Source organism: Calonectris borealis, chromosome 1 (assembly GCF_964195595.1).
Source record: "Calonectris borealis chromosome 1, bCalBor7.hap1.2, whole genome shotgun sequence".
Taxonomy (NCBI): Eukaryota; Metazoa; Chordata; class Aves; order Procellariiformes; family Procellariidae; genus Calonectris; species Calonectris borealis.
Genome location: NC_134312.1, coordinates 140,029,587 through 140,173,765, shown reverse-complemented (window position 1 = coordinate 140,173,765; position 144,179 = coordinate 140,029,587). Strand labels below are relative to the sequence as shown.

At 37.8% G+C, this 144,179-nt stretch overlaps 2 protein-coding genes across 10 annotated transcripts; one reads left to right on the top strand and one right to left on the bottom strand.

The window, feature by feature from the left end:
• The first annotated feature begins 83,495 nt into the window (after positions 1-83,495).
• Positions 83,496-94,356, top strand: LOC142073602 (uncharacterized). The gene is made up of 4 exons (XM_075133597.1): positions 83,496-83,994; positions 87,305-87,652; positions 88,915-89,018; positions 92,481-94,356. The coding sequence occupies exons 1-4, from the start codon at positions 83,946-83,948 to the stop codon at positions 92,658-92,660; spliced, it is 681 nt and encodes a 226-aa protein (XP_074989698.1). The 5' UTR covers positions 83,496-83,945; the 3' UTR covers positions 92,661-94,356.
• A 5,505-nt stretch (positions 94,357-99,861) lies between these two features.
• On the bottom strand, positions 99,862-124,150 carry PNPLA4 (patatin like domain 4, phospholipase and triacylglycerol lipase). Of its 9 annotated transcripts, none has more exons than XM_075133545.1 (9): positions 124,073-124,150; positions 122,405-122,714; positions 121,516-121,642; positions 115,591-115,775; positions 111,506-111,600; positions 111,194-111,329; positions 108,456-108,521; positions 102,696-102,848; positions 99,862-100,717 (listed from the first exon to the last, which is right to left on the bottom strand). In XM_075133545.1, the coding sequence occupies exons 2-9, from the start codon at positions 122,561-122,563 to the stop codon at positions 100,586-100,588; spliced, it is 1,053 nt and encodes a 350-aa protein (XP_074989646.1). In that variant the 5' UTR covers positions 122,564-122,714; positions 124,073-124,150; the 3' UTR covers positions 99,862-100,585. The 9 variants fall into 9 exon arrangements, with proteins under 9 accessions (XP_074989646.1, XP_074989663.1, XP_074989638.1 ...); XM_075133562.1 differs by having other exon boundaries at positions 123,985-124,146; XM_075133537.1 differs by having other exon boundaries at positions 115,591-115,742; positions 123,985-124,144.
• Between the last annotated feature and the right edge of the window lie 20,029 nt (positions 124,151-144,179).

Sequence of the window (144,179 nt, the reverse complement as noted above, 5' to 3'; positions counted from 1 at the left end):
TCTAGCAGTAGTAAATCCCAATAGTCCAGCAGGAGAAGGCTTAACTGTGCCAGCTTTAGAAACAGGGAAAATGATTTATTTCACCTCCGGTCAAGAATTTTAAGGATATATAATCCTAAAATTTTACTCTATCTCCCATTCAAATACATAAATGCATGCATTGCATCCTACTATTGGCTTCAACCCTACCATCTCTCTTGCACTGCACTGTGGGATGCAATGCTGGTTATCTTGGGAGCCAGAGGACTGTGAAAGGACACACTGTGAAGGCTGTAAAAGGAGTTCATATATTTGTGTGTCAATGTGGATTGAAGGGGCACAGAACAACAGAAATCTGCATGCACCTGGAATAAAACACTTCTCTAAATTATTAAATTCAGTTAATTCAGCTTATACAGCACTACAGCTACACCTCAAAATCTTACTCAAATCTTCACTACGCTGCTTCTGATTGTGTCATATAACTCATCATTGGGATTTCACAGTAACCAGGTAAAATTAAAAACATGCTTAGAAATACATTTGGCTAATACTATCTGAAGCAAAAAATCCACAGCATACCGGTATGTTGACTGTCCCGGTTTCGGCTGGGATAGGGTTAAATTTCTTCCTAGTGCTGTGTTTTGGATTTAGTATGAGGAGAATGTTGATAACGCACTGATGTTTTCAGTTGTTGCTAAGTGCCCTCCTAGTCCAAGGACAGCTCCCGTGCCTACTGACTGAGCTAGGTACACGAGATGGGAGGGAACATAATCAGGACAGCCAGCCCAGCTGGCCAATGGGGTATTCCATACCATGTGACATCATGCTCAGTATATGAATGGTAGGCGTGATCCAGGAAGTACCGATCACTACTTGGTTATCGGTCAGCGCGGGTGGTGAGCAATTGCATTGTTGTCGTGGTTTAACCTGGCAGCAGCCAAACACCACGCAGCCGTTCACTCACTCCCCCCACCCCCAGCGGGACGGGGAGAGAATCGGAAGGGTAAGAGTGAGAAAAACTCGTGGGTTGAGATAAAGACAGTTTAATAGGGAAAGCAAAAGCCGCGCACGCAAGCAAAACAAAGCAAGGAATTCATTCACCACTTCCCATCGGCAGGCAGGTGTTCAGCCATCGCCAGGAAAGCAGGGCTCCATCACGCGTAACGGTTACTTGGGAAGGCACACGCCATCACTCCGAACGCCCCCCCTCCTTCTTCTTCACCCAGCCTTATATGCTGAGCATGACGTCATATGGTATGGAATAGCCCATTGGCCAGCTGGGCCAGCCGCCCTGGCCACGCTCCCTCCCAGCCCCCTGCACATCTGGCAGGGCATGGGAAGATGAAAAGTCCTTGACTAGCCTAAACAATACCTAGCAACAACCAAACCATCAGCGTGTCATCAACATTATTCTCACACTACATCCAAAACACAGCACTACACCAGTTAACAGGAAGAAAATCAACTCCATCCCAGCCAAAACCAGGACAATTGTGTATCACTCATTTTGTATATTCTATCATTATTATCATTATTTTCCCTTTTCTGTTCTATTAAACTGTCTTTATCTCAACCCACGAGTTTTTCTCACTCTTACCTTTCCGATTCTCTCCCCGTCCCACTGGGGGGGCGGGGGGAGTGAGTGAGCGGCTGCGTGCTATTTGGCTGCCTGCCAGGTTAAACCACGACAGTCCTTTTTTGGCGCCCAACGTGGGGCACGAAGGGTTGAGATAACGATAGATCTGACCAAAGTGTGTTAAGGCAAAATTGTTATAAGCATCCATTATATTGATTGGTCACAATGTTGATGTATTGGCTGTCAAAGTTGTGGGGCTGGCTCTCAATGTTGGGTCATGTAATACCTTGCTTGCAGTATATGTTCCCTTTTGTGCTGTTTATCATTATTCGGAACTGGGCCAAGATTATCATTTCGCTGCTGTTTTATGAGGTGATAAAATCAGTGGTCGTAAGTCTAATCTGGTATCTATACTCGGCACTGCCATCATTTCTGTACCTCGGGAACCACCTCTTAGAAATTATTGGTAATTGCACTTTTTTCTCCTCGGAGAATGAATTTAAGGGGGAGACGGGATGGGACACTCTCTCCCACTTGTTCATCTTCCCTTCCATATCAACAGAAACTCCTTTTTCTTCTATCCTCTTCACGAAGATGTCCACAATATTCCCTGAGAATTTTGAATATCCTTGAGATGTTCAAACAAGCATGTTCATATTGCTACTATGTCTCCTGAATGTGGTTCAAGCCTTGTTTAGGGTTAAACAACTGTTCAGGAATACTGTCCAGAGATCAACCCTCAGCAACAAGAAAAGAGGGAGGGCAAGCAGCGGTGCCTCATCGGGGCGGGCGGAGCGGTGAGTCTCAGGGGCGGCTACAGACATGGTGGCTACTCAAAATCCCACGACAGGCACTGCGGCTACTCCAACCCCCACGACAACCCCTGTGGCTACTCAAACCCCGGCAACAGTCACCGTAGCTTCTCCAACCCCTGTGACAGGCACTGCAGCCACTCAAGCTCCAGCAGCAGTCACTACAGTTACTCCAACCCCCATGACAAGCACTGCAGCTACCCAAACCCCAGCAACAGGCACTGCAGCTGAACCAGAGGACCAACCCTTGCTGGTATCCGTTGCCCCTGTACAGAAGAGGAAATCTTGGAAGCGGAGGTCAGGTCGTTTAGAAAGGGATGGTGGAAGAGCAGGGCCATCACGAGGAGAGGAGAAGGAAGAGGAAGAACTCATAAACGAGACGGAAACCACCAGATCCCTATCCCTGAGTGAGCTGCGAGATATGCGGAAAGATTTCGGCCGTCGTCCAGGCGAGCATATTGTTACCTGGCTGCTCCGATGCTGGGATAATGGGGCCAGTAGCCTGGAATTAGAGCGGAAAGAAGCCAAACAGCTGGGATCCCTTGCTAGGGAAGGAGGCATTAACAAAGCGATTGGAAGAGGGACACAGGTCCTCAGCCTCTGGAGGCGACTGCTGTCAGGTGTGAAGGAAAGGTATCCCTTCAAGGAAGACGTTATATATCGCCTAGGCAAATGGACCACTATGGAGAGAGGTATCCAGTACCTGAGAGAACTAGGCGTGCTGGAGGTGGTTTATAGTGACCTGGACAACAACCAAATGCCCAAAGATCCAGATGACGTCCAGTGCACGCGACCCATGTGGCGGAAGTTGGTACGGAGCGCACCAGCATCGTATGCCAGTTCATTGGCAGTACTGTCCTGGGCAGAGGAAGAAGCACCAACGGTGGATGTCTTAGTTAGCAGACTTCGGGATTTTGAAGAAACTATCTCCTCCTCCCTTGTCTCGGCTGTGGAGAAGCTGTCCCAGAAGGTCCAGCAACTCGAAGAGGGTATGTCCTATTCCCCACCTGTATGGACCAGTATCTCAGCCATTAGGAGTCAGCGTTTTTCTCCTCAAGAGAGAGGATATCGAAAGTACACACCACAGGGCACCCTGTGGTTTTACCTGCGTGACCACGGAGAGGACATGAGGCAGTGGGATGGAAAACCTACCTTCATCCTAGAGGCACGTGTACGTGAGTTGCAAGGAAAAACAATCACACAAGGGGGTTCTCTCAGGAAAAATGCTGCTCCAGTTGTCAGGAAAAACCTGTCTCACGACGGTCCAGTTTCCAGTGAACAGTTCCCCAGACAGAGTAGAAGGGCTGATCTTACTTTGGATTGTAATGAAGGAATTCTTGACTCGCGTTTGCAAGAAGTGAGAGATGGATACTATGACCAGAACTAGAGGGGCCCTGCCTCCGGCCAGGTAGAGGAAAGGGACAACCGGGTTTACTGGACTGTGTGGATTCGATGGCCTGGCACATCAGACCCACAGGAGTATAAGGCTCTCGTAGACACCGGTGTACAGTGCACCCCGATGCCATCAAACTATAAAGGGGCAGAACCCATTTGTATTTCTGGAGTGACAGGAGGATCCCAAGAGCTAACTTTATTGGAGGCCGAAGTGAGCCTAACCGGGAATGAGTGGCAGAAGCACCCCATGTGACTGGCCCAGAGGCTCCGTGCATCCTTGGCATAGACTACCTCAGGAGAGGGTATTTCAAGGACCCAAAAGGGTACCAGTGGGCTTTTGGTATAGCTGCCCTGGAGATGGAGGAAATTAAACAGCTGTCCACCTTGCCTGGTCTCTCACAGGATCCTTCTGTTGTGGGGTTGCTGAGGGTTGAAGAACAACAAGTACCAATCGCTACCAGAACAGTGCACCGGCGACAATATCGCACCAACCGAGACTCTCTGATCCCTATCCATGAGCTGATTCGTCGACTGGAGAGCCAAGGAGTGATCAGAAAGACTCGCTCACCCTTCAACAGTCCCATATGGCCAATGCGAAAGTCTAATGGAGAGTGGAGACTAACAGTAGACTACCGTGGCCTGAACGAAGTCACGCCGCCACTGAGTGCTGCTGTGCCGGACATGCTAGAACTTCCATACGAACTGGAGTCAAAGGCAGCCAAGTGGTACGCCACAATTGACATTGCTAATGCCTTCTTCTCCATCCCTTTGGCGGCAGAGTGCAGGCCACAGTTTGCTTTCACTTGGAGGGGCGTCCAGTACACCTGGAACCGACTGCCCCAGGGGTGGAAACACAGCCCTACCATTTGCCATGGACTAATCCACACCGCACTGGAACAGGGTGAGGCTCCGGAACACCTGCACTACATTGATGATATCATTGTATGGGGCAACACAGCAGAAGAAGTTTTTGAGAAAGGGGAGAAAATAATTCAAATCCTTCTCAAGGCCGGTTTTGCCATAAAACAAAGTAAGGTCAAGGGACCTGCACAGGAGATCCAGTTTTTAGGAATAAAATGGCAAGATGGATGTCGTCAGATCCCAACAGATGTGATCAACAAAATCACAGCCATGTCCCCACCAACTAGCAAAAAGGAAACACAAGCTTTCCTAGGCGTTGTGGGCTTTTGGAGAATGCATATTCCAGATTACAGCCTGATCGTAAGCCTGATCTATCACGTGACTTGGAAGAAGAACGATTTCAAATGGGGCCCTGAGCAACAACAAGCCTTTGAACAAATTAAACAGGAGATAGTTCATGCAGTAGCCCTTGGGCCAGTCCGGGCAGGACAAGATGTGAAGAATGTGCTCTACACCGCAGCCGGGGAGAATGGTCCTACCTGGAGCCTCTGGCAGAAAGCACCAGGGGAGATTCGAGGTCGACCCTTAGGGTTCTGGAGTCAGGGATACAGAGGATCCGAGGCCCGCTACACTCCAACTGAGAAGGAGATATTGGCAGCATATGAAGGGATTCGAGCTGCTTCGGAAGTGGTCGGTACGGAAGCACAGCTCCTCCTGGCACCCCGACTGCCGGTGCTGGGCTGGATGTTCAAAGGGAGCGTCCCCTCTACACATCATGCAACTGATGCTACGTGGAGTAAGTGGGTCGCACTGATCACACAACGAGCCCGAATAGGAAACCCCAGTCGCCCAGGAATCTTGGAGGTGATCACGAACTGGGCAGAAGGCAAAGATTTTGGAATATCCCCAGAGGAGGAGGTGACACGTGCTGAAGAGGCCCCACAACTACCAGAAAATGAGAAGCAATATGCCCTGTTCACTGATGCGTCCTGTCACCTTGTGGGAAAACATCGGAGGTGGAAAGCTGCTGTATGGAGTCCTATACGTCAAGTTGCAGAAACTGCTGAAGGAGAAGGTGAATCGAGTCAGTTTGCAGAGGTGAAAGCCATCCAGCTGGCCTTGGACATTGCTGAACGAGAAAAGTGGCCAGTACTTTATCTCTGTACTGACTCATGGATGGTGGCAAATGCCCTGTGGGGGTGGTTGCAGCAGTGGAAGCAGAACAACTGGCAGCGTAGAGGTAAACCCATCTGGGCTGCCGCGTTGTGGCAAGATATTGCTGCCCGAGTAGAGAACCTGACTGTAAAAGTACGTCACGTAGATGCTCACGTACCCAAGAGTCGGGCCACTGAAGAACATCAAAACAACCAGCAGGTGGACCAGGCTGCTAAGACTGAAGTGGCTCAGATGGATCTGGACTGGCAACATAAGGGTGAATTATTTATAGCTTGGTGGGCCCATGACGCGCCAGGCCATCAAGGAAGAGATGCAACATACAGATGGGCTCGTGATCGAGGGGTGGACTTAACCATGGACGTTATTGCACAGGTTATCCACGAATGTGAAACGTGCGCTGCAATCAAACAAGCCAAGCGAGTAAAGCCTCTTTAGTATGGAGGACGATGGTTGAAGTATAAATATGGGGAGGCCTAGCAGATTGATTATATCACACTCCCACAAACCCGACACGGCAAGCACTATGTGCTCACCATGGTGGAAGCAACCACCGGCTGGCTAGAAACATACCCTGTGCCCCATGCCACTGCCCGGAACACCATCCTGGGCCTTGAAAAGCAAGTCCTGTGGCGACATGGCACCCCAGAAAGAATTGAGTCAGACAACGGGACTCACTTCCGAAACACCCTCATAGACACCTGGGCCAAAGAGCACGGCATTGAGTGGGTCTATCACATCCCCTACCATGCACCAGCCTCCGGGAAAATCGAACGATACAACGGGCTGCTAAAGACAACACTGAGAGCAATGGGTGGTGGGACATTCAAGCACTGGGACACACATTTAGCAAAAGCCACCTGGTTAGTCAACACTAGGGGATCTGTTAATCAAGCTGGCCCTGCCCAATCCAAACCCTTACGTGCTGTAGATGGAGATAAAGTCCCTGTCGTGCACATAAGAAATAGGCTGGGGAAGACAGTCTGGGTTACTCCTGCCTCTGGCAAGGGAAAACCCATCCGTGGGATTGCTTTTGCTCAAGGACCTGGGTGCACTTGGTGGGTGATGCGAAAGGATGGGCAAGTCCGCTGTGTACCGCAAGGGGATTTGATTTTGGGTGAAAATAGCCAATGAACTAAATTTTATGATTCTATGGTTGCTATCAATGATATAGCAGTGAAAATCACCCAGATTAACGAAGAGTGAACTAATTCTGATGAAACCAAGCAAAGTGCAACAATGATAGAACTAAATGAGTGCAGCAGTACCGAAATGAGAACTGGCTTCAGGATGCAACAGCCCAACACCACACATCATCTTTCTGGCCCTGAAAGACTGTTATGACAGATGGAGCCCAAAGTTGTGGACTAAATTAACTCAATGGACATTTGTATATATATTTATGTATATATATGTATGTATATGTATTATATGTATATATGTATGTATATATGTATTATATATGTATATATATAAAAAAGATAGTGGTGATTAATTGAAACGTATCGAAAAATGTGAGACCTAAGCATAACGTAAATGGTATGGAATAAGGTGTGGATACTGTCCCGGTTTCGGCTGGGATAGGGTTAAATTTCTTCCTAGTGCTGTGTTTTGGATTTAGTATGAGGAGAATGTTGATAACACACTGATGTTTTCAGTTGTTGCTAAGTGCCCTCCTAGTCCAAGGACAGCTCCCGTGCCTACTGACTGAGCTAGGTACACGAGATGGGAGGGAACATAATCAGGACAGCCAGCCCAGCTGGCTAATGGGGTATTCCATACCATGTGACGTCATGCTCAGTATATGAATGGTAGGCGTGATCCAGGAAGTACCGATCGCTACTTGGTTATCGGTCAGCGCGGGTGGTGAGCAATTGCATTGTGCATCACTCATTTTGTATATTCTATCATTATTTATTACCATTATTTTCCCTTTTCTGTTCTATTAAACTGTCTTTATCTCAACCCACGAGTTTTTCTCACTCTTACCTTTCCGATTCTCTCCCCGTCCCACTGTGGGGGGCGGGGGGAGTGAGTGAGCAGCTGCGTGGTATTTGGCTGCCTGCCAGGTTAAACACGATATTTCCGAATGTGATTTTCTTAGGTGATTCAAGCTATCTATACCGTTTTTCCCCCAAATTAAAGGAGCCTTGTCTGGCTTCCATTCAAGTAAGCACACTGGGATATCTCTGTGTACCCTGGAAAAGTTGTGTTATTGACCTGGTACCATAAAAGAAGTAGCCCTGCAAGGTATCTATAGGGTGGTTCCCCTGAGTTGCATTTATGCAAATTCAAGCAATGCAATATACTGTGCAAAGAAACACAAGAGGAGTAGAGGCATGGGAACAGTGCTGCAGCCTTGTCCCAAACTCCTCCCTCCACATCGTCAATCCTGAATGAAGGCAGAGTTTTCTGTTACAGTTATCTAATTTTACCCACTGAGAGGTTAAGAATTAAGAAAAAATGTCAATATAAAAACGAAGAACAATGTTGTTAATTGGTACTAACAGTAGTTCTTAATTGGAGACTGAATCTTATACATTTGATTCATCACATTGGGAATATTCAGCAAAGGTCCTTTTAAGTATTTACCAGTAAAATTGCATTGACTAGTTTTGATTACACAAAAGTCAGTAGGGAAAGATAAACAAACTAAAAAAAACCACAGCAGGAGTATTTATAAAGGCTGAAGTTGTAAGCATGGATGAATTTCTTTCACTCAGTAAAGAAAGGCCAATTGAAACAAAATGTCATTTTAGTCAGAACCAAAACTACTTGCTAATTCATCTCATATCAATTCAGAGGATGACTTGAATGGGAGAAAACAAAGGAATTAGTGACACTACTTGAGACAAAAATTTTAAATCTTTTTCCTTAAGAAAACAGTAATGTGGTTTTTTTATATATACATAATGTCAAAATATTCACTTGCTTAGTGAGGAAAGCATGCAGGATTAAATAAACATTTTACATGATCTAGGTGGGAATTTTTCTGTTTCACTAAGAATTAAAACCAGAGTTTGAATCAAGATGAAGCAGACAAAAAAACTCTGAAAGAGCAAGCTATAAACCAAGGGGATGATAGGTTTCAAAGATTTTTTTTAGTAAATAAATAGTCAATGGTCAAAATGTATCATATGTGCAAATCCCAGTGGAGTCAATGTGTTGTGACTGATGGTCATACACCACTGACAGCTTCAGACACACAACAGCTTAAGTCAGTCCTCTAATTTAAATGAGATTCTGCAGAAGAGAGGGGCTCCAAATGAATGAGTACAAAGGGAAGAATACGTGTTTTGGGATCACAATGCTCAGCGCTTCATCTTTTAAAACATTTTTGATAATTCAGCCACAGACATGACAGAAATAGTCTCTGTTCAATGTGACTTTTCTACTCATTTTTCCATCATCATTGAACTTCAAGTACTCTTATCTGCAATTCTGCTTCCCTCATTTTGTCATTCCCTGCTGCATCAATGCAAATCTCTGCTCTCTTCATCAATATCCATCCTAGTCCAGCCTTTACTATCACAACTCCTTCCACAGGAAGACTGTTTCTACTGAAAGACTGTAAGGCTATCCCTGCTTTACATAAAATCAGTGACAGACATATGATTATATAGGATTGTAGGAAAGAGTGAAAATGAGTAAGGTAGAAAATTCATAACTTCTTCAGAAAAATCTTCGGGTCAATGATTAGATAAAAATCTTTTGACTATTTCTATCACTTGTTTTAGCGATGGCAAAAACTAGAAAGGAAATAATCTTACAAGGAGAATCTTGCCTTTAATTCTAATTTACACTAAGATTTCCTGCATTTCTTTACCAGTTACTAGAAGTGGGAAGTTAATGAGGAAAATTGTGAGAATGAGGAAAAATAGTGGATTGATGTCAAATGCCTACTCAAACTCTTGTGATTCATCTATGCTAAGCACTTACAGAAACCAGGACCAACCTGTAGATGAGTGCAGATAAATGGATTGCCTAGACATTGCTGGAAAAATGATGAAATTAAATGTATGACTCTAGGTTTCTTTTTTTGCAGAGCAAAAATCAAGTTTTATGTCTTCTTACATATACATACACACATACACGAGTTTTTCCAACATTTATACTCAGTTAAAGAAATGAGAGTTTTAATGACTAAAAACTTCATTTCATATCAGTTGTTGCTGCAGAGGTGCCTTAACCAGATAAACCAAGAGTTATTTTACATGGAACTAAAAAGGTAGAGACTAATGATAGTAAAATTTTGCCTTAATTCTGGCCAGAGAATTAAAGAAGTGTCTCCTGGATATGATTAGCTAAGTTTAAAGAGGGCCTTTGGAAAAAGGGACTACAGATTAATATACAAATACTTGCTCTGCCCAATCAAATAAAACTAATGCATTTAGTTTTATTGTGGTCAATACCTTTAAATCTCTTAAGCACAGGCTTGACTTGTGAGATGCGAGAGATTCAATTAACTGATGCCAGTAAATTGATAAAGTTTCACTAGAATAAAAATTATGTAAGCAAGAAAAAAATATTCTTAGTGTACTACACTCAATAAATGTCATACAAAAGGGAGTGAGAGGCACTGGAGAGACTGCAGAGAAAAAGGTGACTTCTAAAGGACTCTGATGGGAATCTTTGTAGATAGAGCTATTTGGGGAAATTATATGGCTGCACGGGAAATTACTAAAACGTCAATTAAATTGGCAATGTCACAAGGTCCTTTTGTGATCACATAATGTAAAGTTACTTAAAAAAAAGGTAGAGAGCTTCACAAAATCTTCATTTCTGCTCCTAGAGAAAATTCCTTTTTTTCTTTTCTTTTTTTTCCAAAACCTAAATAGTCTTCAGCTGATAAGTGGTTTATTAAAGCTCTGGGTTATGCTATCTCAGAAAAAGAGATTTAGAGAGTATAAAAAAAGGAGCAAAAAAAAATTGATTACTGTAATATTATGATATAGGCTACTTAAAGTAAAAGATGAGTTACATGTCATCTTTCGTAGCCTGAAATGATTAAGAACAAATATAAAATAGAACAACCACATTTTGTATCCAGTACAACTTACTGAATAGGAAAAAATAAGATGGATGTAAGATTTTGCTTATTCAGATACTCTCAAACTTTGTTTTGGCATGTTCAGAGATAAAAAGCAAGGATGATGTTTTTGCAGTCATTCTCTCTGAAAATAGATCATGTTTACTGTGAACAGAATGACATTGTTTGCTGACTTCTGTAATGCTGCTCTTGCTTGAGAAAGGAGCAAACATAAAAGAAAGGTGGAATTGTGTTTTGGTTCAGAGAAGTGGATTAGCAATCTGTGTAAATATGATGCAGTGTTTGTTTAAAGGATTTCTGATCTATAAACACAATGAGGCTAAATCCTGGTCCTAGTGAAGATAATGGCATAATTCTCCCTTGACTTTAGTAGAACCAAAGATTGGCTCAGTACATTTTAATACTGCAAAATTTCTCACTCTAAGAGAAAACTTGACTGGAATGACCATTTTCACAACGCAACTCTTCTATATCCCAAAATCATTGATGTGAAGAGTGTGTGTGAGCTCTCCATAAAAACATTATATAGACTTTTTCTCTGAAGAAACAAATAATCCAAGTCTGAAACCATAGTATTTCTTCTCAGTATTTACTGAGTAGGTTAGTATCATCCTACCAATAACAGATGCACAGCCTTTCTGATATTTTTTCCTAAACAGAATCAGCTGGTGACATATATTAACTTTTTTAAAGACCAGGCAGCAAAATTACAGCTTCTACTGAAACACATTTCTTCACACATTGGCTTATTTTCTTATATAATTTTCTATTTGGGAGAGAAAGAAAGAGAGAAACAAAGAAACATACAAAAAGAGTCCATATTTTATTATCTGAGAGGTCCATTCTTGACCACCACCTTTAACTATGAATAACATAAAATGATTCTCTGTCCTTGGCAAATTTTTTCCCACTACAGCATTCTTAGAACATTTGGGCTTTCCTAATGCCCTTTTATTCCTATTCAGTGTTTTTTTCAATTCATCAGTCCCACTATGACTATTACTTCTTATGTGGTGACTACCGACATTCCTTTTCAATCTTCTGTTGATGGACTTTCTCAAAGGTTTTTTCAAACCCAGATACATGTCAACTTGTTCTCCTTTATCTCTGTTATCTGCCAACCTGTTCTCAAATGCAGCAGCACAGTCCACAGTCATGTCACTCATTGTGTTTTATAGCATTGGCTTGTAATCCCTTAACATATGTTCTGCCACACCATATCAATGAGGTCCATGAATCCTGTGAGGAAACAGAAGTTAGTACAGTTTATGGAGCTAGAGCAACACAGCAGTCCAGATTAATTATGTTTAGGTTAATATAAGTAAATAGTCTTTATTTATATAGATTGGTGGCTATTTAGGTTTCTGTTGGTGAAGTCAAGTCTTTGTTCAAAACTATATTCACAACTATTAGAGAACTAATTACAGTTCTAGGAACACATAGTGTAGTATATTTTAGTAAACAGTTATTCAAAATCCTGACTCATCATAGTTAGATATGGTCATTCATAAAGCTACCATCTATTTCCACAAGGTAAACCATACAGATCCTCAGAGATTTTAGCATTAATATGTAGCAAAAATGATAAAGTCAGCTGCATAAAAAAAATCTACTTGTCACTTGTAATAGGCCTCTAGATTCAAATTATAATAGTTTACATACCCAAAAACATAATAATGAACTGAGACAAGAACGGACTACAAACCTAGCTGCTTTTCCAAACATATACTGCCAACAGTCAGAGAGACATGATCTCAGTTTTTATCTTGGATTTTGCTGAAGGCCCTTCCTTAGGGTTATCTTCCATATCTTGAATTCATGAATGCTACGTCAAGAAAGCATACCTGGCTGGAACCTTAGAAAAAATGTCCCTAGAAGACATTTTTATGCATAGCTTTAGGGACAATGATTCAGTATTCACTTATTTGTGTGTGTCACCAGGTCTTACATAAGTTCAGGCACGTAGATAATTGGAATTATTTAGAAGCAGTCCAGAATATATATTATGAAGCATCAAGGAGAGTTAACTTCAGAAGAGGAGGGAGAATGGAAAGGGAAAGAAGTGCAGCATTATGGACTCAAGAACTGTTTCACAGGGAATGCTGATTACAGAAAAAGCATTTTAGGCCCACTGCCCATAAAGAGCAGTCAGAAGAAGCAGCTACTCAGAAATAAAAAAGGGATACAAAAATCAAGTGCCTAAAATGCTACCCAAGGTATCCACTCCTAAAATGGGAGCCCTGGGTACCCAAGAAACCTGGGAGCACAAGAAATGGAAGGATAAGGCTTCTGGCAAATTTTAGACATAAGAATTATTCATTCAATTCAATGTGTTGAATCAAAACAAAGGTTGTGCGAGTGACACCAGTACATAAATAGCAGTGGGAGGCAAAAGCAGCCATGGGGGCAGAGTGGGCCCTGGGAAAATAAGCATGCCCCAGGACTTCATTACAGGACCAACAGCAACACCTTGTGTGGCTGAACCCTAGCAGCAATTGCCTTAAACTGCCTTGGCCCAGATCTCTTTTTCTCTCTCTCTTTCAAGCTGTGTTTTATTGATCAACACCTTTGCGCAGTATGGGTGGTGATTAATGCTACTTTGAGCAGAGATATTTGGCATACACACCCCACATGGAATCCACGGAAGCGCCTGGCACTGCAAAGTCACTGTGGCTGTGTGGGACATGGTTCTGCCCTGTGGGCCCTGGGGAGCAGGAGGGTCACTGTACCTCCCTGCGGGCACAGCCTGGCTCAGGGGACAGCAGATGCTGAGGGTTCAGCTTCACCCCAGCCCTTCTCGGCTCCAGGGAATAAAGAGAGAAGAGTCTAGGTACTCCCTAGAGACGTGGATTACCCTCCTGTCTGGATTCACGGAGGCCATACAGTAGTAAAATGGTTTTTTCTCCACACCTTCAACAAACTGAAACAACCACCACCACCACCACCACTACTTATTTCTTCGTGCCTTCAGCAGGGCTGATCAGAACTGACTCCATCTAGTTGGAATGAAATATATCAGTAACAGGAACAAATGGCACAACCGAGAGACATTTTTAAAAGACTGTACAAGACCATGAAACATTTTGCTACAAAGATCAGTTCATCCTCCTAGCTCACCCTTACTTTCTAAAGAACTGGAAACCATGAAGGTTGGTAGTGGGAGCAAAGACGAACCTTGGAGAGATTTTCAAAGTTATAAAGGATAATTTGTTGCCCAGTTTCTATAAACAGGAGCCATTTCTGTGTCTTTCAAAATCTTCCCTAGTATGACGTAAGCCCATGTTCAGGAAGTCAGACTTTTTGACCATATTTCTGCTGTTATATGCTGAGGGATAAAATTAAGAAACACTTCATGAAAATGTTATGACTAGATATAGGAAATTGTAACAACAGTTTCATTACATTTTTTTCTTTATTTAATTTTTTTAACATGGACTCCTCCACGGCAGCTGTTGTAGCAGGCTTTAACCTGAAAATAGCCACAACTTAAATTAGACTTTTGCACAGAAGAGGCTGCTGTTGCATTAGCAAAATGGTGTGGGAAGATTCAGGTGTGAAGGATTCAATGTTACACAGTTATTCACATTCTGAAGGAATATCTAAATGACATTTTTGGTCATGAGAACACTTTGGTAAGAATAGAAAACAGGAGTTTCTAGACTCCAGCAAGATAAAAGGCTGAAGAAAGAAATTGGAAATATCCAAGTGTGCTGTCATATCTCTTAGCAAAAAAATAAACAAGGCATATTTAAAAATCTTTCCATTTCTTAACGAGTGAAAAAGAATGGGACTGCTCTTCAAAAACAGGATAAAGATTTGGTTTGTGAAAGCATTACTATATGAAAATATGTGCTTTTGGTGTTTCTGACTAAAAGATCTTGCTGGATATCTTTAGTTTGCCAAGAGAAATTGTGAGCATTAACATGAAGGATAAGTTTGTGCTAAAGATAAAAGACAAAAAACCTTTTCACAAAAAATTACAAGAGCTAAAACCCCCTTTTACTATAATTAGTTTAATGCTGCAGAATTTTCTTGCCATCAAAAAAAGATTTGCAACGCTTAGTGTGACAACACCATCCAGAGTTTAAATTCACACAGGTGAAATCAAACAGCATTAGAAAATGACTGAGCATGGTGATAAAGTGACCATAAGGTAAGCTGGCAGAAAAGCACTTTTCTAATAATGAGGAAGATTCCCTAGGTGCAAACACACTAGGCAGATTATTGGCAACAATACACTCCAGGCGTATAAATAAAATTCCTCTGTCACACTTTTTGCTGCCAAAGTAGTACAGCCACTATACGGTCGCTGATCCTTGCTTTTCTTTGCAAACCATAATTTACTATCATCACTGATGGTAAAAAAAAAAATCAAACTATGCTTTTTTGTCTCTTTGTGAGACTGCTTTCTCACATTAAATAAAAGTTAACTGACACAGTTTACACATGAGGTTAACTGTATGCCTCTGTCGTACCAACATCCAGCAAGCTACTAACAACCAGATTGCAGTCCTCAGAAGTATAGGAATATTATGAATTGCTGCTTGGTTCCAGCTGTGTGTCAGATCATGCTTTTAGCTTACTTTCTATGGATTCCAGGGAGAGAAGGATTGGATACAGCTCCGTGCATGAAAATCTTCCATTATAAATCAGCCATGATATCTCAGCTCCTGAGTCCATCCTAACGTTTTTGTTTGCAGAGTATGTCTCTCGACTTGCAGCTTATAAGACACTTTTATATTCCACAGCCAAAACCAATATGGTGTTATTGTAGTTTACTACTGCTGTCTAATTCACTACTGCACTGATTTCAATGGGGTCATGCTAGTATGGAGCTGCTGCATTCAGAATTGTTACATGAATTTTTCAATGTGCATTGCAGCAATATATACCCCTAGCACATGTTATCTTTCTCATATTGGACAAGAAAAGAATGCTATAATAAAGTATAGCACTAAAGTCTTCAAACAGACTTTTTTTGATGTTGTTTCCAACGAAATGGCAACTGTATAAAAAGGAAGAGATCCTAATGTTTAAGTTACCATTAAGAAAACAAAAGGCACCTCTGGGTTAATACCCACCGCTACTGATTTCTGTTTCCATTAGCTATGAGGAATGTTGTGCATGTCCCCACATTTTGTGCAGATTGCTAAATGTTTTTGCTCAGTAATCCTGGTTTTATGTGATTTCATAAACATGAGAAGAGTTGTTTACTTATTGCTTATTTAATTACTGATTACTTATTATACTTGCAGGTTAATTTAAGAGGTAATAATATCATATTAGCACAGACAGGTTTCTTACAGTCTCAGAGATGATGGCGGAGAAGCTTCAGTTACCCAAGCCACATATTATAGAAGACTTCCTACGCTGTTATTTTACCCTGACACATACCATTTCTTCCACTACAAAACCTGACCACAGCCATAACACTATTCTTTCTATAACAGTAACTAGTCAGAACTGAAACGCCCTCCCAAATGTCACCACTTCTGTATCACTGAAGCAGAGGTCATGCCCTAGATAACATTTCCCTGCAAGTGGTTTGACTTCTGTCATCCTTAGGTTTCCTGTGCATCCTTGCAGTTTGTTTTATCCTTCTATACATTTCCTGCATTCAAAACTCAACATTGTCTTGTAGCGATTTGCAGTGTTTTAAGTCCACCTAACTCAACAGTCTTCAGACATTACAGCTAGACAGGCAAAACTCTGTCACTTGTTTCTTCCCCATGGACAAAGACAACCACAAAATGCATTTGGTGGCACTCATTCATTTGCACTTCCTTATAAAAAATATATTCTAGTTTTTGTATAATTAGGAGAAATGTCAAATGATTAATATGCTGCAATACCTCAGTTCAGGAGAGGTTAAATCACACAGACATATTTCTGCTCTTAGCAAAAGACCTCAGGAGGACTGAGTTTGGGTAGCATGCGTGGAAAGTGTAGAGTTTACCTGGAATGACAAATCGTTACTTTGGCCTTGGCACCCAGACAGTGACACTGATCTACCAAACCACCACTACTTCTCACAGTCCGGAGCTCCTTTACATTCACAGATGAGCTCCTGTGTAATCCTCAGGGAAAGACTGCTGCCTGCACCCAAGTGACATATAACAAATATGAAATTTTATCTGCTCAGGACCTCTGAGTTAAAAAGTCAAAGTATAATAACAACAGGGTTTAAAAAATGGAACAGCAGAGGTAAATCAGTACTTCTCCATCCACAGAGAATGAATAAAACAGAAAATTATTTTACTAAAAAAACCCCAAAAGTGGTAATAATATTTCAGAGATGGAACTGAAGTCTTATTGAGTAACATATAAAATTGATACAACTGAAGAGACTCTTTGTGTTACAACTATGTGTCAGTGTTCCTCATGTATCCTAAGGTACAAAGTGTCACACAGGAGCCACACACTCTGACAAAGTGTTAATCCACTCTAAATTTGATGTGAGGTAAAACTGGTTGAGGTGTACCACCTTGGAAGGATATGGCAATGGATGCTGCATCAGAGCTGAGCAAAGGTATTCTTGCATTTCAATACAGAAGGTTGACATTTCCACAGAAAGTGTCATGTGCAAACATGGACTTGAAGTTACAAAGTGCTCTCAGAACTTTAAGATTAAATATGCCACCATGCAAGAACGTAAGTAGGTATGACACTTCTTTATTTTCATGCTGGGCTGTATAAAGCAGTTCAGAATAGACTTTTGGGGATCTTTAACTGCTTCAGATCCTTCCAAGATTGTTTATATCATAGATGAAGAGATAAAGTTTGTTAGAATTATTGTTCTTCTGTCTCAGCCATCTATAAATATCTGTATGCCATTATTTATCCAAAAAAATAAGAGTAAGTGCAAGATTCATCAGTTTCATATAGTGTCCTGTCCCACTTGAGCTCTAGCATCACCAACTGAAGGCGTGAATGTGACCTGTAGGGCTTCTGAATGCGGGAGTGCTGGTAACTGTAGTTTGGTGCTAGATTTTTTTAGGGAAGGAAGCTAGTGTTCACTGGGAAACACTCTCTCAAGTACACTATGACTGAACTACAATTTTCGCAGCTGTAGCAATCTTCCTGTAGGCAGGAAGATTACACCTGTCAGCAGAGTGTACTTGCAAACGTCATCTTTTGACTGCAATGCAGAGGAGAGAGCAGTTACTATTAGGGTGCTTATTTCTGTCTCTAAATAAGAAAGGGGCTGTAAGGATTATTTCTGATTTTCATCTAGCTGCTGTTCAAAATAAAATACATTCATTCAACTCCTATTTTTCTTTGTACCTAGGTCGTCCAACTTCAAACTAAATAATATGACCAATAGGTTACAGAGGCATGCTCACCTCCCTGTGAGCTTAATACTCCCAGATGCCTAAGAGCTCAGCAGTAACAGCAGCACTGGAGAGCATTTATCCCTCCTCACAGCTGTAAAGCTGATAGCAAGGGTACTCCAGTGAGGCAGGAAAAAGTGTGATTGAACCCTCTTACATAGACCAGGGGACAGGACAAAGGTTTGCCTCTGCTCAGTGGGATTGAAAGACACATAGTATCACATTTACAATCACATTTTTAAAGAAAATAATAAAATAACCTTGTTATTACATTCAAAACAAATTTGCAGATGACAGTCTTCAAGCAAGTTTCTGAGCTATAACTGCCAACTATATGAAGGCAGCTCCCCTGCAGCCCTGAATCAGTCACCAGAGACAAGGAGATACAAGTACAGCATGGTGTTTAGTGCTTCCTATAGGTTAACCCTGTGCAGCTCCTACTTAGTATACAGAGCGAGGTACATTATTCTTCTGAGAAATTTAATTTTCTTTACAGGACATATACAGGGTCCTTGTGTTAGAAACTGAGTGCTGAATTCCAGCCCAGGCCCTTTTGCTTTGTGCTTTAAAGGTAAGTTGTGCATCCTCTCACTGTGAGAATCTGTGTCGTGTCTTGTTTCTAATCCCCAAGTGCCTGCAAAGCATTTCCTTGTTTTACATTACACTGTTTTTCTTATTTCACATTTCACATTGGAATTTCCAACTTTTTTCTTGCAAAACTTTTGGTACTTGGTTTCTTTTCCTGGGAAAATTAACACAGAAGACTAGTCCCCTGGGGAAAAAAAATCTTACAGAGTATTGCCTCTTAGAGGCCATTTCATTTATGACAATCACCAGACCCTCTGTAAAATTTCATCTGTCTCTACACTTAGGGTTATGTGTGATGACATCTTCTCAGCACATTACACCCTCAACTTCTTCTTAATTTAAAGCTTCTAAAGGGCAATGATCTATATCTAAATTTTTGTTCTGCTTAAACTCAACTTCTGTACATAAGTCTTCCTGCATATTTCCTGGTGAGGTATAGAGGGCTGGTGAAGAGATTTATAGTCCTGAGATGCACATTTGTTGAGGAATAATTATATGAGCTGGAATTCTCTTCTGGCTACACAGCTCCCTGTTTTCAGTCAAGTGCTTTTTCCAGTATGTACTTAATGCACAGCTCCATTTTTCTATCCACGCTTTCTCTGATTCTCAGGCAGAGCTTAACCACTTCAAAGTGTAAAGAGTTGGCCTCCTTAACTGCAGCTTGTTCTTTACCTTACTACCTGGCATACAAGATCTCCTTACTTGGTGAGACAAAAAGCAAGCTTCTGTTTATTTCCCACTCCCATCAAATATACTCAAAATGATATTTTGGTATAGGTGTCGAATATAGCTTGTGAGGCTGAATAGTAAGTAGACCTTGCTGCTGTACATGCAAATTAACACGTCCCTACATTTCCCCACAGGTAGAAAAGAGGAGTTAAAGTAAGGAACTATCTAGACTGAACTTTGAATTATCTTATCTATATTCCCATTTGCAGTCAATCACCAGCAGCTTGCCCTTGTTACTGATGATGCAGCTGTGCTCACAAAAGATCAAAGTCCATTACAGTACCCGTGCCCCTCTCACCCAGAAGAAAGCAGGATGTTGATCAGCAGCAAACACACCAAACTTCCACTGATTCACACTGTCTCTCAGGAAACTCTGGATTCTGTAAGACGGACTATTTATGATCTGTTTTCCTTGTTATTTTCATTCAATGACAACAATTTGCTTGTTATTTGACGAATGCTGAGTGAAAGCATATCATAGACTGTGGATGAGCTGGGGTTATTGTTTGAATAGTAGGAGCTTATGATTGATATTCATACTGTGTAATTAATCTCCTAAATTGCATGTTTCTTTTCCCCATCAGACAATTATTAAACCTATATAAAGCTTTCAAAATGGCTTTGCAAAATCTTCCTGTGTGAATGTGTGTCTGAGTGAATATTTGTATGCAGCTTATTTACATCACAAATCTTCACATCTCTTTCCTTAAACAAAAGAAATATCCTCTCAGAGATTTTGAATTAGTATTTCTGAATACATTTTTTTCAGTTTTTTCCCACCTTCAATTCAGGTGGACACTGGAATTGATAAGATGACTAATACAAGACAACTGGTTCTATATTTTCCTCCTGCAAAGATTTTCACAGACAAACATGTATACAAACATGCACATAACTACAGGAAGTAATTCATTACAAAATCTTCCTAGACATCCAGTTCCTCTTCTTTATGTCTTTACAAGCATTCCATATTATATCTGTTGTTTATTAGAGCAATTTTAATATGGATTGAATGAGCAGTGTATCAGTAAACAGGAAACTATAAATATATTGCTGTAAAATGAGAATTGTCTATTGATAAATCAAAGCATTATGCATCTGACCATATCCCAAGAGAACCACTGAAGCAAGCTGCCTCAGCTAATTCAGTGAATTAGTGATGTTTACTGGTTTGCAAAAGCCATCAAAAAAAAAGAACACCCAGAACTTTTTCTCCTTTTTTTATCCTTCCCTGGTTCAGTACATTTAAAACGGAACACAGAGAAAATTCCTTCTCATATTTTAAATTCTATTCCTCTTTTTTGCTGCTTATTTGCACCCATAGATATAAGGTATACATTAGTAGAGATTCTATCTGTATTCCCTTTTAGGTCAAATGCATCCTGTCCCCTTGCCGCACTTCCCAAGTTTAGGCGTTCAGTCCCAGAGGTGACAAAAGTTAAAACGAAACCTCTGAGACTCCAATTTTCTATTAAGTAGGTACCTTTTAAGACCAGTAGAGGGAGATCCAGTCTTTTAATTAAGTCTTATTTTAGTGGTTTCCTAGGGACTCCTGGAACAACTATTTCCCCCCTTCTCCCTCAAGGATACATTTTAGTGGCTCTGAGCTCCAAATGAGAATAAAAAGTCCAGTACTGCTCACCTAGCTCTTGCCTACTGGGCTCTGAGCTTTATGCTGGCAGACTCTCTTCCACAACCTAGAAGACAACCCTGATTTTCAGCCAGCAGCTGAGGCCAAAAACCTGAAATGGTCATGGTTGTTGCTTCCCCCCTGGACATTGCTTCCTGCCTCCCAGCACAAGTACTGAGTATTCATGGGCAAGAAAAGTAGTCAGGGAGGTTTCAGATTAAACGGGAAGGTGCTTAGCAAATTCAGGATCCTTTAGAGTTAGAGAGCCAAAGTAACTATTCTGGGATCTACGTTGGAGTGTAGAGTCTGTCTGATCTTGTCTCATTAAGCAGGTGAAAAAAACCCAAACCCTTTTAATGTTAACACCTATTACTGTGTGATCCTCTAGTTCCTCAAACATCCCCACACAGGGTGCTACAACCATAAGGTCCCCTATGTAAATATTACCAGATATAGTAAAAACTTTAAAAACTCATACCTATGGAAAAGTAACTAAAATAACTAAACACCTGACAATTAACTTGCTACATGCCTATGCTACCCTTAGTAGCACACTTGTCCTGCAGGTGATATCAAAAACTTCTTGGTTGCACAGCATTTCTCCCTTTCCGTATTACTTCCACTGGAAACTCTTTGCCAGTAGTGGCTATAAGGTCCACATTCATACTAATACAATAGTTTCATCATCGTTGCTACCTATTTTGGCAAGTCAAAAACATTTCTTACTCTGTTTGCACAGAGCTAGTTGGGTTTTGTTCTCGTCAGTGTATTCACTGCTGCTTATATAAGAAGAGATCTTATTTAAGCTGGCCCTCAAGAAGAACTCAGTAAAGAGTAATAAGAGACTATGATGCAATACTAAATACATGTAAATGATGTAAATACTAAAATACACTTTAGACGGGATGAGAGCCTTTAGCTGGGGTGCAAGGGAGCAAAACCTCAAAGTTGGTAGGTCAGTTCATGAAGCAGCACAAGTGGTCAACTAAGCAACAGGGTTGAGGTATAGGCCCTGGTATACAGTAAAGTCACGGAGCAGACTCAAGGTTGACCAAGATTTCCATCTCTCTGGCATAATTTCTCTATGTATCTTTTCCCTCTCCTTCTCCCTCTCCTCTCTCCCCCTTCCTTACTGCTGTTATCTTTGTTTAAAGTGCTTAGCTCACTGTATTGGCTACAGGTTTTGTCACATATTCAGCACTTCAAAATGCTTCTGCAGTAGCAATGAAAGTGCTCAATTACCGTTTTCAGATGGGAAGGGGAGGAAGAGAGGAAAGATGAGTTTATAAAGAATTCATTATACTTAACGTTATACAGGCATCTAATGCCGGAAGGAGAGAGAGTCGTGCTCTACGAAGGCAGTACAAAGAAAATAAACAGACCAATTTTAGTCAAGAATTAATAGAATAGGACCAGCTCTCAAACGTGATAAAGATTCCTATTTCTTCTCTTTCTTTCACGGATACAGTTAGCCTCAAAAATGAGAATAAAAGGCCCATTATTGCCCACTGGTGGTGGTATTCAGACATGCCAGCTAACAGTAGAAAATCAGTATTTTCTAGGTTGCTGTTATTGAAATATCTCGATGAAATGAAGTAAGAATGCTGCTACTAAGCAACTTGGGCTCAGGCTAATGTTACCCAATTTACGGCTATGATTTTTTAATAATGAATCAGTTGTCTTAATGTGTTTGCAGAGAATATAATCTCCAGAGACGACAAGGTCCATTATTCTAATAGGAACAAACAGAAAGAAAATACAGACATTAAATCTAGATCTAGCTTCTGGAAAAAAATACTGCATTTTTCCATGTTTCAGCTCCTTGACAGAAAAATACCACTATATGCAGATTTCCCTTCTGCCAATACCAGAGAGAGGTTATAGAGATCTTGCTTATTCACAATCATCCATATTTTTCTGCATATATATATGTGTCTCATAATCTGTTTATAACATATGTAGTTCTGGTAAATACCTGAAAGACATCTATTTTTAAAGCTTCAGGAACTTTATAATTTAAATACCAGAGTTACAGATTATATTCAAGTACAGATTAAATCTTTACAGCACTGTATTTATTACAGCTGTGTTCAGAAACCAATTTCTTTTCTGTAACCACAGTCTTACCAAAAATAAATTAAGATTATGAAGAGACTACAGATTCAGCAGTCACAAACACCAAACTACCTGATAATTCCACTGCTTATAGGACTTAGATATTGTAATACAAAATGAGTTTCATTGTTTTACCTGTCAGCATTATAATATGATAATTTATCAGATGTTTTTAAAATTTTGTTTATTTGACTTTCTGTAAGGTTCAACCTACTACGTGATTTAGGAGCTTTTAAAAACATGAAATTTTGTTTACTGCTGAAACTCTGGGTTTGTATGTTGATATTCAAATATTTGAAATCTGGACTGTGTGCTTTTTGGCTCAAATAGTTTTTTGCTGAAGAGTTGTGATATTTTTGCAAACAAAAAGGTACCTATATAAGATTAAGTTCTAAAGAATTACTAAATCTAAACTAATTATCACATTAATTGTCTATTTCAAAAAAAACTCTTTTTTGTTAAAAGAAAATTACTGTCGTTAGAAAATAAAAAACAGTCATCCTCCTTAGTAATCATCATATTGAATATTTATCAGGTTTTAGTGTTAGTTCTTTCTCTGAACATTTAATGTTGTCTGTTTCTGAGAGAAAATAATGAACTGCGGTTTATCATCCCTTCACATTCCACAATAGGGGTTCCATTTCATTTTTAACATATTTCTTAAATGTCAAGTACTGTAATCTTGAAATGTAACCTACCCTTTTAACATAAAGGGTCTCTCCAATTTTTAATCAACACAAATAAATTCTCTGAAAAATCCTGTTAGGAATTATGGAGTGTAATTTCCATGGACTGCAATTATCGGGCACATGAGTTCTGCACATGAAGGACTTTCAGAAATAGCCCTCAAAGAAAAGAATTTCAACACTGAGTTGCGCTACTCAGAAGAGCCCCTTCTGACCAAGCAAAATTGCAATTCTTTTTCTTGTAAGGCTTAACAATAGTATTATGATCCAAGAGCTGATCATTCAAGTACAGACAATTTAAACAGAGAGCTTTAAAGTGAAAAGGCTATGGAAGAATAAGGACTGTAAAGTGAAGGTGAAACAGCTAAGTACAGAACTCGGTATTTCGAGAACCAGCAATAGAGTATCCTACTTTCCTTCTGGCCCTGGTCCACTTCAGAATACTAGTGAACAAGCAGTATTGCCATGACATAGCCCTTTGTTTTATTCTCTTGGAGTGAGCCAGAGGGGTGTACGTGGGAGGTGAGGGGGGAGAAGTGCATCCGTGTCAGAAAAAAAAATTTACACTATTTTTGTCAGTCTCAACAGAAGAAAGCAAAATAGAAAAAGAATGGTCCACGAGTATTCAAATGAAAGCTAAGGCTGGACAGAAAGACTGTGCATGAGCCCAACTATCCACCCAAAGAGCTGGGTAAAGAAATGACATCACTGGGGCACCCATGATTAGCTATATTTTTCCAGTTGTGAATAAAGGGATTTAAGCAAACAGAACTTTATGGGGAGTCAGAGAAAATAAATGGCAGTTTCAGAGAAACACAAATTAACAAGTGCTTGGATTACCTTCCCCAAGATACCAGTTGGGAGTCCAATAGTCTTCCCAACACTATCATCAGCTAGCTCCTTACTGCCCCTCTTACTTCACTGTGATTGCCATGGTGTCTCGATTCAAATCCCTGTCATTATGATGCCCTGCTCTGCTCACCTTCTCCAGTCACTCCTTACAGATTTTCAGGGAAGAATTAGTGGTAAACAAGATCCCTCCCTTAAACCTTTGTAGTACTAAGGAAACAACTGCTGGCCAGTCTCCCTCCTTGCTCCCTCCTCATATGCCTTCTGCAACATTCCCACCTCCAGTTGCTGCTTGGGCAGCCTAGCCAAGGGCACCAATAGAGCACATCAACAGAGCATACCAAGCATGAGTAGGAATGCTGTTTTACATCAGCATGATGTAAGAAGACCATAACAGCATACGAAAAAAGTGACCTGGACTGTGTTCTGGTTTTGGCTGGGATAGAGTTGATTTTCTTCCTAGTAGATGCTACAGTGCTGTGTTTTGGATTTAGGATGAGAAGAATGTTGATAACACACTGATGTTTTAGTTGTTGCTGAGCAGTGCTTATACACAGTCACGGACTTTTCAGCTTCCCATGTTCTACAGACTAAGACGGATGGAGATGCACAAGAAGCTGCGAGGGGACACAGCCAGGACAGCTGACCCAAACTGACCAAAGGGATATTCCGTACCATATGACGTCATGCACAGTATATAAACTGGGGAAAACCTGGCTGGGGCACTGCTGCTCGGGACCTGGCTGGGCATCGGTCAGCGGATAGTGAGCAATTGCATTGTGCATCACTTATTTTTTTATATACTTTATTATTTTATATACTTTATTATTTTATATACTTTATTATTTTATATACTTTATTATTTTATATACTTTTTTTTTTCCCCTTCCTTTTCTGTCCTATTAAACTGTCCTTATCTCAACCCACAAATCTTAATTGTTTTTCCCGATTCTCTCCCCCATCCCACTGAGGGGGGAGTGAGCGAACGGCTGTATGGTGTTTAGCTGCCTGCTGGTTTATACCACAACAACGATTACAAAGAAGACCTGTAAACTGAACCCTGCAAAACCAACCAGTTACCACTTTCTCGTACAACTTGTCAGCAGAGGGGTTTTATCGAGACAACCTTCCACAAAATCTTTGCCCACCTGCAGCTTTCCAATAGCCTCAACTTTTCTTTACGAAGCAAGAAGTGTGAGTAGTGAGCTCCCCAGATATAAAATGATTTAACAGTTCTCTAATTATCAGCTTTCTTCTAATCCCGTATGACTAGAAAGAATGTAGCATTGTCCCAGTATCATTTATTTTAGTGACACTCTGTGAGTGTACAGCAGTAAGAAATCTTCTTTGTTAAAGAAAGCATTTTTCAGCATTTAGATATTAATATTCATGATATATAATCTACCATAGTCCTCTACACTCACCACTTGCCACCTTAAATTCTGTACCACAGGTTGCTCTGTGTGTGTGTGATTTTTAATACAAGTATTATGCATAATTAGAACTGATAAATAAGAATTGGCAATTAGAGGAACCTTAAGCAATTTTTCACCCTATCTGAACAAAATGACTAAACTGCAAGTGACAAGCTTGTAAATTAAAAATCTGAAAATATAAAAACTTTATTACAAGTGTGTCATTTGTGAGTCATTTAAGTGGCATATAATTAGATATGCAGTCACTTTATTATGGTTTATTTGTTCCCGGCTCATAAAGACTTTTTATCATGAAAAACTCCCTGACTGTGACATTTACTGTAGAGTGGCCATGAAAGGAAGTGTTGAAACTTTGCCACTAAAGACTTGTAAAACTACTTGAGAGAAATTACATAAACAAACTACCCTAGAAGATGCTTGCAGGAGTTACATCTGGAAGTGGTACAAACAATTAATTTCTGAAAACAAGCTTTCTGTCATTGGAAAGGAAGTCTTGCTTTCATTCTTTCTGGTTTAGTTCATTACACAAATCATTTAACTTTTGCTTGGAAATGAAAGAGAACTAGGCTTAGCCAGTGCACTAGTGAATAATACTTAGACACAATAAAAATAATAAATGTAATACAATACAATACTAATTGTATTTGGTATTTGGCAAGGCATTGGTGGCGAGGGGGCTGCAGGGATGGCCCCTGGGAGAAAAGACCAGGAGCTGCCCCCGTGTTGGACACAATCATTTCCAGCCAGCTGCAAAATGGACTAGCCACTGGCCAAAGCTGGGCCCATCAGTGATGCTGGTGGCACCTCTGTGATAAGATATTTAAGAAAGGGTCAAAACCACTGCATAGCAGCTGTGAGGGAGAAGAGTGAGAAAATGTGAGAGAAACAACCCTGCAGAAACCCAGGTCCGTGAAGAAGGAGGGGGAGAAGGTTCTCCAGGCACTGGAGCAGAGATTTCACTGCAGCCTAGGGAGAAGACCATGGTGAAATAGGTCATCCCCCTGCAGCTCATGGAGGACCACAATGAAGCAGACATTCACACTGCAGCCCATGGAGGACACATACCAGAGCAGGTGGATGTGTCTGGAAGGAAGCTGCAGCCCGTGGAGAGGAGCCCACACTGGAGCAGGTTCCTGGCAGGACCTGCGGCCCATGGGAGATGACCTATGCTGGAGCAGTCTATTCCTGAAGAACTGTACCCTGTGGGACGGACCCCATGCTGGAGCAGGGGAAAAGCGTGAGAAGGAAGAAGAGGCAGTGGCAAAGTGTTATGAACTGACCGCAACCCCCATTCCCCATCCCCCATGTACTGCTTTGGGGGTAAGAGGTAGAAGAGTTGGGAATGAAGGAGTGAAGTTGAGCCTGGGAAGGTGGGGGGAAACTGTTTTTAGCTTTGTTTTGTTTCTCATTACCCTACTCTATTTTTAATTGTCAGTAAAATAAATTAGTCTTTCCCAAGTCAAGTGTTTTTCCCATGATGGTAATTGATGAGTAATCTCCCTGTCCTTATCTCAAACCAGAAGATTTTTCATCATATCTTCCCTCCCTGTCCTGCTGAGGAGGAAAATTGAGACAGTGGCTTGGTGGGCACCTGGCAGCCAGCCAACATTACAGCAATGTAAAGTTTAGGCATATTAATCTCTAGCTTGAGACTTGGGGATGAACTCACTAACTTCTTCTGATGTTTTTCAGTTCCGTATGATTCAATACAAAGAATGAAACTGGCACTGCCTAAGATGAACTGGGTTGCTCTTTAGATCAGCAGCCAGCAGAAACTCAGGCAGAATTGTAGGTGTAGAAAATATGTAGATTCTAGTTTTATCTGTTCTTTCCAACTTCCCTCCTTTCCTCCTCTTCTGTCCTCTCTGATACCTTCCTCCATACTTTCCTCTCCGTCCCTATCTCCAGGATAGAGGCACTCCTGCATCCCATCTCTGTCCCTGCCACCTCCCTTGTGCCTCCAGGTGCAGAAGGAGTTCTTGGATGTTCAGGCACAAGAAGAAGGAAAAGGCAGTAGGACAAATGAAAGCTCCATGAAGGCCAAGTTCAAGATGAGCCTTGCTAAATGAGTCTTCTTGAGCTTCCCTCCAAACCTGTTTGTGATGAACAAATGAAGAAACCCTGCAGATGTCACAGTAGGTTCACCATACTTTGCAGATATACTGAACTAGAACCACAAGATAATGAAAAGTTGTTGTTAAAGACACTCATATAAAACAGCATAACATCATAGAAAATGCCATCTCAGCTTAGATCAATAGTGTCTCTCACACACAGATCTGCCAACGGTCTGTCTGTCCTGGTTTCGGCTGGGATAGAGTTAAATTTCTTCCTAGCGCTGTGTTTTGGATTTAGTATGAGAAAACACTGACGTTTTCAGTTGTTGCTAAGTACCCTGCTAGTCAAGGACAGCTTATATGCTCTACCAAACGCACAAGAGGCTGGGAGGGAGCATAGCCGGGACAGCTGGCCCAGCTGGCCAACGGCGTATTCCATACCATGCTCAGTATATGAACGGTAGGTGTGTTCCGGGAAGGAAGTAGTAATTGTTGGTTTTTGGTCAGCGCGGGTGGTGAGCAATTGCATTGTGCATCACTCATTTTGTATATTCTATCATTATTATTATTTTTTTCCCTTTTCTGTTCTATTAAACTGTCTTTATCTCAACCCACAAGTTTTTCTCACTCTTACCCTTCCAATTCTCTCCCTATCCCACTGCGGGGTGGGGGGGGTGGGGGGAAAGGCGAGCAGTCGCGTGGTGTTTGGCTGCCTGCCGGGTTAAACCATGACACTGTCCCAAAACTTTTCTTGAGAAAATTATGTGCCCTTTAATGCTTCAGTGTGAAATACCATGCCCAATTTTTTGTTTCTATCTAACCAGTGCAACAGACTTTCTCTGAATGATGAAGAAATAAATTTAATTTGCATTTAAAATTCTTCTCAAAGCAACTATGGATTTAAACATATACAAATTTTCTACACAAACCAGTCCTAGATTTCACAGTCTTGTTTCACAGGAAAATGCTTACCAACTTCTGGTTGTCTTATCCCCCTTTGCAATCTTCTTGCAGCTCTGGGACCGCACTATGATCCCGCCAAGCTCTGCTTCCAGCATTGGCTACTGACACTGTTCTGAACAATTGTACATTATAGCAGTCCTTGGTGTGCTGTAAGTTAAACCATTTTCCAGAATTGCAAACACAGTTTCCACATTGAATAGAACATAATGTGAATGGTCATCTTTGATTACTTCAGTCTGTTCCAACTCCTCTGTGCTTATGGATGTATAGTGAACCATAAGTCATCATTCTCTTCCAGTAAATTCATAATACACGGTCCACACTCCTCACAAGTGTATGCGTATATCATAACAGTCCTGATGAACCTTAATAGCTATAATTTCACCATTTAGTAGAGGAAACAGCTGCAAAGCACTAAGTAGTGACTTGACGTAAGTTGTCAATAACATCTGCAATGCCATCAATCTGAGCAGTTAAATTAGGAATGCTTTCCTCACAGTCTTGCCATACCTGTGATGATTAGGTTACAACGGCTCTCAGAAATGTAAAATGAAAGCAAAGCACACTGTAATATAAGACGTACATGACACAGAAAATAGTGAAGGATCGTGTCAGCTACTGACAGAATTCAATTCATTCAGAAACATCGTGTTTCTTTTAATCTTTTAAAAAATATAGTTGCTGTGCTAATGGGCATGTGAGTCATGCTATGAACTCAAGGAAATAATGGGGGGAAAAAGTGACATGTACCCTGATTCCTGCCAGTGAAGAAATAAGAACTTTAGGTTATAAAAATTGTTATGATACCTCTCATTGCAGCTTTGGCCTTGGATGATCAAAATCATTAGGACTGTTCTTCCATAAATCACACACATGAAAAAAGCTAACCCTTCCACTTAATTTCACTACATGTATGTCTCTCCTGATGTCTCTAATTTTTCTTTGCATTATTGCAACGTCAGCTGCATCTTTTCTATCTTAGCTTTAGTGATTTGCCATTTCATAGGTAATATGCTTTCAGCTTTCTCCAGTAGTTTGTTGGTGTTTTTTGTTGTTTTTTTTTTAAATAATCATATGCTTCGGAACAGCAGAATAGCTTGCATGCATTTTTTTAAAGTATACTGCAGCATTATCTTCTATGGTTCTACAATATTTTGCTTCCCTACACACTATATAACTGCGATGTTCTATTGCTATTTACAATTTATTTCAAATTAGTAACAGTTGTTATATTAAAGTATATGTTTGATTTCTTTTATGTGCCCAGCAAGAAAAGTAAAATTGGATTGAAATCTGATCCCAGATTCTTCATATTACCTCCAATTTGAATCACTGTTTGGTTTTTTTTATATTCTTCAGCTACTTTTTAGTCTCACTGATGACTTTAGTTAATTTTCAAAGTGAGATCTTAAATATGGTATATTAACAGTACCACCAAAGTTTTAGAGTGCTGAAAACAAATGGAGGAGGTTTTTATTTAGGTGCATAATAACATTTAAAAAAAAATGAAATGAGGAGCAGAGAGTTCAGAACTGGGAATTTATGTGATTGACTCACAGCCCAGAATCCTTTCTCTGTGACTTGAATTATTCCTTCTAGAATCATAGAATCATAGAATAGTTTGGGTTGGAAGGGACCTTTAAAGGTCATCTAGTCCAACTCCCCTGCCGTGGGCAGGGACATCCTTAACTAGATCAGGTTGCTCAGAGCCCCATCCAACCTGACCTTGAATGTTTCCAGGGATGGGGCATCTACCTCCTCTCTGGGCAACCTGTTCCAGTGTTTCACCACCCTCATTGAAAAAAATTTCTTCCTTATATCTAGTCTAAATCTAGCCTCTTTTAGTTTAAAACCATTACCCCTTGTCCTGTTGCAACAGGCCCTGCAAAAATGTTTGCCGTCATCTTTCTTATAAGCCCCCTTTAAGGACTGATAGGCTGCAATAAGGTCTCCCTGAAGGCTTCTCTTCTCCACGCTGAATAACCCCAACTCTCTCAGCCTTTTTCATAGGAGAGGCATTCCATGCCCCTGAACATTTTTGTGGCCCTCCTCTGGACCCGCTCCAACAGGTCCATGTTTTTCTTGTGCTGAGGGCTCCAGAGCTGGACGCAGTACTCCAGGTGGGGTCTCACCAGAGCAGAGTAGAGGGGCAGAATAACCTCCCTCGACCTACTGGCCATTTTTCTTTTGATGCAGCCCAGAATATGGTTGACCTTCTATGGTTGGCTGTGAGCGCACATTGTCGGCTCATGTCCACCTTTTCATCCACCTGTACCCCCAAGTCCTTCTCGGCAGGGCTGCTCTCAATTCCTTCATCTCCCAACCTGTATTGATAGCGGGGGTTGCCCTGACCCAAGTGCAGGACCTTGCACTTGGCCTTGTTGAACCTCATGAGGTTCACATGGTTTCACTTCTTGAGCTTGTCCACATCCCTCTGGATAGCATCGCATCCCTGAGGTGTGTTGACGGCACCACTCAGCTTGGTGTCATCTGCAAACTTGCTGAGCGTGCACTCGATCCCACTGTCTATGTCATTGATAAAGATATTAAACCGTACCGGTCCCAACACGGACCCCTGCGGGACACCACTCGTCACTGATCTCCATCTGGACATTGAGCTGTTGACCACTACCTTCTGGATGCGACCATCAAACCAATTCCTCACCCACCAGACAGTCCACCCATCAAATCCATACCTGTACAGTTTAGAGAGAAGGAAATGCAAAACAGGTCACTTTTACCTTTCCTTTTAGTACTATGCTGGTGGTTTGCTTTATGCTAATATATAAGAAATCACTTTACAAGCGTGAGATTTGGAATCAGTTCACTCCTCGGCTTTGTGGGTTTTGAACTGACTTCTTCCATCTCCCAGAAGAGCTCCTGTTCAACAAGCTATGGGTACATATGCCCCTCTTGTTCTGCAAGGAAAGAGAAGAAGAGTTAATTTAAGGTCAATTATTACAGTGAATCCTACATTCTGCTTCTGGTACCCTTTGTGCATTTTATTCAGATGATTTCACGTAGAATACAGAAGAAAGACCTGGTCATACAGAAGAGCAAAAAAAGTATTAAAAAAAGGAAGAAAAAACCTACAGAAAGTCTGGCAGTTAGATGACTGTCCCAGCCAGACCCAAATTCTGAGAGTGCCTACTTCCGAGAGCAAAAGCTGTAACCAATTCTTTCCTCCAGCTGGGAGTCCAGACAAAGAGGATTGTAGCCGTTGTGTTCTGTTAAGCCCTATTCTACAAGCCGGTGTTACGTATCCTTATCAAGAGTAGAGGAGAAAATGAAGGGTGCCACAGTCCTTCCAGCCAGAGGTAGTTCTGGGCTTGTGCCTGTATGATTTGCAGGCACCTAGGAGCTGACCATGCAGACTTAGCATGTACAGACAGCTGAGAATTTACATAAGGGATTGGGAGGACGGAACCCCACAGCTTGGGGTGTGAAATCTGTTTCCACTGAAATCCCCAGCAATTTTTCATGGATCTTAATGGAACTTGTTCAGGAACCTCTGGAGCCAAACAGTCAAACATGGTAAACATTGTCTAAGAAAAAGAAAATTAAAAAAAGTAGTTCTGAATTTTAGTAAGGTTCTTTTTTTTCCTTTTTTTTTAACTGAACTGCCATCAACAAAGCAAATCTGTTTTCCCCATGATTAAAGATTAGCACAAAGATACTTTTTTTCTGTCCTCTGGAGCCTTCAAGAATCAGGTAAGTTTAAGTCTTCTAACTGGTTAACTCTATTTCCTCTAAGTTTCTTTCTCCTCTGTTGTGAAACTTGCTGTACAAACGCTTTCCCATAAGCTGTAACTGATGTGTCAGCAAAAAAAAAAAAGTTTGATTTGATACCGTCCCTTAGGGTTCTAGGTTTGCATATCCACATTGTGTCTTTACCAGTAATGAAGCTCACAGCGGTTGTTGGGTGTACAACATTGATTCATAGATAGCTAAATGCTGGGGGACCTTGCATCCCCACTGCAAGTGGAACAGCTTAGGTGATGCCATGATGTGCAACTTCAGGCTAGCTGCAAGGCAAATTCACATCAAAAAGAGCGCCTCTTCTACACTAAAATCCACTTACAGTCCACTACTCAGACAGAATAGTAGTCTTTCATCCGTATTTTCTAATCTCCCTATGTACATACAGTGGAAAACCGTGCAACACTGGGGTAATTAGGAAAATAAAGTATCCTGTGCTTTACTCTGTGACCTGTGACAACGACAGAACAATGTTACCAAGCATAAAACCCCCCTGATATTCTTCATGCAAAAGCTCTTTATACAGTCTCTCCATGTACACATGGAGTCTCCAAAGCCTGTGTAACCTTCCTTCCAAAGAAAGAGTCCTTGCAGAGACCAGCTCAGTCAATGACGCTGTGATACAATTTCAGTGCATATGCATTCATGCGTTGTTTCATCCAAATTATTTTTATTACCTTGTTCTGTCTTTTCCTGGTGCATCTACACCTATCTACACCTTCTCTTCTGTGAAGAGAATACATGGGTAATTTCTATATAAACATTGTACATGTCTTCCAGCAGTTCCTTTCCCTCTCTCTCAAACATCTTTACTTCTCATTTTATTCAAGACAAGGTATATTATTCAACCTATGGTTGTTTCAGAATGGTATAATGAGAGAGTATATGCACTTCTTATTTGGATTATTACAAACAAACAAACCAACCTGGGCTATATTCTGCTGTCATTTATATTTTTTAAGCCACACCCAATAAATGAAGAAGCAGATAAAAAAAGATGTTGCATTATGTATATTTCTCCTGCACAGTCCTCCTCATCAGTGGTGCCAGGAAGATATTTTATATAAGCAAAGGTAGTATTTGATTGTTTGGTGTAGGTCTTTTAATGCCTACAAGATTATTTTGTATTTAAATAAAATATCCATAGCAATACCATATAGCTGAGTTTAGAGTAATTGTGATTCGTTTTGTTTCCTTTGAGAGTGTAGTTATATCATCTAGTCACAGCAGACATAAACTCTACAGACACCATTAGCTTTAAAGTTATGACTCTTGTTGTCTGTCATTCAAACATAAAAAACGTTATATTAGAAAACCAGAGCACAAGTGAAGCATTTCTTGTATCTCAGAATGAAGTAAAAGCTTCTAACTTTTCTAAGCCTACATAAAATGCTTTGCACTTCAGATGAAAATCTCTACTGACTTCCCCAAGTATCCATTAGCCTTCAATCAATTACTAATAAAGACATATGGCTTCCAGCTTCCTAGGCAAAAGTCTAATATCAGATTTTTGGAAAAAAAAATACAAAATTATTAAAGTTATTAGAAGGAGTTAGACGCAGTTGAATGTATCAGTTATAACTGCCTGCTCACATTATCTTTATGACGATGATTTTCCCTTGCATAGATAATAATTAAAGAGACACAAATCCATTATCTGATATATGCAATGGATCAACCCCTATACAGTTTGCGGGGTGACTGTACCAAGCTTTTTCATTAACCATTTTAACCTTCATTTTGCAAAGAAAAATACTAGCTTTATGCCTATTGAAAAATAAATCACTTCCAACAAATGACAGAATCTCAGAGATGGTATCCTAAGCATTTGCATGTAAAGAAAACATTTCAAAGATATAATGATTTCTTATTTTTTATGAACTCCATATATAGTTACACTGTGATGCACACAGTCACACTTGGTTTCTCCTCTTCTTCACATTCCATCTTCAATTTCTTTAGCAATGACAGCAATCAACTGACAGCATCAAACTTTTTTTCATTAAAACTAAGCAGTTTTTTAACCCTTTTATTTTCAATTTTTCAGATGAATTAAGAATCTGTTTGTCATTTTTTTTAATCTATATTACAAGTAGATGGAATATCCAAATTATCTTGCTTAGTTCAAATGTTGGTTAACATATTTGTCTTTCTATTCTAGATAAAACCCTTGTAAATAACTTTAAAAATGTATGTTATTAAATCAGTTTGGTGTTTCTAGTTACCACACAGTTTACTGTGTTTCAATGTTATATTCAGTTCACCTGTGCTTAATTTGTTTTGTAATTCTATTCAGGAAAGTAGTACTTAATACTTTAAAAATATACTGTGTTAAACATACTGTAGATGATTTTTTGCTTGTTTCACAGACTGTAACGTAGTACAGCATATGGAAATGAATATTGTCATTTATATTTTTGGTCTTGAACTATCAATTGTTCTTGCATCCCTACTGAAACTTATGGGTCACTAATAACAACCAAAAAGATTTTTTCCTTCTTTAATAAATACTAGTTATTAATAACTAATATAATTAGCAAATAATAATAGCTATTAAAGAGAAAAATGAAGACTGTTTTGGTTGTTATTATTGTTATTTCATCGATGAATGAAATCTTTCGGATGACTTTTCAGTGACATATTTTATAATCTTTTCAGTAAAATATATTGGAAAAAACTTCAAAAATCCTAGGAAAAAGCCTCTTAGTGCAAATTATTTTGCAGTTTTATTTTGAAAAATAATTGTGCTCATATCTAGAAAAATATCTTTGCTATGTTATAAACTTATTCTAAAAGTCTAGGCCAATCGCTACAGAAAATTTATAATCTCCAGAGAACAATTAAGTTAACCTGCTGTTAAGGGCAAAAATCAGCTACATAAACATAGACAGCTAGTGATATTTTCAATGTTGTGTGGTATCCAGTTGTCCATTCCAGAAAAGTATGTATCCCCAGGAAGTTCCGTGTCATCTGACAGCCACCTAAAATAGCTCAGATTCCTTCACAGAATCACAGAATGGTTGAAGCTGAAAGGGACCTCCAGAGCTCATCTGGTCCAACTCCCCTGCTCAGTCAGGACTAGATTGAGCCCATTGCCCAGGACCATGTCCAGATGGATTTTGAATATCTCCAAGGATGGAGACTCCACCACTTTTCAGGGAAACCTGTGCCAGTCCTCAGTCACTCTCACAGTAAAAACATGTTTCCTTGGGCTCAGACAGAACCTCCTGTGTTTGTTTGTGGCCATTGCCTCTGGTCCTGTCACTGGGCACCACTGAAAAAAGCCTGGCTCTGTCTTCTTTGAACCCTCCCTTCAGATATTTGCATACATTGATGAGATCCCCCTGAGCCTTCTTTTCTCCAGGCTGAGTAGTCCCAGCTCTCTCAGCCTTTCCTCATAGGAGACATGCTCCAGTCCCTTAAACAATTTAGTGACCCTTTGCTGGAGTCCTTCCTGTAGCTTCATATGTCTCTTGTACTGTGGAGCCCAGATCTAGACACAGTATTCCGGGTACTCAGTACTGGCCTCACCAGTGCTGAGTAGAGGGGAAGAATCACCTCCCTTGTTCTGCTGGCAACACGTCTCCTAATGCAGCCAAGGATACCATTGGCCTTTGTCACTGGCTCACATTCCACTTGGTGTCCACAAGGACCCCCAGCTACTTTTCGGCAAAGCTGCTTTCCAGCTGGTTGTCCCCCAGCTTGTTCTGGTACCTAGAGTTGTTCCTTCCCAGGTGAAGGACCCTACACTTCTCCTTGTTGAAGTCCATGAGGTTCCTGTCAGTCCCTTTCTCCAGCCTGTTAAGTTGCTTCTGGATGGTTGTACAACACTTTGGCATATCAGCCACTCCTCCCAGTTTGGTGTCATCTGCAGACTTGCTGAGGGTACAACTCTGCCCCATCATTCAGATCATTAATGAACAGTATTGGACCCAGTATTGACCCCTGGGGTACAATGCTAGTTCAGCTACCAACAAGACTTTGCACCACTGATCACCACTCTCTGGGCCCAGCCATTCAGCCACTTTTCAGTCCACCTCACTGTCTGCTCATTCAGCCCATATGTCATCAGCTTCTCCATAAGGAATTTATGGGAGACAGTGTTGAAAGTCTTACTGAAGTCTAGGTAGACAATATCCACTATTCTCCCCTCATCTATCAAGACAGACATTTCACTGTAGATGCTGCTCAGGCATGGCTTCCCCTTTGTTAATCCATGCTAGCTATTCCTTACCGCTTTCAGGTCCTTCATTTGCCTGGAAATGGTTTGCAAGACTAGTTGTTCCACCACCTTCACAGGAGGCAAACTAAACACAAACTTCTAGGATAAGAGTACTAGCTAAAGAAAAGCATAATTGTAGCACTTGCACTAGCTTGCATTTCTGAGAAAAAGTTCCACTGACTTAATTGGACCTATCGTAATTTTTACCAGCTGAAGGAAGTTTCTGAGATTACTGCTGAGTGAACCCATTAGTCCTCCTTCTGCCTCAATTGCCCATCTATTAAAACACACTAATATTTCACATTCTCACAAAGATAAACATATTTTCAGATGTTCTGATAATGAAGCCTCTGTCAGATACTTATAAAAGTAAAGTGAAGGGTAATATCAAATACTCTCAGAGGACCCCCAAAAAGGACTGTCATGGTTTAACCTGGCAGGCAGCCAAATACCACGCAGCCGCTCACTCACTCCCCCTGCCCTCCACAGTGGGACGGGGAGAGAATTGGAAGGGTAAGAGTGAGAAAAACTCGTGGGCTGAGATAAAGACAGTTTAATAGAACAGAAAAGGGAAAATAATAATAATAATGATAGAATATACAAAATGAGTGATGCACAATGCAATTGCTCACCACCCGCGCTGACCGATAACCAAGTAGCGATCGGTACTTCCTGGATCACGCCTACCCTTCATATACTGAGCATGACGTCACATGGTATGGAATACCCCATTAGCCAGCTGGGCTGGCTGTCCTGATTATGTTCCCTCCCATCTTGTGTACCTAGCTCAGTCAGTAGGCACGGGAGCTGTCCTTGGACTAGGAGGGCACTTAGCAACAACTGAAAACATCAGTGTGTTATCAACATTCTCCTCATACTAAATCCAAAACACAGCACTAGGAAGAAATAACCCTATCCCAGCCAAAACCAGGACACTCACAAAGATAATCATATTTTCAGATATTCTGATAATGAAGCCTCTGTCAGATACTTATAAAAGTAGAGTGAAGGGTAATATCAAATACCATAAAAACCAAACCAAAATAAATTACTGAAATTCAATTCCTACTAGACTGTTGATTTTATTGATATCCAGAGAAATACATACCAAGATATTCATGCTCTTACATTACAAATCTTGTTTCACAAAGTATTCTAGAACTTTCTAATAAAAAACTCCTTAAAATTTTAATGAAATATTTATATACTTTTAAACTTACAAGATTTCACTTAAATTCTCATTTTATTTTTCCTCCTTGTGATTTTTAGTAATATTTAAGAAGATATTTTGGCTATACAAAAATGAATGATAATAAAAAAACTCATATTGCAGGATCACATCATGATGCTAAGCAAAACATGAAGGAAACTCATTTTACGATTACTTGTTTATAAAAATTTTTTTTTTTTTTCACAGATTTCTGTAGATTTACACAATTTTTTTCACCTTGGAATGTTTCTCAGCTCAAACTGAAATGACACACAAAGTAAAGCTATTATTTTTGCCTAAGTTAGTTATACAAAGATTTATGATAACCTCCTACACATCTGAGGCTTGTGAATACATTTCTTACTGCTATAGCACTACTACACTAGAAATTAATGAGATTGCCTCCTGCACAGAGTCCACTTAAGCACTGACTAGATTCTACTAAAAATATAACTGGAAAAAAGCAAGGCCTGTATATGGCAAGAGGTACCTTTCTTTTAATCTTAAGGTTGTTAGAATTCAAGAAGGAGCTACTGCCACATCCTTTGTTTAAGAACTCATTGTCCATAATTTAGAGAACTCCAAGTATTTCTCCTAAACCCAGCATTTTTTCCTAATTAATGATGTATAGTCAAAAAACTGTGAAATAAATCTTTCCTGGTGCAATTTGCAAGTTCAGAAAATATCCGGATCTCAAGGAAGTTGCATTACCTTGATCTAGCTTCAGCTTCTGATAAAGAACAACCTGCCAGATGATTACATTTTGCTCTACAGTATTTCTTCATTTAGATGGCAGTTTCATCTGCAAAATGCTATATACTTTTTTTTTTTTTTTGTAAAGTTAGAAGAAACCAGTTTAGAGAGAGAAAAAAAATCCAAGGCCAATATGCATCTTTTGCTGGAAAAAGGCACTTCAGCATTTAAGAAAGAGTTTCACAAGTGGGATGGGTCACTTAGGGGTGCATTCCAGCTTGCCCTCATCTATCATTCTGGCTTTCTTTTTAGTACAAAAATCGATCTTAGATCATGCCTACCCAGTAGAGATTGTAGATTTCAAGGACATAAAACAAGCAGACAAATATCATTCAGCAAATAACTCCACTGGAGGTCAACAGAAAAGCCATTGCATGGCCAGAGGGGTCCACAGACATTAACTGCAGCATCAGCAAATAGAATTTTAGAACTAGGTTATATCAGGTCATTATCATTTGATTTCATGTCAATTCAGCTATACTACAATCCCATGTTTTGGAAAAACAAGCTATTTCTTCTTTCTCCAGCAATTTGCAATTGTTCTTAAATACACACCACTGAGTACTTTTTCCATCTTCTTCTCTATTTACTAACTAGATTTGGATCCTGGTATTCTGCACGTTTGCAGCAGCTAATATCTTGGGACTAAATTTGTTTCATACTTTTAAATTCACTGCAGTGGAAAAATACTGTAGATATATTTGTAATAATTTCACAAACATTACAGCCATTTCATCTCTTTCATGGTTTTGTGCTGTATGTGCCAGTAAAGCTGATACTGTAATTTAACCTCCTACACTATACATTTCTAATGCTCAGTGATCCATAGTAGTGAAACTATCAGACCAGGAGAAATAAAACAACCTGTCTCATGCAGCTCACCAATATGTGCAACCATTAACAATATGCCTATCCTGACCACCTTCTTAGAAGATAGTGGAAACATTAGGTGGTTCTTACTGCATTAAAATCACTCCCTGGGGTGAGGAAGAGACTTTAACAATAGTCTCAGTATTAAGAAGGTGAAATCAACCTTCAAGCTTCAGAAGTACTTTCAGGCTTTCAAGGGAAAAAGTTAGTAAACAAAATTCTGCAGCTGATATTGTGAGTGCTATTACACTTATCAATAAATCAAAGCTTTGGGAAAAGTCCATCTGGACAAACAGAAGTACATATTAAAAAAAAAGAGGTGATGTTCCACAAGTTTTGATTATGGACATAGAATGAACTTTTACCAATCTATTTTAGAATAAATAGACACACTACATCTGGTGTATGGCAATCTATCAGGGGATTATCAAAATCAGATTTTTTGCAACATATTCTGTGATACTTCGGTCCATTTCTTTCCCAGTTCTTTGACATGTTCTTTATAAATTTTCCTCTATCTCTTTCTGTATTACCTGGGCAATCTCCCATAATTCCTCACAGCCTTTTCAAAGTAAGTTTCTAAGGAACCATATTTAACAATGAAACCAAGTAACTTCTTACACTCCCCTTTCTCGAAACAGTATGTTTTCTCTATTTTTGTGAAGGCTACAGTAAGTTTTTCCACCAGGAAGCATGTCCATGTAAGTTCCTTGTGCTGAACTAAGAAAAAATTCCTTGTTAGCTTTGAGGGGTGCAAAAATAATTGAAACACAATAGAAGAATTTCAAGAAATAATTCATTAGCTCATTTGGTTCACCCTGGGTAGCTGTGTTCCCTGATGTCTAGAATACTCTAAACCTTTATGAAATTTTGTATAAAACACATGTAACTTTTTTTTCCTACTACTTCCTTTCCCAGAGTGCAAGTAATTTTTTGTTAAGATTTTGTGGAGATTTATCCTTGTTTTAAGTTTTCTTCATTTAATTTCATTTCCTAAATTCAAGGTTTGTGAGTGGTACCTGTTTAGCTTATGGTGCTAGATTAGACCTTGCACATTGCACTTTGCAACAGAGGGAATCATGAAATGAAATAAAATTTCACAACATGTCCTCATTTTTTATACTTACCTGGTTTATACTAGGTATTTGGGTGTTGGAATCCTTTGGACTCACGTATGACCGGAGTCAAATAAGTCAAAGGCCATCAGTACTTTTGAGTTTGCAATTTTGCATTTGACAAAACTCTGGTGGAAATGTGGAGAGTACAGAATTAATTATGTATCTAGATACAGCATTATGTCTTTTTGACTGAGTGTAGAATTTGGCAATGATTATGTTCCCCAACTTTGAATCAAGTTCTTTATTTTTCCTATACAATTAACATATTAATACAGAATAGTTAAACCCATGAGGGTATTTAAATAATCTGTAAAGGCTTGTCCTGGTTTCGGCTGGGATAGAGTTAATTTTTCTCCTAATAGCTGGTATAGTACTGTGTTTTGAATTTACAATGAGAATAATGTGATAACACACTGATGTTTTAGTTGTTGCTAAGCAGTGCTTATACTAAGTCAAGGACTTTTCAGCTTCGCATGTTCTCTGCCAGTGAGGAGGTGCACAAGAAGCTGGGAGGAAACATAGCCAGGACAGCTAACCCAACTGGCCAACGGGGTATTCCATACCATATGACGTCATGCTCAGTATATACATTGGGCAGAGTTGGTCGGAGGGGCAGGGATCGCTGCTCAGGAACTGGTTGAGTGTCAGTTGGTGGGTGGTGAGCAATTGCATCACTTGTTTTTCCTGGGTTTTGTTTCTCTCTCTCTGTTGTCTTCCTTTTCATTACAATTTATACTACTACTACTACTACTACTACTTCTTCTTCCCCCGCCCCCCAATTATTAAACTGTTTTTGTCTCAACCCATGAGTTTTCTTCCTTTGGCCCTTCCAATTCTCTCCCCCATCCCACCAGGGGGGAGGGTGAGCAAGTGGCTGTGTGGTGTTTAATTGCCGGCTGGGGTTCAACCACGACAAGGTTAAATAATACAGGAATTCTGTAGCTATCTCAAAATTAGCATTAACCAATTCTGGCCATAAGTATTTAAGACTGAAGTGAAAACGTTCTATAGTATGGAAAGGCATCCGCACATCCCTAACTCTGACCTGACACAACATTTTAAAAGAATCTGACTATCATTATTCATGTCTTAGTGTTATTAATAAAAATGTTACCAGAGTATGTGATTAAAGAATTAATAACTGTCTTTTAAATATACTGAAGGCTGATGGATTTTTTTCTCTTTCTCATCACCTGTTCATTATTTAGGGGAAAAAAAGAAATATATAATTTCCTTAAAAATATATGTAATAAATATATATATAAAATAAATATATGTTCCTGTTAAAAGAGAAATTGAACAATGATTGTTTAAAATATTTAACTGTATACAAGTGCATTTCCAAATCAATTAAAATATCTTCACTGAGATTCAGTAAGCAACTGTTCTGTCATTTAAACATTCATCTACCATAACAACTATGTCTATGTGATCAGTTCGTTACAAAAGATGTTATTATTATACACTATTATAAGACCATTTAAGTTTCCTACTTTTCTAAGCCGTTTGCCTGGCAATGGAATATCTTGAGGCTCTCTCTGCTTGCCGAGGCTCCTTCTCAGCTGGAAGTTTGGGCCTCATCTGAGCACTCCCTGCACCCCTCGCTGTGCCCAGGTTTCATGGCCATGGAAGGAAAAGTGTCTCATGTTGCTAAAAAATGCACAAGGGTAACAAAGTTTCAAAACAACATGGGGAAAAAAGTACCAAAGAAAAATTATGCTAACAATTACAAAAACTAGCAGAGTATTGTAATCCTTTCAGGGATATGTAAATTTTTATAGGGAATTTGGAATAAAAAAAGCTGTTCAGGTAAAGACAGAAAGCGGCAAGACTGAATATGTAGTTTCGATGGCCATGTAATGACCCATACTTTACTCTAAAAATGATCACTAAGGAAAGCATTAAATAGTACATTCATTTTAAACACCACAAGATTTTAGAAATCATTTGACAGTCTCAGATGTGGAACATTATTAAATACTACACTATGCCAGCAGAATAATCACTAATATTATGAAGGCTTTATCTGAAGATACAGGTTGTACAGTCAAAGTAAATTTACACTAAATGGCACTATGTTTTTAGGGGGATTTCAAGAAAAGGAGTTTGGTACACAGGTTCTGGTGATAATGGAAATATTTCACCACTAAAAAGCCCTGCTGTCTTCTGAGTGTGAAACATTTCCCTCTAAATAATTTTTTGATAATAAACAGCATGCTTTAAAGTTTGTTACTTGTACATATCTAAACTTACATATTCATATATATCTCCCTTACCCAAAATTAATGAAAATGTAGATACTTCAATATCCGAAACTTTTCATGTAACCAGAATAGGGAACTAAAAATGGCAAATACGTGAGTTAATACAGAGCTAGAGTTGTCATCTTAGCAATGATTAATTATTAGATTCTTCAAGTGGAAAAAGTTTTTTTAAGAGTGAGCTTGTAAATCTAAAAATTACCTTTCAATGGCAAGTAATTCTCCCAATTCCGGTAACATCTTTATTCCACTGATGTCAATGACAAAAAGCAATCACCCTTAACTTCTAAAATGAAGCTTCCAATTCTACTATATACAGTTGTCTTTTATTAGATTTATATGGGACAGTAGTGGTTAAGAAACTTTGCTTCACCTCTGGTATCTCTTACCTTTTTTTCTTTTTTTCCCAATTTAAAAAAGGTTTTATTTGCTTATAAAGCAAATATTCACTACAGAGTAGCTAGGTAAATGAAGCATTGTACATATTGCAGTTTGATATTACCTGAAAAAAAATGATAATTGACAGCTAATGTACTTTTTTTCTGTACAAAAAGCATTAACAGATGCAGTTATTATGTCTAGTGTTTTGGGCATCTGCATAGTATCTATTTGTGAAGCTAAACACAGAGCTTAAGAAGGTACAAAAAATAAGAAGAAAAAAAATAATTAAGAAGAATACACAAAATAATTAAGAAGAAACAAAAAATATAAGACAAACAAGGGCTAAGAAAGACTTGGGAAAAAAATACAGTACTGATCATTTATCAAACTATTTTTACGATAAAAAAGTGTTTAGTAAGCTCCATTTCCTGCCAAATTCTAATCCTTTCAATAAAATGTGCAATTTCTTTTTCTTAAAACTGAAACATGGACAAAAAGGCTATTTAATGACCACAAGTGAGGTAAGAGCTAAAGTGAATCAAATTGAAATGAAGGTTGTTTGTCCCACACTTCTGACAGACAACTTTTACAACTAGAAACTTTAAAAAGCCAATTAATTAGTGCTCTGTTGCAAACTCTCCTTTGCTTTGAAATGACATGCCAATGTTTCAGTTTTGACTGGAATACTCTTCCAGTTGTAAAGTCACCCAGATTTCCCCGCCTCCCCAGTCAGAATGCCACTGGCATTCACCAGGCAGGGAACAGAAAATCAGATTTTTTGTTCAAGATCATTCAGTTTGACTGTTTAAATGGAGACCAATGAAGTTGAGATACAAGCCTGTGTGCAGGAACCTCATATCATTCAGAGCTCAGAAATGATCTCGTCTCTCTGCAGTAATATTTACACAAGTGTGCTTAAGCTTAAATGCTTATGCCCTCCAGCCAGCCTTGTCAGAAACCTACAGGTTTTACAGGAAGCAAAACAAAGAAACCTGAATGCTACAGTACAAAATGTGTTTATTATAATTTTTCTTTGGCTATTTTGTAAGAACTCCATTGGGACAGCAACATTTTTATTTTCTCTGTGCTAGGGAAACAAAGAAGAGAGTAAAATATTGGCCTGATCACTTTCTCTGTGCAACCTATAATACTTGGACAGATTTCTTAAGTCATCCTATTCGGGCAATTATATATGTGGCTGCTTTCAGAGATACTGAATTAGTTTGGACATAGATGAATCTATTTCAGGAGTGGATTTTTTTGTTATTGTTCATGCATACGGAGGCTTATTCCTGGTACCACGTAAGTCAACAAGAATAATTAATTTCATTATTTCATCCTTTTCTGCCACAAACCCCATGAGGCACCTGCCCCGTGAAGGGGAGTTCTGCAGGGCTGTTCTGGGGCAGAGGAGTGCTGAGGAAGTGGGACTACACATCACATCAGGGAGTGCAGCTCTGAAAGGATTCACCTGTTTTCTCTGAAGCAGAGGACATGGCCATATGCAGTTTAATTCTGTTCTCATTTATACTTGTATAAATCCAAGGAAATAAGTGAAAATGGAATTCAAATTTTATATGGGATCCTTTCTGTAGTTACTATATGTATCACTCAAAACCATATGGGGATGTCCTCATTCTGAACACATTCAGTTAAAACAAGTTCTGAGATTTGAACCGTTTTATCATTGTAATAAAAGTAAAGAAAAGAAAAATAACTACTTCAGTAGAAGCTAAATAAAGCCTCTTTTCTTTTGCACCTCAGTGAGGTTTTCATTTTAAATCTTGGCCAAGGACTTACAGGAATAAGTCCATATATTAAAGGCTAACAATTAATGATATCTGAAGAATAATTATTGATCTTGGAGCTGAATTGTTCTTAAAGGAGCTGATCACCAAAGCAAATATTAAGGTAATCAGAAGATGTACAGAGAGTCAGATACTGCATTCATGATATTTTGTTTTAATATTGATGTCTTAGTAGCAATGTTTATTCTAAGCTTCAGCGAGTCCCTGGTTTTAACTCCAAACACTGCAGATGGGTTATATGCAATACATGCCATTTTGCACTTAATTTTCTTCCACTGACTTTAATTTGAAGTCTGAAGTTTGTTCTCTTACTTGGATTGCTGTGAAGAAGTTATAACTTTACCGAAGACCAAAGTCACACTTCAGAAAGAAAAGAAAATTAGACTTGTCCTTTGTTACAGCTGCAAAGCAGTAACACAAGGAAAAGAAACTAATACAAGGTTTGGTTTTGCTCTTCCCTGTAGTAACCCATAGTTTTCTTTTTTTCAAAGCAATTTCTTTGATGGAGTTCAACCATAAGTTCAGCTTCAAGCTGTGTATTCTAGTGCAATTCCAATACTGCTGGCACTTCTGGAAAGCAGCCCAGGTGGGTTTAAGCATTGTATACTGTAAAAAAGTAATTTGCCTTGCAGACTGTACAAGTTAAGATATTGCTGGCCTCCACACAAAAAAAAATTAATATTTATACAATAGAGTTTATTTATCTTTCCAAATTTTATTATACAGAGATACAGAACTACAAATTCTTCGCTAAGACAAAACTAACCTTCTGATACACGAGTAGAAGAATATTGTATTTGTAGGCATGTAAATTGCTCCCTTTCCACTGAAAGATTTGAAGTTCCTCTACATTTGAATGCAAATATTCTGTTATCTATCGTATAACTTTGAAACGTGTTTCCTTCACAAGCGCACTCTCTTGTGCCCACTGGTTCAGGGAGTCACACTATTCCCTGATTTCTATTAGAAATAATGCTTTCCAATTCAACAGCTATAAAATCGAGAAAAGCTATTATTGTCTGTTTACATTAGCTTGTCTTTTCTTTGAGGATTGTTTCACTACAAAACTGTATAACAGAGGCTTTAAAAAGGTAAAATGTTCTAGTCTAACACTTCAGATCCTGTAGCTTAATGAGGTAGTCAGATTATCATCTGATGATGATACAGCATCCTTAAATTTCGTTAGTAATCTGTGTGTGTTTTGCAATGACAACATTTAAACATATATTGCATTGTATTTCAAACTCAAAGCCTTTATGCGTATCAAGAAAATATGAAGACTCTAAAGAAAAGCACTCAATAGAAGGAGAAGGGGTAAATTTACCAGATTTTCTTTGGTGTTTGGTGGGACTCAGTAACGGAGCACATATCTTTCAATGTCAGAGCAATGCTCTGCAAACCCAAAGTGTGTGAACTGTGTAGATTTTCCACTCTTTTTCCACTTCTGTGAGTTGGAAGCAATCTCACAGCTGGTTTAGTTTATGAGAGTTAATAATGGCTGCTTAGGAAGAGGAATTCTGAGTAGGCTGCAGACTGCAGGAAAGAAGCCAATGCAATGAAAGGATTTGGGGTCTTTTAACACCAGGTTGTGAAACTAATCTACTTACTGTTCCTAGTACTCATAATCAATGCACTAGAAAAAAAGCAAACCAAACTTGAGGCGGAGGCAGGAAGCTGAAAAGAGGGATTGTGGATTGCAAATTGGTGGATGTAGGTTTGAATTAACTGTCGGCATACCTATGAATGGATGAGTGTTAGTAGAAGACAACATTCTGGAGAAATAAGAATAGAACTGTAATTCATTTTTTAAGAGGGAGTAAGGGAAAGCTATGCCTGACAGGTAAATGGGAGAGAGATGCCAGTGTTCAATTCCCTAAGTATAGATAACTAGTGCTAACTAGATTCCCTCGGATGTCTGAAAGTCTTCTGTATGAGCCTAGCAGATACGATGTGCAATCTATGGCGACTTTCTGAAACATTTTAGAGGCCAAGACCGCAAACCCTATGTTGCCTAAAGTGACATTAGATGTATATGTTTAGACAAATGAATCTCACCTAGCAAGTAAAATGCTATTTCTTTTCCATGCCCTACTTTAACATTTCCAAGCAAGGAGCCTGGCATAAAAAGCCAAAAAAAAAAAAAATCTAGTTTTTCCTGCCAGTCTCCTTATTAACCTTCCACACACTTACCTGTCAAGAAGCATGGAAAGATTGCCAACTTGTATGAAACAGTAAAATGATTACAGTAAAATTTTCTCTATGTTTATTTTGTGTTCCAGCAGCCCTTCCCTGACCTTAAAACTTTTGCTTATCTTTATCCCTTACCAAGGCAAAGATCCTGTACGATCTTATGACAAAAATAACAGTTGTGCATAACTGAAAATACTGAAAATACTGCAAACTGTGCATAGCTGAAAAACTGAAAACCAATTCAGAAAGGGCTGCCTGGTATTGCATGAAATATTGACTTGTTTTCATTTTTGCATTTGTTATTGTAGCAGTGCAAAGCATGTGTAGGAAAACATACAATGTGATTAAAACCAATAAATCTGTTACTGATACGGACATATGAGATGACTAGCAAGAATATACACAATGAAACAGAAGCATGTGATCATTTCTATCTGACAGGAAATAGGCTAAAATTTAAGATAACATGATATTAGCCATACTGGGGAATGCAAGCAGAAAGACAATGAGTCGATATAACACACTTAAAAAGGAGTTTGTGGGTAATCAGATACCACTATCTCTTGAATAGCACAAACCTTTTTATACTTAAAAAAGAGATAAGAAAGATGAGTGTTCATCTGAAATAAAAGGTATTTATAAATATTCACATTATAAATAAGCAAACCTCAGCCTGGTACGTTTTCTTACCTTATACTCACACCCTGTAGCTTTTTCAGTATATTCTGAAATGTTTTAACAGACATAGTATTAAAATGTACATATAAGAGTCTTGTTGACAAAATAAAAGATAATTCTTATGAATAAATGATATTTCTTATGAACTGAAAATACACCCTCTATTTCCTGTGCAGCTAGACTCTGCCCTTTCATACTAATTTTTTCTAAATTATTCATTTTCAAAAATATGTTACAAATCAATTTATCTGTACTTAATTCTTTTAACTGTAATACATTTTAGACGATATCCTGTTTAATGCTCTGCTGTACTCAGTGGGTTTAGGATTGAAAGTGTACATTAGTGATACTGATGAAGAAAAGATCAGCAGGTGAGCTCAGCTGTGATTGCCATACATGCATCAGTCAGTATTTATCAGACAATTCAGTCTCAGCAAATGAGCTGTTCTGTTGTGATTGCTCACACTTCTTGTGCTCTTTTTGTTCCTTTTGCTTAAGGAACTTAATGTGGAAGATGCTGTTGCTATTTAAAGAGGCTGTTCAGAAAGATCCATGCCAGTTTTTTTTATTATTATTGTCCTGGTTTTGGCTGGGATAGAGTTAAATTTCTTCCTAGTTCTGTGTTTTGGATTTAGTGCGAGAATAATGTTGATAACACACTGATGTTTTAGTTGTTGCTAAGTAGTGTTTAGGTAGTCAAGGACTTTTCAGCTTCCCATGCTCTGCCAGGTGCACAAGAAGCTGGGAGGGAGCATAGCCAGGACAGCTAACTGAACTGGCCAACAGGGTATTCCATACCGTATGACGTCATGCTCAGTACATAAATAGGAGGCGTGATCCAGGAAGTAGCTATCACTACTTGGTTATCAGTCAGCAGGTGTTGAGGAATTTCATTGTGCATCACTCACTTTGTATATTCTGCCATTATTGTTGTTGTTGTTATTATTATTATTATCCCTTCTTTTTCTGTTCTATTAAACTGTCTTTATCTCAATCCATGAATTTTACTTTTTTTTTCCTATTCTCTTCCCCAACCCACTCTGGGGGGGCAGAGTGAGCGAACAGCTCTGTGGAGTTTGGCTGCCTGCGGGGTTAAACCACAACAACTATAAAGAAGGAGGCGTATGTGTATGAAAAATGGATTGCCAGCAGTTAAAATAATTTTTGCACCCTGCAGTTGGCCTTTTAATCTGTTACAGTGCTCTCTCTACATGGCAGTTTACTTTTATAACTTCACCTCTGAGTACGGTCACAACAATTCGGTCAGTTTTGATGGAGTGAATAAAACCAATGCATGTTTCATGTGGCTGTCAATGGTAGTTTTGACTTTAGCACATGAGTTGTTGGTAATGAAACTAGACAAAGGACCTGTACGAGATCAACAACAGCCAAGCCTCGTGGAGTGACAACTCTTGCAAGAGTGGCATCAGAGATGTTGTGATGCTGGTCAGGCTGCATATGTTTGTCAGAAATTGTCATCTTACAATTTTCAGAATTATACTTTTTATTGCCTTTAACAGTAAGAATGGCAACAGCAAGAATATTGCAACCTTGAACAATATGGACATAAGCAATCATAAATTGGCCCATAAAGCATGACTCCCATCAACACAGACCACAAAGTAACTGAGAGTCGTTTCACCTCTGCAACCTTCCAGACTGATGAGACAAATGGAAGAAATATGTCATAAATGCTAGGCATTCACTGTAATCCTTTTATATTCAATGAGCAGAGCCATCACTGGCTATATTGACAAGTATAATCAAAACACAATGAAGAAAAGGAAATCCTTTTATCAAAAACAGGGTGGATAGTAACAAATGCTAGTAAGAGAATGCAACTGGTCGTTCATGAATTCATCTAGCTTTCTATTCCCTGGAGACAAAAATGTTTTACAATAAAAGAGTCACTGGAGTCTGGTCCAGGAAAGCTTGCCTATCCAGACTTCCAGCTGTGTTAATAGGTAAGTCAGTTTTCAGCGTAATTTAGTCAGAAACCAATCTTTTCCTGTTATAATCAGTGGCAAAAGTCTCATAATTATCCAAGTATGTGCGCCATTTTGGTTTTATCTTTTTTTTCTTTTGTATCTACTGTCCCACATTGAAAATCAGTATGTTTCATATAATAAAAAAGCACTGTAAATAGCAGATTTGACAGAGGATTGTCTGATGTCTGCAAGAAGAATATGAACAGAGCACATGCTCAGTAATACTGGACTTTCTAATTGCAAAATAGGGACAAAGAGAGGAGGTTCTGCTCGTCTTGAGAAACTTGATGATACAAGGAACACAACAACCAATTAATGAGCATGTTTATAGCTTATTAATAGTAGGTTCCAGAGAATAAGTTCTGGTTCTGGGACCAATACATGTAAGCACATTTGGCATATCTCCTGATAACCCTCTGTGCCTAAAGCCCTTTCTAGCATACATTATGCTTATAATTCATCTGCTTCTCACAAAAACAATGTTGCAAAGTAAAGTGGCAATGTATCAATTGGTAATGAATGCTAGTGCCCTCCTAGGGATGGCTTCTGCAGACTTATAGATGCCATAAACCCTCACTGCAGATAAACTCGCAATGACTGTTTTCCATAGTTGAAAGGTCTTCAAAGACCGATAGGCTGGGACCTTCTTTCCTCAAGAGACATCATCCTCTGTGAATATGTGTGACATCTTCAGTGTGGATAGCACAATGTAACCATCACAACCCTCATAATGCCACAAACACTTTTGACTGGGCCCTGAGCTCTCGCAGTATCAAAAGAAACTGTTCATCTGGTTTGCAGAGTACTGTGAGACTCTGAGGGGTAGTTTAATACTAGCATTTTGCATAGTCTGTGTAAAAATGGTAATGATCCATTTCACCTGATTTGGAGTCAGGACCATGCCTTCCTATATTGTTTTGGTCTGTTGGACAATGACAACAACACAGCCTGGTTCAAGCTACACACTTGTGGCCACTCACTCAGCTTCAGTATCAGCTCAGCCTCATAAACAAGGCTTATTCCTGCATGGCTAGAAAATTGGTTATTCTAGCCATTAGCTATCCAAGACAGATTTCACAGCCAGCAGTACATAGGCTTCCTATCGACACGGCAGAAAAAGACATTACTTTCATTTGTTTCAATGTCCTCTGCCATCCCCTGTGGAAATGTTATTTTCTTATAATTTATACAGGGGAAGCAGCTGGAAATTAAGTAAAAGAAAACTTTTTTATTTTTTCAATCAATCCTTTCCCTAACCACTCAAAAAATGTTATTTTCCTTTTCTCACAAACCCAAAACCTTCAAGAAAAAAGATATTCGTTCACATACTCTTTTGTCCTCACATGTTCTCTTCCATTTTAACTCAGTAAGTTTGCTCTGGCTCTAAGAAAGCTACCTACAGAGACCAAGGGATGGTCACATGCCAAAAGAAGCCCATATTAAACCCAACAGATAAACTCCTGTAAGAGCTAGCCAGTGGTTTTCTTCAAATCTTTTGCATGCTAATTCTCTCCTTCAGACCTTGGGCCTGAATGATTCTTAGCTTCTATGCTCCTTTTCTTCCCAGGGGCAGCCCACTTGCCCCACAAATATAGCATGTGTGGGACAAAATACTGAATAAGCCCCTTTGTTCCCACCAAGGAAAAAAAGCACATAACACCTGATGGTTAGAACATAGCAAAGCAAGAGATACAGACCAAGAAATAAAACCCACACAGGACAAAAAAATGTGTACAAACCAACCATATAACTGCAAATGAGCTAATACGGCTATTAAAAACCAAACAGGAAAAAACATGTGGCCATACTGGATTTCCCCCCACCCCTCCAAAAAGTGAGCTAATACTTGGTTAAAAATACACAAAACCCAGAACAACACATGGCAAATCACTTCAGAAACAGAGACAAATGTGAGGGGTGGGGGCAAAAGAAAACCAAGAATAATACATCAGTAATCATGTGGCCATGGTTTTGCTGGGTCCTGCAGACTCTGCTCTTCCTCTTTCCCTTCCTGCATTGCCATACCAGCTGGTCTTACTGACGTCCTCTCCAGTATACTGATATAATTTCGCCAGGAAGCAAGGGTATGTACCTTACTTTTGTGGTGTGTTTAAGAGAAAGAGGCTGGGAATCTCTCACCTCAAACACATGGTCATCCAGAAGTGGTTAATTACATTCATATTTGGTCTCAGTCAATAGCCAATGTTTAGCAACGTTTATCCAATTCAGAAGCTTGTCTGATGTATACATTTAATGGTCAGATGGACACAGTGTGTTGATCTGGAGGAGAACACATTCCAACCGAGGCACAGTGGCGACTCAGCAAAGGGAAGTGGAACATTTTTATCCCTCATTGATAGAGTTACTTACTATCTAGTTAAGTACAGATGACTCAAAGTCTGACAAAGAAACTTTGCATCTACCAGGAAGTAAAGCAGATTTTACTTTTAATTTAAAAGAACAGACAGACAGTCTCCTGAATAAAGAAAATGTTTTAGGGTTGAAAGACTGAATCTGTCTGAACCTACAGAAGTCTTCAGAGGGAAGGCTGGTCAACAGAGCCACCCAGATTGCAGGCAAGGAGAACCTGAGAACTGGAAGATGAAGCATGTGCTCAGAGGTCTGCTTCTGAAGGTGCTTTTTAATGGAGCATCTTCGAAGGACCTTCCCTCCGAAGGAGTTCTTTGACAGAGGAGTCCAAAACAGCTCTTTCTAATAATTGCAGCCTGATGCATAGCACACAAACCCCAAGACCTAGGCTGCCACCTGGTCTGAAATGAATACAAGTCAACTGAGCATGAATTACTTCTTTGATGTGTCCTCAGTTAACTTAATTTATGCATCTTTTTTTCTCTTATTTCTTCATCCAAATCCTTCATAGACATTTACATCTGTTTTGGATATTATGAGTAAAACATGGCTGGATCAGTGTTTTCTCCTGTGCAAATAGTTCTGGATGCAAATTCTGGCAACAAGAATTCATTTCTAATTACCTACCCACACTCAAAAGTGTCCTTTTAAAAATCAGTTTCCTACTGCAGCAGGCAAAACTTGAGAAGTCCACTTGGTCCTTTTCTATTCTTCAACGTGTTTTCCTTCAAGAATCAAGCAAAAGCAATATGGAAGCATAAAGTGGGAAAGGAACTTAAACTACATGTTGAAAAGGTGAAGTAAAGTCATGGGGACCTCATCCATAACACCTACTTGGATTAACAAAATTAATACAGACTAGTAACAGTAAGAGAGATCTAGTTCTTTTTGCTGCCCAATTCCAACCCTACACAGGAGCAGACCCAGCTGCCAAAAAGTCTTAAAACAGTCCTTAAAACCAGTATTTACACCTTGTGTTGTGATTGTGATTGTGAACACCTGCTTTAATATCCCCAGGTTTTTAAGTGCTGGCCTTAAAAGTACGTTTTACAAATGCCATGACAATAATTTTAGGAAAAAAATAGTTACCAAAAATGAATACATACATCAAAAATCTCATTAAATTCAGTTTTGTTTTATCTGCATTTTTTTTTCTTCACTGCTAAGAATCAAGAAATATGTGTATCTGAACAGAAATTTTCTCTTTCCTAATCAGTCTGATCCTCCCAACCGATACTCAGTATTAGCTTGCACTGCGCATTATATTAGTCCCACCGTTATCTCAGTTTGAGTGGTGACTATTAGTTGATAATTTAAAATGCTTTTTAAAGTGGATCATAGAGCCCTGTCATGCCTTCAGCTGGAGATATTTTGGTTTTATTCCAAGTAACCCTTTCTGGGTATTTAATAAAATACATTATTTTTTTATCCTTGTGGTCAGAGGTGATACAATGGAAACTGAATAGTCAAAATCAATTGTGCATGTATGGAGACATTTAAGTAAAGACCAAAGAGTTCTCAGCTTTGCATCTGAATTGCTTTCTCATGTCCCTGGGTTTAAATCACACTCTCAATGTATACACCTACAATACATTTTCAATTGTATTTGAGCACAGACACTGACCTACTCAACATCTTTAAGAGAGGGAGAGAGACAGACAGACGTCTTAACATAGTACGTCAGTTTATACAAAAAAAAGAGGTGACTTAGAAACATTTTCCTCTGGGTGAATTTGTTATTAGTGTACTTAAACATAAATATAATGTATTTTATCTTTTTACTAGACTGGTTGACAAGTTAAGGATTAAAGCTTTCTAAAAAATATATATCTATTTGTTAAAAACATGACAACATAAAAAAATAGTGTCCTGTTTATTCACATTTCAGATCAAAAGCTAAATGCTGCTCAAGACTTGTTAGGACTACTGGTAAAATATTTTTGCAAAGAATTAAAGTGAACAGGTAAAAGTTGTTTTTAATTATATATCACCACTAATTCTTTGTGTATAAAAAGGGATTGAACAGTCCAGTCATGTGCTCATGATTAAGTTATGTTTCAACAGGCCAGCACAGTATAGTCACAATCGCTTAGGACTACAATTTTTCAAATACAAACATAATTTATGCAGACAAAAAGCAGAACAGTGAATGCAAAAGAACCCCCACAAACAAAAACATGGTAAAGATGACAATGTGAGAAATTATGAATTATGGTAATTTTCAAATTGCACACAGAACCGTATTCTTTTTACTAAATTGATACCTGTAATTTTGCATGCAAGTGAATATTATAAATGAGAGGACTGTTGAACATGTTTTTGTGTAAAAATCTGAATATGAAGAGAGATTCTGCAGAAATACTATATGGCATAGGGGGACTGATGTGTTGTAGGCAGCAAATACGTTTTGGAAAACTTCAGTGTGTACCATTCAAAATATAGATGTCCCAGTTAAACATTATGCAGGGATCAGTTGTAAATGTATGTGCTAACATGGCAAAAACTGAGGATGGCCATTAACTCTTCAGTGTGATTTTTCAGTTCTCATTCTGGCACGTATATGGTCTCAATGCTGCTGACTGTGTGAACATGCTCTGGTAAACATCTGTGCATGTCAAACTAGCAGAGTACTCTCATGGCAGCTGACTAATACCTGGAAACCATTGTGCTAAGCAGAAATATTGGTTTTATTCTAATTTCTGTCTTATAATCTAGCAAATTTATTTCAAGTTTGGGACTTTTCTTAATGTTTGAGGATTTCCCCTGTATTCTCATTTCAGAAATGAGGGAAAAAAAAGGCATATTTTTAAGCAAGAGTTGCGCTGGCAGTTACTGTAGCATATATGTATTAAAAACTGAAATCTTGTTATTGGCAAAGAATAACATCTTTCAGTAGATCCTGACTAAACTAGGGAATCTAGGTCATCTAGCACCTCTGGGTGAAGCCAAGTTAGGCAAGAACATGGAAATACACAAACTTCAGTGAGACATGTTTTACCCTCCTGGTTCAGCACAAGAATGGCTTTCCACTGTGTATTTTCTGTTCTGCAAAGGATAAACAGCCCAAGACTTGCTGGTGAACATTTCTAAATGACAACACATTTCCTTGCTTTTATCTTCTGCTGAGAAGTGTATAAAGTTAGATTTTATTTTCTTTAATTTAACTTTTATTAAATAACAAATATACATATTTCCAAAATGTAGGCATTTCAATGTTATTTTTTAATAAATAACAAAAAAGTAAAGTATTGTTTCAATAATTTTCAGTGGTAACTGAGCCTACAGCTGTTAATATTAAATACAACCTCAAGAACTTGGATGAATTTGTAATGTAAGACTATAGCATTATTATATTATAGCATATTACTACTTATGATTCTCATAATTTTGTGAGTATGTTTTCTCTTCTGAATAGGAAGAAACCTTAAATTCGAAAACAATTGCAAGTATTGTCACAAGTATTCAGGTTCATTAAGATAGTAACAGAAATCAAAACTATCACTATATTAACAACTTAATTGCCTCAGGACCACTAGCTAAAATGAAACATAAAGTTCTCATCTTTGGTCTTTTCTACTAATTAGCTAATTACATATTCATTATTATCAGAATGATATTTATCTTCTCCTTGAAAAGAAATATCTCCTCAGTTGTTTTCACAGGAGATACGTAATGAGCTCCTCTATTATTTTTTTCAGTCAAGCTACCCATCCAAAGGCAAATATCCATCCCAGTGCTTGTTCGCTCCTGTTGTTCCCCTGTCTTTGGAAGGGAGGAAGAGTGCTTTTCTTCCTGTCTCTTTCTTTTATCTTGAAGTCGTGTTTCACAGTGATGCATTTTAGCTTTTATAGCTCAGACAGAAAGGAAGCTGAAATTGAAAGAGATTGATCCACTGGAAAAAAGACTACTGTTTATCAGATTTATGCCTCACTTACATTAGCTCTGATTTACCCTTTTTGCACTCTACAGTTTCACTGTAAAAACAAAAAACAACCTTGCTTCCCCCTGCAGATACCTCAGCACCTTCTTCCCCTTTCGGTTTCCATGTTTCCTCTGTGCCTCAAGCACAAATATTTGTAAACTTATCCCTGGCAGAGCTGCACAAATTGAAAGGCAGAGCGACATTCCGGCAATGGTCCTTCAGTGCAACAGGACCTATGTGCCACCCCTCCAGCAAAATTTTTAACCACCACATCTCTCCTTGGGAATAATTTTTCAAAAATGCCATTAGAAGTAACGGTTGTGATATATTTAATCTATAAACCAAGCAGAATAGACTATTTGATGGTCTTTTTTGCCTGGAGCAACATTATCCAATGTTAAACAGAGTCTCCAAAGCAAAATAATTAGTGAATCATCATCTAGCAGGGCCTTACTGCTGTGACCTGGAGGCATGAAGCAATTCAGTAAAATAGAAAGAAGCATTTCAATTCCTTTTCAAGTTCTACAAAAGAACTGTAAATGCTTGCTGAGATTCTGTATACATCTATACGACACTTGTCTCTCTGGAGATGCTGGTATGGTGTAAAAGCAACCTGAAAATATCCTTAGACATCTCCCTGTGCAATGACTCTTCAAAGACCGTGAGTATTTTAGAGGATAAAGTGATAGCAGGTTTGCCCAGACAAATTCAACTTCCAAACAGCTGGGACTGGGACAGTCAGGACTGGTGGTGCCCTCAGGGACACAACAGGTTTAATATTTCTATCAGCTGTACTATAAGAAGTATCTGAATAAAAAAAAGAAAGAAAAACAATTTCTTCCTTCTTATTTCCTGGGTATGATGTCATTTTGTGGAAGTAATTTTCTGTAAGTCAGTCTGTTGATTTAAGAGATATAAAATAATAATAATAGCTTTTTACTTCTGTATTGCTACAAAGGCCAAGTAGAAGGAAATTAGATGCTACTCTCTTTCTGTTTGATCAACAGTACAATTCAGTAAATTCTAATCTTCAAATCCTGTTATTTTTTTATCTTTGACTGAAAGGAATTTCTCTGAACTGTGGTCATTTGGCATTGAAGCAATAATCGAAGGAAAGAAATTGTGAACAGTATTTACACCTCATGTACAAGTATTTAGTACTGAGTGCTTATTAGTACTTAGTACTTCTGTACTCCTAAATGTACGAGGTGCAGAAAGGTGCTCTCTGTTTCCTTTTATTTCTTCATTCTCCTTAGCTGCAGAAGTGCTGGAATGCATCAGTACAAGAAAAGATAGCATAAAGTCTTGTGGTCTTGTGCCAGGCTCAGTATCCATGAACTAAAGTATCTGCTGCTTCTTGAATTTTATTGCTTTTTAAAGTAAAGCATAGCATCATAAAAGAAAAAAAAAGTAAAATTTAACAGACCATCCATAAATAAAAGTAGCTAGGAAGGAAATCATAGTGCACAACTTGAGTTGTTCTGAGAGATCTTTCTGCCTTTAATGGTCATTGGTCTATAACTATTATAATTTGTTCAGAATTAGTATTAAAAAGGAAACATGCCACTCCTTCCTTCTCCTTCAGAGATGAAACTATCCCTGTTTAGAGTTTTGTCATGAAGAAATAATGACGGGAAGAGCACCTTTAACCTTGAGAAAGGGCAAATCGTGCAGAGAATTGTGTGTTTCTTTCCAAGAATCAATATTCTTCCTATTTTTGCACCAACAACTAAATCTTGTTCTTGCCCATGCGGGTCTTGTTCTTGACATGCGGGCACCTGGGCACTGATGGTGCTCAGCTAAAGTAGTATATGACTGGTTTGAAGAGAAAAAAAGGGCACACTCCAAAAAGAGGTATCAAGTTGAAGGCAGCTTTCAGAACACAGGGCCAACTGAACAGGGAGAGGAGCAGGGCGTTATGGATGTGGTTGGACAGCTGGCTAAACACAAGATCTAGCTGTATGTTTGCTATCTCAACACTGAAAGTAGGCAGACAGGTCTCAATTTGTCTGTTCAACACATGCTTTTCCCAGTAGGAGAGCACATTGGCACAACTTCTTTGCATGCCACACTAGCTGTCTAAGGATTTCAAAAGTAGGAAGGAGAGGGCAATGACATCTTCTGAATTTCCAGTGTAGTCCAGGTCCTAGAAGCCCAGAAAGAGAGCCTGTTCTTCTGAGATGAGGAAGTTCTCCCAGACACCTGTGATTTTTGACAGGAAACGAAGTCCAGTTCTACTCCATTTTCCAAAAATGCTTCTGGGTACTTCTCCTCAGGAAACAATTCTGTCTGTGGGTGGAGGAGCAGCTCTGAGAAGGGGGATTGTAAAGATCTACGATTTCCAATGCAGGATCATAAGTTTCCATATTGGCCAGCTAGTTCTAGACATGTCATTCTCAGTGTGCTGCCTGTTGGGTCACTTAATTTCCCTCTTATATTGTAGAGAGAAATTAGGTATTTATTTCATGCAATGTTCTCCTTTGGCCAAATACCAAACCAATATTTAAATATAGTATCATGCTAGCAATAGCATAGCATAAATATCATATGTTACTTTCTTCTTCAAGTTACAATTCTTCTTATGGGACTGCTATTTAAACAGAGGCTGCATCTTCCACCTGATACAAAAAAGAAGTGTTGACTCTGTGCATGACGTGCATTTAAATTTAAGGAGTACAGATAAGCATTTTGTTCTGTAGTGTAACAAGAAAGGAATGTAAATCTTGATGTGATATCCCTGATAAACACGTTAGCAATTGTGGCAAAATAAATCTTGATAAAATGTACCTTTGGAGAAAATACTGAAATGAATGAATGAGGATAAGAATCAGTTCTTACATATAGTAAACGGATAGTAATGTACAAAATCTATAAACCCATTGCCAGATGCAATGTTTATCAGCCATCAAAACCAGACACACACAAAGATGTTTATTTAAAAAAAAAAACCAAAACCACAAAACAACAAAAAAATGCCCTAGCAAAGTTATTTACAGTTATCTAAAGAAAGTACAGCTATTCTGGAACACTTCTATAATACTGCCTTTAGAACACTGTTAAGTAATTCACAAGCATATTATTTGTCAAGTAACTTATTCAATGTACTTTTCAAATAGAATTTTCTTGGGACATTTTGCTTTCACCAATGCTTAGCACTGCTTATGAATTTTCTAATACCAAAACACACTTCTGAATTCAAAACCATTATTTATCACACAAGGTTCTTACCAGTTAGCTACTAGCATGAAGGTTCAGGAGCATTACTCTGCTCTGCTGAGACCCCACCTGGAGTACTGCGTCTACTCTGGAGCCCTCAGCACAAGAAAGACAGCGACCTGTTGGAGAAGGTCCAGAGGAGGGCCACAAAAATGATCAGAGGGCTGGAGGACCTCTCCTATGAAGAAAGGCTGAGAGAGTTGGGGTTATTCAGCCTGGAGAAGAGAAGGCTTCAGGGAGACCTTATTGCAGCCTATCAGTCCTTAAAGGGGGCTTATAAGAAAGATGACGGCAAACGTTTTTGCAGGGCCTGTTGCAACAGGACAAGGGGTAATGGTTTTAAACTAAAAGAAGGTAGATTTATACTAGATATAAGGAAGAAATTTTTTTCAATGAGGGTGGTGAAACACTGGAACAGGTTGCCCAGAGAGGTGGTAGATGCCCCATCCCTGGAAACATTCAAGGTCAGGTTGGATGGGGCTCTTAGCAACCTGATCTAGTTGAAGATGTCCCTGTCCACAGCAGGGGAGTTGGACTAGATGACCTTTAAAGGTCCCTTCCAACCCAAACCATTCTATGATTCTATGATTATAGGGAAAAAGGGTGAAAGGCAACTTATCTGTTTGGCACTCAATTCATGCAGTCATGGTTGCAGTCAAGGATGTCTTCATCCCACTGATGGCAGTGTAGACACCTCCAGGGACTATATACAGATAGTGCAGCCTCGGATGACTGCTATAGCAAAAGCTAGTAAATTTTGAGACAGACTCCTGAGTCTGTAGCTGCAACTATGACTAAAGTTTATCACATTCTTTAATGTTTTTTCGCTGACAGTATTTCCCAGCACACTGAAAAACAGCTGGGAATCACTGAGACGTAGCATGCTCCTTGTTCCTCACCTGTTTCCTTGACTCCTTTCCCAAAACATGGCATAAGTCAGGCTCTTTATCAAAATATTCCATCTAAGGTAATGCTGAAGGTGCTTCCTGGTCCTTGGGAGGGAAAAAAAAAACAACCCACAATAGTGCGGACTCAGGAATTTCTGGTTTGACTTATCTAAATGGAGAAGTTCTTTAAATATTAAGAACCACAACTGTTTTCCAAACTCATGTCTCACTGGTCAGATTTCTTCTGTCAAATATAAATCTTTCGTCTGTGCTCCCAGGAGTTCAAAGTCCTCGCATGCTGTGTGTTTGTGAATTGGTTGTTCCTGGTAGGGGAGAAATTCTTTTCTTCGGCAGGCAAGGGGAAATCTATTTGAACCCTATTGAAGTCAATGGGGCTACGGCAGTGAAATGAAAAACAAAGTCAGATCCATAAATTGTTGCTCTGTCAATTTATTACTTTTATATTTTTTGTTTGTTTGTTTCCTTGTGAATCTAATTATTTTATAACCTTTAAAAGAATAAGCCTCTTCAGAGCACATAAGATACCACTTTCTTGTCCTTGATGGGATTAATGTTCTATATTTGCAGAGAATTATACTGAATTACCTATCCTCCCCTGTAAAATAAAAAGGTATATTGGCCCCATTCTCTAAGATTTTGTTTTTCTTCCCATCTTTTTCTTTTTGTGTATAAATGCCAGAATATGGTTCAAAACGGAAGATGATTCATATCATTTGTGTACATCTGAGACGTTAATTCCTGCATGTATAAATGCAAGAGAAAATCAATCTTCCAGTTATATTGCAAATTATATATGCCTAGTGAAATCAAGGGCAAGAATAGGTTTGAAAAAGGCAAAATGAAGAAAGAATGAGACTATATTCAGGCAGGAGAAGAGGTAGGGCAGCAAAAGTCTTCTGACAGAAGTTAAGTGACTAGCAGAGTGTCTCTCTAAATGGTGATAGAGGAAAACATTTAATAATTCTAGTCTGTTCTGTGTTTTCCTACAAAACTATCGCTGAGAAGGGAACAACTGTTCCTGGAAGGTAAAGCTGAGCCCAGACAGTTCCTGTTACTCGAAAAGTAAAACTGGAAACTGCAAAAATAGCAGCCTATTGTATTTAGGAAATTTGTAGCAAAGAGAAGGTTCACTCTTTTCACGTAACAGATACCTTGGGATGTTTTTTGTGACCTGCACAGGAACAAGGAGAGTCTGGAAAATCTACTGCATTTCATAACTGTCTCTCTCTTAATAAGGAAAGAAGGTGCAAAAGAACAGAATACTTTTAATTTCCTTAGTTTTTTCCAATTTTAGACCAAACCTGGCATCATTCTTCAAGTATTTTTCATTTTTAACACAAAAATAATCTCAATTTTAATAATAAGAAAAGGAGACTAATTTGTTACAACTGTTCACATTTTTCCGTCTTTTATCATCAGAAATAATAATGTTGCTTCTCATATTCCTATACCATTGAAGACCCAGGTAGGTCTATAGCATCACTCTCCTTATAGAAGACCATGTCTTACTGTGCTCTAATCTAACCTACAACATGTTTCTGCATCCTATTAAAAGCTCTGATCTTATCTCACTGTAAAATTTGAATAACAAAACCAAAACAGACTGCTAGAAAAACCTATTCATCAATAATAGTAGCTACAACATATTTTACATGATATGGTTTAAATCTTCTTTTTCAAATTTGGAAGATTTTGCACCAGTCCAAGTAAACCCGGATTTCCAAACATTAAATAATATGACTATTAAAATTCTTTTTTTCTGGCCCATGTCTTACTCATCTTTCACATGTATAGTAAAATATTGGTACCCTTCTCCTCTCTACAGTATGGAAACATAGGTACCACTATAAATTAATCCTGACAAGAGGGAGAGATGAGCAAACACCTTGAAATTTACAAGTCCATGGATACATGTCTTGTTAAATCCTAATTTGAACCCCCCCCCAAAAAAAACCAAACAATAAAAAAACCTGTCCCGTGTATTTTTTTTTAATCTTGGAACTCCCATCTTTTTACTGAGCAAAAAACTTCAAAGGGGATTATTCACTTTAAAAGAATCTCTTTCTCTTAGCTGTGTAATAAGGGAGCCCTTATCCTTTCAACACAAAGGGCTCTCTTCTGCTCTCATTTTCACATTGACACGTCTGGATCTACCAGAACTGCCTACTGGTAAATCGACAGCATTCGTGCCATAAACTGACATTCTGACTATGTAGAAAATAATTGTTACGTACAGATTTCACTACATGTAAGTGTGAGAACGTGAGTTAGGAGGAAGAGCTATGGGTGTAGCAGGAAAAGATAAAACAGTTGATGTGAAGCTTCTCTTCTCTTATGATGTGCCATTTTCTGAATTGTTTTTTCCTGCTGTACAATATCACCTGCAAACACATATAATGTCTTTATCTTCCCTGGCCACAAGGTGTGTTTTTTTCTTTTTCACAACTGGTGAAGAAAACAATTGATTAACACATTTGGTTTAAAAGGTGCTAGTTCCTAATGATATTTTCAGCTAAGACAGAATTCAGTGCAATGTGTAATTCATACCACTTCCCAGAGCTTTCTTTGGGAGACAGATCTCCTTTTAAGGGACGCTTGTTTTTCTCCTCTGTTTTTCAGCATCATGATCACATCAGACACACACACAGAGGGAAAAAGGTTATTTTCAATGACCGTAAAGGAAAGATTAATAGGAAAACTACAAGAAGGATTGTATTATTAATTTAATATTTTTGATTTCCTAAACAAATTTGAATATACAACACAATACGGATAAATTCTTGACTTCATGGTTTCAGCTGCAAGGTCTGTTATTTTATTCAAAATGGAGGGAATGGACAGAGAAGAGAAAATTACATATGCAAGTTTTCTTTTCATAGGTAAAGATTAAGGAAACCTTTAATAACTTTGAGAAAAGACAAAGAGCTATTTCCTGTTAGATCTGTGAATTGTATCTGAGTTAGGAACAAATATTGTGTTTGCTAAAATATTTCTGGGGCTTCAAGATGTTTTCCTTCATTTTTTTGGTTTTATAATCCTGTGCTACTTTTCTTTTTACCCCTTATATTTTGGGTTCCAGCTATCAAATTCAGAATGTGGCTTTTAACACTGGCATATTTGATAATCACAAAACAAAGGCTAAAGGCATGGTGATAGAAAAGTGCTGAAACACCTCAAATTTGCTGAATTTACTTTAGTTCATGATCTAAGGAGGTCTATAGGATATAGCTGTTTCGCTCTTACTAATCTTGTACCAGCTCATTCTCAACAGCTACTCATCCAGCACATCTCACAGGAACTAAAAAGCTAATCCTTAATCCTTTAAAATTTAAAAAAAAAAAAAAAAAGAAGAGAGAGAAAGAATACCAAGCTTCAGAAGACTTAACACAACTTTCACTAGGATTAAGTTAAGGATTTTGTTAGGCTGATTTCAAAAAGATCTTTATAGCTTCCTAAATACTATAGATATAAAGATATAAAAACTGACTGGAAATTAATAATTAAATCCTACTCTTGCTGAAAGCAGAATAAAGATTGCTACTGACTAACTCAGGGAGAAATCTCAGTTTTCTCAATGTTTTCTGACAAAAAAAGTGTCCTTCTATACAGTGCAAACTTCTTTGTAGGTGAATTGAGGAAATTTGCATTCAGTATCTATCTAATAACGGAAAATAAAACATCCTGAGCCTCAGAGTAGGTAGGTGTTTCAGCTCAGGTTTTGTATATCTCTAAGAAATAAGAATAATAACTGTACTTTTCTTTTTCACTTGAAAAAAAGAAATCTGTTCAACAAACATGCTGCATAGTTGTACTTCTCATATGAAATTGAGATAAGGAGGAAACTAATTGTAGATCTGCATTTAAATTTGCACATTGTGTGACTGAGAATGACTGAAACATAACAATAAAGTGATATATTTTCTACATTCACTTACCTACTGAATTCAAGTGTTAAAATCTTTGTGGCATCTTTTGTGAGGCAAAGTGATAAAAACCTTTCAGTGACTGAGAAGGGAGTGCCTGGGGATTTAATTTAAGGATCACGTAAAGCTGGACCTAGTTTTTAAATAAAAACTTGACAGATATTTCATTGTTCTTGTTATTCAGTGGTGTTAGATTTTTTTGTAATGAAGGATTTAGCTCTGCTGGTTGGCACTGGCTGAGGACCACTTCAAACTAAAAACTGTGAAAAGATTGTGCAAAACAATTTATGAGATTTCTATTGGTACACTAAAATGGCAAGGACTGATGTATTCAGGTAATTTTGCTGTTCTTCCACCCAGTAGAAGTAAGGAAAGGTCTATCCCAGTAAAGTGTTTTGAAAAAGACCACTCAGTAGTCTTGTTTTGGAGCATAAGAGGCCTAACACAAAATCTGTCTGTCTGGTGGAAATTCTCGCTGAAGCCACTCAAAAGCCCACTGTCTTCTGTCCACTCTTTCTTTCTGTGCATGGGTTTTCCTCACAGTCTGGAGGCCTGGACAGGGGTTTCAGTGCCCCTGATATCCCAGCCTCTGCAACCAGCCCAGAAGCAGCAGGCAGAAACTGAGTCATTCATAGTCAGAACCGGAGACTGTGAAATAATTTTCTGTATACAACCTCTCCACATCCTTCTCATTGGAAAAGTGTTCATTTTTTCTTTTCGTTCTTTCCTTCTCTCTCCCTAACTCTTTCTCCCTCTGCAGCCTCTGATCTTCCATATTCATACACTTTAGCAAATACACAGTACTACTGCAATATGTTTGATATGACACAGTTTAGACAGTTGAGAATTTTCTGCTTTCAAGATTACAGTGCTATGGTTTCTAAAATACACAAAGCAGACAAACAGTGATTCTATATTGCTACTAATAAGTAGTAGTCTACTGCTTTTTGTTACCTCAGTGACAAACTTTTACAATAAAGATATTCAAATTCACTTTAAGTTGATTTCACAGATTGCTTTTATTTCACATTTAATTTTTTTCTAATATCTTTTTTTTTTTTTTTCTTCACAAATCTGACTTAGACCAGGCCATCAGCTCTCATGAACATGTTTCCATAACAACAGATAGCATAGGTAATACATGGAAGCAGGAAGGAGGGAGAGGGAGAAGTGAGGAGGGATTCGAGAAGATCTTTTTATTGTCAGGCATGATGTGTGTTTCCTTTTTGCATTTACTGAATGTTACCAAACTTCTAATGCTACATCTTTGTTCATTACCTACAGAATATTCAGTGGTGTAATATTAAGATTTTATGCCATAAGAGTTTGGGATAGTCACTTCAATCCTTAGTAAGAGCAATGCAACAAGCCATCCCCCAAGGAAATCAGATTAAAATTTCACGCTTCCCTGTCCCATTCTGCAGTAATATGTATAATGCAGAAAGGTTATTTTAGATGCAGATTGTTGTATATATTACAGGGTATTATCTTTTGTGTTGTGTATTTCTATCCACAATTTCAGTGTAAAATTAGGGAAGATAACATGGATTTGTAATATTTCTGGGTATTTTTTTTTAAAGAGATGTAGAAAATTATATTTGGTTTCAGTTTGCTTGGTGTGTGTCCCCCAAAATGAATTATTTCCAAAACATAGGGAGATTTGAAGACTAACGACATATTCAAGGAAAATTCCCAATTGAAACAACAGCTTTAAGACTGACTGCTTCACATTACATCTCTGTAACGTGACAGTATTTCATCAGTGATATAAATATATACAATAACTATATGTATATACTTAAGAATATAGGAAGCTTTTATTTGTAAGTGTTATTTTTACATGATTTGTTTAATCCATTCTATGCATTGTTTTTTCAGTACAAAAAAGTTTTGAGTTTAAAAAGGGAACATTTCTTCCTGAGGGTAAATCAACAAAGATTTGGTACAACAGTAAGAAACCAGACTTCTTGATTTAAATTAGATTTAAAAATACATTGTGGCTAGTCCTCACTTCTAAATAAACTATCATCTAACCCATGGGCAAGAGAGCTGAAGTCCTAACTTATCCAAATCCTTCCAAATTACAAGACTTTGATCTATTTGAAAAGATATTTCTTAACAATATTTCAGAAGAAATACAGATTTTACTTAAAGATCTTATGAATTTTGCTTTTCTCAGGATCTCATTATAAGTCTCCTTACTTGTACTGACCATATCTCCTAGTCAAAGCTGTAACATTTTTGTGTACAACCAGGGACAACTTACTATAAATTTTCCACCTTCATGAACACAGTTCTATCTGTCCTTCACACAATAAATAACAAGTGAAGAGTCCTTGGATAAAGGCATATTTTTAATTGTGATTTAAATGATTTCAAGGGAAAAAAAAGAAAGCAAATCAACAACACATCATTATTTTTATCCATGTTTCAAAAAAGTAGGGTTAGTAATTCCAGGTAGTTGAAATCAAATTCAATTAACTTAAAATGTTAAGTTAATTCCTAGTTATTAAAGTTGAATCTCTATTGACAGACTAAGAGCCCTTATGTGTGATACAAATCCCATGTACCTACTTTAGGGTCAGCTTCAGAAGAAGCAGATGGCATGAAAAACAAAGTTTGTGCAAGCAAAAATAAGTATTTATGAGGCTTTCAGAAATTTATCTTAAGAAAAATGGTATAAATTTTATAGCAACGAAATGAACCTAAATAGTGAGAGATCAAGTTAGGCTTTCTGCTTCCTCTGCTCAAAAAACTTTATGACTCTATGCATCATTGTTCTTTGTTGTTACAAGCAGTTGTATATAGCGTCATTGGCTTCACACACGACACAGCACAGGGAATATTAGCATTGGTGGGAAGGGAATACAAAAATATGTGTGGGATATGAAACAATCATTGTTGCAGACACATGAAAAGCATCCACATTGCTCTTAGACAGGAAAGATACAGTCATTATTGTAATCAAAGTGGGCGTTTTGAAAATTGATTTTTAAAGCTCCTTTCACATTTGTATATGAGGAGGAGTAAGTGCTCTAGGAATATTGAATACTAATATAATATTAATCTTATTTAATATTAAGATTAAATGGTGTTTGTAGTAGCTTGAAAATGATCATTCTTCAATTATTCTGTTGTAGCCATGGCATGGCACGGCACATTAGTAATCTCAGAAAAACAATTTTTTATTTTATTCTTTCTAGGTAAAAAACAAAACAACAATAAACAAACCTACACCAATGTGATCATCTAGTAATTAAATGATGACTGTATTCCCAAAGGTACACAATTCTTCTACATACAGGATTTCTGCCAAGAATGCCTTGGAAGTCTTACATAGCTTGATAGGTGTTGTTTGCCAAGCTGATGTGATTTTTCTCTCCCTGAACCTGTTTCATTAATTTGATGTGTGAGAAATAAATATTTGCTGTGCAATTAACTAGAGATTATTATGGTCTAATGGAACTTTCCCACACAAGCAGATGCTCGGCCCTTTAGATGTATAAAAACCACATCAGCACATGGTAAATAGAATGAAGCTGTGGAGAAAATGTTGTTAAAGACATTTAATTGTGAACAAAATTGATGTGCATGTAATAGTTTTGGACTTGCTTAATTGAAGTAGCAAAATAAAAATGACAGTTACCATGTGTGCAGATATGATATTTGCTAAAGCTGTAGAAATTATATTGAAGGTACACCAGTAAAAGTAAAAATCTTTTTTTAACAAAAAGACATGCCCTTGTTCTCAGGGTCTTATATATTTATCTTATATATACAATATTTTATAAAACTAACTATGTCACTGTATGTTCTGATAAAACAAGGAATGAAAAAAAGACATAGAAAATTATGGGCTGAAAATCATGGTACTTAATAGCCAAGACATTTTTTGTCTATGCTATAGCAAATAAATAGATACATTCACTGTATTATCTAGACTGCAAACCGCTGGAAAGGGAAAGTAAAGCTCTTGCTCCTATACACTTAGCCACTTCCTATCTGAGGTATTTGATCTAATAGTACTTTTGGTGTAGTACAAAGCTCATAGTTCAAAAGTTGTGATCTCTTCAACTAACATAAGTAAATAAGTAAGTAAGTAAATAAATTAGTTAGTTAGTTAGTAACTAATTAAGGGGAATCCCTGGATGGTAGCTGTTCCTAACACTGCATTTTGGAAACAGCACATTTATAACAAGACTAATGCAGTGCACTCAAAGTGAAAATGTATGAATAAAACTGAAAAACTACAGAAATCGAGAAAATATCAAGCAGATAAATTATAATTAATTCTACCTCTAATATACATGGAAATGCTCAGTCTACAGCAATGTGCTTTAGGCATTCAGTTAGGACTTACGGTCCACCTCTTTTAAATTCTCCATGCAGTGTTTTGTGTTTTATATTCATGCTTGCACAACTGGTACAAGAATTCATACAGTACAAGCTCTTCTCTCCATAGGAGCTATCAGAGGTAGTTATGCTCAGTGTTGATAACCAAGGAGGAACTGTACATCAAATTCAAGCGAAATAAAGCTAGAAAAAAGGTAGCATTGAATCTTCATAAATATTTCTCCTGCAATGGTATTGAACACTTAAAACATAAATGTAAATCTAAATATATACATCTAAATCCAAATCTATATCTATATACACAAATAGATATACATAATAAAAAGGATCAAAAGGAAAATATTTTGGAATACCTTATTTCTGAAACCTCTCCTAATGTCCCTATCTTTTTTTAATGCCAGCCACCAAAACAGAAAGTTCCTTGAAAGTCTCTAGACCAAGAGCAGATCTTCCTTACCAGAGAAAGAAAGTTCAAATATAGTGCAATGCAGTCAGAAACAAGATACAAACGTACCTACTCCATAATTCTTGAGAATTACTTTTGTATGGAGACTCACTTGTTAGTGCTGTGAGGCAAGTTAAATATGCCAAGTTATGTTAAAATATCAAATTGAGTAATGAAAGGCTTTGAACCTTGATCTTAAGGTTCAATTTGCTACACAATTTTAAAATATTGATTATACTACCAGTGTTCTTTAATATGACTATGAAATTAAATTAAAACTAAATGCATTAAGGTAACATTCTGGCTGCAAAGGTCAGCGTTCAAAAACAAAGAAAAAACAAAATTTAAGATAGTGCATTGTAAACTGGAGAAAGGAATAATATTTATTTTCATTCTCACTGCTCAATAAGCAAACTCCTTTCTCATTAATTCTGCAGTGATCATGTGTGCTGAAGGCCTAATGACTCAAAAAACACGTGTGCTAATTTAGCAAGATCTATGGGCTTCAGAAAGCTTAACCAAATTTTTCTGTTTTGTGAACAAATGCTAAATCAGAATAAGGCACAGATCTGTATGCTTGAAGGAATCTAGAAAGGCAGAGAATATCTATACTTTATGAAGTCTAGGTCTTTTAAATGATAGATTATATTTGTTCTGAAAAGTACCTAATGCATAAATGGCAAATATGAACACACTTAGAGAATAAAGCATAAAGACAGATGAAGAAAATTAATCAGGTGAATGGAGCAATAGCAGGAAAAGAGGTTCACTGAATGGCTTAGTTAACATTAGAAATTATGTTCAACGCAACAGCTTAGTTGTCACATGCCTTTTCTACAGTCCAAAACATTGCAAGCCACAGGCGATTCCTCGAGAAATCTCTCTTTAAAGTACAGTGTAGAACACATTAAAATGAAAAGCTTTTATCCAAAGGTAGTTCCCAAATACTTCCGATATGTAATCTCATAGCACAGGGAAGGAAATTTAAAGAGAAAATTATTAGGTCTGGATCTCAACATCAGAGGTGACATTATTTGTAAGGCAATTTACAGATGTTAGTTTTCCTCCCTCCATTTAAAAATTTTGGTAATATTGCAGCAAGACTTAGTTTCCAGTCCTAAGTGCTTATAATCCTTTGTCCTAGGTGCTTTTTCAGTGAGGCTCTGCTGCTTACATGCTCTGGTGTTTTAGGCAACATGCATACCTCAGTGTGAGTGTCCAGAGCTTCCTGGTGAGCAGCCCCAGAAGAGCATTTCATTTCCTGGCATTAATCTACTCTAGTCTCAGCCCTGAGCTGAGGTCAGCTGCAGGATCAAGGCTGGCTTTCAGCTATGCAGAAAGTGCTAAGGAGAAAGACTCCTGGTAGAGTTACTCTGTGAGAGGTGACAGAAGAGTGACATCCTTCCTCAAAACCAAATATTGCGGAAAGTGATCTTTCAGACCTAGGGGTGGGTAACAATAACCTTGCTGAGGTTTTATTGTCCCTGTGAGCGGCACATTCAATTTTGCCGATGTTTCTGAAACAAATCAGGATTATAGCACTAGACATGAGCACAGGGTAAGGTCCAGCAGTGAGCAGGAAAGCTGTTGACTCCTGGTCACATCTCGATGAAACACACAAAAACAGGCACACTGTTTCACCCTGACATTAAACCAGAGCAGTAACGTCTCTTTGTAGCTTCTCCACAATCAGAATCTCACCCTGAAGTGACTTGCAGAGCAAACAGCAATCTCACAGCAAAGCTACATTGCAAATGATGCAGCAGAGGTGCAAAGTTTTGCAGAGCTTAGAGAGCACCTGTGTCTGAAACAGTTCTTGCTGAAAAGGAGAAATGGGGGATTAATTTACTATAGTATTTGCCACAAAATATTACCGTTTATAATGATAGCTGAATGTCTTCACTGATAAAAGGGCTATTAGATAAAGTGGAGCGGATAATACATTGTTGTTAGGAAATATAACATCACCCCCCTAGTAATAGTATTCTGCCACATGACACAATGCAAGCTTTTGTGATATGCTCATTATGATGAAGTAGCCACAAAACCAATGTTCCGTCTTAGGAAAAGAGAAATCCTTCTCTGCAAGTGTTAAAGAGAGCCTGTCCTGACAACTGTAAAAACAATTAGCCTAGCTAAAGGATTAAAGGAAGGCCGCCTCATTTAGGGCCCCATGAATGTCATGTGGTTTCTTTGGTTAGCACTTTTTAGTTAGTTTCTTTTGAGGGTTTCACAAGACAGGTCTGTTTACTTTCTGTTTACATTTGTCGCCATTGGGAACTATGTACCTCTCATATCTCAACTGCGACTACTAATAAAACAACATAGCTGGGGGCAGGCTGCAAACTGAATAAGGCAGTAACAGGCTGTGTTACAAAACATTAAGACTGTTGCAGTGATGATCAAGAAGAAAAGAAATATTAAAATAAAAAGTAGTAAAAAAACCACTGACAATTGTTTATAACCAATGACAATAACATTACACCAAGACAGGTAATAGGCAGAGGGTAAAGGGATGAACTGAAATTATGGCCAGCTCAGATTTCTTCAAAAGGAAGAAATTTTTTACCATCTGCTGAGTAGCTCTGGCAAGTCACCCTCAGAAAACTGCATCCCTTGGCCAGTCTGGTGGCATCCTCCTTCCACTGCAAAGGAGAAGCTTGTCTTAAGACATATCAAATCTTGACCATTTAACCCTGCCTTTCTAGCTCTCAAAGTCAAATCACAGATCTCTAATGAAAAGTACAACTACATATCTAACAATATTTGAACACTTTTCCAATTTCATCACAGCAGAGAAAGATGGAAAACATAAACAGACATTTTAAAACATTAAGCTTCCCCTTAATACACTGCACAGGTATATGAGACAGACATATGAAATTGAACTTGCTACTTATTTCTTCTGCAGTGGGCCCTGGTAATTTGAAAATGTCCTGTCAATCCTCCATCATGCATAACTCGCTTTACACTCTCATCTCACTTTGCTTCTCCTTCTCCTTCTCCTTCTCCTTCTCCTTCTCCTTCTCCTTCTCCTTCTCCTTCTCCTTCTCCTTCTCCTTCTCCTTCTCCTTCTCCTTCTCCTTCTCCTTCTCCTTCTTCTCCTTCTCCTTCTTCTTCTCCTTTCCTAACTTTTTTCCTTCCCTTTCCCTCTCCCTCTCTGCCTCTGCCTCTGCCTCTGTCTTCTGTCCCTCTCCTTCTTCTCACTCTTTTCTCTCTTTCTTTACCTTTACCTCCACAGATGAACAGACTTTGGAAAGGCAAGATCACACAAAAAAAATAAAGCAGGAATTTATCATATAGAAATAATTTTTCGCACTTTGATTAAGCTTCCACTTTTTCAGTGTACATACATCTGCAATGACCTCTAAAATGAAAGAATCTCAGGGAACAAACCCCTTTTAACATTATGGGACAAACACAATCATGAAGCAGGAACTATGTTCCAGGTCATATTTGACATTCAGAAGTCACTAAATCCACACGGATTTACTATGCCTCTGAACTAAGTTTTTTACATGAAAATCATAGCGTCTTGGTGACAATCCAACATACCTCCCATCAGATAATACTGAGGCTCATACCATTTGACTAGAAATCATGAGTCTCATGTTGAGACCAGCTGAGATCTTTATCAATCTGCTGATGAAGATTTTTGGGCATACACTTAAAGCAAACAATTAGGAACAGTATCTGCTACTTGACTTTAAAATGCATAAACCACGCAGGAAGATAGTTGGGCTACTTACTTGCAATTTATCATCTTATATTTTCATTAAAAGACCCTTCCATACTGAACTAACAGCAACAACAAAACTTAAATAAGCTTTGTTGCATGTCAGCAAGTGTGCACTAAAGGAGACAGATGCTGTTCTGACCTTTACTTATTAGGATCTGACAGCTGGTTTAGATACCATCTGCCACCTTTTAGGGATGTCACCTGAAAGTGACGTTACTGATGCATCATCATGGTCAATTGCTGCCATTTATACAATACTTACGGTTCAGCAAATGGAGGCAGAACTTGAGTGAAAAAAGTATTCTGCTACTACACCTGCTGCAGAAAACTTGGATCCTAACCTGACTGGTTATATAAAGTAAAAAGTTCCTAAAATATTTCTCACGTGAGAAGAATATTTAATTCAAGTTTCAAAGACAAAAATGAAACTCTGTTTCATTTATCACCACAGTGACAAATTAAAGTACTATGGACTCACGACTGTCAACTGAAGACTTTTAAAAATTTCCTGTCACTCCTGTTATAAATAACTTACTAAAAGCAACGACCTTTTCCCTTATCTTTAGTGCTCTATCTTGCAGCATGGATATCTATTTTTTTACTGTTCCCTTTTTACTACTCTAGGAAAGAGTATATTTCTTAAATACAGTCCCTGCAGCACTCACGAATGCTCTTTCGGGAGCTTAAACATTACAGTTTAACTGTAATGTTAACAGTTTTAAACTTCCCAGTCTTATACTTGCTAATTTAACAGTCTCCTCCCATCCCACAAAAAAAGAAACTGAGAAACTGCCAGTTTTAAATAGATAACAGACTTAATGACAGTATCAGATCTGTTAGAACGCAGCCTTTTGGGAAAAGCCAGACTTAGCCTGTTTTCCCCTGACTACCTGTACAACTTTGTTCCAGTAGAGGCTACCCATGATCTTCAGATGCCATCATAACACTAAAAAGACAACACATCGAGAGAGATAAGAAGTTTTTTTCTCTTACATTGTATAAGTAAATAACAGGATGCAGTTGCTGGTCTGAAAACCTTAGAAATCTATAGAATGAAAATAACAAAAGAATTATTATTCCTCCAACTTTACAAAAAGTAAATTGAGACTCAAAAGTTTAAATGGTTTAGTAAATGTTATGTACCAATTTGTTCCTTAGTTACTTACTTCTGATGAAATGTCCCTATATGTCTTCCACAGATAATTATCCACATTTCTACAATATAAACATGATTAAAGCAACAAGAATAAAATTAGATGCTTTAGTAAGTATATGCCTGTAGATCCAGTTCAATATATGTGGTAAATAAAAGCAAATTAAGCAATGCAGTGTGCTTATCGTAATCTAAATACGGTATAGGTGACAGAACTGGATACATTTTAATAACAACATAATGTGTTATGCCTAAAAACATAAATTGAAATTACATGTCTCTAGTACTGGGTTTGTGTATATTTTCAAAAATCAGTATAATTAAATAGCTAATGATGTAGAAGACCAGAATAAGAGAACTAGGTGCAATTTCATTATTCTTCCCACATTCAACTGCTCAGACAGGATACAATTATCCTATACAAAGTACAAAATGGAATTGAAACAGAGGAAAAAGAAGAGGGAAACAGAAGTGAATGGTTGTCTACAATTATCTTTCCCAACTTCCTCAATCATCCCTCACATGATTACCTTACTTGCCATTGAATTGGTCAGCCGCCTTCCATTATTAAATGCTGTTGAAGAGAATGTCAATAATGCCCAAACTTCCTTTTCAAAAGCAGGGTTTGCAAACATCAGAAGAACCTGTGCCTTAGCTTCTGAAGCACAAAGGGAAAGGCTGATGCTTTCAGTGATTTCCTACTAGTGGAAAATGTATGTGTGGTCATCACAGATACAACAGGGAGATCCCACAACAGACATGTAAAATCGAAGCATTACTTTTTCCTTTCAGGATCACCCCTTTAGGACTACAATGTGGCCGGCCTCAAAGGCTCAGAAGTTGTATCAAATCTGACTCTCAAACTGTTTGCCTCCTCTACAACAAACCAATATCACATAACAGAGAATTGGGCCTTCAAATTTCTGGTGGGTGGAAATATTAGAGAACGTAAAGAAATAGGATGGTTTTCTTTTGTTTAGTTTCATTGTCATAACCACACAATACAGTCTGATAACCAGAGTAGGCACCTGCATGTATTCTAAAGATGCCCCTACTTCAAACAACAAATACTGTTGAGAATGGTTAATAGCGCTGTGAGTTTTATGGAGATAGAAAATGACTTTGTTTTGCCTTGCTTTCAGCATTATTTTTTTTTAAGCGTGGTTCCAAATTTAGCTTCAGCTAGCCAGAATAAGGAGTTGTGTACGGCCAGATCTTCAGTTACAGTAAAGCACTTTCAGGCTGAAACCCGGAGCCCCGCTCCCTCTGTTCTGCTGCAGACCTTCCAGTACCTGCCTGTTACAACATGTGGCTTGCAGCACCTTCCCTTTTGCTGGCTGAGTTACTGAATGAAAGTTGTGGTGGGTGCTTCTGCTGAACTCAGTCATATCGGTCTACATTGCTCTCGGATTGCACGGGGCCCTCCAGGGGATTCACTTACATAGAAAGAGACTTAGTTTGGAAAGACCATGTAGCGTTAGAAAGGGAATAGTCAAGCCACAATTCTTGGCTTTCAACAGTCATTCAGGACCTAAGCAAGCTCAGCAGGATTTTTATAAGCTCTCTGACTCATGTTCTTAAACTTAGCCTTTACTACACTTTAGATACTACATGATATTTGTGATATTGAGCCTAATTGCATATTAAACATTTACTCAGGCTGAAAACTTTTTACATAGGAAAATTCCAGAGATTGAAAAGAAACTGGGAGGAAGGAAGGAAAACTGTTGCCACAACGAAAACAGATAAAATGATTAAAAAAACCCAACACTTTACAAAAATGCAATAAGTCTGACAGGTCCCTGGATATTTTATGTTTGCAGAAGGAGTGAATTAAACGTTATATTAAAGGAAAAGATTACATGGGCCAATAAAAATATTTCCCTATGGATCTCATAGTATCACTTCTAATGGTACTGCTTTTTGGAGTATGCTTTATGTATTTATCTTTTTTAATTTCTGTTTTAAAATTAAAGGGAAAAAAACGCCAGTAGAGTAGCAGTAGAAAGCATTAGTTTTTCTGTGTTTTTTTTCTAACCTTTAAAAAAAAAACAAGCAAGCAAATTAAAAGGAAGAAGTTTTATCTCTCCAGTCACTATTGGTGGTTTAACACACACAGCATTTTCACTGTTTCAGTTTGACAGTGTAACATATAAAACATTTGCTGAGTAACGTAAGAACCAACTATTTTGCAGTTTAATCTCATATATGTATAAGAATCTGAATTACCACTCTTGCTAGCCCATCTGTTTCCCTGATTGCTGCTGGCCTCTCCACAGGGATAGAAAACAGTAATTTAGTTGCTTCATGATTAACACCTGTGATTTTTGCTGCCTGAGAACAAATATGCTTGGTTCGTGAAAAAACCATACTAGCTTTTAGATCCTTACTCTTAGAAGGTCATTTAATGCTGGACAAAGGCAGAAGATTGCTACCACTGGAAACTCTTGATAAATTTATTAAAAGAACAGACAAAGGCTGGCTGTGATAATATAAGCTTCCATATATCACCCTGCCAATATAACCTAATTGTGGCTTAAGTTTTTCTCCATCATTCAAGGTAAGGTTTTTTGTGTTTGGTTGTTTGGGTTTGTTTTTTTCTTTTCAGTTTATGGATCAATCGATTGTCTCAAGGGAATTAGTAAAAAATTACTGCCATGAGCTCCACATTCCAGATACTTGGACAGCACCCAAAGTTTTATACGGAGGGAAATACAGTGCCCTGAGGGCACTCATTAAAGTAGTATTTTAAAAACTCATTTCACATTTTTTAATAGTAGAATCTGGAACTCCAAATTCTCAAAAGTCAGCCATTTTCTTCTTCATTTCCTTATAATAAACAAAGTATATTTTCTTCATCAGATCAATAGTCCTGAAAGGAATAAAAACCTCTATGAATTACAATGAGCCTCAGGCAAAAAAGAAATGTGGATATTTATTCAAATGTTAGAATTACATTTTGGGATCTCCATCAAACAGAATACCATTTCTAACAATCTAGATTACTGGTTTTCAGATAAACCACAATATAGCATAAAAATAATATTAAATTCACAATTAATTTTTCATTATTCATTGCAAAACTATTGTTAGGAATTGGAGCCTTTGATCTCATACAGTAAACCGATCCTCATCAGGTAATTTCATTTGTGCAGCTGTGAAGAACATCAAAGAGTCTTACAGGAAACAGTCTGTCTGGAAGCTGTGGGTTGGGGACCACTAAATTAAAGATATGTAAATAATTTAGTGTTTTTACATTTAGCTTTAGGATGCTCTCTTCCTCTTTTTCATCTTCCATTTAACATTTTCTTCCTCTACCTCCTCTCTCTGAGTTTTCTATTTCCATGCATGAAATATAGTTTCTGTAGAGATAAAAGTTCATGGCTTGATATCCAAGTGGTAGAATGTCTAAATATTGTGATAACGTGAGTGGGATTTGAAGGGCATTAACACAGTGCTTTCTAAGTTGTAGTGATTGTCTTGTTCAATACTAGTCCTCCAACACTGACATAAGTGCTAGAGAAACTACCTATACTTCAAGGAATAGAGTCATATTTCAGACTTATATCCTGCACCTCAAGTTGTTTGTGAAGTTAACTGCAAAAGAAAAAAGTAAGTAAGATTTTTATTCATTGCTAGGTAATGAAATTAATACTTTCTTAAAAGGGGGAAATGATCAGATTCTGTCAAAGGAATCGCTCCAGAGAGTGAATATGTCTCAAGTTGAAATGAATGTATAGTGTAGAAAGACCTCATAGTTTTTTTACTCTTCTTGCCAAAAGATGAAGAGCACTTATATTAGGCTTAATAAGTGTATCGCTTACTTTTGATATGAGAAAGCACAAAGACCTGTTTACTTGGCAGTGAAGAGAGCTACTCTTGAAAAGGTTTCATCTTTTCTGTTGAGGTTTCAAAACGTAGTTCTGATAAAAAAATTCATTTGTATCTTATATAAGGATTGTCTTATCCCTGGCTTAGTCTTTTCTCTGGCCAGCAGGACTGTAAAGTGTAGGAGCATCTACTCCAGAGTTTTCACCCTGGTGGTAGCATTCAGGAGACTGAGAGACTCTTTCAATGGCTATCGCACTCTTAATCAATGAAAAGGTAACAGCTGGGCAGCTGAAGCTCAGTCCAAAGAAATTTACAATATAATTGGTAGGGTAGATGATTCAAAACATAAGGCAAAGTGACGATTTCTCTGGGAGTGCGTGGTTGCCAGTTTTTTACAGTCAAGCAGTGAGATTTCCAGGCACTGTAACACTAGTTTACATCACAGTTATATAATCATTGTGCAAACAAGATGTGCAAGAAGGTATTTTTCTTTTTCTTCTTTTTCTTTTTTTGTTTTGTTTTCCATGTGATAACGTCCTACCATCTGAATATGATAACTCCTATCTAAAGAGATATTCTCATTGATTTACTGGGACATTTGTGTTTACAGTTTTGAAACTATCTTACCGCAGAGCTCCCTAAACGTAGTTACACCTCAGGCCAGCTTAGAAACCAAAGCCAATATAAAAATCTGTGGCTTCTTTATTGAATTGATTTCTCAGTGGAAATATATAACATGATAATTTTGTGCTTTGCACTAGCTGCCTTCAGATCTCTGGGTGGATTTTAAAGGTTTGATATTGATCTATAAAGACCAAAATAGTTTGGTTTCTGCCTATTTGATAAACTGCTTTCCTTCTATGGTACAGCAGTAGACAGTGAAAAGCGCTGCAGTAAAATGTCCTCAGTTTAACAGGGTAAATAATATTTCCAGGTCAGAGGGCCACCTTCAATGTGGTATCCATCGTCAACGCAGAAGAGAGTAAAGGGAATGAGGATGGAGAAAGAAAGACAAAGGAAGCGTGTTTGGACTCCATAATAGCTTGATTTGTATTGCACTCTGGGGCTTTGTGAAATGCAAAATGTCACCCCAATAAGCTGAGGAAGGATGGCAGCTTTCCATTTCTTATAGAAGTGATGTACAACATCAGAAAAAAATATGTTCATTACAGCATTTTTGAGACAATTCAGAGCTGATCATGTACATTAAGAATCCTCTGAGCATGTGTGAGGGATTGGTGTGGGTTTATACGCGACGTCTCAGAGGGTCATATATGATTAGTGAAACTATGGAATTATCACTTTTAGGTATCTCCAGGATCAGAATGTTGAACCGCTATGTTGGTTTTGACAGAAATATTTTGATTGATGCAGCCTGTTAAAATTTAGTGCCACTATTCTGCTTGGGTTATTTGTTAAGGATTTAACTACTATTTTGGATCTCTCTGCACTGGATTCAAGAAAAGAACCCCCGGGAGGAGTAAGTCATCTCAATATACTGGTCAGGTGAAATGTCTCATAGACTCCACTGCATTTCCATTGACTATGGTGGCAGCTCAAACACTCCTTACACACAGAGACAGCAAAATGCAGGTGTTTTAGTCTCAAGCTTATACCACTCCTACTCAGAGAATATGGAAGAAGCCTCCAGAATGTGGAAGCATGCTTCATCACAGAGGAAAAAAACAGCTCTGCATGTAGATCTGTCCACGGAGAGCAATGAACTGCTAGCATATTCCAGATTCCTCTATGTGGAAAGTCTCAAATTCCTCATCTCCAAGTGTTCTGATTAAACCAGAAGCCAAGATGCCACCCAGTAATGTTCATTAACAGACAGTTTTCTTAATTGCATAACATTTATTTTTTAAATCCAATAAAGCAATTTTCCTCTAATCATCTTGTTTAAACAGTAATTAGTTTTTTATTTATTAACAACACACAATAATCCTGGGGTCTGAAATCAGCTGACTTCATAAACAATTTGCTCTAACTCCAATTTGCAAGCTGCAGATCTACTACTGACATGCACTGTTGCCATCTCCATCCCTACCTGCTTAATTGAAAGGAACACTGCATAAATTTGGTCTCCAGATTTCAAATGATTAATGGCATTTTTAATTCGTGGTGGTTAGTAAAGAAATGTATACACATGGTAAATGTTATAGTATTGATGGAATTTCCTCTCTTGGCTATAAGAATTAGGAACTGCTAAATAATTAAACTAAGCTTGTAAGTTTGGTCAAATGAAACTACATACTCTTCCCATATTTCACCTGTGATTTCGTCCAGTTTCTAACTGTGAATGTAGGGTACCATTAAAGTATTTTCTTTTCCCTTCTGAACTTAATTTTCACTCCTATTTTGTTCTGGTTATCATTAGATAGGATCCTGCAGTGCCTTTAACCTTCTACCAGGCTAAACAATGCATCATTATGGAGACACCCAGCAGGAGTTTATATTCTCTGCATTAACTGGGGAACCTGCAGATTTTCTCTGAAGTTTTCAGGAACGGTCAGTGGAAACAAAGCAGTTTTGGAGGTCAGGTAGGTTCTCTCAATCTGTGCTATTGTGGCAACCCTCTCATACCTTGTATATCTGATTAGAAAACACAGAGAAATCCTGTGGCCATATGCACTAGTCAGCAACAAGTCATGTCCTCCATCACTGGCCAGTGCAGGATGCACTACATCCTTGTCATTCCTAACACATGCTTATCTCATCTTTCTCAAAGGTCTCCAGTTTTCCCAGAGAAGCTATTCCAGAGGTCCGCTGTTCTTTACCAATAGGAAGCTTTTATAGTGTTTGCCTGCTTTGTTGGACTCTAAATTTATGATGAATAAACCTAAACAATAAACTGAATGCAAGTTATGCTACTTGTTTAAGGAGATGCCTACTTTAAGCTGTTCTATTTTGTAAAGTAGCCATTTTGGGGTAGTTGTCAAACTATAAGGCACTGTTTTATTTCACACAGCCAAATTCACCTCCAGTTTTACAGACCCCATAAAATGCTTAATTGCTGCTCATGGACAAATACCTCCAAATAAGGATTGGTCAAGAGATATTACTGTCTGAGATTGTTTGGTTCTTCCCTCATGTTTTGTTATCCTTTTTCATTGCGTCAGTTGGAAATCGGCACAAAATTTATTTTCTCATCTCTTGGTGATACCATTATACATTTTCAAAACAGATTGTGTATTTGTTTTTTGTTTAGACATTACTTAACTATGCCACTCTCCAGGTTGCAACCACAGAGCAGTGAGGCAGCCATTTAGTTACACTCTTAACTCTCACCACTCGAGTCTTAGCATAGCGGAAAATAATGCTGTTAAGGGAGGAGCTACAGCCTATTCATTAAATCCATCCATCTTTTTTTCCAGTCCTGTGGAAGGACAACGATCAGCTGGAATCAAGGTGTTTTTAATAGGTATTGTCATTGTTATAGCGCTATAGCTAATCCTTATTTCAGCAGAAAATTAAAAAGATACTTTTCAGATAATCAAACTCAAGTTTCTAAATTCCCTGAAATTATAGTTGAAGCCAGTAATGAGAAACCACACAGGATTGACAGAAAATCTAAATGTGATTGTACTTATATGTTGGTATCTCTCTAATATTTTCATCACCATGAGATGGTCCTGAAATAGATCTACACATCGATCCCCTAGTCCTCAGGTATCTCAAAGTTATACACTTCTTTTTAAGAGTTAAAGGTCATTGTTCAGTTCTTAACTTGTCTTAAGTTTCAAACCTTAAAATTCTTCTCTGTCAGCCATTTCATGCACAGGAAGAATATAAAATATTTAAAGATTAATATCTCTCCAGTGTTAGAGAGTAAACGCACTTCTTACGCAATGGCATTTTAATAGTTCCTATTCTATACCTTAAAAGAGCACTTTTAGATTTCATCTTATTTAAACTCTTCATTATTTCAAATCTTTCATCATGTTTCTGAGGTATGTACCTTTATTTTGTATGTATGAGGTATGTTTCTGAGATGTACCTTTGAATGAATGTGAATTAAGAGAATGGAATTCTTTAAGTAAGTACAAATAATTCAAATTGTTAGTGTATACAATCAGTGGTTTAAGATCAGTTTAACAAACATCTCTAAAAGTTATCACTGAGGAGACATCATTAAATAGCATCTACTGGAAAGTTTGAGGGTTTGGTTGTAGCCTTAATGCTATTTAAGGAATGTGCGATATGCCTGTACCCCTTTAGAAAGCAGTGACTCTAAAAAGATACATTTCAAGTAGAGAATCAGCTGACAGTGACCTCCCAGTAGGACTCCGTGGAGGAATAACCTTGGATCTGTAAACAAGACAGAGGGGCAGAAGAGTAGGAATTTTATTTTAACCCTGAATAAAGGGGTTTTAAGGAGTCCAGCTTTAAAGCATACCAGTCACAAGAAACAGAATCAGATACCTTATTCCATGATGGAGATGTCTTACAGCAGGACACTTGCATGCATTTTGTGGTTTCTTGTTTTTTTTTTTTTTTTTTAAAGAAGAATATCAGGAGATTATCCTATATAATGTATAAGTATCATCTTTAGTGGTTCCTTTCTTTTTTCTTTTTTTTTTTTTTTTTTTAAGGGCTCTAGAAGGGGTGTCAAAGTTGTGTCAGTGATGAGAAGCTGAAGACAGAGATCAGAATACAAATGAAGACACAGCTTTTCACAGTGACAGTGATTAGTCATCGCAGCAGCTAACCATTAAGTTGGTAGACTCTCTGTCTCTCAAAGCCTTCAGATCAAAACTGGGTATTTCCATGGAAGTTATCTCTTAGTCAAATCCAGACATTCAAATCTGTAGGCAGTGTAGCTGGATGAAAACAAATTTTAGTTAAGCCCAGGAGTAACTTTCCTGGATGAAATTTAATTGTCTATACAAGAGGCTACAAGGACATTAGCTAGTCTAATGGGATCCTGCAAATTCAGAAGGTACATATTAGGAGGGTAACTACATTGCCCTCTTTGTCATGTTATAGTTTTTGGCAGCTAATGTTCATGTATCCTGGACTGCAGGATGATAATTAGATATTCAGTATCATTTTGGCAGAGAGAAATAATGTTTCTTCCGAATCATTACTGTGGTACATTTGTTTTGTCTAATTGGATCAATATTAGGTAAAGCAAAGTCCTCTTCATCCATGTGGTGTTTAAGGCGCAAATGGGACTTTGAACAAAAGCATCAGAGTTGGGTGTCTGTTTCAAACTTTGCTGTATTACATCGTAACCACTGCTCCCAATCTTGGGATTTTTTAGTAATTTTTTTTTCAGATGGGCAACGTTGGGTAAATTTGCCATACGAAACTGGTCCTCCTCCTAATCATCCGAAGAAGAAAATGCTCAGAATAGAAAAATAGTCCCGGTGGCATTCAGTTTGAAACTATGATATTAGAAGTTAATATGTTGCAATGTCCAGGATGTGTGATGGTAGAAAGGGAAATAGTTACAGTGAATGAAACCACAAGAACCTCCCCTTAGAAACAAGGTTAAAAACATGTTTTTAGGAGAGCTTTAATTTACTTTTCAACTACTTGCTGAAAGCTGTGGTATCACTAGTCTAAACTGAGGTTTTAAAATCTCTGCATTAGCAATCCCAAGAAAACGATGCAGCTTGGTATATTAATTATGATATCTTACTTTCCTCACTTTGCAGGTAAGTAGGGGTGTTTTTTTTGTGTTGGGTTGTTTTGTTTTGTTTTGTTTTTACCCCAGGATTCTCCAAACCCTAACTGATCAAGGAAGGCAGTGCTAATTTTTAATCAAGGATGAAAGTGTCAGTTGCTCAGTTTTACTTTGTAAAGTCTTTATGCTGCTTTTGGAAAGCATGGAGGAAAGCAAAAATGAGAAAAAAGTATAAAAGTACTTAAAAGAGTAGATAGAAATTAAACTTACACTTGACTGACACAAAATTAAAATTACATCTAACTGAAAAAGGAGAAAAAGATGGGTTCATTTTTGCATGTTAGGAATCTCTATTGATATTTTTATATGTAGGTCAACTGGACAACATATTAAGTTTATTTCAGGATCTTTATAAAACTGGTTCTTGGAGTACTTTTAAGAGTGTATGTATTCGCTTACACCAACAAACTTAAAAGAAAAAAACATAAAAGTTATTTAGGACTAATTTTTTTTTTTTTTAAATTGTATAGCCTGATGAAAATGCAAAAGATATTTCAAATATGAGCCATGTGTTTCTCTTCACAAAGTTAACTACCTCTCCTTCATTGACTGAGGTGAAACTGGTTTTCTGTGGTAGTGAAATATTGCTATCAATGTGATGTACTGATTTTTTAAGATATTTATTTTTCACCCAAATGAAAGGTGTGTCCCAGAAACTCCTCTGGATTATTTCCATTTTAAAGCGTGTTTCATGTTAGCTTTCAGGAATTTCTTTCAAGTACAGCCCAGTCACTTCTAATCATACATTTCTTAGTATATACGTTCAAATGACAAAAAGTCTAAAAAGAATGACTATATAAAAATAGGAGTAACCAGCTGTTTTAAAACATCTTATTGATTTGTTCTTATATTTTTAAAAGCATGTTTTGTCTGCTCTTAGTAATGACTTCCCAATTTTTTGTACTCCATATAAAAATGCAGATGTAAAAATTAAAAGACAAATTCTGTTTTATTTGAAAGCAATTCTATAAATACAAGAACATTTGTGATGGAAATCTAGTTTTATGTCCTCAGATGGAAAAGAAAAGATTCATTTCACAGAATTTTTAATGTCTTTATCTGACTCACTACTTTATGTGAGAAATAGGTGCTTTTATAGTTAAAAAACCAACCAAACAAACAAACAAAAAAAAAAAACGAAACCAAAACCAAAACATTTTATCTGCTTAAACCTTTATCATGGGATGAAATTAATCTTGCTTTTAAATTACTATTTCTGTTCATTGACTACAAAGGGAGAGTACAGTTAAGTGTAGGCATTTAAATGTGGATATTTAAAGTGTAAATAACTGAGTTTAAAGTAGAATAATTTCACATGATTTATTAATTAAACATTCAAAGCTCAAATGCAGGTAAAGTTTAGTCATGTAAGGTGCTAAAAAGAGTGATATGTGACCTGAAATGGGCGTCAAGTAGGGGATCGTTCTGTTATTCACAAGAAATTGTAAGAGTTCATCACTACGCTGCCTGGAAAAGCCCCTTCAAACTATTTGCCAACTGAGGATTGCCTAAGTAAAATGCACTTCAGTGACCTCCAGGATTTGACTCATGCCATCATGCCTGTGGTGAGGGAGGAAATGCAGACATTCAGCCTGCCAACTTTTAGACTGGCTAGCCATTGCCTCTGGAAGAGGGACTGTCTGAATGCATTATCAGTTTAGCCTTCTGGATCCTTTGCAATTAATATCAGATTTGTTTCTTGAGGTGTATTTTCTTTTTCATGGTGCTTTTTTTTGCCTTTTTTTTTTCCTTTTAGCTGTTCAAAGCACGGTGATAGCTTTACTTCAGGCATGCTCCCAGTCATTTTGCTCATTGTTGCCTGTATATGTGCAAGAATTTTCTTTCAAAATATCCATCACCTATGGATTCATCATCCTTCTGCATTAACTGTATACAGTTAGTTTACGTGCACACAGTATCTACATAAGGCTTTACTTGAAAAAATCAAAAAAATACCAAAAGACTCTGGGATGTGATGTCAGGAACTACCAAAGCTGAAAAATTATGGAAATTGAAGATTGTTTTGAGATTGCATAGAAAATATTCCAAGCAGTGAGTCTGAGTAAACTTGAATAATCCTTGTATTTAGTTTAACACAAGCGTAGAATTTCTTTTTTCCTAAAGTATTCATTACTGTTGTGTTTATTTAATTTTTAATTTTTACTCTGTTTAGCTGTAATTGTGTTTCCTTCTTTTCCAGTGTTCTTGCCCATAACAAAGGGCACACAAATAGTTAAATAATGATGTATTGAAATAATAGGATAAAATTAACGGACCATTAACAATACTTTTAATGAAGGTAATAATGACCTTCAGTTTCCTTTGGTCTAATCCCATTTTAATATAATTCTGGCTTTTTTTGTGATATTGACCTATAGAACAATTGTAACTGCCATTTTTCCCCAGATCTCCTTCAAATTCATAGCATGGAAATAGATTTTTCACATCTTTTCATTAGTTTAATAATGACATAACTACCTCATAGTGTAAATTGTATCTGTGCTACTGGCAATATGTATTTCCTAGTAAAACTCCTTCATTAAAAATACTATATGCACATATACAGCAATTCTGAAAAGAGCATTTCAGTTTTGCATGTTGATCAGCTTTTTCAGTAAATTGTTGCCAAAATGAGTTTTAGTGTCATCCTTCATTTTCATACAAACTTTAATATGCCCAATGACTATCAATTCATTATTAATTGGGTAAATAATGCATCTGAAAAACTTTTACAGACAATAAAATTTGAGCCAGAAACTATTGTGTACATAGGAAATATGCAGACACTTGCAGAACTACATCCTAAGTTTGTAAAAGTATGTGTATTTTTACTAGAACTTTTTGCAAGTTGAAAATATCGTCTGAAATTTCCCAAAGCAAAGCTTTGTTATGAAGCCATCCCAAAAGTTTAAGAATAATAGGAACCGTACACAAATTTAATCTAGTCTTCTGCTCTGTTTGCAACTCTTACTTTGTCACCTCCTGGGCTTGCAGTTCTTATACCCTACATGTAATTGATTCGATACATGATCTTTAGGCAAAGTTACTGACTGTCTTTCTAACGCTGTTTTGAAGACTGACTGCCGCGTTGGTTTCTCAGAAGCCAGTAGCAAAACTGTTGTTTGCCTCACTCCTGTGCACCTTTCCCTATACATGCTTATAGCTGTGGCTTTCTGTATGTCCAGATACCAGCTATGCCCATGTATTCAGCTGGCCAAGAAAACCCTTCCTAACAGAGCACACCTCTGTTTGCTTGAATGTCCTTTATTTACACCTTTCAGCCAGCAGCGGGCCAGAGCTTTCGGTCGTGCAATACCCTGAAGATGCCGACGTGCTCCTTAACTCCACGGTGTGGATGCTGTGTGTGTTTGAGTACCCCAATGAGGAGGACGAGGAGCCAGTCGTGTACTGGAGGAAAGGCCCCGACTGCCACAACCAGCAGAGCCTCCAGTCGAGCCCCGGCGCAGGCAGGCCACAGGTACACATTACAAAGAACACCCTCAGGGGATTCTCCATCTTAAAACTGAGCAACGTTGACCAGAACGCCAGTAACTCCTATTTCTGCGACGTGACGTTAACACAGAAAATCCAGGGCAAACGTGGAAACGGCACCAAGCTGACAGTGCATGGTAAGGAGCATTTGGGAGTGACAGAAATGGGCTTGATGTGTGCAAGGTGAATTAAATTTTCCTTCAGCCTTGCTGCCTTCTCTCCCACCACTCGCCTCTGCCAGAAGAAGGGTGGGAAAAAGCAGTCTACAGTCGTATGAGTAGGGGAGGGAAGGCACGCCTCTTCTTTGAACTATTTATGCAGCGGGGCAGACTGACTCCTTGGGGACGGAGAATTTTCTTTGGATCTAAACCAGGTCACTGTGCAGTAGAACACTGATTCCATATTTTATATAGTCTACATATTTTATACATTTTTATATGTAGCATTAATTAATTTATGTATCTATATATAGATATATAAATACTTTTTCTTAATATTCTCCACAAACATTTGCTGGATCTTTACTTTAGTCCATACCAAAACAAACAAACAAACAAAAAATCCCTGACAATCTTTCATTATCTTTTTTATTATTTTTTTTCACTCTTTATAAGCCAATGGTCTCCTTTGAAATATGTAGTTTGTGCTTCCTCTCCCAGTTACTGAAAAATGAACAGTACATTCACACAACAGTGTGAGGGTTTTTAGAAAGAGTGTACATGAAGGTAGGGATATGTCGGAGTGAAACTTTCTTTCCGTTTGGTTGTAAAATCATTTTCAACACCTTATAACTCTACCCCTATCCTCAAATTATGAATCCAGTTTCTGTAATCTTGCTGGGCATATGACCTCGGTGACAGAGATAGGCTATTCAGATGAGCCAGGTTTTCTCCATGTGGACTTTCCAGACTAGCAAGTGCTAAATGCCACAAAGCATCTCTCTCATTCTAGATTTCACATTATGTTTAACAATTGTCCAGTGCAATTCTTCTGAGCCCCTAAAAAAACACAGCGCCAATGAATTCTTCTGACTATCGCACCATAAGCTTATGTTTGGTTTAGTTAAAAAAAAAAAAAAGAATTTAAAAAAGTTGTCTTTTTAAAAAGATGGTTTTTTTGATACGCCACTTTTAGTAAACTGAGAATTTTGTTTGCTATCCATTTCGTAAGTAGCTTACAACAGGTTCAAAAATGTCATGTCTGAAGTAAAAAGAAGGCAACAGTTCTCTCACAAGAAGCTTAACCTTTTAGCCTGAAAAAACAGTAAAACAAAATGTGATAAAAATAAAGATAAATGTGCTGCCTGGTCAATCCTCACTAATCCTTCAAATGAAATCTTATCAGAAAAGCAACTGTTTTTTCTTTTTCAAACACTTCATTTTCTTTCTCTTTGTTTCAGATTTCAAATGCAAAGATTGTATAAGATCAGATAAAGCCAGGTGGGGTTGGTTCCTTCTTCTTGGATACACCATCTTTGTCACCACAGTTATCATAGCTTTTGGTGTAAGTAATATTTTCAGAAATAAATACTACAAACCTAAAGATGGGTGGCATCTTCTGATGGAAAGAAATGATAAGCAAATTAGCCTGAATGTGCACCTGTGGTAAAGTAAAAAATCACTCTGTTTTCTGTTAACTAAAGAGTTAGGGGTATAACCCCCTGCCTGTGAATGTTTTGAGGGCATGGCCATGAAAAAAAAAAAAAAGGAAGCTGTGACATATAGAGAAATTATATCTGTTTTTCTCTGAGCTTGCTGACAACTGGAAAGCTATTTTTTGTGTCGCTGGCTGAACTTCTTACTTTTACCTGGAAACAAAAGAGAATGAGAAAAGGATCGCCTAAATGATTAGCAGTTTGAAACACATCCTGCTCCCTCCATTCTTCTGGGCTCCAGCTCCCAATTTCATGAGCTCTCCTGGACATACATCAATGTCTCTTCATCTTTTGTCTTACTCGTGTTCCGGCCAACCAACCAGTCATGCCAAGGTTTTATGCCTACTCCCACCCACTAGTTGGTATGGGCCACTGCCTGACATTTACCTGGCCAGCAGTGCAGCACCCTGGAAACTTGAAAACTTGAAAATATTTTGCAAGAGAAGGAGAAAACATTTTTTTTTTTTTTTGATACAAAATTTTCTAAGCCCAGGGTGATTTCTTATGTTTTAAAACATGATATTTTAAAAATCCTCCCTTTTTCCTAGTTGTGGCTCTGTTCTGCACTTCAGGAAAAACTTCATTATCATTTTAATCAATTATTTTTTGTGGAATCAAAACCTAAAAAGCCAGCTATAACAAATAGCTCTACTTTGATCCTACTTGGGAGTAACCTTTATGTAAATGAAACCATTTGGAAGGAAATAAACATGAGCTGAAGAAATCTGAGCTATGCCATAACTTGATGAACATCACAGTCCTTGAAGGCACGGATGGCACTACACTCATGCCTAACCCCCAACAGTACAATGTGCTCTGCTTATATTTACAGGGTCCTTACTTGCAAGTGTAATTCAAAGATTATAATTTATAGGAGACCTAAAAAATTCCTTGTGCTTCACCAACAATGTCTCTCCTCCAAACCACTATTGTAGAGTCCCTTAAAAGTTAACAAGCACAGGCTAAATTGGACCAAGAGGGAATAGGTACCAAACTTAACAGGCTTAGAGGAAGAAAACTTAGCTCTTGAGGAATCAACATGGTTTTAAACCAATAGCTATTTTAAGTCCAGAAAGACAGATCTTTCAGGTAGCCAACTCTTGACTGAAAGGCAGGATTTCCTTCACTTCGTCTTCTCTTTCTCAGCTTGTACAGTTTAAAGGGGCTACTTCAGTGTCACCGAACCTGGCATGGTAGCAACAGCTCCCTCTCTGCTGACACCACCGCACAGCCAAGAACTTCATTATTGTATAAAACTCAGCACCAGTGACACAAGTTACAAGACTTACAAAGACATTTACAGTATCCAATTGCCCTTCTAGGTCAAGCAAGGTTTGGGTTTTGTTTTCTTTAACAACCAGTTGTTAAGTACTGTTACCTCAAAGCCACATCAAAACCAGAAATGTTCACACAGTTCAGGCAGTAGGAGACAAGCTATGTGTATTTAGGAAGACAGTAAACTCGTGCCAGAGAGAGACGTAAACAGTCAAACCGTGCTAAAATACAATAGCAGCAGAAGCCTGCCAGAAGCTGTTTCACATCTGAATATACAAAGTGAGCCAACCTAGTCTCTCCTAAAATGAGTCACTAGCAGCACAATTAGCAAGCAGGAGCAAACTCTACTTGGGTCTGGCTGGAATGGAGTTTAACTTTCTTCACAGCAGCCTGCACAGTGCTGTGTTTTGTATTTATAGTTAAACAGTGTTGATAACAGACCAATGTTTTGGCTGAACAGTGCTTGAATGGCATCAAGGCTTTCTCTTTTTCTCACTCTGCTGCCCCAGCAAGTAGGCTGGGGTGGACAAGAGGCTGGGAGGGGACACAGCCAGGACAGCTGATCCCAACTGACCAAAGAGATATCCCATAGTACATAATGTCATGCTCAGCAATAGAAGCTGGAGTAGGGCAAGAAGAACAAAGGGTTTTCTTTGCTTCCAAGGTGCCCGTTTCTTGGAGACTCGCTGGGCATTGGTCTGCTGGATGGAGGTAGTGAGTGACTTCCTCTGCATCAGTTGATTTTTTGTTGTTTTGTAAGGTTTCTTTTTTTTCCTCTCTCCTTCACTGTTAAATTGTCTTTATCTTGATCCATGAGTTTTTTCACTTTTGTTCTTCATATTCTTTCCCCAGTCCCACTGGGGATGGGGGAGTGCGCAAGCAAGCAGCTCTGTGGGTCTTCAGCTGCTGGCTGAACACTGAAATTTATAAAGTTAGGAAGTTTATAACTGTTAAAAGTCATTTCTTTACTAAATGACAAACATTTCCTGTCATGAAAATGCACATTGTGTCAAAATCAGAGTGTAAACTAATGAAAGTGGGACTAGATGACTCAAAGGCCCCTTGGCCCTTACAGGCCACTGCTTAAATCTGGCACGTCATGGCTGGTTGTGTCCTTCAGGGAGCTTCTCTACAGAGCTGTTAACCTCGAGAAGAGGTCTGACCTGCCTTTTCTGAGTCTAAAGTCCTCTCAGCTGTTCCCTTGCTTCTTACTTCTGCCAAATTTTTCCTGTGCTTCCAAGTCCAGACTAGGGCACAGCAACATGCTGTCCCAATGACACTTGCGTGACAGTTTTGTCTGGTTTATGGAGAAACCATTACAGCGATCATTTGGGATTCTACCAAAAGAAGACACCCATCTCATCCACTCTCCAAAAAATTTGTTTATGCTACGTAAGAATAAAGAATGAATGAAAATGTCTCTCCCCTCACTCCCATGCTCTATTTTTTCTAAAGAAACAGCACACATACATCTTCAAAGATAGCACTGGGAATTGGAGAAGTATTAAATGACATCACTGGTATACAGTCGGACACACTTTCTGCCTATTTCTTGAGTATAATATGAAACAACCTGTAAAGGCTTAGAATTCATCATATAAGAAGCTAATTCACTGAAATAAATTAACACTGTTTGGTATTAGTTCTTATTCTTATTTTAAACCAAAATGTACGACAACTGTTCTGCTGTATCATAATGGCCCACATCTGACCATATTCCACTTGTTTATTAAGTTAGAGCCAGATAAGCAAGAAAGCAGTAACTACATAGGTATTAGTATCTTAGCCTACATATCACTAACATTTATCATTAATAATAATAATGAATAGTCTGTCAATTCATGAAGGTGTAATTAAAATTAGTATTGCCGCATTTCATTTTGAGTGTGATATGCATAACAACTTTAAAAAATAATTCAGAATAAATGCTGGATTGCTATCCTGATAAAGTTAGCAATATGTTCTCTGAAAAGATTGGGTATCTGATAGAAACATTTTTACTGCTTAACAATATGTTTTGTGGAATATTGCAACAGATTCACCAGTGCTGTAAAAAATGCAAGAATGAGTCAAGAAATACAGATAGCCGTGCTACCCTGCCAAGTGAATGGATTTATGACCAGCCATCCAGACCAGTTAATAATGGGTTTAATCAAGAATATGAAGATATGTCACTAATAAGAACTTTCAGTGACATTGGAAGGAAAATGGTATGAAAAACAAGGTGAATGCAGTTGTAACCAAGATATGAGCATGTGTGATGTGTGCTACTTCTATCAAGGTAGAAAAGAAACATACATACAAATCACTTCATTAACTTGGAATGTTTTTTGTTCAAGTGTTTTTCATCTGTTCATGTATTTATTTCAAACTAAGGAAGTTACCACTCCATTCAGCTACGAATGAAATGATCTTTAATGTATGTAACTATTCACAAAATACTGTAAAAGCTGAAGGTATTCAAATCTCTTTTCAATGCCAACAAATCTGACCATACATACTGGGGTTTTTTTCTACTTCAAGCACAAGGACACAGTTGGAATTTTGCTTTTACCCAGGTTAAGACAGCTTCTTTGCTTTACAAATACAATTCTGTAATGCAGTATCTGTCCACTGTAGTGACAGATTTAAAGAAGAGTTTGTCAGAGAGGAATTCCTCACATGCTCCCAGTGCACTGTCTGACCTTATTTCTAACTCCTTACACATCCCCCACATTTACAAATCCCTGCAACTTCTTCCACTCTTAGCTATTCAGCCAGCTACGCCACTGTGTAATACATATTGGGTACACGCAACTCCCAATAGAATGAAAATAGTTAATGTGTTTTTAAAAGTTGTAACTTACATGTTTACTGAAGGAACATTAATTACTGAAATCACCTTGATATGTATATAGGCTACATAGATAAAAGTTTACTGCTGTAGGGCTTATCCTTACTGCTTATGTGCCACATCTAAGATGGTAATATAAAATATTTGGATTTAAAAAGTGTCTTTTAAACTTGTTTTAAAGTGCTTAAAATACTTGTGGAATCTATGTAAATAACAACAATGGAACTAAGCTGCATAGAAAGAGCTTATCATAATTTGCATAGTAATGAAGTACTTGAGGAAGTGCTGCCTTGGTATAGTTATGTATGTGTGACTTGAAGGAAATTAATACTTTGACAAAGTATTTAAATTGTTGAAAAGGAATTTTTTTTTCTTTTTTTGCCCAGCCAGATATTGCAAGCTGAATATGTGTTTCAAATTTGCTTACCACTGAAAATATATTATGTGAAAGAAAACAGTTCATAGAATAACATGACAGAGGTTACAATCTTATACATTAATTGTGCAGTAGTTATAAAAAGTGAGTAAACTCTGTTCACTTAAAAAGGAACAGCAAGCCATATAGTTGACACTCAGGGCTGGACATTAAGAAGTGGATACACACTGCTAGCTGGATTCAGCTTCAACTTCATCACTAGCCTCTTTTCTAAAATATTTCCTTATTCTATCAGTAAAGATGCCAAATAATTTTCATTTAAGAAATTGATCTGAGCATTTGATTCCTTTTGGTGAAAGTGCTGGCTAATACACTTAGAAAAAGTGAAATGTGACTTTCAGAGGGACAGATAGACTGTTCTTGAGCATTTGGAGAGGGGGAGGATAATCACGAAGAATCTTTTTTTTTTTTTTATATTTGGACAGTGGGAATTAAACAATGGTCTTCCCTCCTCCTTACCTAAACTGGGAACTGACTGCATCTACAATCATACATACTTAGGTTTCCACAGTCAGTAAATCAAACTCTAAATGTGGATGTAAACATGTAACTAATTTCTTTTCCAGCAAAACTATCTCTTCAGAAGCACTTCAGATTTCCTATTTTAAGAATCTTTTAAAAATAAAATCCTCATTGCATGTAACACGTCTAACTCTTCACTTTAAAGTTAAAATTATAAATTGGGTTAAATATTAAGGGGTTAAATACAGGGAATGTTTATACATTTAACATGGAGCTTTAGAGGAGAGAGAAATAGCCATTCCATCCTTTAAAATGCGAGGTGTGAAGTCCATCTGAGCCAAAGATGCAGTTCTGTGAAGAGAAGAACTGAGGGCAGCAGTCACTGAACTGAAGTCACCTTCAAGTAAAAGAAGCACAAAGAGGTCAATGCATTCAGTGAAACCTTCCAGCTCTGGCATTTTGACAAAAATGACAGGAATTCATACCTAATCTAGCAGTCATAACTAGAAGGTGCATTTAAAAAGCATCTCATTCAGATAACTCATATACTCGAATGGGGCTGTTTTCCTTCCACTTTATAACACTGCCTCCACTTTAGATCAATGGCCCTTCAAATGAAGGTCAATGTGATTTCTCCACTTTTTCTCATGCTTCTCAGAAACAGATGAGCTATTTTCTACATAGGGTTTCCAAAGAAGTTGGACATAAACTTCCAATCTGAAAGACTAAATATTCAGAAAGTTCTGGGGGACTGAAAACAAGTAATAGTTAATATGTTCCATCATCTGACACCAACAGCACAAGGATAGTAAAAAGACATTATTTGTTATGTTGCAGTCAGCAAGGTCATGGATTTTTATGGCAGCTTAGCACAGAATGAAAGAAACATCAGAACTGAATTCAGAATGAGTTTAGAACACAAACCAATTATAAAATTCAAGAATGCAAGCATTAATTGAATGCAACATCCCAACCACTAACCAATTTCCAGGCAGGAATGAGTTCAAAGATTCTTTCGTTTCAAGAACTGAAGTGATCTGCCTCAACAGATCTAAAAAGAGGTAAAGCTGTCGTGTTTGCCTCAGCATGCAAAGAGACTGAAGTTTTAATGGAAGACTTAGTGCAAACTGCCTTTTTAGAGGGCATGCCTGTACCAAAAGCCTCTAGCTGCAGCATTTCCTTTTCAAACACCCACAGCATGCTACACGCACATGTTCAAGGCCTCAAGAAGATAATAATGATTACAATATCACAAATGATAAAGCTACATTAGACTAGAATGAACAGTGTAAAAAAAAAACAACAGAAAAAGCCACAGCTGGATTGTTACCTGGTCCAAGTATATCAGGGTAGGAAGTTAAAACTGTAGCTCGTTTCAATTCATCCAAGCAGCTAACTGTTGGGAGGCTCCCAGACTGTGACTGCAACACTACTGTACTTCGAAACAAAATTACCGGGATCACCAATTCATTAACAATGCAGCAGTAACCTCCTTGCAACAGAGCTCACCAAGAACATCTCTCTTCTGCGTTCCCTTCATCCCACAAGTTTCCTAGTAAATACCAGGGTGGTTTCCAGAGTCTCGGCCCCAACTTCACAGCACTCTAGGTCTGGCTTAAGTTCCTGGAGGCGAGCACGACTTTCTCCCTGTGGAACGAGCTCTTTCTTTTGCTGTTTCTTATCGCAAAAGCTGAGCTGTCATCGCCAGCCAAAGTTAAGGAAACTGACTCAGGACTAAGCTTTCTGCTGTCTGACAGAACATGTACATGTAGCTACATATGAACAGGGGTTGGAGAGAGAAAACCAGGAGCAGGTCATCCATAACTTCATTAATTATGGAGAATACTAATGGTTAAAGACAGACTTCTATGGCTCTTTGGGGTACTTCCATGTTTTTTCTTTCATAGTTGGTAGCTTTTCTAGAATTTATTTGTAGCTTAATGAGGAAAGATGGAAACTTACTGCATTTTTCTGTTCTCACATTGAAACTCCAATTTTCTAATCTCAGTAGGTGTCATGTTGTATATCTTTATCAAGATTATAATTAAAATGGAAGGCATGAAGTCTTACACAGATGTCCAATTCACAAATATAGAAAACAATTTTCTTAATGTTTCTCTGTCTTTCCCTAGCACAGTTACAATTGCACAAGTTCTCTCCCTTGTAATTACGTAAGACTGATTAAGAAAAAATGTATTTCAAATTTTTCATTACTTCATGGCATATGAAAAAAAATGGTGGTAACTGACTTGACTAGAGGAGGAACGGTATCTACGTACAGCTTACATTCTCAAACACAAGTCTATTCTTTGGGGAAATATGAAATGATTTGAGGAAAAAATTACTCCCTGACCAAACAATACCTAAATCATGTGAGACACATCTCTGGAATATAACAGGGTGTCAGACTAGTTTCCTAAAATCAGTAAAAATATTTCAGCATAGAAGGATCTGTGCTGCCTAAACCAGTCTTTACTATCTATAGACCAAGAGGGAAAGATACAGATGCAGTACAGAAATGAACTATTCTCAATAATCTCTTAGGATTTGTATGTCTTGACTGTTTAAACATACTTCTGTATGGAATATTTAAATAAGAAAAAAATATCTTAGCATATCCTCAGCATAATCTGAAGTAATAATCTCAGAACAGATATATTAACATTGTGCTTTATCATAAAAATATGTTCATCCTCAGGATAAAATATCACCTCATCCTGTCTCATCTTCTAGATTTGACTGTGTCTGTACTAATGATTTGCAAAAGAATTTGTGAAATCTGAGTCTAAAAAAACCAGAACAACAAAATAATGGTTTCCCAGACAAAGCAGCTAGCAGAGCTAGATTTCTGCCTCTCAGCAGAAATGGCACCGTTTTTTTTTTTAATTGTAAGTATTGTTTGCAATTATCAATCATAGAATCACAGAATGGTTTGGGTTAGAATGGACCTTAAAGATCACTTGGACCTTAAAGATCACCCCCCTGCCATGCACAGGGACACCTTTCACTAGACCAGGTTGCTCAAAGCCCCATCCAAACTGGCCTTGAACACTTCCAGGGATGGGGCATCCACAACTTCTCTGGGCAAGCTGTTCCAGTGCCTCACCACCCTCACAGTAAAGAATTTCTTCCTTATAGCTAATGTAAATCTACCCTCTTTCAGTTTAAAGCCATTACTACCCCTTGTCCCATCACTACACGCCCTTGTAAGAAATCCCTCTCCAGCTTTCTTGTAGACCCCCTTCAGGTACTGGAACGCTGCCATAAGGTCTACCCCGAGCCTTCTCTTCTCCAGGCTGAACAACCCCAACTCTCTCAGCCTGTCTTCACAGGAGAGGTGCTCCAGCCCTCTGATCATCTTCGTGGCCCTCCTCTGGACTCACTCCAACAGGTCCATGTCCTTCTTATGTTGGGGGCCCAGAGCTGGACACAGTACTCTAGGTGGGGTCTCACGAGAGCAGAGTAGAGGGGAAGAATCACCTCCCTGGACCTGCTGGTCACGCTTCTTTTGATGCAGCCCAGGATACGGTTGGCTTTCTGGGCTGCAAGCGCACATTGTCAGGACATGTTGAGCTTCTCATCAACCTACACCCCCAAGTCTTCCTCAGGGCTGCTCTCAATTCATTCTCTGCCCAGCCTGTATTTGTGCTTGGGATTGCCATGACCCATGCGCAGGACCTTGCACTTGGCCTTGCGGAACTTCAGCCTTTTAAGACATTAACAACGTATTTTTTAAAAACAGTTATGCAGCCGATTTTTGTAGCAAGTCCATCAGAAGACGAAATTCTGACAAGTTCAGGTTCTGCTTTCAGCTACACAAGGACTACACCTAAAACATCCCTAACAGAACAGAACAACATAATCTACTTAAGAAGTAATCTTAAAATTACAAATTAATACATTTCATTGTGGTTTGTTTTGACAAGAGAGATCGCTAACTGATTTTCAATTCCATTTATTTAGGACTTCTTGAAAGAGGACTCCCTGCTACCTTAGGCTTTTGTGACAGACGTAAACAAGGTGGCTAGGATCCTTTTTCAGCAGAACTGATTTATGTCATTCTAACAGAAAATTCCAGCTATTAGTCAGATAGTTAGCCAGGAAAGATCCATACCAAACTGAAGAACTTGCAAAGTGGTAAGAAAACCCTGAACTTCCTCCATTCAGAAAGGCTAATATTCACTCCTCAAAGAATATGACTACTGTTAATAGAAAAGGTGGTCTAAGAGGCTCTGATCTTGTTAGATTTCTCACTGTTTCTTTTAAATAGAAAATATTTAACCAATAAAAATGTACAAGTGTAATTGCCCAATAAGACTATAGTCTATACATGTTGTGGTTTAACCCGGCAGGCATATAAACACCACACAGCCGCTCGCTCACTCCCCCTGCTTCCCCGCAGTGGGATGAGGGGGAGAATCGGGGAAAAAAGTAAAATTCCTGGATTGACATAAAGACAGTTTAATAGAACAGAAAAAGAAATAATAACAATAATAGTAACAATAGAATATACAAAGTGAGTGATGCACAATGCAATTGCTCACCAACTGCTGACCGATAACCAAGTAGCAATCCCTACTTCCTGGACCGCGCCTCTTATTTATATACTGAGCATTACGTCATATGGTATGGAACACCCTGTTGGCCAGCTGGGCATCTGCAGCTGCATCCAAATAAACAAGCTTTGTACAGGCTCGCTAAATATACATGACACCATTATTGCTCAGAAAGGTAACCAATTAGATGTACGCTGTTTCTCAAAGCTTGTGAATAGTTCTAAGCCCCCAGAACGCTAAGTGAAAAAGATTCGTTTCCAGTTTCCACTAGAGTGCCAAAACAGGTGTTACCATTGAATCAGAGACTTAGGCCATGGCAGATCAGTGTGAAAGAAGAGAATTCCTTAATACCATTATCTACTACTTCTGTTCATGCTGAAAGTTATCCTCTGTATAAATGAGTATACAAGTGAGCCAGGCACAGGTGCCTTGGTGGCACAAAGGTAACTTATTTCAGTTTTACATGCAAAAATGCTGTCCTACAGATCTGGAAATCTTGCAAGCTATCCTGTTTTCACTGTATACAGAACCTCATGCATTTAGAAAGAGTTGCTGTTCCAAAATGAAAGTGAGGTACTTTACATCAGCTTTTTTTTTTTTCCCCCCATTTCTTTCATTATCAAAAACAGTAATAAAAGAATTCAGTCCCTGCCACATGAATCTTAATCTGATGCAATCTACATATGAATATCAATCTGGTGGCTATGTGCTGAAGAGGCTTTCAAATAGCTATAGCAGATTTTTTTTTTAATTTTATTTCTCACCTCCCCAGATTTTCCGGCTTTTTTGGGGAATTCTATAATTTCATATATGTTTGATTCAATCTCAAAATAATTTTTTTTTTTTTAAGTATTAAGAAATCAACTTAAAAAACACAATTAAAAAAACCAAACACTGTTTGCTTTTAAATAAACAGATGTGGATTTTAGGATTTAGGCATTAAGACTGAAAATCCCGAACTTGCACTTAAGGTAGTCAATGCAAGGTGAATGGTAAAAGAACAAGATACGTGAGTCTGAGTTCATTACCTGCTGACTTACTTCAACTTCTCTCCAACAGACTGGCTTTTTGCAGACAATCAGGTTGTTATAGTATCCCAAGAAATTTATAAATGAGCTCTTGACAAAAGCTTCAAGAAAATATATTTATTCAATTTTATCAGAGGAAGAAAACATAATAAATATAACAATTTCTTACATCCTTCTTTATAAGATATTTTTAGGTTCAAACATCACACTTCTGTTACAAATTTCAACTAGGATTTCAAATTTGTAAAGACCACATTCACTGAAAAAGGCAAGAACTTTTAATGTTAAAGAATACATGTATCAGAGTAAAAAAGTGCAAATATTTTATTTCTTGTGGCTAGTGCTAAGTGTTCAAATCCTTTAGAACACTGCAAGGATATGTATTAGACCAGCAATATTGCAAGCATCCAATTAGCATGCACAACTATTACATTAAGTGAACAATACAGATTGTAATTTTTCATGGTACAATCTTGATTTGTCTCTCAAATAATATTGAAAAAACTTTTCCAAATTTCTGCAATTATGACAGTACGAGTTTTTTTACAAATCCCACACTCGAGTCCTCAGCTGAAGCAAAGTGGATCTAAGCTTGAACCTCCTCAAAACAAGGTAACTACCAGGCAAGTACAATTCCCATTCTGGCATGTTTATAGAGGTCTTCAGAGTGCAACTGATACTTTCTCGGCAGAAGCAGAGGCAATTCCATTGGGATTTTTATTTCCATAAACTGGAATTGGGACAGCAATCCCTTAGATTCTGTAGGATGCCCTTAGCTGTGTTTTGACAGACAGCCATCAGGTTTTGTTAATTTTCTACGTACCATCTATTCATACCAGTTTTCTTTCAGTAAAAAACGTACGGCATCATCATATCCATTTTGGTACAATGATTCCATTTTCTCCTGGTTTGGTGGGAACAAAGCTTGATTAAGTCTTACTAGGTTGGCCAGAGACAGCTGCAACAGAGCGAGAAGCTATAAATTAGTTTATTAAAGCAACTTATCTAGTCTTGACTGTGTTGCTATCTGTTCTGTCATCTGTTTCATGTAGCATATGTAAAAACAAAAGTCCAGCATGGCTATGTCTACACTAGTAAATTAACTGTGTCCAGGTACAGTACACTGCTGAGCGCCAAGACAAACCGGCAGAAATGGTCTGCATAGACACTATGAAACTCACAGCCTCCAAGACAGACTGTCTGCCTGTAAAACTGCCCAAATTTCTGAACTTCGGAAACATTCCCAGAACTGTCTGGCAGAGTGGTAGCTGGCATGTGCTAAACTTGTGCAAGGAAATATTTTGACAGCTTACTAGTGCAAACAACCACATTCTTGGGAACATTTCCAGGCAATGTTTAACATATAAGTATCAATGTAGCTTGTATTACCAACAAATTAAGAACTACTCAGCATCTCAAGTGGTCACTTCGATGGTGTAAAAAGATTTCAGAACTCTATTTTTGAATAAAGACATTATTAAATTGTTTACAACAAAATTAAAAATGTAATTAGATTTAATAAAGTTCTGAACACTTCATTTACATGATTAATTTAATACTTTAGCCACATACTTTATTATACACAATTTTGAAAAACAATATCAAAAACATCATTATTTGAAGTAAGCAATTATTCAAATTGAGACTAATAAATGGAGGAGGTTCAAAGAGACAGAAAACTGTTCACATTCCAATCCAGATAAATGAAGTTATACAACTCTTCATTTTATGCAGATTACAGTATTTCTGAAAAAAATTACTCTTAGTTCACATTTTTACAGCTCTAAAAGATAAGGGTGATTCAAATGGAATAGTTTAAAATGTTGCTTGAGATTCTGTACAAGTCTGCACTTGCAGGATCCTAGAAGAAATGCAACTCTGCAATTAATCTTCTATCTCTAAACTAATCTATTCATCAGCTCATTTTTCCTTCTCTAGATGCACTAGATACTTGATACAAATCACAATCAAGAAATATACAGTAAGCAATTGCATATATTTTCTGTATCTATGAAATCAATAATCTCATGCTTTATGATCATTTACCAAGTACTATCATGCTTAAAATCTCTCTTATAAAGACTCAGAAATTGGTCCAATTTAGGATTACATTACTCAAATTAAGAAAACATATTAAGAACTGTCTAAAAGAAACTTAAAAAAAAAAGTACCAATTATTGCTAATATTTATTTTTTCTTTCTAATGGAGTTTTGTTGACAGCTAGGTCAACGGCTATTCGATATTTTCTTTCATCATGTCAAAGGAAGCAATACTGTGGTTAAAGTCTGTGAGACAAAGCTTGCAAAGACAGAAATGTCAACGATGAAAAGGAGACCATAAAAATCAGTCTTAGCCTATATTTCAATATACAGAAATGCTTCTGTAACATCTAACAAAATAACTTCTGGAAAAATGTTGTGATTACAAATGTTCAAAATCTTAACACGAGCTCTCCTGAGCAATGAGGTGACAAGTCATTGTATACCATTTCAAACGTATGACAAACTTGTATTTTAAATTCAGTTAGAGCGCTAATTTCAGCAAGTATGAAGGGACGTTCTGGAGTTTCCCTCTCCTGAGGTTATCCTACAGCAGTTGTCTTTTTTTTTTTTTTTTCTTTTCTATAAACACTCTGCCTAGCCAAAGACAGCTGATACTTAAAGCAAGCCTAGATTATTTACATTCAATAGCCTGTGATAATTTGCTCAATTTTGTACTAGATCAATGCTTTTCAACCTTTCTGACAAAATTTATTCTACATTTTCCTTCCCTTGTGTTTAAGAAAAAGTTTACACTCCATATGCAAAACAGAAAGTGCCAAAACTTTACTTAAGTTGATATATACACAGAAAATAAACACTTAAAAATAAGCATAACCTTAACTGCTCAACTACCTTTTCTTCTTCTGCAGTTATTTAATAAACAAGCAACTCACCATTATATCTTGTTTTGCAAATTTAACATAAAGATCCACACGTCCTTTATCTTGTGGACAGATATCTAATCGACCGCTGAAAGGAGAAACCGTCACAGTTCTTCCAACAGGCAAGATAGGAAGGCCATTGGTAAGGCCACCATCAACCCACTTCTATTGGACAATAAAAATATTTTCAAAGTAACCTTAGTACAGTATGTTCATAACCGAATACTTCATCCTTCCTATCCCTGCCTCCTCCACCCCACCCTTAAGAAAACTTAGAAGTTTCTTTCTCAGAATACTATGAACAAGCTTGAGTACGAGGCATAAAAATCAAGGAACTGACAGTGTACACACACAGTGTTTAATCAATGAGCATTTGACATGATGTGTAAATATGTGTGTAATATATTTATCACGCTACTGATACAGCTTGTTAGTTAATAACAAAATGCCCCATACAGAATTTTCCTCAACACATGCACAAAAAGATTGTTAATATTACATGTGAACCATATCAGATAAAGCATACTCCTTTAAAACATTACTCTGATTCAAACTAAGAGCTGGACAATCTGCAGGTAAACTGACTGCACAAGCTAAGCCAAGTATGACTTCTTCTTCCAGAGCCTCTTGTCTTCTTACATATACAACACAAGACAGCAATAGCTAGAAAGCGGAGGGTAAAGGTGGGAAGGAGCTGAACGACTATGGCACATAAGAGGGAGCAGACATCAAGTCTGCTATAGGATTTGAGTATAGGAAAGAACGAGGAAGAAAAAACAAAAGCAACCAATGAACTCCTTGCAGGCAGTTGAGGGGCGCAAGCCTGATCTTCACAGAGACCATAGCCAAATTCCAACCCAGTATAAGCAGGAACAGCTGTTTTGCTGCTTCTCATTTTGCTGCTTCTGATTTCTCCTTTCAGCTCTTTCCAATATATTTTATACATTTGTATTTCTTTCTGCGCTTACATGCATAACTCAAAACTCGACATCACTCTACTGGCTAGATGGGTTCACTGACATCATACATAAGGTCTGGTGATCAGATGCATCTCACTGAAGTTTATACATCTATAGCCAAATTAGTCATTCTACACTTCCCTATCATCAAGGGAAAGAAAACACTTCTAGCACATGGTCCACCATATCATAAAGTAAGCATTTACATCTGATTTGAATTGTGCTGAAAAAGTGCTTTCTTCTCTTCTTCTCCACTAATTATAAAGGAAACATGCATTAACTATGTAAGATGTAGACTACTGCAGACACCTTATGCTAGTCAAGTTAAAATGCTGTAAGAAATAATATTATAAGATTCACCTCAGTGTTTCTTAAGAGTTTGACCTCCCCAAAGATAAACTAAATACTCCAGGATATCAGCCTCAAGTTTCATTAACGCAGAACACTACAAACAAATGGCAAATTGTACTAGTACTCTTTAGCACCAATCAGGCAGAAGAATGCTTTTCTGCTGTAGGTGATACTATACATGAAACAAAATAATGCAAGTTTTCCCACAAAATTACTGAAAATGCCACAGGAATTTAGTCAAAAAAAATCTCCCTATTGGGAAGCTGTTTATGATATCCAAATTAAACTTGTCTTCAAACTGTTGGCAAGACAGCTTTCAGTGCAGTGACTGCTATACAGGAAGCATTATCTCAGGTTATGGTGTTTGCTCTTCAGAAGCCCCTGAGATTCTCTGAGGTCCGTCATTTGGTTGTACAGATCCCTCTCAGCTGTGTCTTTTACTCTCGCTTAAAGCAAACCTCCTTTTAATTCTACAGGTATAAGATTTCTCCCAGTGCCACATTTGAGTTCATGTAACCAAAAGACCTTGTTGTCACTTGCCCCTCCTTCCACTGTCAACTCCCGTATCTGGCAAGACATGGATTTACTCTTTTACACATGGATATATAGCAAGCATTATTGGGGGGGAGGGCAGGGCAGGGGGAGGGAGGTTGCTTTGTCCCTCCACCCTGCCCTCTTCTTCACTTTCTCAGGTGAAATTTGCCATTACACACTTCTTTACACTCCTGAGCTTACAATATAAGCTACAAATATTCACATTCAATAGTCTCCATGGACCTTTTTACCCTATTATTTCATAACATGCTTTACCATTGAATTCCTTCACTTTCCACAAAAATCATATTTTTCAATTAGGATTGAGATTGTTTTGCCTTAGAAAAGGAGGCAAAAAAATACCAAAACCATTTAAAGTTATCTTTCATACTCCATTACACCATTGTTGCGATAACTGTGAGTAAAGCTGCAACATACCTTAACATTTCTAATACCAAGGCTTTTTTGTGTGTGTCTATAAATAGCCATTTATTATTGATTTATATGCAATGTTCCTTGGAGTACTAAGTGGCTTTTTGTTGCAATTCCTACAGTGAAAAGAACAGTGGAGTCCTTGTCCAAGCCAAGTCAAAGACACCATAACAGACGACATTAATAAATGTCTTTCACAAGTCTGGGTTAGTACTCTTACCATTTAAAAGTTCTCCCACTTTTAAAAATTCTGATTATCTAGGTTTTTTCCCTTCTCTTCTTATGTAACTTCAATATTTAGTCGAAAATCAAAATATTCACTAAGGCAAGGGCAATACTTTTTATTAAGCACTATCTTTTGTAGATTCTATTATTCCTGGTTGACATGCCCTCTGTCATTTTAGTTTCTTTCAAACATTTGGGAGAAACTGCTTCTCAGTCAAAAATATTTTGGCTCCACAGTCCCTCATGTTACATAGTTAAAATAAAACATTTATATGCTGCAAATAAAGAGATATAATGTCCCAGATTCTTTTAATTCCATTAACCAATTCTTGAAAAATGCTTCTGAGCTAATGAAGCAAATTCCTGGTAACTTCTGAATTAGTTTCTTTTTTTTTTTTTTTTTTTTAAGTACAGTGAAAAGACAGAGAAAGTTATGAAATAATGTGCAATGAAAACCAAACCAGACAATGAAATTAGAGATGTCGGCTGGACCTAACAGAATCTACCTATTTACCAGTAGATGGTTTTTACAAAGCTGTTCTGTAAGAACTACAGTGACACAAACTACAGCCACATCATCAGATACAGTCAACTCAATCATCTGTGGATCTTTAGCTGTCGTGAAGATTAACCTTACCAGAGATTCAGAGGACACCAAACCAACTCAAAGAAAGATAATTTGACATGGAGCAAGTTTGCTCTGCTGTTACTGGAAGCCTAGTCCAACAGCACCTTAAATACCCAACCCAGGTAAAAAGCTAGGTGAGGCCATTAACAGACTATAAATTCTCAGATGTTATTTTACACTCCCTTTTCCTTCAGATTATTTTTAGGCTTATCAAACCAGGAGAAAACATACTATAAACAGACTGATGTTATGTCTATGCTACCATGCAATTTAGCTTATTCACCCCAAAAGTCTAGCCTCCAAGCATGCCTACTACAGGTATGCTAGCTAATTCCAGTGTGAGCCAAAGGCTTCCCAGAAAGCATTCTTCCTAAAAAGAAAACTAAAGTGCAATGCTGGGAAGAGTTTACCCTGGGGTTTGCTCTCTGTAGGCAGTATGGACAGGCTAGCAACAGGTTTAGCTATTTTCTGATACTATTCCAGCAAAACTGCACCACATTCCCTTCCATATCATGCAGCATGTACCTCAGATAACATACTGGAACACATTTCAAAAACACTGCCAGATGACCTAGTGATATGTACGCAGGTGATGTATGTAGCCCAGAGAAGATCCAGATCAACTGTTCTGAAGCACAGATAAGGCCAGTAGACTAGAGCAGCTAGCAGGGAGTAAACTCAATTCCATACTGCCATGGACCATATGGCCTAAGGAATTTACTCCCTGAAACTAGTGTAAATGCAGACAGACAGAACTTTGGTATGTTACATTAAAGCTTTCAGGAAACTTGGAATATGATGCTAGTATGATAGGTGGCCTTGCAGAGCCAAATCAATATCCAATCCATCTTACTGACTTCAGTGCTTACCATGTCTGGATCATGTGGTTACATGCCACGTATCTGGCTCTACACCGCATGCTTTAGGGCCCCTATTACCCACCTGCATATCCTCATTACCCACTATGCCAAGCCATGGAAATACTATTGCAATAGAAATCCTGCGGTCTTTGCTCTCACCCTGCTCTAAGTATTTTGGACTAAAGAATGCAAGTCACATTCATCTACGGGCAACAGTTTTCTCAAAAAAAAAAACAACCAACCAAACAATTCCCCAAACTACAAATGCACTGGTTTACACAGTATGAGAAAAGTCTGTGCAGACATGCAGAACTAATCATTCCAACAAATAACAATAACGAAAGCAACCTTCTTCTCAGAAACTGCCTTTTCTGAATCTCACTTAAGGAGAGTAGTAAGAAGCTTTGGGAATGACAACAAGCTTTCAAGTAACAGAAGAACCAGTCTCCATAAAGCATCCACTGATTTCAAAGTTGGGCAGGAACAAGAACTGTCTACTAAGAAGAGGTGTTTCAATAAATACTACAATACCCAGGCAAATCATAACAGCAGTGTTCATCTAGTAAAATGGGTTTTAAATAAGTTTTGGACAAAACTGAGCCACTTTTCAATTTCTTAATTGAAAGAACACAAGAAATTTAACAAAGATACTTCCTTCCCTTTAACTAATGGCAGAATGAACATAAACCATCCATGTATGACCCTTGAACTGCACAAGCAACATATAAAGACTTCAATCAACAAAATTTCCAGACCCTGGGAAGCTGCAAGCAGTCTTCATTTAACAGTGCTTCATTTAAGCAGTCAGGCAATACTGATTTAAATCCTTCATTTTAGCTGGTATGTATTGCTGTATACATAATTCTAAAGCTGACAAGCTTTCTGACATAATGAACTCCAACACCCTCTTGCTAGGGACAAATGCATCTGGTTTTGTGGGTTTTGTTTGGCAGGGTGGCTGCGAGGATTACAGATGTTCTAAAGGCATCATTTGGATGCGTATGAGGAAATAAAGGAAAGATTATCATGTAGTATTTCTCAGAAAGAAAAAATGATTATTTTCATGTTTCTAGTAGTTACAAACAGACTAAACAGAGAGAATTATTCTTAAAATCTTAATATATTTATGTAAGAAAGACAAAAAAGTTCTTGAAGCTAAACCAAGTACAGGCAACTGTGAAAAGGTTTTCTTATAGTAGTGTACACCTCTGAAAACTTCATAGCTGTGTGCTATAGGGGAAAAAAAAAAAGTTTATTCTTTAATGTTTGTCCAGAGGTAAGAGATTTGAAAGTGCCTGGTAAGAATGTTCTCATGTTCTGTACAGAATTACAACACACATGTAGATACACACACGTAGTCCAGCAGCGTCCAAGCTGCCAAGACCTCCCTTATCATTCCTTCTATTAAACAGAAAAGCAGAATGTGGTCCTTTAAATGGCAAAAAACATTTTAGAGTTGGTAACATAGCTTGTAGTGAGAAGCATCGTTACTACGAGAAGCTTCTTCTCATGGTAAGCATTAGACATTATCTTTAGGAAACAGCTTCATGCTACAGAGATCATCTCAGTCTCAGCACCCACAATTTTTGAAACAACACATGAACAAACATGTAATTTTTCATGATGTTAATCTACAGTATCAACAGAAACAGTAAGTATTCTACAAAATATAGTACTGCAATTCCCACCTACCCTTCCCCCAAGATCAAATAATTACATCATAAATGAAGAACACTTTTACCCCAAAAAAAAAAATTGGTAGTTAAATTTAATGAAAAATTACCTCTCCTTTATATTCCACTGGCTTAATTCCTGCGTATACTGGTACAAAACTACTTGCTAGCAGGACCTAGAGAAAAGAAAGAAGAAAGAATAGAGAACAAAAGTGAAGAAAAGGCAACAAAGTAATTCTGAACCAATATGTATTTTCATACATATTTATCTGTATTAAATAATACAGCAGTAACCAGTTAATACATTAGTTTTTCATAAAACCACTGTCATCTCAAAATGTCTTGTTTTTGTGGTATGATAAAATGTAATTAAAGCTATTCAGTAGGGTTTGGGTTTTTTATGACTTGACAGTAACAACCCTCAAAACAAAATATCACAAATTAACTCATTGATTAATGTGATTCAAAAGAGTATGAACTTGGTCTTACACAATATGAAGTAAATCTATGATTTTGCAGAAACTGAATATGCATATGCTGAAAAAAATGCCATATAGAGTATTGTCAAAGAAGAAGCTGACCCCATCATTCTGCTAGCATATTAATATAGTGTTTACTCTTCTAATAAATTAGATTTTCTAAAAATTCAAAATTTCCAGAATACTATAAACAGCCTGAAAATTCACATATGTATATCTTTATCGGTATGGATACTTTGCATTTAATACATTCAAGTATTAACAAATTACTACGTGTCCCATTGTAAGCCTACATTGCTGTCTACAGCAGTTCTCAATTTTTTTTTTTTTTTTAGACCAGGACATCTCTTCTGTCATGTGCAGATGGGCACACACACACCTTTCTATCCACTCATAGTAATATCTATGAGTGTGTATGCGTATCTCTATACCTATGTATCCACCCATATATATACACACACACTAAAGACTCATTTAAAGAAGAGTGAGTGTGCTTACCTCTATACCTATGTATCCACCCATATATATATACACACTAATATATATACTAGTATACAGCATTTCAAAGAGAAGGGGTAGATGTGTGGATGAAGTGAAATATGTCAGAAATTTTCATATAGCTACATGTGGAGAATATGCATGCATGTGCTTGCATAGCAGCATGACAGACAAATCTGAGGAACAGAAGCAGGTTACAGACTGGAGTATATACCATGTGAAAGACGATCAGGTGCAAAAAAAACCCACAATCCATGGAGATTATGGAAGAAAATGCCTGAGCTTTTTTTGGTGGAATTGCATTTATTTTTACAACAAATTAAGCTACTTTCAGTATTAAACACCTCTCCTCCCCTAACAAGCTTTAATTAAGATTCTATATAGAGTCTTAAACTTTCACTTCGAGAACTCTTTTCTTGCTTATTTCTCTTCCCAGTGATCTAAAGCAACAGAGCTTTGTCTGAGCTCAGATAAAAAGGCTTTCTCTTCTTATTTTCCAAATGTGAAATTGTAGCTATTTCTCTACAAGACAGGCCTTTCCCTCACAAAAGCGTAAGATAAGGTCCCCCTTGAGACCATTCCTCTCCAGATTTTCAAAAGTGACATCCACAGGGTTCCCAACATCAGCTTCATCCCCTGCCCAACTCTCTTTATCCTCTCTCCTTCAAATCCATCTCAGTAACTTTGGCCCTTTTAAACTAAGAGAAACTGGGACAAAAGGTTTAGTGAAGGAAAAGAGTCAAAACCAGGTGACCCCTACAAAGTGTGAATTCTTTTCAAGAAGACTGAAGAAAGCAGTTGGCCTTCCTTATAAAGTCAGTTAGATCTCAAGAGTGAGTGAGGAAGGACAAGTTTGAAGAACACTTTCAGTATTTCCCTACCACTATCAGACCAGTATGGACTCCTATTCACTGCTCTCACCTTTCCAAACTAAATAAAACATTATTCTGTGCCCTGCTCCCTCACAAACACACAAATCACACCTCTCTTCCCCCGCACCTCCAGTTTAAGAACTGCAAGTCTAGGAACACCGGTACGTGATGATTGTCTTCACATATGTAAAGACTATTTCAAAAGTGGGAGATTATTAACTGCCTTTCCACATCCGCTGGGAATAGTAAAAGAAAATAAAAGCTGAAAATTGTAGCAACATATATTGAGTTTAGCCATTACGAAAAACTTTGGAACCGTAAGGCTTGTTAACCATTGAAACCAATTGCATATGGAAGTTGAAAGATTTCTAGCAGAGGGTACAGAAGTCCTACTGTTATAAAACTGTTTGCCCAGCAGTTTATCCATGCCTTGGATATAGTAGATCATGTCTAGGAAAGGCATAATACGATTATATAACCTAACAAGCTCTATCCTCCATGCTACTGGGGCAGCCACCAACATTCAGACTGTTGTATAAATGACACATGCATAGCTGAAGGCATGCACAAAAACATGTATTACAAGATACACTGAAAGAACAGACAATATGAATGTATTCCAATGACCAATTATTTGGAATTTTATTACTATTATTCCAACCCATTCCACTGCTAGCATATGGAACAAAAGAATAGAATCATAGAATCATAGAATCATAGCATCATTAAGGTTGGAAAAGACCGCTAAGATCATCGAGTCCAATCATCAACCCAACACCACCATACCTACTACACACATAAAAACAAATTTTAGCAAAATTTGTGAAACTGCAGAATCAAATTCTGCTTCCATTGTTTGTGTTATGGTTGTAGCATCACTGATAGCATAAGTGATTACTTGAGTAAAACAGTGATTTATTGCACGGCTAACAACATACTCCTAAACCTTGAAGAAACTCAAGCATTTTTATTTAAAGCAGCAATATCCAACTTCATTACCTTAATGAGGTCCTCCCTGGAGGCAAAACTTGAAACCAAGTGATTTTCCCCATTTTTGGTGTTAGTGACTGACACATAGAGACGGTTCTCAGCTAGCTCATGAGCATCAGAAGGAAGAATAGACTCTATGCCTTCCCTAGAGTAAAGAAAATGCTAAACATTATTCAACATCATTATTTAAAAACCTTGCAAATATGTTAGGGGTGAAAGAGTGCTGAGCTCCCCACAGTACAGGAAAAATATGCACACTCTCCATTTTTATTTAAAGAGCTTCACACAAAAATGATCTTATAGATGCATTAAGATAGGTACCTAAGTGTTTTCATAAAATCATAACCAGGAGTTACAGCACCGAAGTCCAATTTTCTAACTTCCTCTGCAAATCCATAGGCAAACTGTTTACATTTCTGCAAATTAAAATATTCATCATTAAGGATGTTTTAGTTATGGGAAGTATGTTCAACTGTGGTATCTAAAACATACTAGTGGCTAAAGCTTTAATGAAGAGAGCGCTATAAGATCTGACTAAAATATTTTCCCATATGTGCTTAGTTTGTAACAAGGTACGCATAACAAAATGTTGATCCTCTTATAAGAACTAATTTGTAAGAAAACAAGATCCCTCATTAAAAAAAATAAAAATTATTAATAATAATAATAATACCTCACAAGAATACCACTTTAAGAATCAAGGAAAGTTAAAGGCTATTTTGCTATGTATTACCACTGCTAAATAATCAGTCCTCTGAACCATGTCATTACAAGAACAATCATTTACATTTCAACTGTAAAGCCACCTTTTATTTTAAAGACTACTTCAATACTAAAACCAGACATAAGTACCTTAAGACACCTATAAGCATTAAAAAAAATTATTACAATTTCTTCTCACTAATGCAAAAACCATGCAACTAAGAAATACACATATTTAATGAATAAAATGCTATGGAAGTATTTAATGAATGGAATACTAGGATGGAAGACAAAGGAAGAAAAGACAACTGCAGAAAACCAGGCAACAGATTCCACTGCACAGAGAATCTCTTCTAAGCAAGCTGAAATGCCTAGTCTTAATGACTGCAGAAAAATAGTCTGAAGAGTGAGCCATAAGAACTCCAAAAGGAGAGTAAAGCAATAAGTAGCATTTGTTTTTTAGCAAAAATATTCTGAAACAAGGAATTATGATTCTGAATGCTTAAGACTCACTATTCAGTATTCCTTTTTTTATCCTTTCATGCAGACTTCCCTAGCAATTTTAGGGACTTGGGAACAAACTAAATCCAATCTTACACAACTTTCTGAAATTGGTACTCAATAAATATTATACCCATATTCACTATATAATCACATGTTTATAGAATAAAATATCTGTCTAAAGATAGTTTGGGGTTCCTGGCTTATTAGCTTCCTGCATGAAGAACAAGTATGTTGCTAGTAACAAAATAAATGATTGATGTGACTAGGGAAAGAAAAAAGAAAAGATAGAAGCAAATGTGTCCTGTTGAGGAGGATGGTGCAGGATTTAATGGAAGGAAAAAACAGGAAAGAGTTGGGGTGAGGATTAGTATGAGATCAGGAGCAGGCTGGTTGGAGCAGTTTAACTTCCTCACATCACTTGTACAACAGAGCACTCATCTAAGTGAAAGACAGAAATGCAGTTCTTGCATCCACTTTCTCTATTTGGCCTTCGAACAAATGTATCAAAAAAGTTCATTAAGAGGTCCATATCTCTTAAAGGAACAATCACTGTAGAGATTTGTGCTAATTCATTTCACATAGGTTAGATTTGCACCTTTACCCTAGGAGGTACTTGCCACTGCCAGTTCCAAGCTAACTCAAATATATAAGACTAGTTATATGCACCAAGTCTTGAATTTATTCTACATTAGGCAGTTAGGCTTCTTCTGTAGTCAATCAGCTGGAAAGAGTCACATTCAGACACCTCTCTCCCTAAATAGAGAAGAAACCCACAAACTCTACATAGAAGCACTACTATCTTTATATCTAAGATGCTTTAATAAAGTGACAGGGAGCTAAGAGTAATAGGGAGCTGGATGAATTCAAACCTAGATGAATGACAGAAAACGACTTTCCATATTACAAGGACTAAGAACAGACCATACAATTCTTGCTGCCAAAAGGGACAATTTCTTACAGCTACGAATTGTTCATAATTTTAGTGCTAGAAGCTTTAAGCAATACATCTAAATTTTAAATAGTGACTGAGGACATCTCTAGAAATTGTAACTACTTGTATTGAGTTAAGCAAACTTGACACCAAACATGATCAAGGTACTTTTAAAATAAATAGGAACTCAGCTATAACTCTATATGCCTCTTTAGAATTCTCAAGTCCCATGCCTTTTCAACAGTGACAAAAATCCAAGATACGACTGAAAAACATTTGCAAACTGTCATATTAGAACAGCAACAATCAAAACAAGAAATCCTCAATGTTACGTTCTCTCCACGATAAGGAAAGGTTGTGTTAGAGCTTTGAGACTAGGAGATGGAGAAAGTCCTAATTATAGCTTGTCTAATATAGCCATCTCTGGGGAGAGGAAAAAAAAACAAAAGAAAAAAATAATTAACTGATGTAAGAGTTATATTTGTGGATATAAAATATTTCAAGTTAGAAATGTAATAAAGGCAATAATAAAATTATCCTGAAGTTAATTCTATTCAGTACACAACACTGCCTTTATTTAAATTCCCTGAGAACTAGGAAGAATTATTCCCCCCCAAAAAACAGCTCTCAATTTTCCATTTAAACAATACAACAGAATGACTAAAAAGTAATTAAAAAAAAAGACTAAAAAGTTCATGAAACATTCTTTAGTTTGTATTAAAGTGACATATTTTCAAGGAAAAATCCATCAGACTCAATGTAACATAGGCTTAGTTTCCACAAACATAAAAAATGAAAACTCTTCTAATATTTTTATTTAGAAAGATTCTTGTAAGTTGGACCAGGCTGGGAACAAATGCTCATACACAGAATAAGCAGAAAAATTTCCTTGGGCTAAGAAAAAGCTAGCTGCTGTGCTCACCATATAGGAAATTAAAGTCAGAGGTATGCATTATACGAGGCAAACTTGAAACTGAGCTACTAATCAGAGGCTACAGAAAAGGAGTAACACCTGAACAGAATACAAGTAAGGTTCTCTTCACAACAGAGTGGAACTTTCCTAATACCAAATCATATAAAGAATGCACCTGGGAGCAGTGGGGTGGAAAGAGGCCAGGGGAGAACTTACTGCTGAAAGCAACAGAAGTATAGCTAACTGCAAGCTAAGTTCATATCACAGCAAAAACAAAAAACAAACAAACAGAAAGATCAGTGGCGAAGTGTGGTATTGGCTGGGACTATTGTTTGAACCAAGTGCAGTGAAAGTTGTAACAAGCAAGGCCCAGAGAAAGTTACCTGATACTCACTGGACTGAAACCTAAGTGTACTTAGAACACAAATCTAACACAGCCTTTTTTTCCTCCACAATAATGTTGTTTATTATAATTCAAAATATTAAAGAAATATTAACTTTTTGGCAAGGCCTAGTCCTCTACATATACTAAGGCACTACAGGCACTTCAGGAGGGCAAAGTAGCCTTAACCTAAGGGGAAAAACAAAGACAGGCTAATGCTCTCCCACAGAACCTGTAAGAGTAGTCAGTGAACAACTTTGCCATCTCTAGATGACACCATATCCATGGTGAGAAAAGGGTGGCATCTCCAGAGAAAAACACCCGAACAGACATGTATGCAGCATGTCAGAACAGAATGCTGTGAGGATTAATCACCCCTGGCATACAGCGGGGCTACTGCTCTGAAGTTGTGAACTGTACTGAGTACTAAAGGAGGTACACAAGCCACTTCTTGCGCTGTCTAATGGAACACAGACAGCAAGGAAAAAATTTGCGCCAGTGTGTGGTGTTCTTCGACTTTATGAAGATACAGTCCATCTACCATTTGCATCTCCTTTCACAAAAGCATGAAAGGATGGTGCTATGCATTTGCTTAACAAAGCCTACCTCTAGCCAAGAAAACAATGATTAACTTTGTCATGTACAGTGATTAAGTGCATATACATTTTGGTATATGTATATATCTGGTTGCATACAACTCAACATTCAGACACATGAAATTTATATTGACACAGCTTAAAATATAAAGTTCATATGACAGACTTTTGTCATAAAGAAATACTTGATTCATAAACATTTCTGCCCATGAGTCACAGATTTTGTTAATGAAAACATACACAAGTCCTGTTCCTTTATAAGAAGCAAGTAGAAAAACAAGAACCAAAATATTTTAAAAAAATTAATAGTAGATGATTATATAAAAAAATATCCTTTGAAAATTATCATGTCCTATACCTACGAGTTTATTAATTTACCTCTATATTTTCTGGTACTGCTAATAAGACAGTGGCAGCCAGTGATCCCGCAGAAGCTCCCGCAAAAGCTTTCACAACTTTCAGTAACTTCTTACCATGCCTGTAAAAAGCAGCTGCTGCCCCCAAGTGGTAAATACCCAGAAACCCACAAGCTGCAAATGACAGATTGATATGTTTCATTTTTGCTGTGGAAATAAAGTTTCACAGTCAGAAAAAGGATCAGTTAATTTGATCTTATAATATACACCTATTCTTTTGGCACGGAACACATAATATATAATATCTGTATAACAAAAAGCAGTTTATTTAAGAACAGTAAAAACTTTTGATTACCAAATACATAAAACAAGTAGCAGTTAGTTTAGCATCTCCAAAATTGAAAACAACTCTAAAATACTCCTTAGCATAAATCCCTTTTCAATCAACAAATATATGTATATATCTATATACAACGTAACTGCACATTTTCATCTAATTTGTCAAAGAAATACAAAATAGAAGTAGCTACTCAAAAGTGATAAAAGAATGCTGTTGGAGAGCGAACACTGTTAACCACCTAGAGTAAAAACCAAATTAATTATAAAACTGCTGGCTACTGTGTCATCAAGCTCCCCTTATACACACACAGCCTTGAACCCAATATCATTCTCTACGAAAGCAATTTTTTCCTTCACCTTTGGAACTGATTTGCTTATTAGTATTATTAGTAATCGTTAATAGACAAATTCTTAAAGTAATTTCTTATTTAGAAAAGAAAAAACATACAACATATCATTGCTACTATTAAAATAAGAAGGAATAAAAAAAACACCAAAGTAAAATAAAAAGCACTAAATGTATGAAAACACACACACACACTCTGAAGGTGTCAAGGATAGAATTTAAATCTAACAAAAAACAGGAAGCATAAGTTCAGATCCTCAGGGGTAGTTTATTAAAAAAAAAAAAAAAGCTGCCCATTTTACTAGCTCTCCTGTTTCTGCAAATAACTGCAATTATGAGAGCAAGCTATTCCACAGATTATATTGTACAGATATACAAGATATTATACAGATGATCTTAGTATTGAATTAAAAATAAACTCCTAGTATATTTGGGTATGCATCAATATGAATGGGACAAAAAAAAAAATCAGTATATTCAGGTTCATAATGAGATAGCTGATGTTTCTTTTGGAAATCAACAGACACTGCGGTGTCAGTTCTGATGAAGAGGCGCAAACATGTACAGGACCAGTTTTGGTTTAAATTGCCTCTTCAGCTCGGAAATGGTAAGAGCAGGAAAGATGAGGGTAAGAAACAGCTTTCAAAACCACTAAAGAAGATGACATGCTAAACTCAGCTGCTCTACCTATAACATGATTAAAATCAGACCACAAATGGGTCCAACTAAGTTTACTATTTTCCTATTAAAAAAAAAAAAAAAAAAAAAAGAAAAGAAAAGAAAAGAAAAAAGAGTGCGTGCGTGTCAGTGCCAGGGCATACTGTTTGGTGCATCAGTCATGCTGCTAAAACACTACACCATCATAAGGTAGTTTATCAACTGGGCTTTACCCCCTTTACACTGGAAACACTTGCATATCCACTTGTAAGTACGAATACCTGTAGCTTATATCTAACACATTTGTACTGATAGAAAGGATTTCAGGTTGGGTCTTGCTGTGGCAATATGAGAGAAAGGCATTTGCAATGAAGCAAATGATAAATCATGTTACTACTTTTAAAAAGAAAGGATCTTTTAATTTAAAGAAAAATCACAGTACTGCATAGAAGATTAAAAAAAAGTTTACTCAAGATTTTACTGGAAAACAACAAACAATTCTACTTTGAAGATTTTTTTTTTTAGCAGAGTGGAAAAAAATTAAAATAGAATTTGAAGTATGATACCACGATGTGCTTGCTTTCAGGCTAGTTAAACTCTCGGTAATTTAACCAACTGCTGCAGCTGTTTCCATGCTTTCTACAAATTAGGAGCAAAGATGCATTTGCATCACAGGCCACTCTGACAAAATGGTGAAGTTGGTTAAAGCAATTGCATTATTAAGTAGAAAGAAAAGCAAGCATGGAATAATTAACTCCCATTTTTGTCCAAAAGAGATTTCAGGCTCAAGACACTACTAACGTGAGACATTATATGAAGTAAGGACCACATTTACGTAGTTGATTAGTCAGAAAAAAACCAAGCAAAGTAAGAGTTCACAAATCCCAAGAATTACATCTAAGGGACCTATGAAATGTAACTAGGAAACACAAGTGTAAGATAATAAGCTTATTTAAATAAAAACAAGCATATATATGTTTATGTACGTGTATATACACACATCTTCTAAACCTTCCATGAGGCTCATCCACAAAGCATTCTAAAAGATATCTCTCCCTGCCAGAAAATATTTAGACGTTCACAAATCAAAAAAAGATGAAAACTAAAAAGAGTATCTAAAGCGTAATTACAGCAAGAAATTTTAGATTAAAGGATTTTTTGAAAAAGAAAAAAAAAATCACTACAAATGCAGAAGACAATCACACTCCAGCGTATAAAGAATTGGCTGGTACATTTTCTCTAAAGTGAGAAGAACAGAAAAGGAGGTTATGTGAACTGAAGACATTATTTAAATCTCAGATCAAAACCTACTGAAAATATACTGACTAACGTCAGATGTCCATGCCTTCTCTTACAAGGCTTCATGAGGAAGTTTTATTTTCTTACATGTGCTTTAGTCCTATCTAATTATCAGTTATTGGGAGTAACCACTGTTCTCTTGAGTGTCTGGATACATGGCATTCAGTCTTCAATGAGAGTTAATTTCTTAACACTTAGATCCCATACTTCTCTTCCTCCTTCTTCATTCCCCTACCCAAGAGACAGAGATTATTGAATGAGTATTCACATCGGTTTCTTGACTGACAAAAGCATTCAGTGAGAGAAAAACATTCAAAAAGAAAAAAGAACACTACGATTTGCTTTACACTACGATTTCCTTTACACTACGATTTCCTTTACACTAAGTAAAGGAATACTGTTAAAGAATGCTGCTAGTCTCACACTTTGTTAAGAGTAGACTAATTTCACGTCCAGAAATGAATGCAATCCAAAAAGCAGTTAAAAATAAATCTTTTTTTTTTTTTTTTAAAAAAAAAAAAAAACAGAAGTACACGATCCACTGGATTTGTATGGCATGCAATACAGCACTGTTTTACAGATTCCCCAAGAGAACCTAAAATCAAAAGTAGCAACAGCATGGCTGTGTTATCAAGTCACTACGTTTTTATTAATTAGGGTCAGTTCCCAGGTCTACATTATGTATTTGTCACATATATATGAAATTTAAAAATACTTCAGTACAAACGTTAATTGGCAGATGACATTCAGGTTCAAATGACAGATTCAATGGTTACATCTAAATGCATGACTGAGAAATGGGTTTTGCACATACATGTAACAACCCTACAAGTGGAGAAATAATGAGAGAAAAAATAATAATTGAATTGTAGAATAATTCAGGAGGTCTCTCGCCCAGCCTTCTTCTGCTCAAAACAGGGTCAGCTATCAGATCAAATCGGGTTGCTCAGGGCTTTATCCAGTTGCTAATTGAAAAATCATGTAATGTTTAGCTCCTAAGTGATAGCTAGTACCTGTTGCTGGGTGAAACAATTAGGTCGTCTTTCATTTGTTCAGAATATTAAAATGGGTAGAGTATTGCAAATAATCAGCCAGAACATTAACATCTTCATTCAGCACTATGCATCTACCTGCGGGGAGGTTCTGTACATTGAATTGAAGGCCTCTTACAACAAATCTGTAACAAAGCACTTAACCTACAAAGATGACGCAGATGGGTAAGAATCATGGTTCTGTAAAGAACTATCTGCTTGACAGATGCAGTCAAGCAATGTCATTTCACCTTGCAAAGGAGTCTCTGAGTAAGAGGAAAAGATAAGAAAGCATTCATTAGATGAATGTCCTGTAAAATCAGAAAAGCAAGAAATCGGAATCCAAGGTACTCACTTTTATAAGAATATAAACTTTCCCATTTCTTTTGATTCTTGCAAATATGTCATGGCAACACTTGCTTTGCAAGTTAGAATGGTGTATTTCAGAGACAGTATGATTCAATAATGTCTTGTGCTTTGATGATCTGGTAGATCACTGCTCTTTTGACCAAAAAGAATAGTAGGTTATTACAACTCCCAAGAGGACATACAGAGAAACTTAATTAAATCTACAGTATGACTACTGCCTGCCAATTTCTTATAGAGTACCAGCAATAGGAGCACAGTCACATGTGGGCATAGACCATTTTTTCAGCTGCCTGAGCAAACAGCAGAAATCTTGCTATCTTAGGAATGGTATGAAACACCTGTTCCACAAGACTTCAGAACAAATATTCTTAGAGGGTTTAATGTAAGTTCTGACTGTTAAAGATACTATCTATTAACTCAAAGTTATCATATTGGCATGTGTTAAGAAAAGATTTCAATGAACCTTAAAAGATGCACAAGTACATTTCAGTTGGACAGCGTACACACTGTAGAAATATGACGTAAATAGGACATAGCAAATGCTTTTGCCACTGCTTTTCAAAAACGTTGTCATCTTCACAATTAGCAAATTTCAAAATATAAAGATTTTAACTGGCTAAGGGGATAGGTATGCTTCTGTTGTCTACAAGAAAAAACAGAAGCATAAGAAAAGATAAGTACAAGAAGAAACTAGGGGACACTGGAGCTGTTCAATCTCATTACTTTACAGATAATGCAGGAGCATTCAGGAATAAATATAAACCTAAGAGTTCTATTTAAAAGATTCTCACATCTGCAGAAAAAAAAAAGAATTCACTGGTGATTAAAAATATATTGGAGGGAGGGGAGGGCGGGCATTTCTGTTTACTCAGCAGTATCTCATCCATTTGTAATGCAAACCTACAAGAGAATGTATGTAGGGAGACAGGCCTGTGCAGCAGAATTATGATATAGTACAATATAGCTTTTTCAGGATAGATACTGTCTTCCTAATTGTCATGCACAAGAAATAGCACAGCAGTTTCTCATACTGCTGTTTCCTGACCAATATAATTATATAAACAGTATACAACCTCAGTCTCTTACCCAGTTATAACTACCTCCCTGTCACCCCGTTTGTAAACAAAAGCTGAAAATGCCCAAAGCAACTGACTAAAAAACCTCTATAAACAAAAATTAAATATACATAGAATGCGAATGACCAAGCACCCTGAAGCACAGGAGCTAAAATACATGATGCATAACAGCACATTTGAGGATTAGTTATTAGCTCGGAATGACAAAACAAACAAAATTATGAAAAGAACTGTTTAGCGAGGCAGCATTGCTAAAATAAAGGTCATAACTGTAACTACTAATTTACCTGAATCAGAAATCACCACTCACACAGGAATGTTTAACTCTTTTTTCACGTTTATAACAGAAAAAAAAGTTCACAAACATCACAGACCATTCGTAGCCTTCAGTGAATATTCAAGAAATTGATTCTCTCAGTCAAAAATAGGCTCACACAAAACAATAATCCATCCTATAGATTACACTTTACTTAAGAGTCACCACAGTTGCGAGGAAGAGAACGGGTAGACTAAGTTTTGCATCTATCCAGTCACACGGAATAAGCATTGTAAGAGTTTAATGAAGGTGAAGAAAAAAAAATTAAAATAATAATAATACAAAATAATCAATACACAATCCAATCAACCATTAAGACACTTAAGAAAATTGCATGAGTCTTTGCAAACTACAAAAATTGTGTATAATCCCCTTAAAATTAAAAAATAAACACATCACATGACACAAAACTTCCAAATTAAGAGTTTAGACCATCTTAATCATTAACACAAGATGTCTAGAGAGGACAGGGAAGGCTGACTTCTTAAGAAGAGGGTGGCAAAAGGTTCAATACCTTCTAATGAATGTTGGCTTCCATCACGTACTCCACTGGGGCTTTTTCCAGCAGCTATTTTATCTCCCTCCTCACTACTAGCCATTCTTGTATTTACTACCGATCTTTTATCATTTACCTTGGAAACCTACAATCATACAGACAAATATCACTATTTAAAAGAGAAACAACAGCAAAATATAAGATGAACATTAGTTACCCTTAAATAGATTAATAAAGTCAATTAAAATAGTTGTAGAACCATCTAGATGAATTTCTCAATTGCTTACCCCCCCAAACTAGTTGAAACCACAATGTTCTAGTATTTATAAAGTACATGCAGCAATTTATATTTTAAAGATCAACTTAATTAGACATCTAGAAAAAGAAAATAATTGCCATTTGGAACTGCCAGTGTCCACGATTAGCCTTAATTTTGTGTCCTTTCCCACTATTTTTGTTTATATCCACAGATATTCTTTTTATAATCAAACTCTTACGTTTTTATCCTCCCTTACCAACCCAATAAAAATTGACATTTTTCTTGCCCTTTTTTGTGCAATATTGCATTAGTAAAAAGTTTTCCAGAGAACTCTGGTCCTATTCTTCACTAAACAGCTGTCACTCTAACTAATAAGCCTGTCAGTTATCATGCAGTATTGTCTGAAGTATAATTTGAAAAAAAATAATGTTTCTCCCCAGCTTAGAACTATCAGACACAAGAAGTTCATTCTGAAACACTGGTTCTTCTGCACCTTCTTGCTGCCTGCCCCTTTACCTTGATAGGCATCTTCAATTCATAAATAAGGCTGCAAGATCAAAAGCTTAGCTCTGTGGATTCTAAAAGAAATGACATTATCACTGTATTGATGCATATCACTTAAACCTAGAGCACCACAAAAATACTTACCTGGAATTCAACTCTGTTACATGGCACTCTTATGGTGCAATAGTTTAGAATTCCAATCCACAACTGGTGAGTTTTTGGAAACATGCAACTACACAATCTGCCTTCTTTCAACTGAAGCAACAGTATTTGAGCGCTACAAAGACTTTTAGCAGTCCACATTTTCTTAAAAGTGACCTCTGGATCCAGATGATGTGGTAATCAAACAGATACTCTCAGAAACTGTTTTACCATGGAGTTACAAAGGAAGTATATCAACAGATGAGCTTGGACACCATAGAAGCACACAGTAGAAACTTTCTCTCTTCTAAACCTGTTTAAAAACATGAAGGGGCGGGGGGGGAAGAGTAGTTGAAAAGTAGTTGCACATCAAGTCCCTGATACTGTAACAAAGCCCTCTTCACAACCCCCTCACGCTTAGCTTTCAAGGGATGACAAACTAAAACACAGATGCATTAACAGTTGATTCATTTGACAATGAAACAGTTCTAGGCAGAAGTTTTTTTCAGTAGCTACTGTCTCAACAGCCTCCATCTGGCACTGTGTTGTTCACCACCAACCATAAAGTCGATTGTTCATTTCAGGAACAGGAAAGACTTAAATTGTTAATAACGCAAAGAACAAGCAAACAAACTATCCCTCATAATTAACAACATGAATACACTGTTCCTTCCACCTCAGCTGAAAAACGTGCAAGGAGCATTCCAGCAACTTCAAACCAACTGTTCACAAAAACAAAGCGCTGATGTCAAAATGCTAGTAAGAAAAACTCAAGCATGCTGGCTGGTGCAAGGCAAGCCTTGTAATCGTCTATGCTACAAGGATATCATAGGAGTGACACAAAAACCAAACGTAAGTCTGGTTTACACCTAGCAAGACTTTGACCATAAAGAGTAACATATGGAAATGCACTTGTTCACATGAAAACAGGTTATTGCCCTGACGACCAGTGCAAACAAACCCAGTGTGAGTCTGCGTAGGCAGGTCTCGGAGATATACTATCAACTTCAAGTTTAACCCCAATCAAATAAGTGAGTTTCAGGTTTTCTGCTTCATCTTGTGTGCCATGAGACGAGGCCTGCAATGCAATTTGATTCTCCCTCCTTCCACTTTGCTCAGTAAACAACCGATACAAGCAAGCAAAACTGAGCTGAAACTGTGAGACGAAATTTTTAAATGTAACAAACGTAACAAATACAGAAAGTCAAGTGACAACTGAAGCGAGCACAGCATTAAGAAGAGTCACCACGTCTTTTAAACTTGTAAACGTGCGACCGAAGGGCGACGTTTTAGCGGGCCACATCCCTTCCTATTTTAAGCTCAAGACAAACCCCATCTTCCCCCATTTCCCTCCGCCCCCTCTAACCGGGGGGTTAGACACACACACACACCCCCCGGGGTCTAACGCGGCCTGGGCGACACAGCGGCGGCTCGCTGCCAGGCGGGACCCGGGCCGCGGCGGAACGGCCCCACCTCCCTCCTTAACGGCCACGGAGACAACTCCGCCAGGGAGCAGCGGAGCCCGCCGACAGCTCGGACAGCTCGGGCCCCCGCGCGCCCAACCGTCGCGCCCTGGCGCGCACCCTCTCGGCGGCGCGCGCCCCCTGCCCGCGGGAGGCTTGTCCTCGCGCCACAGCTCGCGAGGCGGCCGGGGCTCCCCCGCCGCGCTACCTCCCCCGGCGGCGGCCTCCGTGCGCGGCGGCGGGACGGGGGACGGGGCGCCCGCGGCGCCGTGGGGGAGCAGCCCCGCCCCCGTGACGCTGCCCCTGCGCGCGTGCGCAGCCCGGGCCGGCTTGTCGCGCGCGGCGGCCCGGCAGCCGTTGGGGACGCAGTGGCGTCCCGAGCGCCGGGAGAAGCTGCGCCCTGGGGCCCCTCAGAGGGGCGCGGCCCGCAAGGGGCCGCCACCGGGCCGACAGGTGTTGGGTGTGGCGGCGTGTCTGCCCGGGCGGGCGGCCTCTTCCTGCGGCCTCCCGAGGGAGAAGGCCCGCGGGGTGCCTCTCAGGCCGCCACCCCGCGAGCTGTCGCGGCCAGCGGGAGGCGCCGTGCGGGCGGGTGTCGGCAGCCTGTGAGCACCGCCCTTGTACCGGGCGGGCAGTGTGCAGGGAGGGGCATCCTGTTGCTGAAGGGGTGACCCCAGGGCGGCAATAAAGTTGGTATTTTTTTCTTTCCTTTTTTTTTTTTTTTTTAATGTGTATGTGTATGTTTTAATAAGGTGATTCTGGTCACCCTTTTGGCAGGCGAGTACCAGAGTCAACACAGCGTACAGATTGGAGATCTCCCTCCAAGGAGAGGGATCCTGTAGCCAACAGTGGATGAAGAAAACTAGGGAGAGCAAAGCATGCCTGTGTAATAAAAGTGTAGATGTGTGAACTCTCCCAGGGGTCTGACTGGGGTTAAAACTAAACCGGCTGGGGAAAAAGAAAATGTTAGATTTCATGCAGATTAACCTCCACCTCTGGCATCTATTACTGTTAACTTTTTACTGGTATATGAGACGGGCTGGTACAGGTTTGGGATAGAAGGGGGTGCAACTGTTTTTGGGGAGAACCTTGACAGCTTCTGTTGTCTAAAGTGGTTGTGTACCGTTTAATTTAGTCACCTTTTGAATTGCTAAGTTTCTGACTCTTAAAGTATTTGCTTTAATAAGTAATAGTTAATTTGTGCTTCAGTTTAGTCTGTTGCAGACTTTAAAGGATTAAAGAATAGCCACATTTCCTTTACAGAGCTGAACCTTTCAGTGTCCTTAAATTTGACTTTTAACTTGCTGCTTATCAAATTTATGCCTGTGGGAAACAGAATATGCAGATAATACTGATGTCTTTTTTTCCACTAACTAATTTGACCCCAACATCTTACAACAGATGTAGGTTTGTAATGATGGTATCCTAAGATAGAAAATACTGGAATAAAAGTTTGCAGCATAGTTTCTACATGGAATCATGCAAAGCATGTATTTCTTACGTAGAGGCTACAGACCACATAATTGCACTTCCTAGCCTATAATGAAGCATAAATTAGCAGAGTTTTGACAGGAAAAAAATTGTAATATTTAAAAAGTGAATCATAGGAAAATTCACTTCTATTATGTATGTATGTTATCAGCAACTTGAAGATGATTAGAAATGAGAACAGCAGATGTATAGCCGTGGGTCTGAACGTTGGAAGAAACTGATTTACATATTACTTTTCAGTGTAAGGAAAAAACACATTTAATATTACTCATGGTAGTGAAATATGAATATTTACAAAATATTAAGTGTTACAGGCATCTTCTTGTTCAACATGACTTTGGAATTGCTTACTGTGAGTCTAATTGGATTTTTTTCTGTGTGATAGCTAATGCATATTATCAATCTATAAATTAAAATACTGCTTTTAAGTAAGAGGGAAGAGAGTTAAATTAATCAATGGCATAATTCTAAATACGCTTCTCATTAGGGCAATTCAGAAATATCTGAGGTTTCAGCCTCAGTTTTCACAGGAACACAAGGTGGATCTCTGACATTTTTACATGACTAGTAATCTGTAAAAGCTAGACAAAAAAGAAAAGAAAATACAGACCTGAGTATGTCTCGCACTAATTAACTCCCTTTTTCTCCTCCCCTTTTTTTCTACCTTTTCCATTGCTTTTATCTCATTCTTACCCTAATTTAAACGATTGGCATGATTAGCAATATTAAATGCCACTTCAGCTGATTAGTAAAATACATTGTTTTTCTCATTGCTCAGAATGGGGAATGGAAAATATTTCAGAAACAAAGAAGCCTCTATTTATTGCACTGTGTTAATACAATTGTAATCATAGACAAATATTGAATTTCTTGAGGTCATTAAGTTTTCCACAATCTTGCGTTTAACTTTTATTAAACCTGTTTGTGACATACATTCATGTATAAGATAGGCCCATCTCCAAAGAAAGATCACTACACTGAATAGCATATAGTACTGTCCATCTCTCTCAAAAAGTAGAAAGTTCTGCACCCAGCTTTTTGAGGGAAGTGAAGACAGCCAAGTCTGAATCACTATTGTCACTGAATTTCAGCTTGCAATAAAACAGGAACATATGCCATGGAATTGATGGAAGTTACACTGAAACCTTTCTGCATAAAGCACTATTTCCTTTTAATATTCAGTTTCATAAGGAGTAGTCCTTTAATACTTTACAAAAGGAGTTGTGGGTGGTTTTGGTTGTTTGGCATTTACTTAAACTGAAATTTGCTGCAAATGTTTTGTATGGGCAGGAAGAGGAAGCAGCAATAACAGCAACTGACTTGCAGCCCAAATGCACAGTAAAAAGAAATAGTTGCAAAACAGAGCCCTGGGATTATCTTACAACAACCAAACCATCTCGTGGTGGAGTTACCGCCTTCTCTTTTCATCATCCTGAACTCTTTCCCCATATTTACAGGATGAGCTTTTAGATGAGAAAGCCAGATGAGCCCTAGTGGTGGAAAAAAAAATGTTGCTTTAATTATAGGCAAATCTAATTTGTAGTGGGCAGTAGTATCATTAGGACCATGCTTGCATCTAAATTGGTACCTTGGTTGATGGCTATGGCAAGTACAAAGGTCACAAATATGGCAGGAGAACCCTCTTCATTCTCATCCTTCCAGATGTGGACTCAAATACATTAGTTAGCTTCTTGTTCCTTCTGTACTGTGTCTGATATATTGATGAATTGGAAAATGAGTTATGTAGATTAAGCTTTTTGAGTTGGTGAGAATTAAACCTTTAATCAAGGATAGTTCTAAGTGTAGGCAAAGCAAGTCATTGCCAATGACAGCAAACAGAGATAGTGTCTCTCAAATGTAGCAGCTGGCACTTGTGTCTCTTTTGCCCTTTTAGAAGAAAGTATAAGTAAGACTTCTCTGGCTCCCTATCTCAACTCAATCCTTTCTCTTTCCCTTTCCCATTGCTAGACTCGATCAGACCCTTATCATTCAAGTGTCAAAGCTTCTTTTATCTGCTACGTGTTCATGTTTAGATCAATTTATCCATACTCAACATTTTTATAGCATGACATCTTTCACGCTTTGTTCCTTTAATAGTTGTTGTTGTTTGAAATACTCTGCCATTTTCTTAAGAATAAAATGCACCAAAAAAGGCTTGCATGAGCTATATAAGCATTTCGGTGGTTTTACAACGTGGTGATTGCCAGAATAGGTATTTTGGAGCACCAATATAGTTAAGTTACAAGTTATTTGGAGGTGTGTGTAAAATCAGTTCCCTCAACAGGCTAAGCTACAGCAGCAAAAGGAGCTTTTGGTAATATGACTTTAACTCTGTTACATTTTGGTCAGCACAATTAAGCTGGTTGGTGGTGTGACTACTGTAACATGTCTCTGCCAGTGAGACTGTGAATTCTTACTTCACAGATTGAGTCCTACATGGAAAATGAGGAGACACATAAAGAAAATCTTTGAGAGTAAAACTTAACTTGAAAGTCATCTTTTAGTACTGACAAAGATGTTATGCATATTATTCAGAATTGTATATATTTAAAAATTATGTCTCTTACTGAATGTCTCTTTTCTATGAGCTCTGCATAATAAATTTTCATGGGGGGAGGGATGGAAAATTCTTGTTTTGGATAAGTGTCATTAAAAGATTTAATGCAGTTTTTTGCAACATTAATTCAAATTGGCCTAGATCCAAATGCTGATACATGGGTTGAAAGGTTCAAGAAAATGTAATGATTTATTGCAGTATATTAAGATCTGAAGAAATGTCTAATGGTGTACCACAAGGAAAAGGATAAGCTTTTCTTATAGGGTGAGTATGAGCATGTAGAAGGTTACTGTTGAGAAACTGGTACTCAAACATACAGGTTTGACTGGTAGCCACCTATAACTAATCCATTTCCTTACCTCCTGTGTCACAGTCGTCTCAGTGCTAAAAAAGAGGAGCATGACTCCCTCTGTCTTGAAGTCTGTTTGGGCATCTGTGCTCTAAGGATACCAGGCCCATTGCTGATACTACACAGCTATGTAACCATGGCACAGACTTCTGAGGAAATAACTGGGTTATGGAAAAAAAAAAAAAGTTGTCAGAAAGTCTAAAGAGGAGATTCATGTGAGATGAGAAAGCTGAAGTTGCAGAGGGTAAGACATGGGCAAGTATAAAATCATAAAGAAAACCTAGGGTGGCAGAAGATGGCACAACTGCGGCTGTGCTCCGAGGAGCTGCAGGAACTCCCCCTTCTCCTCCTGACTCTTACCTGCCTGGCTAGCAAAGGCTCTGTGTTTGACTTATAAGAGGTGGGGAGCATATTAATGCCTAGCCTAGTAGTGATCATTTGTGTATGATAACCACTAAAAAATTTTTTATAGTTCTAAGCTGGGTATATCCTGCCTGGAGAATCACTTTGTGCTTGGGTATGGTGTCCAAACAGGGACCCAAATAGGAATGATTACAGAAGATGGAAGTTCACAGGTAAAGTAAAATGTAGGAATTGTCCCCCCTGGAAAGTGATCTCAAAAGAACAGAGGTGCTTCCAGATAAAAAACATCTGGTTTTGGAGGGAGACTGATGACTTCACAAGGTGGAAGGTGGGTGGGGAATTAGGGTGGAAATGTCTAGCTACAAAGGAACTGTGGGAAAAAGGAGGTGTTAACAAAGCTGAAGATGTTTTGAGGCTCATGAGTGAGAAGAACAGTAGCAGAAGGCTTTCAGAAGGCAAAGTTCAACAGCTGCCTTGGAAACCAGCTGTGATACTAATGGCCAATTTTATGAAATTAGAGTTAGCAACCTCTAGCAAAGATCTTCTCCAAATGATACAGACATAATATTAAAGTATTTAATAAAAAAGGAAAAGTAAAACCAAAATGAAGTTCACCTTGTTGAAAGGCAAGGTGAAAATAGATCCAGTGCATCATTAAGTCATGACTGAAATCTTTCTAAGGTGTATTTCCAAAGACAATTTTTTGGGAAAAAGTACTTTTTAAAAGCATATATTTTGTGAATGATACCTACAGGAAATAAAAAAAAAAAAAAAAAAAAAAAAAAAGACAAAAAAAGACTTAGTTTGACTATAAATAAATGTGAAGGTGAAATGCAGTTCGGGGCATCATATGGGAAGATAATTCCTCAGAGCAGGGAGTGCAGTTATTTTTTTCATTAATTGCTTTTTCCAGTTCCTGTCCTGCTTCTTTTCAAGTCTGTGGGAAACAAATATAAAACACTGGGACTACATCTTTGCTAATGAACTTTGTTAGAAAATGGTAACATTGCTAAAGCCGAATCAACAGTTAAGGAACAGTCCACAATTAAGAGTGGGCTTGAATTTTATAGAATAGGTACAGCTTGCATTAATTGTTGAGTTTGTCATTGCAAATAAAAAGAGTCGAATTCCAGAGAAAGCAAAAAAGAGAAAGATTTTTGATTACTGGGAAGAAGAGCAAGAGAGCAAGATGCATGTACTTGAAGTTAAAAGTTCCAGAAAGCTATACCATATTTGATCCAAAACTGTGAAGAGGAAAGGAAAATGGTGATCTATCAATATCAGAAAAACACCCAAAAGTGACGAAGAAGAAGGAAGTGCATTTAACTGCTGCTCAAGAAAACAAGTAACTTTAGTTACAATAGTAATTACTGTGGCATTGTATTATTAATTACTACTCACCACTTTCTGACTATTCTTTTGATTATAAACTGAATAACTGCAGTGTCTCCCAGTATTTCAAGCCAAGTCTTTCAACAGTATGTAAGCAGAAGAAAACCATAATTATCAGCTGGATAGACATTGCATCCTTAGTTTGAATAAATTTTAGAACTCTAAAATCTCTGTTATCTGTTAAGTCTAAAACTTTAACTGGTAAATAAGAAGCCTTTATTATAGAATTCTGACTAAAGGGGGAAAACACCTAAACTGCCTAGTTTAGATTGTCCTTAGAAATGTTCAAGAAGTCTGTTATTTGTCATATTTGATGAAATAAGAACCTATTTTAAGCTGCAATTTAGAAAGGTGGAACATAGGCTACCAGAAGTCCACTGAACAATGGACTTTCCAGATGCGGCCCTGTAATATGGCCTCTCAGACGGAATCAGAACAACAACAAAAAAAATATATATGAAGTAAGTATGAGACAGTTCTCCTAGTTAGTTGATTTAAGCCAAGAAAATCATTCAAGGCAGAAGGCAAACAGTCTCAGCTTTTCTGAACAAAAAGGTACTATACAATATAGTATATAGGTAGTAGGTAGTAGTTGGTTAGATATGCTGAACCTTACCAGGGGTTCAGTTCAAACCTGAAGGAATTTGTTTGAGTTTAGTCATATCCAACATTGCATACTAGCTTTATATGAAATAACTTGCAGGCTGACCAGCCGGTAGTTGATTTGAGCAGCAAGTGAGGCTATGATTGGCATAGTTAACTAAACAAAACATAAATATTGTGAAGACTAACTGACATTGTGTGATTTAAGACTCCTTAAATAAAATCGTACAATATTGTTTACAAGGAACATGTAACACTATTTTTTCATGGTTGTATTGATTAAAGTTTGTCTTTATCTCGATTTCTCTCTGTTCCTTTCTGCCTCCAGTTTATCACTTGGGTGCCACTTAAATTTACTTTGATCAAACTGAGTAGGCAAGGTTCTCTTCATTTTTATTCCCTTGCACCTGTCTGTGCTTTTTCTGGAGCATTCTTTTAATTAAAACTGAGTAACAGCAGCTAACAAAAAGACTGAGGGTGAGATTTCCCCCAGGCTGACTCACAGCTGCTATCTAGTCCCAAGATGACATGTTCAAGTTACTTCTAAATATCAAAGAGAAGATAGTTCTTCCTCAGTTTCTAAAGGCCTCATCTATCTAGACTGAACAAAGTAGCATTGTTTAAATCATGCATTTGGTCTGATTTTGCCACCTACATACTCTACTAGATCAGCCTTTTAGCAGCTTTACATCTCCCAGTGGCCTCTGAGAGTTTCGGTTGGGCCTTTACGTATTTATATTATCATCTAGTTATAATATTAAAAGTTGTTTTCAGTATTGATTATCATTGTACCACAGCTACGGGAAGTAAGATAAGAGTTTGTTTGTCCTTTGTGGTATCAACTGACCACTTCAGACTAGAAGATTTATCCTCACTGACACTTTATCTGTAAAGCTAATCTGTGCTGTTCTTTGCCATGCACAGCAAATGTGCCAAGGAGTTAGTTCAAAAGGAATGATAGTGAATAGAGACACTTCCTGTTTTCTACCCAAAACCAAAAATTGGAGGCCAAGGTATACTTTATTCTATTAAAAATAAATGTCATAAATTTTAAAACAAAGCATTGCTCTGAAATGAGAATTGAAATTCTTCATTTTGAAAGATCCATATTAAAGATTTTCCTGCCAAAACATTTTGGCCAAAATTTTTTATTCATATATTTGTTTAATGTAAAGTAAACATTGACATTCGTTTGCAGTAAGCTAAATCAGTTCATATCATATTTTAAGATGAAGCTGCTCCCCCTCTGAATGGCCTCTCTTCTTTCCCGAGGTGGTACCCGAGGTGGCTGAATTAGAAGCCTCACTGTCAGGTGGCTTCAGCTATTAGCATGTATCTTACATTTAGGTACTCGTATATTACTGGAATATTGTAATCATTTTACAAGAGAGTTGGGGAATCTAAAACTCACAGCTTTCTAGAATGGTGTCTCCAGGAGCCTCTCTAAGGCTTTTTTTCTCTGGTGGTGATCTCAACAGAAAATTTCATAATAGGCTGGTGTGTATATGTGTACCCGTGTGTAACACGGCTGAGATTTGAGAGAACAAACACACGAAACAAGAGCACTGTAGCTTGTTCATTATCTGGGTAATACAAGAGGATGACTTATAACAAAGTTACAAGTCGGAAAAACACCCCCACCCCACAAATGGCCATTACTTCCCAAAGGACTTAGTAACTTTTTCCTTTGTGCTACTTTCCATCCTCAGCCCCATTTGCCCCATGCCTGTTGGCGGGGGTAGGGGTTTGGGGGGATAGCAGGGAAATCCTCACCGGGGGCTGACGCGCGGGCTCAGTGCACTTCCTATCCTGGCATCTGTGGTGCTGGGCTCTGTCTTAGTGTGCGCCATGCCTCGGCCTGACGCGGGAGTGAAATCAGACTCAAAGATTGACTGAGGGGTTATAAAGTTCTCCTGCAGGTGGACCCCACTACCCCTACGGTAAGACCTGCTCCTGGTTACCTTATTAAACATGTCAGTACAAACATTTCCTCCAAATGAGATCTGCTAACATTTTATGTGCCCTTTATCAATTAAGCTGAAAATAACATTTTCTGTAAGTTGTCTGTAAGAGAACAAATAATTAATTTCAGGAATACCTCAGTCTGCAAGTCCGTTTCATGTGTGTCTGTTGTGAGTGAATAAGAGAGAGAGAGAGAGTGTAGGGAGCTCAAGTGCTGCTGATACGTTCCAAAATCATGTAAGGTGAGAAGGTGAGTCGAGCCAGTTTGCAGAGGTGAAAGCCATCCAGCTTTGGATATTGCTGAAGGAGAAAAATAGCCAATACTTTATCTCTATACTGACTCATGGATGGTGGCAAATGCCCTGTGGGGTTGTTGCAGCAGTGGAAGCAGAACAACTGGCAGCGCAGAGGTAAACCCATCTGGGCTGCCGCATTGTGGCAAGATATTGCTGCCTGGGTAGAGAACCTGGTTGTAAAAGTAGATGCTCACATACCCGAGACTCGGGCCACTGAAGAACATCAAAACAACCAGCAGGTGGATCAGGCTGCTAAGGATGAAGTGGCTGAGGTGGATCTGGATTGGCAACATAAGGGTGAATTATTTATAGCTCAGTGGGCCCATGACACCTCAGCCCATCAAGGAAGAGATATGATATATAGATGGGCTCGTGATCGAGGGGTGGACTTGATCATGGATGCTATTGCACAGGTTATCTATCAATGTGAAATATGCGCTGCAATCAAGCAAGCCAAGCAAGTAAAGCCTCTTTGGTGTGGAGGACGATGGTTGAAATACAAATATGGGGAGGCCTGGCAGATTGATTATATCACACTCCCACAAACCTGCCATGGCAAGTGCTATGTGCTTGCGGGTGGCTGGAAACATCCCGTGCCCCATGCCACTGCCTGGAACATTCTCCTAGGCCTTGAAAATCAAGTCTTATGGCGACATGGCACCCCAGAAAGAATTGAGTCAGACAACGGGACTCACTTCCGAAACACCCTCATAGACACCTGGGCCAAAGAGCACGGCATTGAGTGGGTCTATCACATCCCCTACCACGCACCAGCCTCTGGGAAAATCGAATGATACAACGGGCTGCTAAAGACTACGCTGAAAGCAATGGGTGGTGGGACATTCAAGCATCGGGACACACATTTAGCAAAGGCCACCTGGTTAGTCAACACTAGGGGATCTGTCACTCAAGCTGGCCCTGCCCAATCAAAACTTTTACGTATTACAGATGGGAATAAAGTCCTGTAGTGCACATAAAAAATGTGCTGGAGAAGACAGCCTGGGTTACTCTTGCCTCGGGCAAGGGAAAACCCATCCGTGGGATTGCCCTTGCTCAAGGACCTGGGTGCACTTGGTGGGTAATGCGAAAGGATGGGGAAGTCCGGTGTGTACCTCAAGGGGATTTGATTTTGGGTGAAAATAGCCAATGAACTGAATTGTATGATGTTAATTGCTATATAATATTGTATGTCATCACTTCTATGGTTGCTGTATGTCATATCAATGGTATTGCAGTAAAACTCACCCAGATTAATGAAGAATGAACTCTGATGAAACTGAGCAAAGTGCAACAATGATAGAACCGGACAAGCGCAGCGATAATGGAACCAGAACTGGCTTCAGCATGCAAAAATCCAACACCACGCACCATTTCTCCTGTCCTGAAAGACTGCTGTGACAGATGGAGCCGAAAGTCATGGACTAAATGAACTCAATGGACATTTTAGAGGGATGGCCCATAGACTAAAGGAATGATATCTGTGTGTATATATCAAAAGACAAGAAAAGCAGTGGTGATCAATTGGAATGTACTGGAAAATGTGAGACCTGGGCATGACGTAGATGGTATAGAATAAGGGGTGGGTACTGTCCTGGTTTCGGCTGGGATAGAGTTAAATTTCTTCCTAGTGCTGTGTTTTGGATTTAGTATGAGAAGAATGTTGTTAACACACTGATGTTTTCAGTTGTTGCTAAGTACCCTGTTAGTCAAGGACTTTTCAGCTTCCTGTGCTCTGCCAGGTGCACAAGAAGCTGGGAGGGAGCATAGCCAGGACAGCTAGCCCAACTGGCCAATGGGGTATTCCATACCATATGACATCATGCTCAGTATATAAATAAGAGGCGTGGTCCGGGAAGTAGCGATCGCTGCTTGGTTATCGGTCGGCGGGTGGTGAGCAATTGCATTGTGCATCACTCATTTTGTATATTCTATTATTATTATTATTATTATTATTATTATTATTATTGTCCCTTCCTTTTCTGTTCTATTAAACTGTCTTTATCTCAATCTACAAATCTTTTTTTTTTCAATTCTCTTCCCCATCCACCTGTTGGGGGGGAGGGAGTGAGCGAGTGGTGTTTGGCTGCCTTCCAGGTTAAACCACAACAAGATGTAAGGAAGACATTTTTTATAATGAGGGTGGTGAAACACTGGCACAGGTTGCCCAGAGAGGTGGTAGATGCCCCATCCCTGGAAACATTCCAGGTCAGGTTGGACGGGGCTCTGAGCAATCTGATCTAGTTGAAGATGTCCCTGCCTATAGCAGGAGGTTTGGACTAGATGACCTTTAAAGGTCCCTTCCAATCCAAACTATTCTATGTTTCTATGATTCTAACAGCTATTTGTTTTTAATTTTGCTTTTAAACTTTTTTTTTTTTTAAGCTACACCGTATCAGTTACAGAAAGTAATTCCTCCTCTAAGTGAACTTCCCACATAAACCATGTATAAGGTACCTGGACACAGCTCTCAGGAGTTTCTGTGTTTAAAGTCTAAACAGTAGGTGGCACTGCTGTTTGTCTAGTCTTTATAGATCAATATTGTCAACATAAATGGCATTTGCCTTTTCCACTTCCCACTTTCATAGTACCCTTGATCTGGCCAAGGAGTCAGGCAGAAATCTGAAGTGCAAATATTTTCTAAATAAAAATAATAAAAAGATATGTTCAATATCACCAAGGGATTAATTTGGGGGGGAAAATCAATGAAAAAAACCCAAGAAATTATTATAAATCTGCAAATATAAAGCAGACCTTTGTCATATGTTGCAAATTGCCTTTAAAAATTTCCTGGTAGTCTTATGACCTGTTGAACAAAACATAGGAATATTTAATGAAATTAGGAGCAGTCACAACAGGGGTAGTGGTTTTGCTTTTTTGTTCTTTTTCTATTCTGTTTTTGCTTGATTTTATTATAGCTGAAGCCAAAGAACTAAGTGACAATGAAGATTTTTGTCGGGCAATCTAGAATTGCTCTTGGTTCTTTAATCCCCCCCAAATGAAGGGTTTTTTTGCATCCCAAAGGTTGTTTGATATTAAGAGTTATCTTTCATAAATGTCCATATAGTTCATAAAAGGCACAGCAGTTTTTTGCTTGTTTGTTTCCATATAACCAGAGAGTTTCATGTTTTCCCTCTCAGTTTTTGACATCTTAGGTGGGGTTCGTCAAAGGAATGCAGGCATGGGCTACAGTCTAGACATGGATATTTGAGCTAGTCATTCTAAGCTGCCTCATTGGTCAGTGAAGAGAAATAGACATTTTTGGAAAGGAATTCATTTCAACCCAGAGTAGACTTTTAAAATATGTTAGGTGAATCATTCTCTAGAACTGCTTATTTTTCTTTTTTGACATTGAGGAAGGTCTAAGAAAACCGCCTCAGAGGTAAATGATTGAAGTTTGGCAGAAGTAGCCTCTGTCCTGGCAATGGTGTAGACTCACTTGGCTGCCAAATGCTGAGTCCACCATCACTTGAAGTTCTGAGGTGAGACGAATTGCTGTCTGGAAGCCAGGGAGCAAAACCTGAAGTCATCCATTAAATGAAAGATTCAGTCAGAAAAATGGACACTATAGAAGGGGAATGGCACATTGGTGTTAAATCACTCCATCTGCTCACAATTTGTCTCATTTCATTTCCTAACACTTATTTAAAGTATCTACTTTTGCACTCCATCTTTTTCCTCTTGTCACAGCCTGTGTGGATGCCTGTGTTCAGGTTCACAGCTGCCATGCCCTTGAATAGATTGCCCAGAGAAGCTATGGATGCTCCATCCCTGGAAGTGTTCAAGGTCAGGTTGGATGAGGCTTTGAGCAATCTGATCTAGTGAAAGATGTCCCTGCCCATGGCAGCAGGGTTGGACTAGATGATCTTTAAAGGTTCCTTCCAACCAAAACCATTCTGTGATTCTGTGATTTTGTGTTCTTCTCCCTACCACTTCCTCTGAAAACCCTTCTGTAGATGTTGGTTTGTTGTTTCTTCTGTTAAATATGAGTAACTGAGATGCAGTGCAGGAATGATGTGTTTGTAAACAGTGACAGCTCATAATCATCACTGTTGATGTGTAGGCTACCATTCCTTTACAAGTTCCAGTTCAATATGCAAGTAGTTAGGTTTTTTGCATCTTTCACAGTCCCTAATACTTCAACTTTAGCAGATTGATAAGTTATTACATTTTTGCCTGATTCTCTATGAAATTATCTTTTTTTTTCCCAGTCCTGTACTACCTTTGCCAAAACATTTTTTATGTGGATTGGAAAAGATTTAAAAATCTTTATACTATTAATAACTTCCCTGTATCGCCTAATGTATTGTATGTGCAGTTACCAGAAGTCATTATTTTTCATCTGTTTTTTTCATCTTCTTGCCATCTGTCCTCTTTTGACCCTTTATCTCACCTTCCCATTGTTTCATCTTGTCTTCTTTATCTTTCACATGTTAAACCAACTGAAAGCATGTACAGTGGCATACTTAATGAGTGTACTTACACCATATCTCTTTTATAAGTATTTCCCATGTATCCACTACATTTTGCATGTGACATTTCTGAAAATAGTGTTGCTTGTAACAACATTTGTCTTTCAGTGACTAATAAAGCAAATTACTGCTCTGTTTATTTTTTGTAATATGCTTTCTATCAATTTATTAGTCTTTGTTATGCTTTCGTCCACATAGTAAAGAAAATTTATCTAAATAAACTAATTGTGTGAATATGAAGTGGATTAGTTAGGCCTCATTAATTCTTTGTAGCTACTGATTCAGAATTAAAAAGGTCATAACTGAGTTTGTAGACATAAAAAATGTTTGGATGTTAAAATAGAGCTCTCAAAACATGCTAAAGCATTTTCATCTTTGTTTTCTGTTTCTATGCATAGAAAGGTAAAAAGAACAGATAAGACTTTGATTCCTGTACTTAGGCAGGAATTTGATCCTTCTAAAAATACAAAAAAAGTAATTGAGGAAAAAGCCAGACTCCCTGAATAAGGACATGAAGGATCACCTCAGCTTTTTTGGGCCACTTTTGATCTTGGTATGACCTATTGTCTCCCCTCCTTGTGAAAACACAGCTTCCTCTTTCCATGCAGGCAGTATGTGATGGGTCAACACAGCCTCAAAGTGCTCACAAAAGGCATGTAGTGACCAAAGTGACTTGCGCTCTCTTTCACCAGGTAACACACCCCAAGAGCACAGAACCTCGTTGTACTAGCTACAGATACTATCAACTACAGCATCACTAACATTTAACTTAAATGTCTCCTTTTCTAGACCGCACTAGACTGCGAGAAGAAAGTTATTTGTTGATTTACTATGACAAAACATTCTTCTATATCTGAAAATAACTTGTTTGCAAGGAATTGTGGCAAATTCAGTGCAAAGCAAGAGAAATTTGGCTAAGCAGGGCAATAGGAAAGGGCTTGGTGAGACTGAATAAGAGATTCTGTAGACAGAAGGATATAGAAGACAAAATTATCTGAATTCCTGTTCGTATTTTGATCTGTTTTGGCACATATGATTTTGTGTAATTTTTTAAAATATCAGATCTGTCTGTTCTGAGTTCTGCTTTAGCTCTACAGCTCCTTCATCTCTATATTTCACTTTATATTTTGTGCCAGTAAACTTTACTAGCTAAAATCCTCTCCATCATTGTAAAATGAGTTAAAGTCATTATTGTAATGATACTTGGCAGTATCATTAAAAGCTATTGAATAACATTTGCATAAGACAAACACTTGCTAATTGAAGCTCTTTCTACATTACTGTAGTATATCAAGGTCAGATTTAATTTTTACTCTACGATAGAGACAGAACAAATCTACAAATATGACTTGTTTGCAGGACCTTTCCTTTCTTAGGATTCTACCACCAGTCTGATATAATGCCTGCACTTTTATAGTAAGTATCTGCTTAAATGACTTGGAGATCTTGTACTAGACACATGTGTATAAATACAATATATTCATGCAACACGTAGTTCAAAAAGGAGGCAAAAGTAGAGGTAAAATTTCAGTCCTTCAATGCAACCTGCATGAAGTCCATGTGCTGAATGTTTTGTGTATATCGTCCACTTTCCAACCATGACCACAAAATAATAACGGTTACCAGACTCAAAGAAATTTAGTGAGGAACTGAAGCCAGACAGAAAAAATTGTGAAATATCAACAGTTTAGTAATGTTTACTTTAAACTATCTGGTGTCTTAAAAAAAAGGAAAATTGAATCTGTCACTCTTTGGAATATCTTTGCTAACCATGACTGCTGTACTAACATTTTCTGACAGATTCACTGAATCTTCCTGAGAGGTAAAGGTGAACAAAGTGTGATTATTTTGATAACATTATCTACCAGGAGATCAAGTTTTTTACCTGATGAAGCAGGGGTTTTGATGAAATGTTATCCAGTAATACTGTTTTCTGGCTGACGTAAGATATCCTGAAAAAAGTGGAAAGCTTGCTGCTGGGAAATATAAGGAAGATGAAGTTATGACAGTCCAAATAAGGCTTGTATGAAAAGGATAAAAGAACTCTCTGCTTCCATCAGTTCACTTATGTTATCAATGCTAGTGTTTTATAAATATTTTCAAGATGTGAATTCTAGATGTAAAAAATCCTCTTTGGTCATATTGTTTCCCATCTACCTAACATTTTTTTTTCTTGATATTTAAGTTCAGTGGGTATTTAAATAGCTTAGCTCCAACAGAAACTGTGGAAATACACCTATCCTGAAATAGCTAAGTGATGAAAAGCTCATCTGAGTTGAAATCTGTTCCAGATGGGGCAGAGCTGGGTTTAGAATGAAGACCATTGTCTAAGCATGAAGTCACTCTGGGGGGAAGCCACACTCTTCTATCAGAAATGCCATCCTGAGAATTTTTTCTAAGTGAGACTTCATTTGAATGGTTCTGCTGCTATAGGGGAAAACAATGTGTTGAAAAAATCCCGTGTCTTTTCATGATAATCCTCTCTGACTGTATTCTCTTGCCGTGTATCCTCAGGATCCTCTGCACGGGCCTCGTAGACATTGCATAAGCAACCTCGTAGTGTTTTCCACTGCAGAGTAGGGAAAGGGTCAAGTCTCTCTGAATCTGGGTTACATGTGGCAGCAAGCAGCAGGAGCTGCCGTCGAATGATGACTCTCTGACTCTGGTTCTCAGGAATCCTAAGCAGGAGCAAAGAGGTCTGCCCGTGAGCAAGGACTGCTCACTTCTCAGCCCAGACCCTTCTCGTAGCGGGGCAGGGCTTGTCACCTCTGGGAAGCCTGGGGGAGACAGGAGCAGGTTGGGAACGACAAAATAATTTCAGAGTGCAGGAATTCTTACAGGTGAAATTCAAACTAAAAAGATTTCTTTCCTTACAAACACACTTAAATCACAATACATTCAGTATAATTTGATATTTTATGATAGCTTTTAAATGGTATAAATAGTCCGTGGTGACTTTTGGCATCAATGTGTTCTAAGTGTGTGGTATCTGAATATGGCTTAATATTGGGATATTTTGCTGTGGGTTACTGGCACTCACTCTTTTTTTTTATGATTTCATATTTGATAGTAAACTAATTTCTGAGCAATTTAATTTATTAAATTTTTGTTACAAAAAAAGTCCAGTGCTAGAAATCACAAACGAAATACAGTAGAACAATAATAACCTTCCAGAAATGAACATAATTTCAGAAACTGTATTTTAGGGTATTTCCTATTGGTTTTGATCATGACAAAAAAATCTCCCTAGATATTCAGTAAATTTATTAATTGGTAAAAATTGCATTTTAAATTCATTCTTTTGTAATTTAAAAATCGCTGAATAGATTTCTCCGAGCATTTCTTGAACTGGAGCAATAATACTAAATTGAATACTAAATACTAAATTTTCTGGAATCATCATTAGAAATGGGTGACAATTGCTTTATGAATAATTTGAGCATGAACTACTGAAAGCATCTTATAAGTTCAGATAGTTAAATAAGCATGAAACTAACTCTTTAAGCAGAAATATTTCATTTCAAGTTTTTTCTTTGTCTGTACTGGACACAGGATTTCTCCTTGCTGGAAGTGTTAGTGACAAAACACACACAAAATTCTTTTCTGTCACCATTGTTTTGTGAACAAATAAATCCTGCTAGTTTCAAACTACATGACAATCTTCATGATCACGATCCTGATGAGAAATGGCATGAAGCATTGAGTGACGGATGCACTCAACCCCTTAACCAAACTTGCGATAGTTTGGTACAGGCTCCAAAGGAGGTAAAGGCCTAAGCCCTAATGGGCCAAGAACTTCTCCAATTTCCATCTCTTCTCTGAAAACCCACAGAGGAGCATAGTGACATGGTGAGCATCGATGCATATGAGCTTTGAACACCGATCATGCGATTAACACATGAATAGCGGGTGGCTTTTCCAAGACTCATTTAACAAGTAACAAAGAAAGTTGTGGGTAAGTTGACTACAAGCCAACCACTTTATTCCATAAATATGACAGCCTAGGTGAGCCTTCTTTGAGCTCTCCCTGCTAGGCAGCGTGGCTGCATGGCAGTGATCTCTTGAGCTGGACACCTTGCTCCTCAAGGCAGAGAGACCTTTTACCAATGACAGATCTTTGGTAAGTGACTGATATTGTGTGTAACCTTGTAGTATGGTAACTTTGGTTTTGTCTTGGTAACTTTGATTGTGCCTTCGTAGTTTTGAATCATTGTTCAAATGGTTGTGCAGTAATAGAGTGAACCTCACCATCAAACTTTGTTAAGTCCCACTTTTACATCATACTAAAACCACTTTTGCTAATACCTTTGACAGTGGTTCTTTAAGCGATCTAGATCACCCATGTGTGACAGCCAGTTACGGGTAAAGATGTTTACAGAATACACAGGAGAAGTAATGACAGCTCAGTGTTAGAACCCCTGATGAACATCTTATACAGGTTGGGAATAAAAGAACATATTTTTACATATTTTTAAAAGATGACATATAGGCAGCTTTGGTTTACAGCCTCTTTCATGTACAGAATAGGTGAATACATAGCTCATGAATTTGGAAGATGGGAAGACGGGCTGTCTCTGTTTCTCTCTGACTGCATGGGAATCCACAAAACCTGGGGAAGGAAGGAGTTGCATTTTTATGTCCTCTTGATCAGTCAGTGCACCTGGCAGGGAAAGATACATTTTAAGATATTTTAATAGGTATGCAGCCTTCAAATGAATATTGAAGTCTCATTGAAGCATTCTGTTTCCTCAAGCAATGTAAAGTTCAGGTTTTTTGATAAATAATAGAACTATAGCTTTGGAATGATACTATATACGGTGATCATTGTTTGCACTTTTACATGAATGTGTAAACATAAAAAACCCCCTCAGTTACATTTAATTGGCTTTAGTGCTTTCAGAAGTGATAATTGACCTTAAAGAATCCGAGGGCAAAAATAGTTCTTTGCCCTTGCAACCAAACAAAACCACAAGGTAAATCTGTTGTCACCGCAGAAATGAAGGCAATACTTGTACTGTTGCAATCTGGATGAGACCTTCATGGACAGAGGCTGCAATGCCACACTGTTTAAATCAGTGTATACACCGACTGATGTTTTGATAGGAGTTAGATAAGCCTTTAAAAGGAATTAAATTTTTCAGTTGCTGTTTGTTTACAATTTCATAGTTGTCTTGATCTATATATCTCACCCATTTACTGTTTTGATTAGCTTTAACTGTGACAGTCCATGTTCAGATAATGTGCATGCAAACTGGAAGTTTTTGAAGTGCAAGCTGTCAGATAGTGAAATGCTTTAAATCCACTATGTGACCATGTAGACTACAAAAGGTTAAGTTCATTCAGCAAAAATCTGTGACATTCTTGCAATTATGCGAGGCAAAAATATTCCTCTTTTTGTATATTACTTTTTTTACTAAAAGTAATTTTAGTACTTTTTCCTTCAGGTTTTTTTACTACAAAAGGATTTTACTTATCATCCTTCAGAGTCTGATTTATTAAATTTTAAATTAAGATTGACAGATTATATTTTGACAGTTTCTGGATATTTATGCTTTCAAGTCAGGCGAATCCAGGAGGAAATCATTCTTATCTTGCAATTATGAGTTGTGCAAGATGAGGAAATTTGCATATGCTTGGTTCAAACTGTGAGGTGCAAATATCCTCAAATGGGAAAAAACTCTGTCATTTTAGCCCGCTCCTGGAATAGTCCGATTTGAGTGGTAATGTTCTTGGGATAAATTTGATTTATCAAATTTGATTGCTGGTTTGCATATCTCCCATTATATTTCTCTTTTCTGATCTCTGCCTGCCTAATTTCTATGGTTTAGAATTGAAAAACTTTCATGACACTGTAAAGTTGTAAGACAAAAGAAAACCAAACTGAGATTCAGTTGTAACATTCAATATGTACCTGTCGGAAAATATACCCCCTTAATAAGAAGGCCAACTAGCAGCAGAAATAACAGCAGTTATTTCAATTTTTGATGTCAGAAATTGATCTGGGTGTGACACACTTGTAAGACTGTAGTAGCTTGGACTTTACACTGTAGTAGGAAGGAAAGCTGTTTTATTTTAGAAGTATGGCCTTAGGGCTATATCACTGGATGTTCTGAAAGGGTATACCTATGCATAACCCTTATTGAAGTTCCAGTTTTCTCTGCTTTCCTATTTTGAATAAAAAATAGATCTAATTTTAAATTAAACCAGGGAAAGGATATTATGGAAATAGATTTCTAATTTTTAAGACGGTAACTCACTCCAAAATGCCAGTGCTGTTTGATCATTCTAGAGCAAGGATCCTACTTACACCAGTTATTATCTTTGAACTGCCAAATCTCGATATTCAGTGTTTATAAAGCTAGAGTGAAACATCTTCTTAAGCGTTTGATTAATTTTTAGTACTTTCAGTCAGAAAGGATGGATAGATGCCTTCAGACTGAATTCAGTAAATATCGTTGATGTTTACTCCAGGGGAATGTGTGAGAAGCAGAACACCAAGTGCTGCATTTTTTGCTACTTTTTTTTAAGAAATGTATATAAGTATCTTTCTTCTTTCAGGTAATGGAACAACACAGCCTTTGAGCTATTTGTAAGCAAGAAATCAGCACATATGACTTATCTGGATGAAAATTTTTATAGTGTTTTTCAGAAAAACATTAGAACTTTACAGAACTTAGTCCTGATAGCATATTAGTGCCCTTGTTGTTGCACATTCACCTTATTCTCTCATCTTTGAACATCAAACGTCATCATTGATGTCATACGTGTTTAACAGAGTCAAAGCACAGGTTAGCCTAAGATACGAATATAGCCCTAGCTTTTGGATTTCTCTGAAA

Bases quoted from the DNA above. Each gene is read 5' to 3' on its own strand.
- LOC142073602 (XM_075133597.1), top strand. From the start codon at position 83,946: ATGCAGCTTGGTATATTAATTATGATATCTTACTTTCCTCACTTTGCA. The intron at 83,995-87,304 runs GTAAGTAGGGGT...TACACCTTTCAG, and splicing joins TTACTTTCCTCACTTTGCAG to CCAGCAGCGGGCCAGAGCTT. The intron at 87,653-88,914 runs GTAAGGAGCATT...TCTTTGTTTCAG, and splicing joins CACCAAGCTGACAGTGCATG to ATTTCAAATGCAAAGATTGT.
- PNPLA4 (XM_075133545.1), bottom strand. From the start codon at position 122,563: ATGTGGACTGCTAAAAGTCTTTGTAGCGCTCAAATACTGTTGCTTCAG. The intron at 115,776-121,515 runs GTATTGAACCTT...TTATTTCCACAG, and splicing joins AAGCCAACATTCATTAGAAG to CAAAAATGAAACATATCAAT. The intron at 111,601-115,590 runs GTAAATTAATAA...TTTAATTTGCAG, and splicing joins CAGTACCAGAAAATATAGAG to AAATGTAAACAGTTTGCCTA.